We start from the raw sequence: 144,179 nt of genomic DNA on the forward strand, positions 1-144,179 counted from the left end.
ATATTACAGTATATTTTAATAGAAAAGTAGGATCAGAGTTGATGACAAATGATATAATTAATAGCATCCTTTATGCACGAATTGCATGCATGAAATTATTTAGAGGAAAAGTGAGACCTTAAACTGTTGTATAGTAATTTGAATAATGTATAATATAAAATCAGCCTAGCATCAGTAACATGGTCTATGTCAGTGGTAGTTTTAGTATGGATTTAGTGGGTTCAGTTGAACCCATACTGTATCCGAAAAAAAAAAAAAAAAAAATCAAATAGGTATTTTTGAGAAAAAACAAAGGCTTAATATTAAACTATGCGCTGAGTTATAATACACAATGCATATATATTTGGAGTGCTGGTCAGACCTTAACATTTTAGGAGAAAAGTTATAATACACAATGCATATATAATACACTGCATATATAATCGCCAAAATCGTAGAAAGTCGAGTTCAATTGTAATTTATTTAATTTATTTTTTTTTTTTTTTTTTTTTTGTAATTGACATGTATTGTACACACCCGAATTAGTAAATGTAAATTTTATTTTGAATTATGGTATTTGATTTCCTGTATTTGTTTGGAGAGTCCGAACCCATAACAAGCAGTTCGTAAAATCTCCACTGGTCCATGTCATAATAAAATGTGTGACAATTAGATTAAGAAGGATGTAAGTGAACCGTGTGATGATCTTCTCCTTTATTTAATTACTCAATTAATATTTTTATTATTATACTGTATGTATGTATCTTTGAAAAGAAGTCCAAAGGAGAAAAAAAAAATATGTAAAATTACTTATAACTAGATAAGGAAAGCTGGTTAGACCAACATAACATAAAAAAAAAAAAAAAAAAAAATTATTCACACGTTTTATTAAATCATCACTAGTAATAAAGAATTTTAAAATCACTAGTAATAAGATATTAAGCAGTTAATATTGTATTAGATCTTTCTAGATTTATTTATTTGTTATCCAATAAATTTTACACTGGCCCCAACCCCAAGTAACCTTACAAAATCTTCTTATTTATATTTGATCATTTTATTTTCTCCATTATCATAATTACTTTTTCTTTCTTTCTTGATCGTTTTTTCCAAGCTAGTATTTTCTAACTACAACCATGAGTTCAATGAAGTTGGCGAAGTTTACCATCGTTTATCCCTCAATGAATGAACCCGGAAAATATATTCGATCTACAAAAGTCGTCAAATTGCCTAAATCTTTCTTTGCCAATTCCAAACCCATTGTAAAACCCTTGAATTGTTCGACACAAATTCCAAATACCCAAAAAAATCGTACTTCAAAAACTCTAACTAAAATTCAAGAGTATTACCAAGCCCTTGATTTCAAGTCACAAATCAAACATACTTAAGAAACTTAAATCCTTAAAGAAGTGCCCGCAAAGAGCAGTATGTATGATGAGTCGATGACGCAGTTCTGCTCATCGCCGCCACGTAAAGATGCATCTCTAAGGTAGCCGCCGAGCCTAGTGTTCCGATGCTTTCTCCAAGTGTTATTAGTAATTAGTTTGGTATTACCTTACAATAGATACATACTGTTATTTTATATTCATCAAATTTGTTCATTAGTTTAATTATGTCCTTGTATGAATTTTATTCATGTATTATATATACTATTATATTTATTTCTCATATTTCGATTTATGAGATGAGATACTTGTCCGAAAGATTGATATTTAGGAGTTTAGATACTTGTCCATTCCGGGTTTCTTTTATTTCTAGTATGCGTCGAGTTTTTAGGTTTTTTTTTTTTTTTTTTTTTTTTTTTAGGTTTTTTTTTTTTTTTTTTTTTAATGACTGTTAGATTTACAAGGCTTTTGTAATGATGATTTGAACCGTGTGAAATAAAAAAATTGCTATCCAATAACGCAATTTGGAAATTTTTGCATTTATTATTATTTTTCTTTTATTTTATTTTTAAATTATTATTTTTAGGCTAAAAGTTTCAAAAAATTTTGTGTGATTATAGCCGGAGAAAGTAAGTGTTAGAATTACAAGGGTTTTGTATAGATGGTTTAAACCGTGTAAAAAAATATTGCTATATCCTGGCCCATAACTCAGTTTGGTACTTGATTATTGAAGATTTCACCTTTTTTTTGACATAATTATTCAATAAAGAAATACTTCGTATTTGTTATTGCCTTAAAATAATAATAGAATTATCTTAATAATAAAATAATCAATACTTCTCTTCAAAAAAAAAAAAAAAAAAAAAAAAATAATCAATACTATATACTAAAGATAAACAGAAAGGATTCTAAAAGTATGCGTGTCACGTCCACAATAAAACATTTCCCGTCAAATTTTTTTTTAGATATGTCTTATAAAATATTTTCACAATATCAACTTTTTATAATTTTTACTCTTACACAATTATAGACATTTAACATATAAATGTGCTTTAGGGTGTGTAATTTCATCCTTGTTGCAATATTACGAAGGAAGTAATAAGATAATTGATAATTTTTTTATTTTTTTTATTTTTTTGACGGAAAATGAACTCAAATTTTATTAAGAAGATGGGCTACTGTCAGCCATTACAAGAGCATGAATATCACTTGGATACTCCTCCAACCACACTCTAAGACTATCAAAGCTGCTACTAAGCTTAGCCAAACTATGCGCCACTTTGTTGCCATCACGTTTCACAAACTCAAACAAGCAAATCTGACAGGAGCTGGCCATCATCAGGATGTCCTTCACCACAATGCCAAAAGGTCGTCAGGTCTTCTTTGTTTTTCTTCAAATGATTATGAAGCTTGAGGTTATCCGTCTCTAAACAAAGTCTCACAAACCTAGACTCCATAGCAATCTTCAGGGCATGTCGCATTGCCATTGCTTCAGCCACATCCACATCAAACCTTCCCACAACTTGCAAGCATGTAGCAGCCACAACATCCCCAACATTGTCACGCATTACACCCCCAAAGGCCACTTGATTGGTATTGAACAAAGCTGCATCAGAGTTTACCTTAATGATATCAAGAGGTGGAGCGCACCACTGACTTCTCAAGGGTTTAGCAGCGATGGAGGATTGTACAGAATCTCGAGCTTGCTCATATTCCCTAACGATCCCCACAGCCTTATGGATAATATCAAGCATATCCTTCTTCTCTCGGTTATAAATCCAGCTATTCCTGCGCAACCATATTCCCCAGACAATGCTCCAAAAGATATTCCACCAGGAAGTCTCTTTATGAACAGCCCTCACCCCACAACACCACTCCATAAAATTATCCCCAGCATAGTTCTCCACCTATACCCTTAAAGGGGACAATACCAAATCATTCTCGCCTCAACACAATAGACAAGCATGTGGAGAATAGTCTTTTGCAGCTTACCACACATCGGACACACCGGATCAACACTCATACCTCTGTTTACAAGCGCAACACGAGCCGCAACAGCCCCCTTAACCGCTCTCCAACTAAAATTCTTGATTTTGGGGGGCACCTCAGCTTTCCAAATTATATTCCAATCAAAATCAGACAAGGTCAAGGATGTAGTAGCCTTATCACGAGCCTGCTGTATAGTGATCAGATTGTATGCACTTTTAACAGAGAAATTACCATCCTTTGTATGCTGCCAAGTCCATATATTAGGGCTATCTAAATGAGGAATTGGCATATTGCAGATTTCTTGCACTTCAATCGGAGAAAAGAGAGTGTTAAGAATCTGCACATTCCAGCTTCTTTCATCCCATAAATCACGAACGACCTTAGCTTCCACCTCATTCTGAACACTCGTATCTGCAATAGCAAGATCAGGTAAATTAGGGACCCAAGGATCCTTCCATATGTCAATTGACGCACCATTCCCAGCAATCTTTCGAATTCCCTTTAAAAGAACATCCCGGGCACCAAGAATTGATCTCCAAGTGTAGCTAGAATTCGAAGCAACCGTGGCCTCCAAAAAAGAGGACTTTGGGAAGTACTTTCCTTTAAGAACACGTGCCATTAAAGAGTCCTCTTTTGTAACAATCCGCCATACTTGCTTTGCTAAGAGAGCTCTATAAAAGTTTCTCATATTCCGAAATCCAAAACCACCATGTTTCTTCGAAATGTACATTTTTTCCTAAGCCACCTAATTCATCTTTCTCTCATCCCCTTTTTGGCCCCAAAAGAAATTCCGACACAATTTCTCAACTTCATTAAGAATACTTGTCGGAATAAAGAAGCATTGCATTGCATACGTCGGGATTGCTTGAGCTATTGACTTAATCAAAACTTCCTGACCCGCTTGAGACAAATATTTTTCTTTCCACCCTTTTAGTTTCTCCAAACTCTATCCTGAATATTCTGGAAAACCTGCTTTTTAGGACTACTAATATACGTTGGGAGCCCTAAATATTTTTCATGTCCTTTGACATCCTTAAAAGATAACTTCATTTGAAGAATGTTTTTCCATTCTTGCTCTATGTTTCGGCTAAAGGACACCTTTGATTTATCCATATTCAGTTTCTGTCCGGAAGCAACTTCATAAGTAGAGAGAATACTAAGCACATTGTCAACCTCATCTTCATTAGCCCTCACAAACAATAGACTATCATCCGCAAAAAATAAGTGAGAAATTGGACTAACATTTCGACCAATTTTAATTCCATGAATGAGACGTCTATTTTCAGCATCTCTAAACAACGCCGACAAACCTTCAGCAAACATGATAAACAGAAAGGGAGAGAGTAGAACACCTTCTCTAAGCCCCCGGCTTAGCTTAAAAGTTCGAGACGGCTGCCCATTCACTAATACATCAAAGGAGGCCGTACTAACACAATTCATCACCAATCCTACAAATTTTTCTGGCAAGCCCAATTTTAACATCATTTTTTCCAAGAAGCACCACTCAACCCGGTCATATGCTTTGCTCATATCCAGTTTAAGCCCCAAGTAGCCCATTTTCCCCTTCTTTTTTTTCCGGAGATAATAAAAACACTCATATGCAACTAACACATTGTCCGTGATCAATCTACCCTGAACAAATCCACTCTGCGACTCATGAATCACATAGGGAAGGACTACTTTCAAGTGATTAGCAAGCACTTCGGTGACAATTTTATACATCACATTACATAAGCTAATAGGTCTATTATCAACAAGAGACTCACAAATTTTTTTGTTTCGAAATTAGCACAATGTGAGTCTGATTAATAGCACCTATGTCACCATTATTATTGAGAATATCAAGCACTTTTGCAACAACATCAATCCCAACTATTTCCTAAAATTTTTGAAAGAAAATAGCAGACATACCATCAGGGTCGGGAGCTTTCGTGGGGTGCATTTGGAAAAGAGCAGCTCGTACTTCATCCGTAGTAAAAGGACTTGCTAGAGTACTTCGTTGTCTGTCAGTGATGATCTCCTCAACCTTATCAATAACCGGTTCCACCTCCACTTGACTGTTCGAAGCAAAGAGGTTTTCAAAATAATCCACAAAGACTTCGGAAATCTGATCTTCATCATCAAATATGTCACCAGTCGCATTTTTTAAATTTTTGATGTTGTTTCGTTCTATTCGCTGCTTTGCCTTCATATGGAAAAAAGTGGGAGTTTGTCACCATTTTTCAACAACTCTTGACAACTTCTTTACTTCCAATACATTTCTTCCCTTCGTTCCAACTCATCCATACGATCATCTAGGGCCCTCATTTGAGCTATCACCCTATCAGAATTTTTGTCTACAACTATCCTTTTTTTTCTTTCCAGATCATCCACAGCCATACTACTACTACCGCACTCCCCTTCTCTACACTCTTCCTTTTTTCTCCAGAGATATTCACATTTTCTTCCATGCTATGGTCACTATCCCTAGTAGTGCGCTTCCACATTTTGTTTCCACCTCCCTTCTTAATTATTTTTTCCTCTCTCATAGACTGCCAAAGCTCCTCCCCCACCTTCTCTCCACTACTAAAAACAAATGTTTCCCTAACCACGTCAGTTTGAACACCTCCCTCACCCTCCGTACTGCTCAAGCCCACACTTTCTAATTTGTCCATCACCTCCTTAACTTGCACAGGTTCTCCAGTCTTCTTTGCTGCTATATGTTTCGATCTAGTAACAAACAAGGTTCTTGCACATTCCCCCCCTTTCACCTCCTTAATCTCCCTAGTGCCAGCATTGTACTTCCACGATGACGCTTTCATCCAATTTCCAAAAGGTAGATTCGGCTCATCAGAGTCTTGATGTTTTTCACAATCTTTGAGTCCGTGACCTATCATACCACAAGAAAAACAAAAGAGAGGGGGTCTTTCGTATTTCACCTCAAACTCCTCTTTAATTCCCCCCTAATTTAAGTCTCACATGTTTGAAAAGGGGTTTTCGTACATCCACCATCACACAAAGCCTTAAAGACTTATCAATGCCAACCTGAGCAGCTACATCCAATTTCACAAATACTCCCAGTTTGTTGCCAATTTTTTCAACATTAGCAAGGTTTAACCTCCCCTTTAAAGGAAGATTGTAGATTCTTATCCACATAGGTAAGTGGAAAAGTTCAATATCAGAGGGTTTCACAGAGTCAATGGTATCCCCAAGTATTAAAGCATGCCTATTGAAATGCCATGGTTGCTCATCTATCACCCTCTGCTTATCCCTCCAATGATAGAATTGGAATAAAAATCGATTATCCCCAATATTTGAGATATCGACACCATGTTTAGGGTGCCATACTAATTTAATTGTATTTATAAAAGCATTGACATTTATATTGCGAATAGTCCAGAGTTTACCTACCAGCGCTAATTCAATTCGAGCCTCCTCATCATCTTCTCCAGTTTCGTCCCAATCAATCGCTTCATCGGGGTCAACCTTTTTCGACGAGTCCTCGGAGCTACCTTCGCCATTCTCCCTCTCCACAATCGCTAAGGTTTGATTAATTTTCACCATTAGGTCAGTAACAAGATTCAAAAGCACAAAAATTGATGTGAAATAGAGCAAAACTCCCGATCAAAGATCGAGAAGAGCGTCGAGAACGAGGAAAACCTAGCCAAAACGCTAGAACAAAACCCTCCCAAGGTGCGACCTAGAGGGAACGTCCTTCGGGTTTATTTGACATTAAAAAAAATTAAAAAGAGAGAGAGAGAGAGAGAATATACAGGCTAAATAATAGATCAACAACAACTCTAAATAAATAAAATATTTTTTTCAAGGGGAAAATAAAATATTAAATGTATAAATAATGTATAAACAAATACAAACCTATAGTAATATATAAATATAACTTTTTTCTGTGAATATCCAAGGGTTGCTCGGGTAAAGAACTTCTATTCTTTCTTTAATTGTAACGTCAAGATTTTCACACTATTCAATGCACATTTTATATAATTAATATCTTAAACTAAACTAGATCAAGGATAGACTACTGTAATTAAAATTATGTTCATTATTCTAAGCCATTGCCTCTAACTACACTATACATCTAGAGTCTAAACACAATAACAATCATATTAATTATTATTTTTTAATTAGAAAATATTTGATATCTTACTTGTTGAAGCTTAGAGCGAGGTTTTGATGATGATGGACATAAGAGAGCAAACTTCATCTAATAAGTATTTTCTAAATGTTGGAATTAGAACAGGTTTATAGACTTTGGAAGTGGAAGAGAAACTTGTTTAATGAAGACACAAGGAAAGTCAAGAGGAAAGTTAAAGGTAGTAGAAGAAGAGTTCCACTCTGGAACTAGCTGAGTTCCCTAACAGAAACATGAAGACAACAAGTTAAGCAGACTAACTTGGTCTGCCTTGAAGATAGCAAGTTTCACAACAACTTGGCGTGCGAGGTTCCAGTAAAAGTACTGACTAAGTAACCCCTATAATACTGACGAAGTAACCCTTGTAAAACTGAACAAACAACCCCTATAACACTAACGAAGTAATCCTCATGATGGATGGCCACATCGTATGGTCGGCCAAGTAATACCCCGTATTTTCATACGTATTTTCCTAATTATTAATTAGGAATTATTTTATAAAAAGGGTATTTTAGTAAATTTATTATTTGGAGCCAAAATAATATTTGAATTTTGGCGCCAAAAGTATTTTGAAAACTAATCATTATTTTAGATAAGATTTATTATCCATTTATCCTATTTTAAAAACCGGATTATTTATATATTTCGGATATTTTAATTAAGGCAAAAGCTATATTTTATTATTATTTTAATAAGTCCGAAAATATAATTTATTTAGCTAATAATTTCAGATTTTCTTATGTATAAAATCTGATTTTATAAGTTAAATTATTTGGTAAATATTTGGTATTTTATTATTTAATTATTTATTACAATATATATTATTTACACAATTATTTTTAATTCCTTAAAACTAGCAAAATATATTCCTAAATAGTAAATAGGAAGGCTGAAAATATGAGCTTAGGAAAGCTCAATAATTTCGGCCATCCCATAAAGATTTTGGAAAAATATTTTGGTAATTTGTATTTTTAATTATCTCCCTAAAATCTCCTATTTTCCATAATTCTAATTCTCCATCTTTTTGATATCCAATTATTATATTTTGTTGCCATTCATTCTTCTTAATTATTCCCCAAGCAATTCCAATTTCCTTAATATTTTTCATGACATACATACCTTCCATATTCAATTATACACAATCCCTTCAAATATCAAAACTTTCCTTAAATCTTTGCTTACTTCTCCAAGTAATCTCTTAAACCCTAATTACCATAATTATTCCTACATTTTCCTACCATAATTCATGCACATACTAGCCTATAAATACCCCTTCATACCTCTCACATTCTTCACACAAATTCTCTTCTTTTCTTCTCCTCAATTTTACACAAATCATCCCGTCCATCTTTGAAGCCAATTTTCGGGCACTTCTGGTCAGTTTTTGGGGTAGTGACATTTCACAGAAAGTTGTTCCTCTCGAAAAATCCTTGAGGTTAGGCTCAAGAATCACTCAATTTGGAGCTATATTGAAGGAGTTATAGCCTCTGAAAATTCTGCCTATTATTTCCTGCGCAAATCCAATTCTTTTCTTCTCCTTTTCTTCTATTCAATTATTATTATTATTATTATTATTATGGGAGATTAATATGAAATTATTATGAGTAGTTTTAATTATATAAAATCATGTTTTAATAATATTCATGTTGAATTAATTTAAGAGGTTCATGTACATATAGTTGGGAGGGTTTAATTTAATTATTTGTGATTATTTGTTAACCTTATATTGATTAAGGTTATATTTATTTGTAGGGTGTTTTTGATCAAGCTACTTGAGAGTTCTTTTGAAGTGTTGTTGGCTAAGTGGAGATCAAGGTACGTTAGGTGGCTAGATACCTTGAAAGTGATCGATTTGAATAACATGTTTGAATGATTTTATGATGAATTGAATTAAATTGAATTGAATTATGGTTTATGAATTAAAAGTATGTTTAAAGGATTGGTTTTAATAACTAAATTGGATTATTGATTTTTATAAAATGTTTTGATTAATTAATTTATTATTCATGTTTAAAAAGGATTGATTTTAAAAGCATGTTGAATTTATTAAAAAGAAGTTTGGATTATTATTAAAGGTTGAATTATTGGATTTAAAAGAGGATTTATAGAATCGTGGATTTATTATGATTTATGCTTTATAAGCATGTTAGTAATCCCACTATGCGGATTTGGTTTATTGATAAGACTATGGACTTTGTATGACCTAGTCTTTCCTCAAGAATAGCCTTGTAATATAAGGAGACTAGCTTGGGGGGTGTGCACACTTGGGAGAGGAATTGGTTTTAATATAAGGAATTGGTTTTAAATAATTGGAATTGGTTTTATTGATTATTGATATTGGAATTATTGAGAATTGGTTTTAAACCATGAGTAGATTATTTATTGGAAATTGGTTTTAAAGCATGTTTGCGAATAAATTGAGTTTAGTTATCTTGCACTTATCGTACTTAGCATATTTTGCTAACCCGTACTTCTTATTTGTTTTGGTTCGCCCTGTTTACCGTAATGGTAAGAAGTGTTGCTTATTTTCAGGTTGGAGTCAATAAATGATGCATTGGAGTCCCGGGATTGGTTTTCACTAAATTAGGAATTTTGGTCTTGTATCTATTTTAAGTACTCATAACTTTGGTTACTATTTATGGTTATTATTAATAAAGAAGAGTATTGAAGTTTCCGCTGCAAAGTATTGTTATTTTTAGTAAGTTGAGTAGCCTTGCGTAATCACGCGGCGGTAATACGCCTAAGTCTATCTCTACGGTATAATTATACGTATTATACTAGTATTTCCGTAGAGGGAGATTTGGGGGTGTTACAAAGTGGTATCAGTTTTCAAGGTCCTAAAAAGATTAAAATGGAAATAGTAATAAAAATTGTGGGTAGACTTAAGTGGCATATAGGATAGATAGAGTTTCGCATTTGTGCGTGAGGCAAAAGCTTTATTTTACTTAAAAACTATTTTCCTATTTGTGGAAAGATGAGGGAGAAAAGGATGCTCGAGTTCTCTACAGAGGCCTATAATGGGTATGTCTCTCTGTCTAGGAAAGGCTCTCCTCAACGTCGTAGGTAACTTTCCTGGGAGACGCGGGCTTGACCGTCCTTTAATCTTGATTCAAGTACATATTTATTATTTTCGAAAATAAAAAGAATTGAAATTATTTGAAACTTGAGTATGCGATTATGTGTGCATTAAAGTTGGTGTTAAAACACCCTAGGGTTTGGTCAAGAGGTCCGAAATTTTGAGTCATTACCCATGGTTGGGTAATCTTGAGTTATGCTTGGTTGAGTTGTGAATTGCTTATTGCAAATGGATTTTGAATTGGATTGTTTGTGTGATTTGACACTTAATTAATTGTTTTGCATGTGTGTGTGAAACAGATGGAAATGATTGATGGAATGAGACACAAATATTTTGACATTCATTACTTGAAAGATAGTGGAGTCACAGTTAGTGATTTCATAACTGGAATTTGTACTTTGGCTTTGACCCTTTATGAGGAGAATGGTGAGGAAGCCTTGACCCAACAACCTTGGATGGTTCTTCTAGCCTTGGCCCATTTGCCTAGAATTCAGAAATACCAACCTCTTTTTGACAAATATGGGGATGTGATCAAGGAAGATGGAACAATGTGGAATGAGAAACACCATCATGAAGGGAAGTGGTTAGCAACCATGTCTAGTTTTAAGAGGGACTTGCACTATGTGGAGCGCAAGTATGAACCTAAGAGGAAAGTTGTGAATATACACACGATCCCAAAAGACCGCACCTTTAGACCTGATGACCAAATGTACTTCTTAAATGCCCAAGTACCTTTTTCATACCCAAAGAAGCGGCATGAGTATGTGGAATCTAGTGATGAGTCTGTACCACCTCTTGGTAGGAGCAAGCATTACCGTTCTCTTAGCCAATCTTCGAGCTCTGAATCTTCAAAACATTCTAGGCCAAAAGCCCAATTCCACATTGCTAAAAGACCCAGAACCCGTACCCAAGTTGCCAAGGAGAAAGCCTCATGCTCAAAAGCCCAAAAACACATTGCTTCTTCAAGCCAACTTCTTGTGAGCCCAACTAAAAGTCCAAGCTATAACCCTGGCCCGGACAACAACCAAAGTGAATCTGGGTCAAATTCATCAGGCCGTACCCCAAACTACAGTGATTACAACCCTACCTTTATGACTGAACCAAGTGATAGGCGAGAGGATCCTGATTATGATCCAGTTGAAGATGGCTATGCTGAAAGTGCTATTTGAATAATTAGATTATGACTATGTTATTGCTTTGAATAATTGCCTAGATGGCAAAAGATGTACTTCTCATTAATTATTAATGATATGAAAGTTATTTTATTAAATTTTTCTCTATGTTATTAAGTGAATTAAATGCTTGTATGAGTAGAATTTGTTTTGATTTCCAAGTGTAATAATCATACCCAGGAATTATGTCTCCAAGAATGAGGGAACATTTAAGGAGTAAGCGCACTGGTTCCAAAGTTGGAAAGGTCCTTAAGCAGTTGACCCAAATTACTGAGAACATCACGAAGGTGGTGAACAGGGAACACCGAAATCCTGAGTTTGATGCCTATAGTGAAGTCTTTAAGAGGGTAGCTGCAGCTAAACCACCTGTTTACTTGGGAAAAGAGGACCCAGCCAGCCTTGAAAACTGGATTAGGGAGTTTGACAAGCTGTTTGATGCTATCAATTGCCCAAGCGAGCTGAGGGTGAACAATGGGGTTTACTACTTGAGGGAGGAAGCTGACTTATGGTGGGCCCAAAGAAAGGATGAGTTGCTGAAAAGACCAAACTTCGGGTGGGATGAGTTCAAGGAAGCCTTGAGAGAGAAGTTTTACCCTTCCTACCTTAGAAAGCAGAAGTGTATGGAGTTTACCAACCTAAGAATGGGAAACATGTCAATCAGTGAATACTACAACAAGTTCATTGAGTTGATGAGGTTTGCCCCGGAAGTAGTCCCTACTGAAACCATTAAGGCTCAAAGATTTGAGCAAGGCCTAACCTTGACCCTCCAAGGGAAGCTAGGGGGAGTGACTTTTGAGACCCTAGATGAAGTCTATGGCCGTGCAGCCCATCTGTACGGAATTAAGGGGAGGGAGATGGAGCAGGTGGGAGTGAAACGGAAGAACCCAGACTCTTTTCACGGGGGTGAAAAGAGGCACAAGCCCAATGGAAATTACCAAGGGAATTCTGGAGATAGGAGGGACAACAAAGGGAACTTTGGGAAGGGGAATGGGGGATAGTCATCCAACCATAAAGGGAATGGGAACCAAAGGGGTGAGAAACCCAAGAGGAAGTATTTCTGCAAGAGGTGTGAGAAAGACCACCCAGGGAAGGACTGTGAGGGAAACCCGGTAACTTGTCGTTACTGTCAGAAGTTGGGACACCGTGAGTATGAGTGTTTCAAGAAGGAAGCTGATGTTAAGTCTGGGAAGGTGAAAGAGTCTAGTGCACCTAGTAAACCACCTCAGTCTAGTGGACCTATAACCAAGGCTGGAACCAGTAGCGGTGCGGGAGGTGCCACAAAGGGTCGTGTGTTCGTGATGAATAGTCGGCAGGCTGAGTCTGCTAATGATGTGGTAATTGGTGTTTTCTTTATAAGTTCTTCTCCTGTGAAAGTCTTGTTTGATTCAGGGGCGCCGCATTCTTTTATTTCTTAGAAAGTAGTTGGGAGTCTCGGGTTAGAGAGTCCTGAGTCAGTTTCTCTAGATGTGTCTATTCCGTCTGGGGAAGTGAGGAGTTGTTCGAGATTATTTTTGAGTGTGCCTATTTCCATCTCTGGGGTAGAGTTTCTGGCTGATTTGATCGAGTTTGACCTAAATGACTTTGATGTGATTCTGGGTATGGATTGGTTGGGAAAGTATGAAGCAAAATTGATTGTGCGGCTGAAAAGGTCACCTTGACTAGCCCAAGTAAGACCAAAGTGGTGTATAAAAAGGAAGGGAAAAGCTCAGGGTTGAGAATTGTGTCGGCAATGCAACTACAAAAGCTGGTTAAGAAGGGTTGTCCTTTGTTTTTGTGTAGTGTTCAAGAGGTTGAAAGTGAGGAAAAGAAAGGTGAAGAGGGTATTCCTGTTGTGGAAGAATTTCCAGATGTGTTTCCGGATGAGATTCCTGGTATGCCACCAGTGAGGGATGTTGAGTTCACTATCGATCTAGTGCCTGGAACTGGACCTATTTCTAAGGCTCCATATAGGATGGCTCCAGCTGAGTTAAGGGAGTTGAAGACCCAGTTGGATGATTTGTTGGAGAAAGGTTATATTAGGCCTAGTTCATCACCTTGGGGAGCCCCAGTATTGTTTGTGAAGAAGAAAGATGGAAGTATGAGGTTGTGTATTGATTATCGAGAGTTGAACAAGGTGACGGTGAAGAATAAGTATCCATTACCAAGGATCGATGATTTGTTTGACCAGTTGAAAGGAGCAGGGGTGTTCTCAAAGATAGATTTGAGATCGGGTTATCACCAGTTGAGAATTGCAGAGCAAGATATTGCAAAGAGTGCTTTCAGGACCCGTTATGGTCATTATGAGTTCACAGTTATGCCATTTGGTTTGACCAATGCACCTGCAGTGTTCATGGACTTGATGCATAGGATTTTCAGGCCATACTTGGACAAGTTTGTAGTGGTGTTTATTGATGATATTTTGATATATTCAAAGGATGAAGAAGAGCATAAGGAGCATTTGAGACAAGTGTTGTCATGTTTAAGAGAGCATCAGTTGTATGCCAAGTTATCTAAGTGTGAGTTTTGGTTGGAGAAAGTAGCATTTTTGGGCCATGTGATTTCCAAGGACGGAGTTTCGGTGGACCCAAGCAAGATTCGAGCTGTGAGTGATTGGCCAACCCCAAAGAATGTGTCGGATGTAAGGAGTTTCTTGGGTTTAGCAGGCTATTACAGAAGGTTTGTGAAGGATTTTTCAAGGATCGCGAAGCCCATGACAAGTTTGATGAAAAAGGACCATAGGTTCTCATGGACCCAAGAGTGTGAGGAGGCATTTAAGATCTTGAAAGAAAGGTTAACCACATCACCTGTGCTGGCTTTGCCGGATGGGAGTGATCTATATGACGTGTATAGTGATGCATCGAGGTTGGGATTGGGATGTGTGTTGATGCAGAATCGAAGGGTGATTGCGTATGCCTCGAGACAGTTGAAGATTCATGAAGGGAATTACCCAACCCATGATTTGGAGTTAGCTGCAATAGTGTTTGCCTTGAAGATTTGGAGACATTACTTGTATGGGGTGACTTGTAGGATTTTCACGGATCATAAGAGTTTGAAGTACATTTTCACCCAGACGCACTTGAATGGGAGACAGAGACGATGGTTGGAGTACATGAGTGATTATACATTGGATATTCAGTATCATGAGGGAAAGGCTAATGTGGTGGCAGATGCTTTGAGCAGAAAGTCAGAACATACGGTGAATGTGATGGTAGTTCCAGATCAGTTGTGTGTGGAATTTCAGAAGTTGAACTTGGAGGTGATGGAACATGGTGAAGTGGCTAGGATGTTGAATTCCTTGGTGGTTCAATCATCCATTTATGATGAGATAAGGGATAGTCAATTGGAAGATGAGAAATTAAAAGCAATTAAGAAGAAGATTGATGAAGGGCAAGTGTTGGATTTCACCATTGGTGATGAGGGAAGTATTCGTTTTAAGGGAAGATGGTGTGTGCCTCAGAATCGTAGTGATTTGAAGCAAAGATTGATGGAAGAAGCCCATAATTCTCCTTATTCAATGCATCCTGGAGGGGATAAGTTGTATAAGGACATGAAGAAGACTTTTTGGTGGCCCAATATGAAGAAAGAAGTGGCTGAATTTGTGGCTAAATGTTTGACATGTCAGAAGGTGAAGATTGAGCATCGTAGGCCTCAAGGAAAGGTCCAATCCTTGGAGGTGCCCAAGTGGAAATGGGATTCGATTTCTATGGATTTTGTGGGAGCTTTGCCAAAGACCAAGGCAGGGAATGACACTATTTGGGTAATAGTGGACAGGTTGACGAAGTCAGCAGCGTTCATACCCATGAGAAGTACTTGGACCATGGATCAGTTGGGAAGAGCTTATGTGAAGTTTGTGGTGAAGTACCATGGGGTACCCACGGATATCATTTCGGATAGAGATTCAAGGTTTTTGTCTAACTTTTGGCAAAGTTTACAAAAGGCGATGGGAACTAAGTTGTTAATGAGCACAGCATTTCATCCTGCGACAGATGGTCAGACAGAAAGAACGATTCAGACATTGGAGGACATGTTAAGAGCTTGTGTGATGGAGTATCAAGGGTCTTGGGAAGACCACTTGGATTTGATAGAGTTCTCATACAACAACAGTTACCATGCAAGCATTGGGATGGCACCGTTTGAAGCTTTGTATGGTCGAAAGTGTAGAAGCCCAGTATGTTGGAATGATATAAGTGAAACTATAGTACTTGGACCAGAAATGATTGAGGATATGGTGAAGCAGGTCAAGTTGATCCAAGAAAAGATTAAGGCAGCCCAAGATCGACAGAAAAGTTATGCTGATTTGAAAAGGAGGGAAGTCGAATATGAAGTGGGAGAGAAGGTTTTGTTAAAGATTTCACCCATGAAAGGTGTGATGAGGTTCGGGAAGAAAGGAAAATTAAGCCCAAAGTACATAGGGCCTTATGAGATCATTCAGAAAGTGGGAAAAGTGGCTTATAAGTTGGATTTGCCTAACGAGCTTGAAAGGGTTACAAGGATGTGAGCATTGAGATGGATGAGAATTTGACTTATGAGGAAAGACCGGTAAAGATTCTTGACTCTAAGGTCAGGAGCACAAGGAACAAGGATGTGAGCATTGTGAAAGTATTGTGGTCAAATCAGAAAACTGAAGAGGCTACATGGGAAGCTCAGGCTGATATGAGGAAACGTTACCCAGAACTATTTGCCTAAGGTTAGTGGTCGAGTTACGGGGACGTAACTCCTTTTAAGGGGGGTAGAGGGCGATAGAGTTTCGCGCGTCAACTTTTCGAGTTATTTTTGAGTTATTTCGAGTCTTATTTGAGTTGAGTTGGAGTCTTGAGTCAAGTTAGGATGTGCATGAACCAATAATTTCAAAATGATCTTCGTTTCTTTTGACCAAGTTTCGGGTCGAAACTTATTTTAAGGGGGGTAGACTGTAATACCCCGTATTTTCATACGTATTTTCCTAATTATTAATTAGGAATTATTTTATAAAAAGGGTATTTTAGTAAATTTATTATTTGGAGCCAAAATAATATTTGAATTTTGGCGCCAAAAGTATTTTGAAAACTAATCATTATTTTGGATAAGATTTATTATCCATTTATCCTATTTTAAAAACCGGATTATTTATATATTTCGGATATTTTAATTAAGGCAAAAGCTATATTTTATTATTATTTTAATAAGTTCGAAAATATAATTTATTTAGCTAATAATTTCAGATTTTCTTATGTATAAAATCTGATTTTATAAGTTAAATTATTTGGTAAATATTTGGTATTTTATTATTTAATTATTTATTACAATATATATTATTTACACAATTATTTTTAATTCCTTAAAACTAGCAAAATATATTCCTAAATAGTAAATAGGAAGGCTGAAAATATGAGCTTAGGAAAGCTCAATAATTTCGGCCATCCCATAAAGATTTTGGGAAATATTTTGGTAATTTGTATTTTTAATTATCTCCCTAAAATCTCCTATTTTCCATAATTCTAATTCTCCATCTTTTTTATATCCAATTATTATATTTTGTTGCCATTCATTCTTCTTAATTATTCCCCAAGCAATTCCAATTTCCTTAATATTTTTCATGACATACATACCTTCCATATTCAATTATACACAATCCCTTCAAATATCAAAACTTTCCTTAAATCTTTGCTTACTTCTCCAAGTAATCTCTTAAACCCTAATTACCATAATTATTCCTACATTTTTCTACCATAATTCATGCACATACTAGCCTATAAATACCCCTTCATACCTCTCACATTCTTCACACAAATTCTCTTCTTTTCTTCTCCTCAATTTTACACAAATCATCCCGTCCATCTTTGAAGCCAATTTTCGGGCACTTCTGGTCAGTTTTTGGGGTAGTGACATTTCACAGAAAGTTGTTCCTCTCGAAAAATCCTTGAGGTTAGGCTCAAGAATCACTCCATTTGGAGCTATATTGAAGGAGTTATAGCCTCTGAAAGTTCTGCCTATTATTTCCTGCGCAAATCCAATTCTTTTCTTCTCCTTTTCTTCTATTCAATTATTATTATTATTATTATTATTATGGGAGATTAATATGAAATTATTATGAGTAGTTTTAATTATATAAAATCATGTTTTAATAATATTCATGTTGAATTAATTTAAGAGGTTCATGTACATATAGTTGGGAGGGTTTAATTTAATTATTTGTGATTATTTGTTAACCTTATATTGATTAAGGTTATATTTATTTGTAGGGTGTTTTTGATCAAGCTACTTGAGAGTTCTTTTGAAGTGTTGTTGGCTAAGTGGAGATCAAGGTACGTTAGGTGGCTAGATACCTTGAAAGTGATCGATTTGAATAACATGTTTGAATGATTTTATGATGAATTGAATTAAATTGAATTGAATTATGGTTTATGAATTAAAAGTATGTTTAAAGGATTGGTTTTAATAACTAAATTGGATTATTGATTTTTATAAAATGTTTTGATTAATTAATTTATTATTCATGTTTAAAAAGGATTGATTTTAAAAGCATGTTGAATTTATTAAAAAGAAGTTTGGATTATTATTAAAGGTTGAATTATTGGATTTAAAAGAGGATTTATAGAATCGTGGATTTATTATGATTTATGCTTTATAAGCATGTTAGTAATCCCACTATGCGGATTTGGTTTATTGATAAGACTATGGACTTTGTATGACCTAGTCTTTCCTCAAGAATAGCCTTGTAATATAAGGAGACTAGCTTGGGGGGTGTGCACACTTGGGAGAGGAATTGGTTTTAATATAAGGAATTGGTTTTAAATAATTGGAATTGGTTTTATTGATTATTGATATTGGAATTATTGAGAATTGGTTTTAAACCATGAGTAGATTATTTATTGGAAATTGGTTTTAAAGCATGTTTGCGAATAAATTGAGTTTAGTTATCTTGCACTTATCGTACTTAGCATATTTTGCTAACCCGTACTTCTTATTTGTTTTGGTTCGCCCTGTTTACCGTAATGGTAAGAAGTGTTGCTTATTTTCAGGTTGGAGTCAATAAATGATGCATTGGAGTCCCGGGATTGGTTTTCACTAAATTAGGAATTTTGGTCTTGTATCTATTTTAAGTACTCATAACTTTGGTTACTATTTATGGTTATTATTAATAAAGAAGAGTATTGAAGTTTCCGCTGCAAAGTATTGTTATTTTTAGTAAGTTGAGTAGCCTTGCGTAATCACGCGGCGGTAATACGCCTAAGTCTATCTCTACGGTATAATTATACGTATTATACTAGTATTTCCGTAGAGGGAGATTTGGGGGTGTTACAGGCCACATATAAGACTTTGTGTAATTGTATTTGTTATACCCTTACTATCGCTATCAAGATATTTGTTATACACTTATACAACCCTTAAAATAATAATAAAATTCTTTTAATATTAAATAAATGAATAAATAAAACACTTACTTCCTTCGTTCATTCTTTAATAGTAATAATGTCGAGAATTTCACGCTTGTAATTAATATCTTAAACTGGATTAAGGACGAGCTACGACATACTATATATAAAAGTTCGTTCATTATTCTATGCCATTGCCTCGTACTATACTATGCGTCTAGACACAATAGCAATAATATTACTTTTTTTTTAATTTGAAAATATATGAAATCTACGGAATACATTAGAATTCGAAAATAATCAAATACATACTTATTCTGTTCTTTTAATATTGCACCATAAGGGTTGGACATAATTATTTTGGTAGTGAGAAAAAGGAAGAGAGAGAACCACCTCCGCCGCCACCTTCCCAACCGTTCTTCGCCCCTAGTTCGGTCTTACAAGCTCAAGAAATCCCTTCCTTCAGCCAAGCTGTCTCCAATCCTATTCCTAAACCAGCTACAATTCCTCCAAGCCTCCTCCACTCTGTTTGCTCTATTTCTCCCCCAACAGAGTTCAACCCTGCATCGGAGATTTTCATTCCCTTTTCTCCAGCTGAAGCTCTGTCCCTCCTATCCCCATGGGTTAATTCCCTGGTGGTGAAAGTAGTAGGGAAATCTTTCTCTGCGGAATACCTATTTGAGAAGTTACACCTGATTCGGAAACCCTCTGGAACCCTAAGTTTTACAGCCTTGGGGAAGGGTTTTTATAATGTGGCGCCATCTTTGCAATCGGATAGAGATCTGATTCTGTTTAAAGGGCCATGGTTCATATGGTCCTTCTTACTATTAATTCAACCATGGTAGCCGGGATTTAAACCCTCGGACTCAATTATTTCTTCTGTTCCAGTCTCGGCTGATCTACCTGAACTACAAGTTAAGTTTCATTCAGTGGGAATTTTGGAAAAGATTGGGTCGTCCTTAGGGACCTTTCTTAATGCCGACCTCCGAATTCAGGGCATTGCTTGAAAAAGGATTTCCAGAATTTAGATCCTAGTTGATCTGCTAAAGCCTTATCGATCTTCTGTCTGGATCGGTAATTATAGGCAAGAAATTTTCTTTGGTGAATTCCCAAACTTCTGCTCGGAGTGTAAAACAATTGGCAACTCTGCTGATGTGTGCGGTAAGAAACAACAAGCTTCGAAAGAAGCAACCATGGCCAATGCTTCCCAAAATGAACAAGAGTGGGATGGGAAAAAGTGCTGACAAAAAATGCTAAAAAGCATAAAAAAGCGAGGGAAAAAAAGTCAAATGGGAAAAAGAATCCTCCCCCCAAAAGTCAATTGAAGAATAGTGATGCTCAAAATTTGGGAGATGCTTCCCAACCAACCCCATTAATTGCTACTGCATTTAAGTCGGATCTAAATTCAAACTCAACCCTTAAAGCTACTCAAACAAACTTGAAACCCTCCTCTAATCCCCCTGTTACCACTCTTCCTCTCTCCACTCCTTCCGCCCCAGATCTACCTCCTTCATCTTCTTAGAATGTTGTCGTCCAGCTCTTACTAGTCCTGCCCCTTCCAACACCGCAGCAAGTCCTTGGACGACGAGCCGATTCTGATGGATCCGAATGTAGCGAGGCTGATGCAGCGCTATGCCAGACCCAACCCAAAGTTCTTTCTGCCGTTCCAAAAACTCCCTCTGGAAAAACCAAACCCAATTTTTCCCGTCAGAGCAGGATCCGACCCAAAATGGCGAAACCGGTTCAAGTGCTTTGAAGCTTCAATTCCAGCCTTGCCAGAGGTGTGGATCATTCAAACCAACTTCATTCTTCGAACGCCGTCGACTTGGTACCATCTCAAGCCAAGTCAGATCCGCCACTTCATCATGAACCCATTGCTTGTAGACCCGCCATATCAGGAGATCATGATGATGGATGAAGAAGGCGATCTGGTTCCCTTCCACCTTCCATATCTGGAAACCCTCAAAGCGATGTGCCCTACGGTAGAAGCTTATTTGAGATGGTGGATGATGGAGATGCAGATAACCTCCAGCTTGCTTATTGTTCCGGCAGAAATGGAGTTTATGGTAGATCATACTCCGATGCTCCCTCAATTTCGAAAAACCTTGTCATTGAGCTTAACACCAATCTCCCTTATAGCGGCCAACTTCGCGGATGCGATAGTCTCAATGGAGGCGAACCTCCAATTCTCCTTGGTTGAAATTTAGGCTCGCTGCTTCAAGGACCTGGCCTTAGTCAACCCGATTCACAAATCGGAAGCTTTAATAACTCCCAAGGACCAAACATACTTCAATGTGGAAGACTGGGCCTTTCTGGAAGTGGGAAAGAATCTGTCATCGGAACGGATGAAAGAAATAGGTGCACTGCACCAAACACCCTGCGCAATGATAATAGTGGCCTTGCTAGGGGAATGGCTCGTCCTGGGTTTAGAGCTAATGTGCAGCACATTGTGGATAACCATTCTCCTGGTATTATGCTCAATTCTGAAACAAAAACTAGCAGAACTCACACTGAGATGCTAGTGACGGCTCTTCCCTTTGACTGTTTCTTCTATGCTGAACCATATGGGCTTTCTAGTGGCCTGCTGATTCTTTGGAACCCAGCTTTCGTTGACATCCACTCTATTGGAGCGGATTTGCATAGCTTTCATGGGATTGTGAAGGTAAAATCTCCACCCTTTGAATTTGTGTTCTCCGGTATTTATGCTAGTACCAAGTATAAAGCTAGATTAGATTTGTGGCAAGATCTAATTAGAATGTACCCCAATGTGTTTGTTCCTTGGGTAGTAATAGGAGATTTTAATGAGGTCATGTCTCCTTCTGAAAAACTAGGAGGGCTGCCTGTTAAACTCAATGGAATCAACAAGTTCAAAGATGCTATAAGTGCTTGTGATTTACATGATGTTAGGTTTTGTGATCCTAAATTTACTTGGACTAATAAAAGAAAATCTAACCCCATTCTCCAGAGGGACAGAGCCTTTGTTAACACCTCCTGGCTGCTTGCTTTTCCTGATACCACCCTCTCCCATCTCACCAGAGAGTCTTCTGATCATTACCCTATCAAACTATCCATACATAAACCTCCCTCTAACTATATCCACAGTCAAAAGCCTTTCAAAATGGAAAATCTTTGGTATCATCACCCTGGTTTTACCTCATTCATCTCTTCTGCTTGGGATCAAGGTCCCAATCCTCTCCATTGCAAGCTTGCTTCTCTTACCCCCAAAATCTCTTAATGGGTGAAGGAAAATGTTGGGGAAGTCTCTTTGAAGCTTAAAAAGCTTAGGGCTAGGATTCATTGAATCCAGCTAGCTACTCCTATTCCCATAACCTCAATTACCTTATGAAGCTGGAGGGGGACCTCCAATATGAGCTTCATGAATCCTTCTACAAGAAGAAGAATTCTGGAAGCTAAGATCCAGAGTGAACTGGCTTGTGGAAGGGGACAAAAACACTAGTTTCTTTCACAAAGCTGTAGTGATGAGAAGAAAAAGGAACAAAATTACTGAATTAGAATCTGATTTTGGTGCCTTGATCCCTGATTGTGAGTTGGAGAACCATATTGTTGCCTATTTCTCTAATCTCTTCACTTCTCAGCTTCCCCATTTGGAGGACCCTCTATCAAATGAAAACCCTTTGATTAAAATTTCTTACCCCCCCTCTCTCAGTGAAGTGCACTCTGCACTCTTCCAGCTTGGCCCTTACAAAGCTCTTGGAGTGGATGGATTTCACCTTTTCTTCCTCCAGACTCACTAGAACTCTATGTGGACTGACATCTTCAGATTTGTTCAACAATGCTTTCGTCAGAAAGCCATCCCTCCTGAGGTTAATAAAACCACCATATGCCTCATCCCTAAAAATTGACCACCCAAAAACCATCAAACAATTCAGACCTATCAGCCTCTATACTTCTGCTTACAAGATTGTTTCTAAGATCTTAGTGAATAGGCTGAGACCTTTCCTCCCTGATGTCATATCCCCAAATCAGAACAGCTTTCTACCTGGGAGAGGCTGTGATATTAACTACATTGCAGCCTCTAAAGTCCTCCATTCTAAAAGGAAGAAGAAGGGGAACACAGGTTGGTTTACCTTTAAAATTGACCTTGAAAAGGCCTATGATAGGATGGAATGGAGCTTCATTAAGGCATCCTTCACAGACATGGCCTTGATCAAGACTAAATTGAGTTAATCATGAGTTGTGTCACCTTTGCTTCTTCACAAGTTCTCATCAATGGACCACCTTCTCAATTTTTCAACTCTTCAAGGGGATTGATACAAGGGAACCCCCTCTCCCCATATCTATTCATCTTATGTATAGAGTACCTGTCTTATCTTATTCTCCATGCCATTGAAAGGGGTAGCTGGAAACCTTTCCATCTAAGAAGAGGTAGGACCCCTATATCCCATCTCCTCTTTGCTGATGACTTAATCCTCTTTGGAGAAGCTAGTCCTTCTACCCTCCTAGCTATGCAATAGACCTTGGATACATTCTAGGGTCCTCTAAGAGCAAGCTCTACTTCTCTCCCAACACCCCCTTTTCTTCAAAGATCTGTTTTCCTCCTCCTTGGATGTTCAGAGTAGTGCCGATCTAGGTATTTACCTGGGGTTTCCCCTAACCTCTAAAAGACCCTCCCTAAATCAAGTGGACTTCATCATTAGAAAGCTGAAAAGCAAGCTCTCCTCTTGGAAGAGCAAATGCCAGTCTAAGGCTGGAAGGGCTACTTTGATAAGGTCTTGCCTATCCCCTATTGCCAACCATGCTATGCAAGTCCTGTTCCTTCCAAAGAAAGCCCTCAAACAAATTGATCAAGCCTATTCCCACTTCTTCTGGAACTCCACCTCTAATTCTCCTAAAACCCATCTGATGGCTTAGGATAAGCTATGTGGCCCCTCCTCTATGGGGGGAACTAGGCATCAAATCTGCCACCCTTGCCAATACAGTCCACATGATGAAACTCTGCTGGAAAACCCATTCCATAACTAACCTTGCTACTATCCTCCTCCATGAGAAATACATTAAGGGTAAAGAATACCCGACAAAATTCCACCTTGGCTCCTACATATGGCAAGACATTGGTAAAGCTTGGAACCACTTCCAAACCCACTCTAAATGGGCTATAGGAGATGAAACTAGGATCAAATTTTGGCAGGATAATTGGCTTGGTCCTGGGCCATTAAGAGATTTGATCCAGGGCCCTCTCCTTCACCATGAGTCTGAAATGACTCTCCATTATGCTAGAGATGGTGCTTCCTGGTCTCTCCATCACCTCTCTCTCCTCCTCCCTCCTCACATAATTAGCATATTAATGCCACCTACTTCCCTAACATAGGAATTGATTTCCCTATGTAGGGAATATTTCAAGCATCCCACACTAGAGCCCCACTGTGATCATACACTTAAGTATGATGGCGTCCAAAGGGAAGGAAGCTAGAGCAAAAGAGTTGCCAACATGTTTTAGGAACTTGTAAACCGTTCACAGGGTGAAGGTTACATCCCTTCACGATCCATGAGATCGCTAACTCCATAGTGGTCTGGAACCATGACTGGATATTCGGGGATGAAGGTACAAATCCAATTTAAAAGACATTGAACCTGCCCTAAAATAGGCCTCTACTTTATTCTTCACATATTCATGTGCGCTTTTTGACTAACATACAACCAGTATATTAACCCTAAACCTATTTAATCTATGTTGGTTGAATATTAATGCACAAACAAATCTATTATTGGCGATCACTTGAATTATAATCACATTAGCCTAAACAAGATTATTAATTATCTTATTAAGCGTGATTACAAGTACAAATTCCCTTTTAATCCTGCAAGAGCGGGCGTGATCAAGCAACAACAATAATATCAAGCAACATAATAACAACAAATCATCATAATAATAATCCCAATCTCATTAAAGCATAATAATAGCAAGATCCTAGGCATGATACTAATAAGATCAATAACAAATCCTAGCATGTTACTAAACATTAAAGATCAAAGCTTTAATCCTAACATGATACTAACATGATAGAAGAAATAGGAAGCAATCTAAACATGATACTAGAAAGCAATAAAAGCATCCTAACATGATTCTAGGAATTAAAATAATATAAACATGCTTTATATAGATATAAAACAATTAAAACAACTTACTTTGTTGCCTCGTATCTCTTTCTAATAATAAAATACATGCGTTAGTAACTTCAAGGAAAATATTAAATCAAACAATTAATTAATTGAAATAGGGATTTGGGACCAAACCCTCAGAAATTATCATCCTTTCACGTCTAGGGCGAATCCAACTTCGAGCTTGGTTAGGTGTGTCTAGGAATTGTGAATGCGGTATTTTGTTTGTAAAAGCTAGTAAGAAAGCAAGAGGAAGAAAGAAAAGTTGTTGCTTAAAAGAGAGAAAAGAATAGAATATTGTTGATTGTTAATGATTGTTGATGAATGAAAACGGGGAAATACGACCCTATTTATAAGAAAAATAGTCTGAAAACTATAGAAATGAGTTAGAATCCGACTCGGAATAAAACAGCTCCTGTCGCAATGCGACAAAACTGTCGTTTGGCGCTGGTTAAAAACGAAAGGAATCACGTCGTGCGACAAGGTCTGTCGCAATGCGACAAAACTGTCGTTTGGCGCTGGTTAAAAGATAAAACGCGCTTTGTACGGAATCCTTTTCCTAATATAATTAAGTGATTAGACTCCGCGTTTATCAATTATAAGAACAGATTTATCATAATAAAACTCTTATTTTATGTCAAATCAAATTCATCATCTTCCCAAAAAGAGAATTGTTAATCCTAACTCTATTAGAATTTAAAAGAACCTTCTAGATTATTCTAGAAGATTAAAATCAATCCTAATAACTTTAGGAATACTAATTAACGGGCCCTCCACTAGATCATTGGGCCATAAAACCATTTCGAGCCCAACTTAGTATTTTGGCCATAACTTCCTCATTATTCATCGGAATCGGGCTTATAATATATCATTGGAAAGCTTTTTTCGAGCCCAATCCAACTACACTATTATTGACCCTTGTCATGGATCAAACTAAATTGGACTCTATTTTCATAAATAGAGTATATTTTCAAAAACAGAAAGAAGCATATTTATTAAAACAACCGCATCACTTAGACTTTTCACACTTTCACCTCGTTCGATAATCAAACGTGAAAAGTATTCATCACTGGGTTTGGTTTTTGGGGAGACACGTTTGGGTGTTTACAGAAGCCCCTACTTTGACTGTGTTTGGAGAAACGCATGTTTCGAAAACAAAAGTCAAAGTAGCGATAGGGACGGAGAATGATTCAGAACGTTCTGTGATCCTAAATCATTCTTGTAACGCCGATACCTGTAAACTAGCGTTAGTTAAACAGATAAAAGAGTTAAGAAACGCGTATCTTGCACCGTCAAGCACACATCTCTGGAGTAACTGATTTTGTTGCTGCATTTTGTTGTGACGACCTCCATAGTGCTTCGTGAACGCCATCTGAAGGTAACAATGCCTCGCTATCTTCATTTGCATGTGAAAATCCTCCACAATGCCTTGCGAACATCGTCTAAGGTAACCGTACCTCGTCATCTTCAGGGTTATGGCAGTACCTTGCCGCTGTAGACAATCTCCTCTATACCTTGGGACATCGTCGAAGACCGCTGCTTGTAACGATCCTCAATTTTTTTGTGACAATCTTCCACATCCTAGGGAACATCGTCTATCATTGCTGCTACATCACGAGCTATTTTCTTGAATCATGGTGACAACCTTCACAATCATAGCGAATGTCGTCGAGGACCGCCTCATCACGGACCGTTCTTCTCAAATCTAGATGACAACTTCCACAATCTTAGCGAAAGCCATCGAAGATCGCCCATCTTGTGCCATATTCTCAAATTAAATGATAACCTCCACAATCTTAGCGAAAGCCATCGAAGATCGCCCATCTCGTGCCATCTTCTCAAATCAAATGATAACCTCCACAATCTTAGTGAAAGCCATCGAGGACCGCTTCATCTTGAAACGTCTTTCTTAAATCCAAGCGAGAGACCCTTCCCCCTATCGAAGACCTCTTCATCTTGAGTCTTTAAATTTTCTTGTCCTTACTCCTAGAAGTAATTGACCTTTCTATCTATGGAAAATTCATCATAAGAACCATATCTAAGATTCTTAAAGTCTTCAAATTGATTTGTAGAAATCTTCCATCCTAGGAATCCTTTTGTGATTATAATCAATCACTACTCAAATGTTTTTAATCAATTTTCAAATCTGCTTCATTCAATTGTCATCAAGCCGATCATCAATCAAGTCATAATCAGGCTGACTACTAATCAAAGGTGTAATTTCAAAGCTGTTCATTTGATATGATCGTCAACAGGCCGATCTTCAATCAAGTTGTAATCGGGCCGATTACCAATTAAATAAGAATCAAATGCTCATCAAGAGGCTCAAATGGATTAGTCGCGGACCAACCAATCAAAGTTGTGAGACCACTGAAGGCTGACGCGGGCAAATCAGAGCCATCGTGCAACGACAATGCTATCGTGCAGCGACAGGTCTGTCGCGCTGCGTCAAGGTGCATCGCGCTGCGCCAAGGTGCATCGTGCTGTGTTGGGGTGCATCGTGTTGCATTGTTTATTTTGCAATGCGCTTGAATCCAAGTCAAAGCTTTTTCTGCTCATTCAGCTTTGGAGTTAGTGTACCTGCATCTATATTTTAGACTATAGGACTTCGCGCATGTTTTTCTTATGGTTTACCTACCTAAGGCTTGGTGTTATTTGACTCATTGTGACTTGATGTGTTCTAGCACATGCGTTAGACTCGGCTCAAGGTGCAAACACGACTCGGTGATGACTCGATATGATATGACTCGACATACATGACTCGTGTGTGCATGGTATTGTAATGTGCAACTCGAAAATGCAAATAAGCAAAAAATTTCCGTCATTTTTGTGGAGGGTACCGACTTTCTCCCGAAAAAGAAAGACGCAAAAAGAAAGGAGTGAAGTGTTTGCGGTGCATGTTGAATAAGCTTAGTCAAGTGTATGCATTGATCATTGTATCTTATGGTGCAAGGATTGTAACATCCTAGATTATCCTAGTTGATGACTCGATGATAAAAGTATTTGGGTAACTTAGGCACGGAGGCTAAGCACCTCATACTTTGTAATGCGATGATGATTACAGCGATGAGTAATTTTGATATGACAAAGCATCCATGCTTTAATGTTGTGTTAAGATTTCATGACAAAGGGTTCCTAAGGGAAGTATTATTTGGTCATGTATCTGTGATGTGTGTGAAAGTGACACTAAGGTTAGGCCGCAAAGGCTAAGTGTATGGAAAAGATGCTTTGAGAAAAGTTAAATAATGGTGACTCTTAGGCTGGGTAGGCTAATGATGTAAGGATCAAGGCCCCAAGTTTAGCTCTAAATGGATAGGGATGAGCATTGGAGATCCCTTGATATGACCATGTATGAACTTGAATGTGAATGCATGTTTATTACGGCCGCACCCCAATGTGAGGTTACCTACATATCCGTTAGGAATCAGGCCGAACGTAGCTCTAGCCGAACCTCGCACAAGTTTGTGTATACCTCAAAGAGGTCTTTTAAGGGTTGTAACGTGGTTAGGCTAAAGGTCGAAGAAGAAAGGGACAAAGGCTCAAGACCACAAATAAGCCCCCAAGGTGTGCAACCTTGCTTTTGAATCTTGTATTTGTATGCTTGAGATTTCCTCACTTTTGAACTCTCTTTCTATTGTTTATTTTTTTGTTCTCTTTCTTTTTTTGCTTTTGCATTTTTTAATAAGTGTGGGCAATCCCGGTCATGCGGTCTATCACTCACTTGGCATTCATGTTTCTCAGGCACGGTACCAAGCACTCGATAAGAGACGCAATTTGAGACGTGTTCATATCAAAGACATGTTTATGTCAAAGACATTGGAACACTTGTCCTTTTGCACACTTTCAATTATTTTTGCTGATCTTAATTTTTTCAATTTTTGTAAAATCACTCAAGCTTTTGAAATTGCATAAGTTGCACACCATCCCATCCCAAGGTTAGGTAGATGTGGGTTGAAAAAAGAAAGGTCAATCATTAGACGAGGCTCAAAGTGGTTTATTAAGAAAGGGTTTATATTTTAAAGGGTGAAAGGTGATATGATGTGGCTACAAGAGGTGCCTCAAATCATTAGTATACCTTGTGTTTAGCTTGGCGTTTTTTTTTCTTTTTTTTAATGCAATGATCATATGCAAAGAATAAGATGCTCATTTTATTAAAATGAAGAAAGAAAAAACCTACAAAATAAAATCTAAGGAAAATAAGAGGTGCCTATGCTAGACTTATTGGGGAAAGGAGAAAAAAAAAGAAAAAGGAGGTCACAAAATCTTGTTGTTGAAGCCTGTCTCGTGTCTTGTGCTTCATCATCATTCGGTCTTCTTGCCAGCTGGAGGTATGGGAAGCTTATTATTATCGATCAAATATTGGATGACCTCTTTTAGCTTCCAACAGCTCTCAGTAGTATGACCTCTACTGGTACTTGCAGTATGCATTTGGGTTCCAACTATGCAACCTCTTTTCAGGTGCAGGATCTTGAATAGGTCCAATGAGAGTAATGAGTCCCTTGGCATGGAGTCGATCAAAGGCAGTATCATAGCTCATTCCAATAGGAGTGAAATATTTCCTTAGTTTCTTTTTAGGTCCTTGATTATCCACAACTAAGACTTCATTGAGGTCAAAGGTACTAACATTGTTACTAGAGTGGGTGTTTTAGGAAGAAGAAGGATTGTCGTTCTTCTTTCCTTTCCAGCCACTGTTGTTACTATTATTAGTAGCTTTTTGCTTTGCAAGGTCATCTTCGATTACAATACCTATGTCATAGATGGCCTTGAAAGTATTCAAATGGTGTTGATATTTCAAATGCTTTGAATATTTTTCTTGGAGGTTCTTGATGATCATCCTTACGGATTCTTTCTCACTAGGCACCTCAACCATTTTAGCAAAAGTTTCCCTCCACTTATTAAAGAAAGAAGTAAAACCTCATACTCTTTTTGCTTTAACATCTCAAGTTCTCTATGGTCAGTTTCAACTTGAATGTTACATTTGTATCTATCAATGAAAGCGTTTACTGTTCCATCCCAAGTAGAGATCTTCTCTTTACCAAGAGACATAAACCATTGTTGACAAACGGTTTCAAGAGATAGTGAGAACAAAGAGTGAAAAACTTTCCTATCAATCCCCTTAATGTTCATTATAGTTTCAAAAGCCCTTAAGTGGAAATAAGGATTGTCAGTTGGCTTAAACCTAGGGATGTCCGTAGCATTGAATTTCTGCGGAAGAAGCTCCTTGTCCACTAAGACCCCTTGTGGAGCTTGCTCAAGCTTTCCTCCATTCGCTCCATCCGTTGTTGTTTCGCAGGGTCATTAATTTGAAGAGCCATAGTCTTCATCATTTTAGTTAAATTGGCCAAATTTTGCCTAAGTTCATTGACTTCTTCTTGAGTTGCCATTATCTTCTTAGCTTTTCTCTTTTGACGAATCGGTTTATCAAAAAGTAAGACTTGAACAAAAGTGTTATCCTTAATTAGCCGCCCTTCCTTTCTTGACCAAGTGCTGTGGAAAGGGAAGTCATGGATGTTTATTATTAATTATTTGACTTAAACTCGATTCAACATGCATAGATGGGAAAGAGTATGGAATAATGAGGTGAATGATATGTATGGAGCAAGCATGTGGAGAGTGGAAAGATGATGTAGATAGAGAGATGTGGAAGAATTTAGGAATAAAGTGGACCCCCAATTCTAATGACGGAAAGAACGACTCATGCATGAACCTAAAACATGGTCATGGTGACATATATAAAGTGTGTGCTAAGACTAATGAGTGTGAGTGACAGGCTTTGACACTTGTGTAAGACCATGGGACTATGTGCTTAGACTCAATTAAGGACTAAATATAGCTTTTGCTGTTAATAAACTAATTAATTAGACTTGGCGTGAGGACTCGAGCAGAAAATTGGACCGTCGCCGAAGCAACGGAACTGTCGCAAAACGCCAGGACCAGTGTAATGCGACATTGCTGTCGCATAACGCCGGACACTAGCATGCCGCGCCACAGGCCAGGCTTTTGCGTCATTGCTGAAACATTAGTCTGGGTTTGTTTCCAGTGTTTTATTCTAAAAGGACAAGCCTATAGTCGTACTAAGTCAAGTTTGATCAATTTATTAAGACTTTAATTACTCATATTAATTTATTAATTAATTAAGCAAAGTCCTTTAGTTATTAATTAGTTTATTTAGACTTATTCACAAGTTAAACAAACGGTTAGTGTAAACACACGTAAGTTATGCACAAGTAGTCAAGTAAGCACAATATGATGCAATGAGTTTGCAACCTAACCATGGCTCTAGTTCTCTAAAGTTCAAGGATAAGGGTTAGTCAAAGAGGGTCCATGGTTATGAGTCCGGATGCACCGTGCGGAAGCCTTTCCTTTGGAAGGGTTGGCGCGTGTCAATAGGACCCCGCAATTTAAACTTGCTTCCACGGTTTGGTGAATTCATAAACTCGAATGTACCCTTCGTTGCCGTGAGAGTTCGATTGGGTAAATGGAGCGTGAATTCCCAGAGGGTTATGGCCATATGTAGAACACATATGGGTTTAGAAAAGTGAGAAAAACTCAATTAGGAAATAGAATCGAGCAAACAGTACTAGAACTGGTCGAAAAAAAGAAGGTAGATTTATGGCTCGGTATTGGAAGAACCTGGCGCGAGATAATAGGGCCTGTCGCCAGAGGATGACCCTGTCGCCAAATGATATTGTTATCGCATGGCGACAGAGCCATCGCATTACGCTGGCACTGTTTTCTCGGCGCCGGTTCCTACATGCCTCATCAGCTTTCTATTCTTTGAATTTTCCTGTTTTTCGCAGTGTTCTTTCGATTCTAGTTGTGAAAGATATTTCCCAAATTTCCTACGTGTAAAAATCCTATGTTGTTGATGCATTACGGATGGTCTATCCAATGCGGACCTTTTATATGGTTATACCAATAATGTCAATCAAAATTACGCACAAGAATATTTAGAACTTTTCGAGTCTCATCCACTCCTTCTAAATTATTGCCCAAATAAATTTTAGGAATTAAAATAGAAATCCTCCCCAGTGGAGTCACCAAAAACTGTAGGGAATATTTCAAGCATCCCACACTAGAGCCCCACTGTGATCATACACTTAAGTATGGTGGCGTCCAAAGGGAAGGAAGCTAGAGCAAAAGAGCCGCCAATAAGTTTTAGGAACTTGTAAACCGTTCACAGGGTGAAGGTTACACCCTTTCACGATCCATGAGAACGCTAACTCCATAGTGGTCTGGAACCATGACTGGATATTCGGGGATGAAGATACAAATCCAACCTAAAAGAGATTGTACCTGCCCTAAATATAGGCCTCTACTTTATTCTTCTCATATTCATGTTCGCTTTCTAACTAACATACAACCAATATATTAACCATAAACCTGTTTAATCTATGTTGGTTGAATATTAATGCACAAACAAATCTATTATTGGCGATCACTTGAATTATAATCACATTAGCCTAAACAAGATTATTAATTATCTTATTAAGCGTGATTACAAGTACAAATTCCCTTTTAATCCTGCAAGAGCGGGCGTGATCAAGCAACAACAATAATATCAAGCAACATAATAACAACAAATCATCATAATAATAATCCCAATCTCATTAAAGCATAATAATAGCAAGATCCAAGGCATGATACTAACAAGATTAATAAAAAAATCGTAGCATGTGACTAAACATTAAAGATCAAAGCTTTAATCCTAACATGATACTAACATGATAGAAGAAATAGGAAGCAACCTAAACATGATACTAAAAGGCAATAAAAGCATCCTAACATGATTCTAGGAATTAAAATAATATAAACATGCTTTCTATAGATATAAAACAATTAAAACAACTTACTTTGTTGCCTCGTATCTCTTTCTAATAACAAAATACACGCGTTAGTAACTTCAAGGAAAATATTAAATCAAACAATTAATTAATTGAAATAGGGATTTGGGACCAAACCCTCAGAAATTATCAACCTTTCACGTCTAAGGTGAAGGCAACTTCGAGCTTGGCTAGCTTGTCTAGGACTTGTGAATGCGGTATTTTGTTTGTAAAAGCTAGTTAGAAAGTAAGAGGAAGAAAGAAAAGTTGTTGCTTAAAAGAGAGAAAAGAATAGAATATTGTTGATTGTTGATGAATGAAAATGGGGAAATACGACCCTATTTATAAGAAAAATAGTCCGAAAACGATAGAAAAGATTTAGAATCCGACTCGGAATAAAACAACTCCTGTCGTGAACGACAGGACCCAGCGCGAAACGACAGGAATCACGTCATGTGACAAGGTCTGTCGTAATGCGATTAAACTGTCGTTTGGCGCTGGTTAAAAGATAAAACGCGCTTTTTACGGAATCATTTTCCTAATATAATTAAGTACTTAGACTCCGCATTTATCAATTATAAGAACAGATTTATCATAATAAAACACTTATTTTATTTCAAATCAAATTCTCATCTTCCCAAAAAGATAATTGTTAATCCTAACTCTATTAGAATTTAAAAGAACCTTCTAGATTATTCTAGAAGATTAAAATCAATCCTAATAAATTTAGGAATACTAATTAATGGGCCCTCCACTAGATCATTGGGTTATAAAACCATTTCGAGCCTAACTTAGTATTTTGGCCATAACTTCCTCATTATTCATCGAAATTGGGCTTATAATATATCATTGGAAAGCTCTTTCCGAGCCCAATCCAACTACACTATTATTGACCCTTGTCATGGATCAAACTAAATTGGACTCTATTTTCATAAATAGTGTACATTTTCAAAAATAGAAAGAAGCATATTTATTAAAACAACCGCATCACTTAGACTTTTCACACTTTCACCTCTTTCGATAATCAAACGTGAAAAGTATTCATCACTGGGTTTGGTTTTTGGGGAGACATATTTGGGTGTCTACACCCTGCTAGTTCCTTTGTCCATGGTAGATACTTTTATTCTAAAGCTGCCTATACTACTCTATGGACATCCCAACATCCAAACTCACAAGAGGATGGTAAATGGGGCACCATTTTGGGATATCAACTGCTCCCCTAAGGTCAAGATGTTCCTTTGGCTGGTTATGTGGGAAAGACTTCCTACCTCCTCCCATCTAGCTTCCAGGAACATTATCCCCTCAGCTTCCTGTTCCTTTTGCCCAAGGGTGGAGGAAACAATCCTACATGTACTAAGAGACTGCCCTAGGGCAGTGGAGATATGGAACCTTCACCCTCATCTTTCTTCCCTGACTGACTCTGTCTCTACGTGGATATGTGACAATCTGGGTACCTGGTCAACTGAGAACACTATGGGGAAACCATGGAATGTGATCTTTGCTATCATATGTTGGAGAATCTGGATTAGAAGGAATAGATGGGTGTTTAAGAAAGAAAACATTCCTATTGAGTCCTGGTGGAAATCTACAACCTGGATGATTGAGGAGAACTCAATTCTCTCCCAGTCTCATTCTAAGCCCCCTAAATTTAAACTGCCAACCTTTCTCTCTTTAGTAGCTACACAAGTGTTAATTAAAACTAATGCCTCTTTCCCCTCCACTACTTTGTCAGCTGGCACAGGATGTGTTGGTAGGGATTCTCAAGGGGTCTGGTGTAAGGACATGGCTATGCATGTTCCCTGCACTTTTGCTGTGTGGGGAGAAACCTTTGCTGTCTTATTTTCTCTGATTTGGGCTAAGTACAAGGGGTTTAATGAGGGCTTTCTGCTATCTGACTGTGAGAGGATGGTTCCAGGGATTACTCTATAGGATAGAGTCTGGGACGAACTTACTAATGTATATAATGAATGCAGGGAACTCCTCCAGCAATTACAGAGGCTATCCTTAAAGCAAGAGAAGCGGCATCAAGTTCATGAAGCTGATGCTGTTGTAAGAGGAGCTAGACAGAAGCTGGCTATTTCACCTGACTTTTGTAAGATTGTCCCGAAGGCAAGTACGAAAGAGCCTCTATCTAGCCTAGCTAGAGGATTTTGTTTTTGCTGATAGCAGTAATATTCTCCAGTAGCTTTGCATATGAAACTGCTAATCCCTAGTTTAACTTGTAAAAACTATTTTGTCAAAGGCTTGACCTTTGAAAACGCCTGTAACTTTGATGATGTGAAGCTTAATGACTAAGTGAACACCTTTTAACCAAAAAAAAGAAAGGTAAAAGTACAAATTGCCCATGTAATTGTAAACATAAACTACTAAAGAATTACGGAGTAAGTGTTAAAAAGTAAGGATATATAGGTGTAAGGAATAATTCAAGCATCCCACACTAGAGCCCCACTGTGATCATACACTTAAGTATGGTGGCGTCCAAAGGGAAGAAAGCTAGAGAAAAAGAGTCGCCAACAATTTTTAGGAACTTGTAAACCGTTCACAGGGTGAAGGTTACACCCTTTCACGATCCATGAGATCGCTAACTCCATAGTGGTATGGAACCATGACTGGATATTCGGGGATGAAGGTACAAATCCAACCTAAAAGAAATTGAACCTGCCCTAAAAATAGGCATCTATTTTATTCTTCTCATATTCATGTGCGCTTTCTGACTAACATACAATCAATATATTAATCCTAAACCTGTTTAATCTATGTTGGTTGAATATTAATGCACAAACAAATCTATTTTTGGCGATCACTTGAATTAAAATCATATTAGCCTAAATAAAATTATTAATTATCTTATTAAGCGTAATTACAAGTACAAATTCCCTTTAATCGTGAAAGAGAGGGCGTGATCAAGCAATAACAATAATAATATAATATCAAGCAACATAATAAATTATTGATACAGAAAATCATCATCATCATCATAATAACACTAGTAGAAAAATGGTAATTGGCACCGAGCAATGGCCACCGGTTTTTAAAAACCAGTGGGGAAAAAACAGGGGGAAAATGGGCGAAATTTTGAGGGAATAGTATTGCCTCCGGTTCAAATCGAACTGGTGGGAAAAATATTAATCCCACCGGTTTTGAACCGGTGGCAAAGTTAAAAAAAAAACCCCCACTTTATAAACCCATAACCCTAGCCTCCTTCCTTCGACCCGTCTCTCTATCTCTCCTCTCCCTTCTGAGTCCTCTCTCTCTCTTAGATCTCCTCTCTCCTTCTCTCGTCTCTCCCTTCTCTCTCCTCTCCCTTCTGTCCCCTTCAATCTTCTTTCATGTCCACAACAACAACAACAACACCTTTCCCCTCTTCTTTCTCCTCTTCTTTCCCCTCTTTAGACCGCCACCGCCGCCGCCGCCACCACCACTTAACTTTGCCGCAACATCACCAAATTTAAGGGTTTCAGGTCAAATTCCTCTTACTTTTATTTTGTTTTTTGCTATTTTTGGTGGAATTTGTGGGTTATGGTGGTTTTTGGTGGTGGTTGTGGTTATGGTGGGTTTAATTATTCGAGGTTAGGGTTTAATTTTTGGGTTTAATTCGATTTTAATCAATTTTGGAATTTCCCGAGTTTTTTAATCGATTTTAATTCGATTTTTATTTGATTTTAATCGATTTTAATTGGATCTCCTTCTGGGTTTAATTCATTTTTTAATTCTGGGTTTTTTATTTTTTTAAAATTTTTTTCTAAGTTCTTGAAAATCAATTTCTGGGTTTTTTTCTGGGTTTTTAACGAAATTTCTGGGTCTTTGTTTTTATTTTTGTGGGGTTTTTTTTTGTGTTTTTTAACTGATTTTAATCAATTTATGCGTACATTCATAGTGTTCTAGTTTTTTTCTTTTTTTTCGCAACTTATTTATTTTAATCGATTATTTTTTTTTGTTTTAATTGATGTAGTTATATTGATTTAGATGTTAAATCAATGAATCAAGATGCAGGAATATTGATTTAGATGTTGTATGAGGTTTTTTTGATTTTGATGTTGTAATTTTTTTTTTGATTTATATTGTAATTGTTTTTTTGATTTATATGTTGTAATTGTTCGATTATATTGTTTTATATTGTAATTTTTTTTTATTATATGTTGTAATTTTTCGATTATATTGATTGATATTGTTCGATTTATATTTTGATGTTGTAATTTTTTTTTATTTAATTGTTCAATTAAAAAAAAAATATTACATGTTCATTGCCACCAGTTAATTGGTGACATTTATATTTAATACCCAAAAAAAAATAAAGTTGGAAGGTTTATTGCCACCGGTTAACCGGTGGCAATACTTGTTTTTGCCACCGGTCTTGAACCGGTGTCTTTTCAAGGGAGTATTGCCACCCCCCAAATGCCCAGCGGTTCAAAATCAGTGGCATAGGGGGGTTTTGAATCGGTGGGGAATTGCAATTTTCTACTAGTGTAATATTCTCATCAAAGCATAATAATATTATTAGCAAGATCCTAGGCATGATACTAACAAGATTAATAACAAATCCTAGCATATTACTAAACAATAAAGATTAAAGCTTTAGCCCTAACATGATACTAACATGATAGAAGAAAATAGGAAGCAACCTAAATATGATAATAGAAAACAATACATGATATTAGAAATATTAGTTAACACCCTAAACATGATACTAGGAATCATAAAGAAATCCTAACATGATACTATGAATTAAAATAATCTAAGCATGATTTCTAAAGAAATAGAGCAATAAAACTACTTACTTTGTTGCCTCGTATCTCTTTCTAGCGACACAATACACACGTTAGTAACTTCAAGGAAAATATTAAATCAAACAATTAATTTAAATAATTGAAATAGGGATTTGGGTCCAAACCCTCAGAAATTATCTACCTTTCACGTCTAGGGCGAAGGCAACTTTGAGCTTGGTTAGGTACGTCTAAGACTCGTGAATGCGGTATTGGGTTTGTAAAAAGGCCAGAGTTAGAAAGAGGGAGAAAGGATAAGCTATTGCTTAAGAGAGAAGAGAATAGAATTGGATGATTGTGAATGATTAAAAACGGGGAAACACGACCCTATTTATAAGGAAAATAGTCCGAAAGCGATAGAAAATAGTCAGAATTCAAATCGGAATAAAACTGTTTCCGTCGCGACGCGACAGGGTCCGTCGCCGCGTGACAGCTTCGTCGCGGCGCGATAATTTTGTCGTTTTGCGATGGTTCACGCGTTAGCCCAAAGCCGTACATAGTCCTTAATGTAATTAAATTAGACTAATTAACGTCTGTAATTATCTTTTAAAATCAGATTTAATTCTTTTAAAAACACTTGTTTTATTCCAAATAAAATTCTTTATTTTCTAAAAACATAATTATTAATCCTAATTCCACTAGAACTTAAGAGAACCTTCTAAATTATTTTAGAAGATTAAAGTCAATCCTAATGACTTTAAGAATAATAATTAATGGGCCCTCCACTAGATCATTGGGCTGTATATAAAACTTGTTTCGGGCCCAATTTAGTACTTTGGCCATAACTTCCTCATTATTCATCGGAATTGGGCTTATAATATATCGTTGGAAAGCTCTTTTAGAACCCAATCCAACTACACTATTATTGGACCCTTATCATGGACCAAACTAAATTGGACTAGACATTTTCTTAAACAGAGTACATTTTCGAGAACAGAAAGGAAGTATTTTTATTAAAACAACCGCATCACAAGACTTTTCACACTTTCACTTCATTCGATAATCAATGACGTGAAAGGTATTCATCACTGGGTTTGTTTTTGGGGAGACACAATTAGGTGTCTACAATAAGCTATTTGTAATGTGAACATAAATATTTGCTTTCTTAAAATGGATAAATCCAATATTTGTAAAATTTCCTTAAAAGGCAAATTGTACAATATTTAAAAAACGAAGGACGTATCAAACTAGAACACATAAAATAACCTACCCTAGTTGTACTATCTACTAGACTACTACCTCTGTTACACATAATGTGCAACTTTAGAATTTTTTATATCTCACATATAATACCTAAAAGTTGCACATAATATGTAACAGAGGTAGTTTATAAAATTATAGCTAGGTAGCTCATTGTACAGGAGATCATTTTCAGCGTTGCATCGCGTGGTCTTAATTACTCTCTAATATAATAGTTGTCAGAAAAAAAAAGAAAATTTGTCAAAAATAAGCCAACCTTTGCACGGTTATCTCAAAATAAGTCAACCTATTGATTAACTAAGAATAAGTTGATCTTTATAAGACATTATTTTTAATTAGGTCAAATGACCTACAACCTGCCCAACAAGTTTTAATTTTTTTTTTCAAAAAAATGCTTCACCTTCTATTGTCATCATCTACCCATCCACCACTACCCCGGTCGCCGCCATATTTCACCTGGAATCCACCTCCACTGCAACACTTTCTCCTTCTTCATTTTCCCTCCGCCACTCTTAGCTTCCACCTCAGCTCGTATCTTTTCCCTCCTCCCAGCAAAGCCGCCACCGCAGCCACCCTTTATCTACCACCTCAAAGACCAATTGTAGTTTCCGGCCACCCACCGCAAAAAAAAACTTATGCTCCTATTCTCCAAGGGTAAATTTTGTTAATTTTTTTTTAAAAAAAATTAAGTTTAAATAGAATTTTTAAATCTAGACTAATAAAATTACGACACATATCATGTTACCTCTTTAGCAGGTTTTTAATAGGTGAAAACTCATTTAAATAAAATACCTTATAAAGGTTAACTTATTTTAAGTTAATTAAAAGATTGACTTATTTTGAGCTAACTGATCAAAGGTTGGGTTATTTTTGACAAATTTTCAACCAAAAAAAAAAAAAAAAAAAAAAAAAACACCCAGTTGCATGAAAGTTAGCACAGGGTTGTAGATGATAAGTTGAAAGATTATACTCTCTTTGTTTTTTTTTTTTTTTTTTGGAAAAATGAACTTTAATAATTCCAACTTTGCCTAATTTAGGCCTTGTTCATTTCACCTTATTATTAATGAATTGAAATTATTTTTACTAAACTTAAATTATTTTACTAAACTCAAATTAATTTAATTAATTTTGTTGAATTGATATTGTTTTTACTAATTTTCTATGATATTTCTTCTTTAAAGTTATTGAATTTTATTGAACTGGACTTAATTTTTACTGAACTGAAATTATTTTATTAAATATTATTTTTTAAAGGTGAAGTGAACAGGGCCTTACTTTGAATAATCCCAACTTTCGATTATTCTATAATAATCCCGACTTTTATATTTATTTTCTTCTAACAGTCCCATATTGTATAACAAAAATCAACAACCTACTATTGTAGGTTACTTGACACATGTCGTCATGTGAGTGGTCCAAAATTTAAAAAAAAAGAAAAAAAAATGAAAATTAATTAAATAGCCCCCCACCCAACCAGCTAGCCCACTCCCCAGCGCAGCCAGACAACCACCCCTCCCCTTGCACCACCGTAGAAACCACCCTCCTTCCACAACCACATGAGCGCAATAGACCCCAGCCGCAGCCCCACAAACGAAACCGCCCTAAACTTGAATCCCCCTACATAAAACCACCCTAAACCCCATCCCTTTCCTTACCTGAAACCCCATCCCTTTCCTTGACCCAAAACTGCCCTAGACGTCTAGACTAGACCCTCTACCCCCAAAACCTTTCCCCATCACCCGAAAATCCAAACGGAAGTAATCCCCCACCTGGAAATTTTTCCCCACCCGGCCCCTCGAACTTGGTGTTCTAGTGGTCACCACTGGATTTGGGGTAGGAAGGGAGAAAGAGAGAAAGAAAACGGGGATTAAATTGGCCGGACATGGAGGTGAGAAGTTGGTTTTTAGTTAGATTGAGTTTGAGAGTTTAAAGGAGGGGCTGGGAAAGGGGGACTTTACTAGTGAGTTTTGTCGTTTCATTTTTTAAAATCTTTGGACCAATAAATGTTCGACTCGTGTCATATTAGAAAAAAAGTATTAAAACTTTTTAAGCAGGTGAACGGTTTTTGGGATTAGAAAACGAAAACGTAGGTAAAAATTGAGATTATTGCAGAATAAACAAAAGTTCAGAGTATTCATAGTAAAGCAGGCAAAGTTGGGATAATTAAATAGTTTTTTTTTTATTGCGACAATTTTTTTTTTCATTTTTTTCACTATTCATGTAGTGTCTTTGACTTGTATTTCTATGAAAAGTCTACAATGCATGGCACACCCTGTGCAAATCTAAAACAATATGTTTTATTAAAAAAATGTAACTAATTTCTTTATTAAAGCATTATGTTATTCTCTTCCATATTTATACCTTTTGAAATTAGATTTTTCCTCATTAAATTTTGAATTTTAAAAATAGAGAGAAAAATTGTAGAGAGAGAGAGTGAGATATGTAGAAGCAAAAATGGTGGTACGGGACGAATTGTCATGATTCGGATCGCCAAGTTACAATGGATGCGATTATCATGAGGAAGAGTTTTTTTTTTATGATGATGGTGATTTTGTTGAGTTTGAATCTAAAGGAGAAGGTAATTTTTATATATTAACGTATTTAAGTTTTTTTTTCAGAATTTAGATCATGTGAAATCAATATTGATTTTAATTTTGATAATCAATACTTAATTTTCAATTATTACTAGTTCTTGCATTTTTTTTCTAAATTTGTGTTAATTTTCGGAGGTTGAAGACGATGTTCTGTAGATTATGATGAATGTTCTTTTTTCTTTTTTTTTATACATATTTAATTTTATTATTTTAATGTGCTCTTACAGTTTGATCAATATCTTCTATGGGTTTAACCTATATGTTCTTTACATTACAAATTATATTATTCAAGGTATGTAGATTAAAAATAGTCTTTTGTTAAACTTTTATGTGCTTTAAGGCCTACTTTTATTGAATTTATCTCTTATGTTATTTGAACTTGACAATTATATTCATATGATTTAGATGAAATTTTTATTTATTATGATTTTTGTTTTGAATGTCATTTATTAATTATGTATTATTTGGTATATTATTATCATGTAATTTTTTTCTTTTTGTTGAAATAAGGATCATAAAGGTTGATAAGGATATTCTTTTGGGACCTCCTCTAGTGATAAAGAAAATTCGTAATATTAATGAAGAGCATGATTATATTATGTAATGAGCATTATGTATATTTATCTATTTTGATTCAAAAACAAAATTTTCAAAGAACATTTTACAATAAACAATGAACATTATGTGATGAAAAAAAGGACATCATGAAATTTGAGCATGATACGGATAAAAAATTCAAAGAACATTTCACTGCAAGCAATGTCATTAACATATAGAATAGTTTATTACAATGATATAATAAAGATCATTATAATATCAAAATATAGATATGAATTTAAATATCATAACGTTAATAATTAATTATACATTACATATAAAGTATATCATGTTTTCAGATAAAAAACAATATTAAATCATATAAAGAACATCACAAGTAATTATACAGATGACCACGAGAAATTAAAATTTTAAATTTTGAATTTTAAATAACGATTTTGAATTTTAAAAATAAAATCTTAAATTATATTTAAGAGAAAATAATTTTAGGGAGTGATAATTATTCTAATGAGGGGCTGATTTTTTTTTGAGAAAGAAAGGAAATTATTGGAATGAAAGTAAATTTTATTGAAATCTACACATTAATTTTAGGGTAAAAAGATATTCGGTAGTTATCTTTACTATATTTGAAATATTCCCTCTGTAAATAACGCGTTCTTTTCATTATGCCTTATGTTCATGCATTGGTATTTCTAACGAACTAATGTCTAACAAACAAATTTTGTCACATATGTAAAATATGTTATTAGATAGGTGTTACATATATAGTTCATAATATAAATTTTTTATAATTTTTTATTAATATATAATTATATAAAAATAAGATCAAATTAGTCCTATTCTGGCATTTTTTTTTTTACAAAATGCCCATATGTTTTTATTGAAGAGTTTCTTTAGCTTTTTTCATCTTTGACCTCTAACTCTTTGATAACACGATAATATACACGTTTTATAAGCCATATTTATAAGATATTTGTTGAGCTTTCTTCCTATATTTACTTATTTGACCATAATTTTACTATCTATATATTTCGCTTATTGCTCTCTTCGGGTGTGTTTTCTTTGTTTTTTGGAAAGTAGTCAAATTCGACGTGAGTTTAGATGGATGTGCTAGAGAGTTTATGAGCTAGCATTATTGTTAATAAAGGTCTTGGTGATAATCAACATCAAAATCACGAGCACAACAAGCAATACCATGATACATCCATGACCTTAATTAACACCATCACTACTAAAATTGAGTGAAATTGCGACCGTTTTTTTACGACCGTCAAGAAAATGGTCGCAAATTATAATATCTGCGACCGATTTTTACGCAGTCGCAATATTACGACCGTTTTAAAGTGGTCGCAAATTTGTGACCGATTTTGGCCTTTTAAATGGTCGCAAGGATACTTGAACAATTTTTAAAAAATTGTAACACCCCGTATTTTCGAACCACTATTTTATGTGCATTTAAACCTTTTAAAACTAATTTCTTATTTAAATCTCAATTTTGAAAGTGAAATCTTTATTTAATTATTAAAATCGTTATTTTAATTTAAGGGTCATTGTAAGCTTTTGAAACCTTAATATAATACTTTGATAAAGCAATTGAAAATTATTATTTAAAAAGGTTTTATATTTGAGTTTTAATCATTTCAACTATATTTGACATGTCTGAATTGATATTAGCCTTAAAGGGTGATTCCTTAAGCTTAAGCGTCAATTCAGTAAGTGTTACTAAATTATATGTAATTTTAATATTTAACCTATCGCGATTGATACGGGTCATCATGGGTGATTCCTTGACTGGAGTGCCAATTTGATAGGTATAAAGTGATTCTATGGTTTTAAAGACGTTTTACGTTCAATTGTATTAATATCGATATATAAAGTTGGTAAAATTTGTCTGGAAGGGACATATATGTTCACTATTGTGTAGGTAAGGACCTTATATATTTAAAGTGGTCTAAAAGGACCTTATAAGTTTAATTTGTTGTTTGGGGAGACCTTGAGATCGGAATCCGGCAATAATTGACATTTTTCTCCAACGTTGACCTCTCACATGAACTTAAAAAATGACCCCCTTTCCTTTTTTTCCACGATTTCCCTCTAATTCCTCCTTCTCTCTCTTCTAATCCCCAAATGACACAAATCAAAATAAGGAAATTTGAGGGAAATCATGGAAAAAAAGAAAAGGGGGTCATTTTTAAGACCACATGAGATGTCAACGTCGGAGAAAAAAGTCAATTATTGTCGGATTCCGACCTCAAGGTCCCTTCAAACAATAAAATCAACTTATAAGATCCTTTTAGACCACTTTAAACATATAAGGCCCTTTCAGACAAAATAGTGAACATATATGTCCCTTCAAGACAAATTTTCCATAAAGTTGTATTGGGTGATTTTGTCAACTTATTTATCAAATTGATACTATTTATAAACTATTCTTTTATTTTATATTCATAAAACTCATTATAATGCCCTTTTATTATCTAGGTCATTATAGATGAATAATATTATTGGTTTTGCATCTTGCCTTTTTATATTGCTTTTCTGTAAAATATTATATATATTTTTGTATCGTAATTAAAATTATTGTTTTCATTATTATTGTAATTACTATTTATATTATTTTTGAGATATCAATAATATAATCTATATTATTGTTTTTAAACATATTTTCAAATCGCCTCTCATTAAATTCCTTTCCTAATTTAGTTTCAAGCCAACTAGAATTTGTTTATGGGTCGGGTTTTTCCTTGAAGATTTCATGACTAAAGAGATTTAGATAGGCTTGTTTATTAGATTCCTTAATCCCATTCTTGAGCCTAATTTAATTATTCAATTAAGCCCAAAAGAGAAGCCTTGAATCCTAGCTTTGTATGGCCTTATTGTGAGCTTCATTTGAGCCCATTCTAGGCTAATTTACACAGCATCTTTGAGGGATTAGAAGCTGCTCATTATACCCTAAGTAACCCCCCATATTCACCTTCATTAACCCTAATAAAACCAATTAATTTGCTGCCCAAACCCTTTCACTTCCTCTTCTCATTTCATGTACAAAGAAGGCCAAAAGATGCAGCAACTCACCCCTCTTCTCTTCATCTTTTTCGTGGGATTCAAGGTGGGAATCAGGCCCGACCCTTAGGGTGTGCAGGGTGAGCAACTACACTGGGCCCAAAAGTTAATAGGCCTCATATCAATTTAAGAATATAACAAATAAGCTAACATTATTATTGAGAATCTCCGTAGGTAGCTCAATGGTCAGATGCTGGAGAAAATTTACCAGTGGTTCAAGGTTCGATGACTATTGTGAGCTCCACTCTTTATTTTTATTTGTTTTGGGTGACACAATTATAAATTTGATGGGGGCCCATTTATTTTTAATCGCACAGGGCCTCCGTATACTTTGGGATGGCCCTGGTGGGAATCAAATGGAAATCAAAGCCTAACTTGCTCCTTAAATCTACTCCAATTCGTGCCCAAATTTCCCCTCTTTCGAAGTGTCAAAATTGAAGAATTTTGGGGGTTTTCAAGGGGCTGCTTCTGCGTGGGTTTAGGGGCTGAATTCGTGGCTTTCCTCACCTCATGCTAGTCTATAATTTGGTCACGCTTCAAGAGGTAACTAGCCTTTCTTCCCTTAGATTAGAAATGCTAGGTTTTAGGGTTGAATTGATAGGTAGAAATCATGTTAAGGTTAGATTGATTTGTTGATTTTTGTTCTTGATATGTATGTCAGATTTTCGTGTACACTTAAGGTGATTTTGGGTGTTTGAATCATGTTTTCGTGCTTGAATTATATTATTATCAATCCCTCATTGTTGTGTGATATTTTGATATGATTATATTAGGTTTTGTGATGGCTTTTGGGCACTAGAAATCATATTATTTAACCTGATTATGAACGTATAAGACTGCAATTTATGTGGTGATTTTTATTCATGATTGAGCCTTAATTTCAATGATTATATTTCATATTATTGTAGAGGATTGTTTTACGATCAATTTGATATATTATGGGTAAAATTCGGAGGTCTTTAAGGTCACCAAATGACTGAATTTGTGAGCCAATGCAGTGCTGCCTGTGCTGTTTTGGCCGAGAGTGTAGTAGTAGTTTAGGGCATATTAAACTCAAATTTTTTGTTGTTAATTGAATATTTATCTTTTATATTATCATGTTAGGGTTTTTATGAGTTTACAATAGTGAAATTTCATGTTTTTAGGCAAATTGTACCTTTTATATGAGCATGTATTTTGATTCATTAATCTGTTATGGCAGTTTGTGTATCTTGTGTTCTTAAGCCTTAAATTAATTATCTTGATTGATTTTATTGCCAAATTTGAATTAGCATCATATTAGGATATTCCCTAAATTGATTTGGCATGATTTTATATCATTTTGAATAGTTTAAAGTGCCTAAATTAGTGCAACATAGCTGCTGCCCCTAATCTGCTAGGCGTGTGAAAGATGGTGACTTTCATTTGTGTATTCCTTGATTTCTAAGCGCAAATGCATGTGTTAACATGGCCTATTTTGTTTTTAGAGTGTGTAATATAATGGGCTAAGCTTAGTTTCATGATTAAGGTTGGTTTTGGGGGTGTTTTGTGTGAATGGTACTGCTAGAACCTAAATTGGAGCTGTTGTGTTTATGATTTTATTTAAGCATGTTGTCGCTAGAATTTTAAGTCCAAAACGTTTTATATGACATTTATTGAGTATATGTGATTTGAAGTATGTTCGATTGGGTTTTTATGATATTTTTGGACTCGTATCTTGCTGCCTTGTTTTGGTTGTTTCATGAAATTGTAGTTTGGATTTTCGGTTTTATCAAATGAATTTATGGAATTTTTATAACTATTATATATTAGCTGAAATTATATTTTAAATAAGTGATGTGGGAATCTTTGTGTATTATAATACTGAAATTAACTAAAACATACAATTTCTTGAGCTTCCTCCATGATGTCTTGATTAATCTCTTTAAACTCAATTTTCCAAATATGATGAATTGTACTAGAATTATGTGAAAATAAAATTAAGAAGGTTGTTGCACGGTTTAATCTCTTTATATATAAGTTTATTGTAGCCGTTTTTTTTAAATTAATTTTTTTAATAATTTTTGAAGTGGTGGTATTGTAGTGTAACCGTTTACAATTTTTTTTTTTTTTTTTTTTTTGGATGAGGGAAGTTGTAGTTAATTTTTTTTTTCGAAAATAGAAAAAAAAAATAATAACTTCCCACAAAAAAATAAAAAAATAACTGTAAACTTTTTAACTATTTTTATTTATATTTATTAATTGTTATATATTTTTTTATTAAAAAAAAACAAAAAAAATAGCATTTCTAAAAAAAGTGTAAACTGACATATATTTAATAAAACCTTGTTTCATAGCAACTATTCAACATTGAAATTGTAGTGAATAATGGCAAGTATTCTATATTTATTAAATAAAATTAAGTAGTTCATTGACGAAAATGGTATTTTTATATATTAGAGTTATTGACATTGTTTTTTAGCTATATTAAACATTGAAAGTGTAGAATAATTATGTCATGTATTCTATACAAGATATTGCATAATGGCAGGTATTCTATATAAGATGTTGCCTCGAGTCGTTAAATCTGGTGATTGATTACTTATAGTAAAAAAGATCCCATTACAAATTCTAACAACTTTTTTAGTTTGGATACAAATTTTCATAATTGATTGCATTAGTTTAGACCGGGAAAAAAGATATATGTACAATTGCATGCTTGAGCATAAGTTATTTCTTTACAAATCCATGAAATCAATTTTATTGTTACCACAAAACACATTAATAGATGGCAATACTTGACATGATTACAAGTCACACAAAACAATGACTTGACCACTCATATGCTACATATGTCACCCTCAACTAATTATTGAATGCTTTGTACTCCATGTAACCCATACTTTGTATATACTACGAGTATTAAGATTACTAGTGTAGTCAAGTATTTGCATATTAAAAAAAAAATTAAAAAAAAAAAGTAAAACCTAATTTAGATTACCAAATTTATTATTGTGTGATGTTTATGTATTTACCTATAATATTATTAACAATTACCCAAATCATTGTGGGTTTATTTAGTAAATAGGTACTAGCATATGATATATGGAATAATTATGAACAGTTATACAAGACATAAAAAAGTAGAATTGGAATCGGATTGCAGTATAAAGATTTTTGACACAAATTGTAGTATGATATTACCAGTTAATAGTGCAAAGTATAGGAAATACAATTTAGCATTGTCACATTATTTTTTTTTTAGAAAGCATTGTCACATTATTACAACCTCAATTAGATTTATGTTACATCTTCTAAAAATATAATTATATGTAAAAATTTTAAAAAATATAAATTTAATGTCATCATCATCACATCCACCTAAACACTCAATCTTACCCCAACCACATACACACACCTCGGTTAGAGGGAAAAATAAAAAAAAATAATTAAAAAAATAAAAGAAATAAAAAATCAAAAGAAAACCGTCAAAAATTTAAAACAAAAGGTAAAAAAGTATTCCTCCCATAAACCGCCATTCACAATCCCCAATTTTCCAAAACCACTCTTCTCATCTAAAACTTCTCCATCTTCACCATTCACATAATCACATTCAACCTTCTTCAAACTCGAGCACAAGGTATGTAAATTCTTTTTTAGTTTTGTTTATGTTTTTAATTTTGTTAATTATTGCATTTACAAACTTTACAGCATGATTATACCTAAAGACCAAAATTATGTACAAAATTTTGTCAAAAAATGCGTATTACCACATTTTTGTGAAATTTGTTATAGGTTTAATAGAATTGCCGCCATCGATTTGCTGTATAGTTTATGCATAAATTAGGTATTTAGATTTCATTTCAGTTTAGAATTAAATTCCGTAGTTTTACAGTGAATTAATTAACTCTATTTTTTTTTGTTTTTTTTTTTAAATTTCCAATTTTTTTTTTCGGTTCCGATTATAGGTTACTTTTATAGTTCATATCTTTAATTGCGTTAGTATAATTTGTCATGTCGATTGAAAAAGTATAATGTCCAAATTTACTCCTTTCAAAATAAATAAACTGATTATTGTCATGTCCAAATTTGCATTTTTTTATTTTGTTATGGTATATGTTTTTCAATTTAGAAAAAAGGCTTAACATGTTGTTGCTTTTGCTGTGTTTCCAACAAAATGTATATTCTATTGTCTTGCACATGACAATAGTTTTACTCTACCTATTTGGAAAATCAAAACTGTAGTTTGTTGACTTGAAACTTTGTATATTTGGGTATATACATCTTATGTTTATGTTGGAATGACCTTTTGGTATTTTTGTGATTACTAGTTTGTTGACCTCTTAATTTTTGCATCTTTGTGTATATTGACTACCAATTTACCTTTGACAGTCACGCTGTATTTTTTTTGTTGGCAATGACTTAAAATTTTTGTATCTTTGGGTATATACATCTTATGTTTTTGTTGGCAATGACATTTGGGTATGTTGGTGAATACCTGTTATTCTTTAGAAGTAATGTCAGGGTATATACATCTTATGTTTATGTTGGCAATGACCTTTAGGTATGTTGGTGAATACATGTCATTATTTAAAAGTAATGTTATGATATATACATATTAAGTTTGTGTTGGCAATGACCTTTGGGTATGTTGGTGTTTACCTGTCATTCTTTAAAAGTAATGTCAACATGGTACTTCTTGTTGGCAATAACCTGTTAATATTATGGTTAATACATGATTTCATATACCAAAAAATACATAGCACAGTTATTACTTGGTATGCTCATTTAATTATCTTTGGCCTTTTTTTTTTTTCCTTTATGTGTTTTGTATCTTATTATGCTACATTTATTTATTTATTTATTTTCAGTAAAATGGCTAGAGTGAAGCAATCAGCAAGACGACAGAACCTACGTAAGAGAACAGGGCCACATACAATCATTGGCATTCAACCAACCAACTCTCCAACCACAAGGTCAAGAAGGCAAGCTTCGGCCGCTACTACCCCACCCCTCCTGCTGCAGAGGGTAGTAGCAGAGGCCAAACATCAACAGATGATGAAAGGTTCAAGTCCTCCCTGTACCGTGAATTGTACTTTAAGACATTCGCGAAACGAAAAATTTGTGAAGGGAAACATGTAGACTTTGACTCCCTTGACTTAGCCCATGCTGATTTTTTACGAAAGTGGTTTAAACACCAAGGATGGGACAAGTTGCTTACAGAAAATTACCCTATATACCCCGACCTTGTTCGACAATTCTACACCCACTTCGATCATGCAAACAAACAAGATGGAGTAATATACACTTGGGTGAAGGGGAGGGAGATAAAGTTGGATGAAGCTACCTTGAGCAGCATCTTGAAGATTCCCAGACAAGGGGTGTAAGCTAAGCTCCCGGGGAAAAAATGGAGTACACAAACAGAATTTGATGTTGAGAAATGCCTCAATATTGTGCTTATGGAAGATGAATCTGGCAGAGATAAAAAGCCAGAAGTGTATGAACTGCCGCTACAAACTCGTCTTTTGCATTTGATTCTCTTCAAGTCCTTCCTTATGCGAAAGGGGAGACTGTCTTCCTTAACATACCTAGACATGTTGGTCATGTACTTTGTCCTCGCCGCTATGAAGATGAATATGCCGAGGATGATGATTGATTACATGATTACCGTTCAAAAGGGAACAAAGGAAGGGTTGTTCCTTCCTTATGGTATGTGGTTGACCAAGGTGTTTCAGAGATTTGAGGTCGATTTATCGGATGAAGTGATGGAAAGTGGACCAAAACAACCTTTCAACTCAAATACAATTCATAATGCTTTGGTTTACGTATATGATGGCGATAATGAAAACTGGGTAAATAAAGAGGTACCGCAGGCTCCTGTTCGAAAGCGGCAGCGTGTTGAGGAAGAAGAGGGTAAAGATGATTCTGAGGAAGATGGTAAAGGAAACCGTTATGCGGCATCCTTTGAAGTTGTCATGCGTGAGAACATGACTGTGCAAGAAATGCTTAAGTGCATTAGGCCGGATATCTTCACTGATGCTGTTATGCTTGAGGTCCAAGAGACTGTATAGTCTCGAATAGATGCCCTTAATGAGAACTCAGGTATTTACTGTCCTTATGTTTCATTTTCTGTTAAATTTCTGGCATTGTTAACCTTAATTTCATGTCTAATTACATATGTAATTACATTTTATGTTGTTGTACGTTGCCAATTATGTATTGTGATGTTAAGGTTTTCTCTATTTTTCATTGGTAATATATTTTGTAATGTTTGGATATAACCTATATTGTTGAATGCATGTTACATTTCTATTTTGTAAAACCATGGGTAATGACTAACTATATTTCAAGTTATAGCCTTTTTATATTGTCCTTATGCTTAATTTTCTATGGACATTCTGGTAATGTTGACTTTAAAATCATATATGATCCTATATGTAATGACCTTATATGTTATATTACATTGCCTATTATGTTGTGATCTGGTTGTTCTCTGTTTTGTCACTGGTGATTACCTGATTTTGGAAATTAACTATATTGATGAATGCATGATAAAAATTCTCAGTTTTAATATTAAAAGGGTAATGACTAATTATTATTCGGGTCATTACCGAAAGTTTTTGATGTTAAATTCAGTTCCAATGACATTCTGGTATTTTTTATTTTTAATTTAATCTCACGTAATGACCTTATACATAGTTGTATATTGTATCCTTCAAAAAAAAAATAGTTGTAGTGTACACCTATTTTGTCATTTATATAATTGAACAAGTGCATTTTGTAGTGTACTTATATTACTGAAGTCTACATAACAAGTCTGTTTTGTATGTTAAAGGGTAATAACCCTATGTGTTTCGTGTTATTACCCATTTTAGTATACAGTATCAATTAAAGACATTTAACAGAATTACATTTGTTCTTTGTTGGGAAGATGAAGATGTTGGTGACGATGAAGATGAAGGTGATGGCGAAAATTCTAAGAGAGTACAAAAGGCTTCTGCGGCACCTGTTGATGAAGATTATGATTCTGGAAATGAATACTTCTATGATACTTAGGCTTCGTCTATGTATCTATGTATGCCAGGGAGCTATATACTATTATTGTTGTATTTTTGTTTCCTCAACTATGATCCTAAGACGTTTTAAGTAGTAAATAATTATGTGGGTACTAGCATGTATTTTGGCCCAATGTGGCGAAACTGTAATGGTGGCATGTCACATATTTAGTCTTTGTAATGTATGGTAACAAATTTCTACGTAACTAATTTCATTTTATGTTAAAGTACTTTATGTTCATACATTGAATTTTGAATTAGAAAGCTCCCTATTTTCACAACCTTTACAGTATTAAAGGGTCTATATTAGGGGATTATTCTAAATATTAAAGGGTCTCTATCTGTACATGAATTTAGTATTCCTTGTAAATTGTTTTAAATAGTTAATTTTGAAAAGTTAGTTACCAATTAAATTTAATTAACATGTGGTACAATTGGAAACATATCAATTGATATCCCCATTTAATATGAGCTTAATCAGGATATGTAAATTTTCCATTATATCTAATATATTAGGTTAGTAATAATACAAGTACTGATACATAATAAGCCATTTTTCCTTTGATAACTCAATGTATTCAAGGCAATCAAGGCATATTTTTAAAAAATTGTCATGAATTTGAATTGATGTATCAAATGATATGGAGTATTTTTGTTTAATATTATAACATAAATAGAAAAAATAAAATAAATGATATTTAGAATTAACCAAATCCTCAACTAGTAATTCTGCAATGTATTTTATTCAATAATCTTCTAATACTTGACCACAAACATAGCCCATGAAATAACCAGTTCAAACAAAGTCATAGATGTGTATGCAATATATCTGTTCTTCTCCATGGTTGATTGACGTAATTGGTTTTTCAAGTCACATATTTGTTCTTGAAACTGTGATTTTTTTTATCTTTAATTTGTTTAGCTTCATAGTTAGAGATTCAACTTCTTTCTCAGTTGCATCCAATCTCTTTGACATCATCTTACACTCGACGCATCCACTGACACCATCATATAACCATTTGAAAAATCCACATTCCGCCTCCTGCAATTTATAAAAATTAAATAAACCCTAATAATTACTTGGAACTCTAATGACAGATTATTATATTTACTCATATACATTAAAATTAAACCGTAAATTACAAATGGGTTTAGAATAAAGTACTAGATATTTACCACAACCACGAAATTTCCTTCCCTTATTATGGTTAGGCTTGTTCACAGTTTGAATCTTAGAGGGAACACCACATCCACATTTCACCATGCCCCCTCCAAAACTAAAAGATGAACCTCGAGAAATGGAATTTTGAGAATCCCCCCCCCCCTTTTTTTGGGTGTGTGTTTTTTTGTGTTAATTACAAGGTTAAGAGTACGTCAAGGATATAATTGAGCTTTTAAAAACTAACCTCCGAAAAACAAGGGCGGTCAGTTGAAAATTTTGAATTTAATTTTAAAAATTCAACGAATAAATTAATTAAAAAGGATACCGCGTCACTGCTGTCTTTTAATAAACATATAATATGATTCATCCTAAACATTTTTGTGTTATTACCCGTGTTTTATATGTCTTTTTTTCTATAGCTAAGGTTCATTTGAATAACAATTTAGTACTTAGACATTGGACCTTAAACAACATAACATTATTATTGGGTATAAATCATATGTGGAAAATATATCAATGTAATCCATAATGTTAAATTGCATAAAGTATGATTAAATTCTTAGTTACGGTTCTTAAACGATTATGCCCATGGAATTTTATAAAGGTTGATGTTTTAATTACTTATATTGAGGATTGGTGGATGTCTTAATTACTTATATTGAAGTATATGCCTACATAATTAAAACAGCTAAAGTAGATGTATAATTCACCTTTGATATCAAACCTTATCTTGGTAACATATAAAATGTGATTTGTCTAGGGAAGGCCAAAGTCATATTAACAATCAATTAATAATATAACAAAATATTAATAAATGAACAAACAGTATTTGGTAATGTCCAAAGTAACAAATGGTCGTATCCAATAACTTATAGTAATGTTACTTACAGGTAGTGTCCAACATGTAGTTCTGGTCATTACATTTATGACAAATATATTGGAAACTAACCTTCGAAAACAAAGGGCGGTCAGTTGAAAATTTTGAAATTTGAATTTAATTTGAAAATTTCAACGCATAAATTAATTGAAAAAGATACTGCGTCAATGCTGTTTTTTTGATGAACATATAATATGCTTTCTTCTAAACATTGTTGTGTCATTACCCGTGTTTTATATGTCCTTTTTTTTTTTTTTTTTTTTTTTTTTTTTTTTTTTTTTTTTTACAGCTAAGGTTCATTTGAATAACAATTTAGTACTAACATTGGGCCTTAAACAACATAACATTATCATTAGGTATAACTTATATATGGAAAATATATCAATTGTAACCCATAATGTTAAATCGCATAAAGTATGACTAAATTCTTATTTACAATTCTAAAGTTTGATGTTTTAATTATTTAGTCATAAAGTATGACTAAATCGCATAAATTATGCCCATGGAATTTTCTAAAGGTTGATTTTTTTATTACTTATAGTTGAAGATAAATGGATGTTTTAATTATTTATATTGAAGTATATGCTTACAGAATTAAAACCGCTAAAGTAGGTGTATAAGTAATCATTCATATCAAACCTTAGCTTGGTAGCACATAAAATGTGATTTGTGTAGTTAAGACCAAAGTCATATTTACTATCAATTAATAATATTACAAAATATTAATGAATTAAAAAGCAGTATTTGGTAATGTCCAAAATAACGTGTGGTCATAACTAATAACTTATGGAGATGTTTCCCTACAGGTAATGTCTAATATGTAGTTCTGGTAATTACTTATACACAAACAGATTTAAATTAACAAATGCGTTTTTTTTGGATCAAACTGGTTGCGTAAACAAATTGCATCGATTTCTTCTTAGAACTTCCTGTAGAACCCAGATTATGGAAAACTTTAAAATTTTGATTTCGATTGCATAAAACCAGTGATTTCGTATCAATTGTTGGACTTTGTACAATAAAAACCAATTATTCAAGGATTAAAAATCAACCCCATTTGTGCTCAATATCGAAATTCGAAAATATGTAGATTTCGAATTTGTTGTTTGAATCCGGCCATGTCTTTGATGTCAATTGTTGCGCAATCACGACTAAAGGAAACAGAACAATAATTACATGTTAGATTGAACCATAGATGAAGGACATTGAATAACCATGAAGAACAGAAGAACAATGAAGAACACTTTTTGATTTTTTTTTTAATTTAATTTTATTTTTGGATTTAATTAAAATTTGTTTTTTGTAAAATAATTTCGAAAAAAAATAGATTTTCGAAAAAAGAAAAAGTAATTTTCAGAAAATATAAAAGAATTTAAAATAAGAAAAATAAAAAAAGGGGTTTGACTAACTATTTTAGGAGAGATAAGATTAGCCAATCAAATTTAAGAATAGTGATGGCCATAAAGAAGAATGACCACATTAGAATTTTTATACTTAAAAAACTTAAATCAATAAAGAAGTGCTCACAAAGAACGAAGACGCAGTTGATCATCAAGGCCTCCGGTAGTTCATCGCTGCAATGTTAAAGGAACTGTCGCAAAGGTTGTCGAAGACTCGAAGGTACAGGTGTCGTTCTCTTAGGCCGTCGCTAAGCGTAGAGTTCCAATACCTCTTCTAAGTGTTCTTGAGAAGAGACAATTATATTTGTTTTAATTTTATTTTTTGAAACAAGAATTATATTTGTTCTATCATTACTATTCGTTAATATATTATTTGTTATACGCTTAAAATAATAATTGAATTCTCTTAATATTAAGATAAATGAATAAATATATAATAAATAAAACACTCACTTCCTCCGTTCTTTTTTCAAATTAATCGTAACATCGAGAATTTCACGTTTTTCAATGAACATTTTATAACATTAATATCTTAAACTAGATCAAAACTAATATTTCGTTCATTATTCTATTCCATTGCCTCCTACTATATGACTATACATTTTAACACGCACAATAAGACCCCGTTCACTTCACCTTATTTTTGTTGAACTGAAATTATTTTTACTGAAATGAAATTATTTTTGTTGAACTTAAATTATTTTTACTGAACTGAAATAAATTTTACTGAATTGAAATTATTTTTACTGATTTTTTTTTTTGAAAGAATATTTTTACTGATTTTCTGTTATAATTCTTCTTTAAAATTACTGATTTTTACTGAACTGAACTTATATTTACTGAACTGAACTTATTTTTACTGAAACAAAATTATATTTGCTGAACTTAAATTATTTTTACTGAACTTAAATTAATTTTACTGAACTGAAATTATTTTTGCTGAATAGAAATTATTTTTACTGATTTTTTATTGTAATTCTTCTTTAAGATAACTTAATTTTACTGAACTAAAATTATTTTCACTGAACTGAAATTACTACAAGAAACACATACAGAAGCTAGGTGACAGAGAGAAGTTGGGCTTAATCGGGTTATTCTTGAAACGAATAACCTCAAAATGTTTAATCACCTGTCAAAGGGCATAATTTTACAATGTTGATAATTAGAGATATTAATCGTTAAAAACATGCAATGTGTTGGCAAGCGTGATAATAGAAAGGTGTCAACTAAAACAAACAGAGAAAGTATTAATTAATTGGATTTAAAAAAAGAAAAAATTAAAAAAATAAGGAAAAAACCCTAAAATCTCAACCCAACCACAACCCCCACCACCGACGTCGGTTCCCACCGCTATCACCCCATCCTAGCCGACCACCATCGACCGACAAAACTAACCCAGCTGACGGTCGGCCATTGAAACCCGCTCAACCGTACCCTAACGTTATCTCAGCCCTGATTTGGTTTTTGGGTACGGGTTTGTGGGTGAGGCCAGGGTGAGAAGAGTAGGGCCGCAGTTTGTGGGTTCGTGTATGGGTGTTGGTTGGGGTTTTGGCGACGATTTTGGGTAGGCGAGAGGAGTTCGACGACGGTGGTAGGGTTAATGTTTTTGTTGTCGATTGGCCTGGTTTGGGTTGGGGTTTCGTGGTTCGGTGACGATTTCGGCAGTTCCGCGACGGGTTTGGGCAAGGGAGACAGCGATGGGGGCTGGGTAGGGGTGACGACGGTAGGAACCGACATCGGTGGTGCGGGTGGTGGCTATGTTGATTGATCACCTAAGTCAAGGCGAATCTTGTTTATTTATTGTTATTTTCACGAATATTGATTAAATAAGAATAATGACCTTTGCAATGTAATTCCTACGTGATTGACGCTTGTAAATAAAATCAACTAACTTAGTTTTTAGGTATCGCGTTGCATATATTATTTGGTGATAAAATTGTGAAAAAGGAAGAGCTAGTAGAGGTCGTACTAGGGCTAGGATATCGATTTCCCCCTAAAGGGAATGTTATTTTAGTACCCTCGCTCCCGAACTCATTTATGGTACATGTAGACCAATTTGGGCATGGGTAAACTTACGATTCGTGCTAAATATCCCTTGAACTCTACTTGGGAGAAAGACATGAACGAGGTTTATGAGTTTTCCTAAAACTCATTGGCGACTCCTACTTGTTTCTTACAAAAAAGCGTAATGATAGAATCAATTCTAATTCAAGGTCCCCCAAACAGTCAGGAATTCAAATCCTAATACACCCTAACAAGTGTAAAGTCCTAGGCTTTTAAAGGGTCATGGGAATTTAAGGAGAAGGATCCCCTACGATGGGCACACCCTCCTTATAGTGGCGACTCCACTGGGGACTTAGAGGTTACAAGATTAATTTTTAGTTATGGTCCAAGATTTCCAACACTAGATTGCCTATGGGTTGTTACAGGAATTAACTTGGATAATCTCTTGTTAGTGAGCGAGACTTGAACGCGTAATATCTTCCTTTTTCACAAAAGTAAAAACCAAACAAGCAACATTGCATCATGCATAAATCATAACACATTATAACCTTAGGGGATTGGCTCATTGACTAAGGGTTGCCAACACTAGGCTTCTATCCTGAAATCAATAACAACCATCCCACCCTATAGACACCCAAATGTGTCTCCCCAAAACCAAACCCAGTGATGAATACCTTTTGCGTCGAATGATTATCGAACGAGGTGAAAGTGTGAAAGGTCAAGTGTTACGGTTGGTTTTTATTAAATTCTTTCTTTCTATTTTCAAAAACAACTCTATTTTATGAAAACAGCCAATCCAGTTTAGTTTGGTCCACGACAAGGGTCCAATAATAGTGTATTTAGATGGGGCTTGCAAAGAGCTTTCCAACGATATAATATAAGCCTAATTCCGATGAAGAATGAGGAAGTTATGGCCAAAAAACTAAACTGGGTCCGGTTTGATCTTTACATGCGGCCCAATGATCTAGAGGAGGGCCCAATATTAATTATTATTCCTAAAGTTATTAGAATTAATTATAGTCTTCTAGAATTCTCTAGAGGGTTCTCTTTAATCCTGATAGAATTAGAATTAATAATTATATTTTGATAAAGTTTTATTTGGAATAAAATATTATTTTATGAAAGATACGATTTCAGTTTTCATACGGACTTTTTACAAATCGATTTTCATTCATATGTGGACTACGTGTTGAAAGCGCGTAGAAATCCAGACTGCCGCCAGACGACAGGCTTGTCGCCACGCGACAAGGTCGGTTTTGCAGCGACAGAGTGGAGTTTTATTCCTTATCAAATTCTACCTATTTCCGGACTGTTTTCTTATAAATAGGGTCCTGAACCTCCATTTTTATTCATCTACAATCATCAATCAATTCTAATAACACAATCATCTCTCTCTCTCTCTAAAGCTGGAAGCTTTCTCTCTCTCTTTTTTTCTAACCTTCCCTCTTACAAAATTCCGCATTCACGAGATCTAGACACACCTAGCCGAGTTCGAAGTTGCCTTCGCCCTAGACGTGAAAGGTTATAATTTCTGAGGGTTTGGTCCCAAATCTCTATTTCAATTATTTAATTTAATTGTTTGATTTTATATTTTCCTTGAAGTTACTAACGCGTGTATTTTGTTATTAGAAAGAGGCACGAGGCATCAAAGTATGTAATCTTATTGCTCTATTCTTGTAGAAAGCATGTTTAAATTTGTTTAATTCCTAGTATCATGTTAGGATGTTATTATTGCTTTCTAGTATCATGTTTAGGGTGCTTCCTATGCTTTCTAATATCATATCAATATCATGTTAGTATCATGTTAGGGCTAAAGCTTTGATTTTTATTGTTTAGGGACATGCTAGGGTTTGTTATTAATCTTGTTAGTATCATGCCTAGGATCTTGCTATTATATTTAAGCTTTATTATTAACATGATTATGATAATTATGATTAACATGATTATGATTGTGATGATTGTTATTATGTTGCTTGATATATATTATTGTTATTGCTTGATCACGCCCTCTCTTGCAGGTTTAAAGGGAATTTGTACTTGTAATCACGCTTAATAAGATAATTAATAATCTTGTTTAGGGGTAATATGATTATAATTCAAGTGATCGCCAATAATAGTTTTATTTGTGCATTAAGTTCAACCAACATAGATAAACAGGTTTAGGGTTAATCTGTTGATTGCATGCTAGTCAGAAAGCGTACATGAATACGAGAAGAATAAAGTAGAGGCCTATTTAGGGCAGGTTCAATCTCTTTTAGGTTGGATTTGTACCCTCATCCCCGAACCCTATTTGGTTCAAGACCTTTTGGAGTTGACGATCTCCTGGATCGTTAAGGGGTGTAATCTTCACCTTGTGAACGGTTTACAAGTTCCTAAAACTTGTTGGCGACTCTTTTGCTCTAGCTTCCTTCCCTTTGGACGCCACCATGCTTAAGTGCATGATCACAGTGGGGTTCAAGCTTGGGGTTAATGGCTTGAAATATTCCCTACAGTTTTTGGCGACTCCACTGGGGAGGATTTCTATTTTAATTTCTAAAATTTATTTCGGCAATGATTTAGAATGAGTGGACGAGACTCGAAAAGTCTAAGTATTTCATGTGCGTAATTTTGATTAGCATTATTGTCATATGCATAAAAAAGGTCCTCATTGGATAGACCATCCGAAATGAGTAAAAAACATAGGGTTTTTACACGTAGGAAACTTGAGAAATATCTTTCACAACTAGAATTGAAATAATACTGCGAAATCTGGAAAATTCTAAGAACGTAGATACCTGCTGAGGCATGTAGGAACTAGCGCCTAGAAAACAGGATTGTTGCCTGTAGATACCTGCTGAGGCATGTAGGAACTAACCCATATCCCGAACTTTAGAGAACTAGAGCCATGGTTAGGTTACAAACTCATTGAATCATGTTGTGACTACTTGACTTTTGTGCATTCTTTGCTTGTGCATACTTTATATGTGCTAACCGTTTGTTTGACTTGTGTTTAAGTCTAAATAAACCAATTAATGACTAAAAAGGACTTTGTCTAATTAATGAATTAATTAATTAATTTGACTAATTACAGATTAATGAAGTAATTAATCTGACTTAGTACGACTTTAGGCATGTCCCCTTAAAGTAAGCTTACTGGAAACAGTCCCAGATTGATGTTCCAGCAATGGCGCAGGAGTTTGGGCTGTGGCGCCACAGTTTACTGCCTGTCGCTTGGCGACAGATTTGTCGTCTGGCGACAAGCTTTAAATTGTGGCGACAGTTCTGTTGTTCCGGCGACAGTCCAGATTCTTACTCGAGTCATCACGACGAGTCTAATTAACAGTCTGCTAATCAGTTTAATCATTTTGTTAAGTCCTTAATTGAGTCTAGGCGCCTAGTCCCATGGTCATACACAAGAGTCAAAGCATGTCACTTGCACTCACTTATAAAACACACACTTAACATGTATGTCACACCTTGATCATGTCTAGAGAGTCTTGAATGCGTGTTTTCCGTCATTTTTTTTAGGGGGGTAAGTCGGACATTAATCCTCCAATTAAACCACTTGTTTGAACCCATTCCCAAAAATATACACCCTATTTTTGTTTTTAACCCATAAAATCAAAATCAATCTGAGTCAAGTCATTAAAACAAATATGGTTTAATCTACAGCGCGTGGTTAAGAAAGGAAGGGCGTTTAATCAAGGACAACACTTTCGTTCAAGTCTCACTTTTTGATAAGCCAATCAATCGAAGAAGGAAAGCTAAGAAGACAATGGCAAGTCAGGAAGAAGTCAACGAACTCAAGGGACAGGTAGCTAACATGGCTGAAATGTTGAAGAGTCTGACTCTTCAAATCAATGACCCTGCAAGACAACAACAGATGAAGCTCATCCAGGAAAGCTTGAGCAGATTATCTAATGACTATAGATTGCAAGGCATTAGCTCACAAGGGGTCTCGGTGGACAAGGATCTTCTTCCGCAGAAGTTCAATGCCAACGACATCCCGAAATTCAAAGCAATGGATAACCCTTATTTTCATTTAAGAGCTTTTGAAACTGTAATAAATATTAAGGGAATAGACAAAAAAGCTTTTCATTCTGTATTTTCTCTATCTTTAGAAACCGTTTGTCATCAATGGTATTTCTCTCTTGATAAAGAGAAAACCTTCAGTTGGGAGTCAATTGTAAACGCTTTCATTGATAGATATAAATGCAATATTCAAGTTGAAACTGATCATAGGGAACTTGAAATACTCAAGCAGAAAGAGAATGAAGGCTTTACTTCTTTCTTTAATAAATGGAGGGAAACTTCTGCAAAGATGGTTGAGGTGCCTAGTGAGAAAGAATCTGTGAGAATGTTTATCAAGAACCTCCAAGAAAAATATTCTAAGCATCTCAAATACCAGAATAACTTGCACACCTTTAAGGCCGTCTATGACATTGGTATTAATATTGAAGACGACCTAGATAAACAGAAAGCTGCTAACAGTACCTCTAGTAGTGGCTGGAAAGGCAAGAAGAATGACAATCCTTCTTCTTCCAAAACCACCCACTCAAATAACATTAGCACCTTTAATTTGAGTGAAGTCCTCACCATGAATAATCAAGGACAAAAGAAACCACTTAGGAGGAACTTTACTCCTATTGGTATGAGTTACGACACCGCATTCGATCGCTTACATGCAAAAGGTTTTATAACTCCCACAGGACCGTTTGGGGACCCACCTGTCGAGAAGAGAACGACTAGCTGGAACCCCAATGCACATTGCAAATATCATCAGGGTAGGGGCCATCTCACAGAAAATTGTTGGAAGCTAAAGGAAGCAATCCAAGATTTAATTGATAACAACAAACTTCCATTGCCCCCTACAACCAAGAAGCCAAGTATCAATAGCGCACCACTGTCGGATTCCTTGGCTATTTCCGATGAGGAAAATCAGGTTGACCCCTCAAACCTCATCAAACCTGTCGAAGCTATTGAAGAAGAGGAGGAAATCTTCGAAGATGCCGAGGATCATTTTCCTTGTGGACAAGAACCTACGACAAAACAAGAAGTGTGTATCCTTATTCAGGTTATGTTGGAAGCAAGAGAATTATTACGCGAGGCTATGGAGGTGGTAAAGGAACGAAATGAACTACTCAAAAGTAGACCTCTTCCTAAAGAGAAGAAATCATTCTCCCTCCAAGTAATTGACACACCCAAAAGGAGCAATAGGCCATACACTCCAATTGGAACTTCTTATGCAAACATGTTCAAAATGCTCTCCGAGAATGGTAAAATTCAACCTCTCGAACCGAGACCCTTTGAATCACTGAAAAAGACAGATAGGTACTACTGTCCATATCATCAATCGGGAGGACATACTATAGAAAATTGTTTCAAGTTCAAAGAATTGGTCCAAAGATTGATTGATAACAAGAAGCTAGTTTAAATCCCACAAGAACGAGATGCTACCATTAATGGGGTTTGTGATAGTGATGATGAGGATGTCTACCTTAAGGACGTCGAAGAAACTCCACTCTCGACAATATATCCAGTAGGCGACATTTGGGATGAAGAGGATTCACCTATAGATGTCCTCACAAGATCCGGGAGAATGCAACCTCCTATTAATACACATCCTATTCCCACTACTCAACAAGTTCCCATACCAATCATAAAAGACAACGATGTTGTCAAACAATTAAAAAAGACTAAGGTCAAAATGAACGTATGGAAACTTCTAGCTACATCCCGAGAACATAGAATCGCAGTCATGGATTCCTTAGCTAAAGTAGGGATAGAATCAGACACCACTCCTGAGGAGTTGGCTAATTTCCTCATAAGTGATCTCCCAAGTCCTACTAATTTGATCACTTTTTCCGACAAAGATCTACCGCCGGAAGGTGACAAACACAACAAAGCTCTCAACCTCACAGTAATTTGCAAGAGAATGAACGTCCCTATGACTCTTGTAGATAATGGATCGACAATTAACGTTTGCCCACTTAGAACTGTGAGGATGTTGGGGATAAGGGATGAAGATTTATCTCCATCAACACAAGGGATAAGAGCTTACGATAACTCACGTCGCCAAGCATTAGGCACAATTACCATGAACATAACGACGGGAGTAATTGAGCATGCCACCACATTCCAAGTGGTAGATATTAAGGCTTCGTTCAACTTACTGTTGGGACGCCCTTGGCTTCATGACCTCAAGGCCATCCCTTCATCTCTTCACCAACAAGTGAAAGCCATAGCTGAAGGAGTACCAATTACAATCGATGCTTCACCCATGAGGATCAAAACAGTAGAAAACCCACTAATCAATGTGGAGCACGATGAAAATGACGAAGATCTGTAGGGCTTTCATGAAGAGGTCTCCTTGATCGAAGAAGATGAAAGGACCTCTCTTCGCTACGACCTCCACTCAAACATGATAAACAATGCTATCTTGAGAAAACAAGGACACTTCCCTGGAATGACCCTAGGAAAGAAGAAAGGGATAGCAAAACAGATGGGACTACCTGGCCTCCCTAAATTAGATACTTGCGTCGAATGAAACCTGACGTAGCTCTTAAAATAAAAGAAGAAGTACAAAAGTAAATAACTGTAGGTTTTATCAGGGTATCCAAATACCCCGAATGGGTTGCAAATGTAGTCCTAGTTCCAAAAAAGGATGGTAGGGTTCGAATGTGTGTCGATTAGCGAGATCTAAATAAGGCAAGTCCGAAGGACGACTTCCCTTTACCACTCATTGATATTTTGGTAGATAATACAGCGAATCACGCACTTCTCTCATTTATGGATGGATACGTAGGGTACAACCAAATCCTCATGGCCGAGGAAGACATGGAGAAGACAACATTCATAACACCTTGGGGTACTTACTGTTACACGGTAATGCCATTCGGGTTGAAAAACGCGGGTGCCACTTACCAACGAGCAGCAACTGCCCTACTCCATGACATGATGCACAAAGAAGTCGAAGTATACGTGGACGACATGATTGTGAAATCTAGAGATCGTCCAGGACATCAAGAGGCCTTAAGAAAATTCTTCGAGAGGCTAAGAAAATACAACATGAGGTTTAATCCATCCAAGTGTACTTTTGGAGTAACCTCAGGCAAACTCTTGGGATACATCATAAGCTCTAGAGGAATAGAGATAGACCCAACCAAGATCAAAGCAATCATGTCAATGCCACCGCCCAAAACCGAGAAGCAAATTCGAGGATTTATTAGCCGGTTGCAATATATAAGTAGGTTCATATCTAAGCTAACAACAATATGTGAACCAATATTCCAGAAGCTTAAGAAAAATGTGCTAGTAATATGGGACGACGAGTGTCAAAAAGCCTTTGAGAAGATCAAAGCCTATCTCGCCAATCCTCCTGTATTAGCCCTAGCGCTTTCAGGAATTCCTCTAAGGCTGTACTTAATAGTCACCAAAGAAACAATGGGAGCTATGCTCGCACAAGAGGTAGAAGGAAAAGAAAACGCCATCTACTACCTAAGCAAAAAGATGCTCGAATATGAAGCACGCTATACACCACTTGAGAAATTATGCCTCGCATTGGTGTGGGCCACAACCAAGTTAAGACATTACATGCTTGTTCACACAGTCTTTGTAGTGTCACGAATGGATCCTCTCAGGTACATATTCAAGAAATCCACGCTTAACGGACGCATCTCAAGGTGGATAGTCAACCTAGCCCAGTTTGATGTAAGGTTCATGCCTTGAAAGGCTATTAAAGGATCTGTAGTCTCGGACTTCTTAGCGGACTTTCCAATAGAAGATTCGACACCAATAAATGACAATGAATTTCCAGATGAAGACTTAATGGTCACGGAAGATGATACTTGGACTTTATACTTCGATGGAGTCTCGAACCAAAAGGGATGCGGCGTAGGAGTCCTATTAGTATCACCTAAAGAGGAGCATATTCCAATATCAATAAAGTTAGATTTCGACGTTACCAACAACGCTGCAGAGTATGAAGCATGCGTGGTAGGCCTCGAAACAGCTTTAGCATTGGGTGTAAAGAAACTTCGATTATTCGGAGATTCTTCCTTGATCATCAACCAAATCTCCAAAAGATGGAAAGTAAGGAGCGAAAGCTTAGCCCCTTACCAAACCTATCTGGAAACTCTCACCGATCAATTGGAAAAGGTGGAATACACATATCTACCTAGAGAAGAAAACCAATTTGCCGATGCCTTGGCAAGACTAGCCTCAATGTTTAGGATTCCTAAGGAAATTGAGCAAATGCCTCTAACGATAGAGAAAAGACACAAACCAACATATATTCAAGATATAAAGGAAGATGAAACAATCTAAGAAGAAGAAGAAGAAGAAGAAGAAGAAGAAGAAGAAGAAGAAGAAGAACCATGGTATGCCGACATACTCAATTATGTCACCAGAGGAGAATACCCTCCTCATGCTGACAAAAGAGCAAAACGAGCTTTGAGACTTTTGGCTTCCCAATACGTACTCATAAATGATGAGCTACACAAAAGGGTACCTAAAGATCGATCCCAATTATGTGTAGGCAAGAAGGACGCTCAAAGAACTATGAGAATAGTCCACGAAGGAGTATGTGGAACACATGTTAATGGAAAAATGCTAGTCCAAAAGATAATGCGAGAAGGATATTATTGGACTACCATGAATAGGGATTGTCATCAATATGTAAAAAGATGCCCTAAGTGCCAAATTTATGCAAACTTGCAACATATTCCTCCATCCCTTCTCTACACTTACACCTCACCATGGCCATTCTCAACATGAGGAATCGATATAATCGGAAAGATCACACCTCCTGGAACAGGAGGTCACGAATACATCTTGGTAGCAATCGATTACTTCACAAAGTGGGTAGAAGCACAATCATATGCTAAACTCACTGCAAAACATGTAGCACTCTTTATCGAAAGGAACATAATTTGTCGATATGGAGTCCCACACGAGATGATAACTGACAATGAAACTCACTTTTAAGCCGAATGTGAAGAATTGTTACAAAAGTATGGTATTCAACATCACCATTCTTCCCCTTACAGACCTCAAGCAAATGGAGCAGTTGAAGCAGCTAACAAAAATTTAAAAACTATCATCGAGAAAATGACATAAAATTACAAGGGTTGGCCTGACAAACTCCATTTTGCACTTAAGGGTTATTGCACGTCAATTCGAACGTCAACAGGAAACACGCCATTCGCCTTAGTCTATGGAATGGATGTCGTACACCCTGTAGAAATAGAAATACCTTCTCTACGCATTGCGTTAGAAATTAAACTTGATGAAGTTGAATGGACTAGAGCACGGTATGAAGAATTAATTCTACTTGATGAAAAACGATTCGAAGCTCTACATCATACCCAATGCTACCAAACTCATATGGCTAGACACTTCAACAAAAAGGTCAAGACAAGAAACATCAAGGTTGGAGACTTGGTACTAAAAGCACTAAAGAAGAATGTGTTGGATCCAAGAGGCAAATTCAGGCCCAATTGGTCCGGACCATACATTGTTAAAACAATCCTGTCAGGAGGTGCAGCTCAGTTAACCGACATGGACGGCAATGAATTCTCAAACATGACCAATTTTGACCAACTTAAGAAGTACTACCCATAATTACTTGAGTAGGACACTCAATAGAGCTACGTTTGGCCTGATTCCTTAAGAAAGGATACGTAGGCAACCCTTTAAAGGGTGCGGCCACTTTAATTATCAAGCATTTCGCGTCCCAGCATCGACAAAAAAAATAAAAAATAAAAAATAAAAAAAAAAAATTTCGCCAGACGACAAGCGTGTCGCCGGGTGACAAGGCGAAAAGTTTGGCAACAGACTCGTGTGAGTGATGCCAATTTTCTGCGTATATCTGGACAACTTCGGTGCATTCTGGAAAATTTTTCGACTTCCGTACTTGAAAAAATTTTTCGAAAAAAATATTTTAAGTTGTTTTTATTGCTTTAAATGAACAAATGTAAAGTTAATTTAATTAAAAAGCTGAAATTGCATTAATAAGTAAAAGAATTACATCATTGATGGAATTTAAATAAAGCTTAAAAAATTAAAATTAACTTAACATGTCTAATAAATCGAAGGAAAAGCAATATTCTAATCTTTCTTTTCTTTCTTCATCCTTTTCCAATTTTTGTCAGAGGCTTCTTCTTCATCCATCACTTTTGCTAAGAGACATCTATTAGAGGCTCTACATTCGATTTTAGTATGGATAGTCTCTCCCACAACTAAAACTCCATGCTTCTTCTCTACCCAAACCTTATTTTTTGAAGAGTCCACCTTTCTTTTCCCTTTGTCTTTTTTTAGCACTCTTCTTTTTAGGCGTCACAGGAGTCTAAAACTCAACTCTTTCACCTAGGCGCTCCTTCGCAGGCATTTTCTTGTCACCAAGGCGAGTCTTCACATTGGTCTTCTCTATTTTGGTTCGGTCCTTTTGAGATCTACCAGTCAACCACCGCTTCACATGATTGGACAAATAAGGTGGAGCCTTTTGGGTAATCACTTTCCATAAAGGCCTAGCACACCAATACCCGTCAAATCGGTCAACTTCTTGTGAAACCGGGAATTCATAAGGGCGACGAAGATCTCTTGTAGGAATGGTTTGAGCAATCCCATATTGCCTCTTTACTCTGCAGGGATAATAAAAGGTCAATTTTGACAAACTAGGAAGACGGCAAAAGAGTTGAGTATTACAACCAATCATCTCTTCAAGCTTCCACCAGGGAATGACCCATTTAATGGAGAAGTCACAACAGGCAAACACTTTGCCCCACTCATGGAGACCCATCTTCAAGGAGAAACGCTTCTTTCGTCGAACAAAGCAATTGGGGGTATATTTGTCAATATTATCAGGAGGACTAATCAATTCTAGTCTCTCCATGAGCCACATCTGTAAAAACCAATGCACATAATCAGTATTGCTATACAAAAATATATTTTTAATTTCTATAATTAAGAATATTATTTTTCTACCTGTAATAAAATTGGAGAGCCTCGAAGAGGTGCTTCTGGATTCTTTTTCAATTCATCAAGACTAAGTATAGTCTCTCCAACGATTAATGGCATTGGATTTCTCCCAAATTCGATTTGTTCTAGCACATATATTATAATTGCTTAACCATCATTATTTTTACCATTAGTAAGAAAATATTGGCTAAGCATGCAAAAGAGGAAAGTTCTTCTCCTATAGACATGAAAAGATTGGAGTGTGGTCTATCAAAATAAAAACGTGCAAATTCTTTTAAATCAACATTATTACCGTGCACTATGTTTTTTAGATCTTTACCCCTAAGTTCAAGGAAACGCTCATAATCTTTTTAATAATACTCACTCACCGACGGCATTACCACAAGATTTAATGGAGGAAAGCCTAGAATGGCACCAAACTCTTCAGGTAAAGGGGCCTAATCTAAAACAATGAGTATTAGGATCCCAATATTCTAAAGCGGTATGAATGAAGTCTATATCAAGATCTACCCCCTTTATGCCATAAATACCCCCCATATGAAAAAAGTCGAGTTCTTTTCTCTCCTTAGCAGTTAAAGAACGACACCACTCACGAGTGAAATCACAAAAACTCTTTTTAATTAAAACCATGATTAATTTTTTGAGTTAATCTGTTCGAATTATACTAAAATCGGCAGATTTGGGGGCTATTTATAAACAATTTTTTGGCAGATTTCGAATTCTGTAAGGATTTGGAAAACCAAGTATGTCGCCAAATGACAAGTTTGTCGCCTGACGACCACGTCTGTCGCTTGGCGACAAAGCTTGTCGCCTGGCGACAAAAGGATACGCGTGGCGACAACGCGTCTGAGAAAGCGACAATTACGCGCTATGCAACCCTCGATTCGACTTTGATTTTGCACATTACACCCTGTTATTCATTACCCTCATACAAATCCATTCCATATTGCCTTTTTTCTTTTTGATTAAATTGAGCTTAGGCTTATATTTAGTCGACATCATTTTATTTTTCATTTTTTCTTTTGGGGGAGAAAGTCGGATACCCTCCATTGATAATAAAAATAACGGAAACTTTTGCGCAAAAATTAAGTCACAGATGCACACACTCACATGCACATAAAATGAAAAATAAAATGCAAAGATAAAACAGGCTTAATATAAAAGGTTTGTATATACAATATGAGTCATATAATACGAAAGACAAAGTCCTATGAAGTCAAAAATAAGTATAGGTACAAACTATGGCGCCGGAGGTCGTAAATGATGAGGTACGCCCATCATATCAAAGAACGCTGTAGTCCGGGGAGTATGCTCCTTACCATCTCCTGACTCGTCAGTCGGCGGAAACCTTAGCTCAGGGCCAGTCCACCCAGGCTCACCAATCGACAACGGCTGAGGCTGCAAGGGTTGCTGCGACGACGAGCCGACCTCGTACGTCCTACCACCCATCGAAGGAGCCGATGTCGCACCTCCTTGGCCCGTCGGCCCAGCAAAGACATCCTCAGGTGAAGAAGCCGAGCCCTCGGTCGGAGCAGCCTCAGACCGGCCACCTCGGCCGCTATCAGAAGTGCGGCGACGCCTTGAGCCAGATCTACTCGGCTCTCTCCTAGCCTCGAGTCTCGACCGAGTGCGGGGTGAAGGAATAGGCAGTCCCTGCAAAGGTAAATCAAGTCAGACACTAAGGAAAGAATATAATGAAAGGTGATACAAAAGAAAAACAAGAGAGATACCTCCTCAATGTCGTTCCTCCGACAGGTAGCTCGGTCCCGTAACCTCACGAGCTGGCTACGAAAGACGTCTTTACACCTCGCCATAGCTGTCACCACTTCGCGAGAAAACTGTCAAAGGAATAATGTCAGTGATAATACAGAACAAATACAAAAGCAAGAAAATAGATAAGCTCACCCGAGTTTGGTGACGAGGAATGGAGCGCTCCACAAAACGCTAATCCTCGGGGGCTGGAGGAATCATCTCCTCGATCGGTCCGAACGTGCCCTGGTAATAGATAAACATCCTCGGAGGGACGAACTCCCTAGGCCCAGCCTGATAAAATAAAATTCAAAAGATTAGAATTCACTTGGGGGCTACCTAAAGAGAAATAAAAGCTAAAGCATACCGCTGCCTCCTCAGACAAAACAGGGGCTAGCGCTAGCAAAGGCAGCAAGTCATCCTCGTAACTCTGCCCTGAATGAACATGAGACCGCCAGGGAGTGCTAGGAGACGACCGACTCGCGCAGTCACGCATCAACGCCTCGTGAAACATATGTTGAGGCACGCAAGCGGGGACGACGAAAACATCCGAGGAGTGCTGAATAGCTACCCTCTCGCCAAGATACACTGTAGCGTCATACGTCCCCTGAAAGTATCGACGCTCGTCAGTATACCGCATGGCCAGCGCAGGTATAACCAAATCAGCCCATGGTCGGTATACCACGTCAGGCTCCTACAAAACAGCTATGTAAGATCAATGCACTAAAAAAAAGTAATATAAAAAAACAAATGTTCACGAGAACCTACCGAGAGGATCAAATCTCGAATGCGTGCAGTCTCGACCTGGCCAGTACGACCTCCCCACCAGCGCCAACGGGAAGCTCGCGAGGTGAAGGTCTCACCAGTGCAAGCCAAGGGAAGTACTCGTAGAACCAAATCTACATAAATAAGGAAAAGTCAGCAAATGCTTGCACAAGTCTAGAGCTAATTTCAAAAGGATGGAAATATACCTCTACGACCCTCCAGAAACTTGAAAGTGCAACCTCTCCAGACAAGGCCCTATGACAGCAGGAACCTCGCAGGCCCAGAAGAAAGTCAGCATAGGCCAAGTTGGCCCAGTCATACGTCCCGGCCAGAGAAAGGTCGCGAACAGCTCTTAGGTAGTAGAGAAGTACTCGACTACCCTTGTCAGGAGAAAAGGTCCATGACAGCAAAATAAGAACAAAGATGCGCACTTGTTGCTCGCGAGTGGTCGCATCATCCTCAAAAGCCGCTACTAGGGTAGAACGGCGGATGCACCGGGAACTAAGCTGTCCCGACTGAGCCTCGGCACGGGCCCGAACAGCAATCGGACCCAATAACTCCGAAACCATCGGTGAGTAGACAGTAATATCACTATCAAATGGCAGTGGAGAAGAACGAAACTCCAAACCTGTGATGAGACTGAAGTCGGAAGGAGTGACCGTCATCTCACCCCAGGGAAAGTGAAAGGTGTTGGTAGTGTCCCAAAAGAACTCCACCAAAGCTCGGACAACGAGGTTACCCCCATCATAAAAGTACATGGCCTGAGTAGCCCGAAAGAGGGGAGTCAACCCACAGGACTCCCAGAGCTATCGCAACACCTCGTCTCTGCTGAAATACACTTTATATAGCGTACCAATGATGTTGTTGCCAGAACCATGACTGCGACTCCTCTCGCTGATGAGCCCGCGTCCCGCCCGCTCGGAAATATGGTGCTCAGGAGAAAAGAAAAGAGTGTGCTCATCCCACTCTGGAAGGGGTCCAAGTCTAGTAGAGAGGTCCTCACCCTCGCCGACGGGCTCGTCCTCTTGGCGTACGTCCCTCGACTGAGAACCAGAGCCGCGTTGCATAACCATGCTATATTATGCAAATAATAAAGAATAAGGCTCTATGGTATCTAAGGTTCGCCTAGCCGCATGATACTCTGTTCGCAAAAATGGAGTACGTAGTACAAAAAACAGAGCACAATTTCAACATGAGCATAATTAGCATTTTCAAGTAATCAAACAATTCCATGCAATACTATGACAAATATTGTGACAAATTGTACAAGAAAAACTAGTAAAAACACAAAGAACGGATCACATTGTTCTTCACGACCTCAAGAGGTCCAACAATGGTGAATCGCTAATTTCTTCACCAAATTGAGTCAAACAAGTCTCAAAACACTCCCAAGGCAATGCATAAACATAATCAAGCAATTTCAAGGCATAAAATTCAGTATAAGAAGCGAATTAAGCAAAGACATGTTCGAATTTCCGGAAAATTCATGAACAAAGAACGCATAATTCAGCGAAAACCGAGTTGAGTTTGAATAAAACTTACATGGATCAGGAAAATAGATGGAATAAGCTTTGATTTGCAACAAGTTTGAGCGAATTAGGTTGAGAATTGAGCGAGAACGAGAAAATTGAAGTTTTAAGAAAATGCGAAAAACAGAATAGCAGCGACGGAAAATGAAGAAGAAAGGGAGGGTATTTAAAAAACCCGACTCTGTCGCCAAACGACAAGTTTGTCGCCTGGCGACAAGCGGAAAAAGTGGAGACAAGCAGTTTTGGCTAGCGCTGGAGCGGCGCCAGAATACTAGGCTCCATAATATGGTTATGAGAACCTCGTGCAGCAATTTCGGGCTCCTTGGTACGCCAGTTAGCCCCTCTAAGCAACTTGACATGATTAAATGATTGGATCAATCACGATTAAATCAAGTGATCGACTTGATAAAAAGATCATCTCACTTAGCTTAAAGCGCCTAAACATTGGCTCAAAGGCACCGACATAATGGTTCATAAACAGCAAAGGCACCGACGTAATGGTTCACAAGCAGCAGAAGCGCCGATGTACTGGCATAGCGGAAGCAAAGTTCAAGCGAACTTTAAAGGATCAACAGGAATTGGTCTTCGGTGATATTCTTCGGAGTATTGTCACAACAAATGAAGATGGCTACAAGCAGAGTTATCTTTGATCGTGTTCCCTAGGATGTGGAAGATGATCACCAAAAATTGAAGATGGCTACAAGCAGAGTTATCTTCGATCGTGTTCCCTAGGATGTGGAAGATGGTCACAAGCGGCGAAGAATGACTACAAGCAGAGTCATCTTCGATGAAATAGGAGGCATTTACAAGCATAGCGGTCTTCAAAATGCAACAAATAGGTTACCTTCAGAGATGTGTGCTCGACGGTGCAAGATATGCGTTTCTTAACTCTTTTATCTGTTTAACTAACGCTAGTTTGCAGGTATCGGTGTTACAAGAATGATTTAGGATCGCAGGACGTTCTGAATCATTCTCCGTCCCTATCGCTACTTTGACTTTCGTTTTCGAAACTTGCATTTCTCCAAACTCAGTCAAAGTGGGGGCTTCTATAGACACCCAAATGTGTCTCCCCAAAACCAAACCCAATGATGAATACCTTTTGCGTCGAATGATTATCGAACGAGGTGAATGTGTGAAAGGTCAAGTGTTACGGTTGGTTTTTATTAAATTCTTTCTTTCTATTTTCGAAAACAACTCTATTTTATGAAAACAGCCAATCCAGTTTAGTTTGGTCCACGACAGTGGTCCAATAATAGTGTAGTTGGATGGGGCTTGCAAAGAGATTTCCAACGATATATTATAAGCCCAATTCCGATGAATAATGAGGAAGTTATGGCCAAAATACTAAACTGGGCCCGGTTTGAGCTTTACATGCGGCCCAATGATCTAGGGGAGGGCCCAATATTAATTATTATTCCTAAAGTTATTAGAATTAATTATAGTCTTCTAGAATTCTCTAGAGGGTTCTCTTTAATCCTAATAGAATTAGAATTAATAATTATATTTTGATAAAGTTTTATTTAGAATAAAATATTATTTTATGAAAGATACGATTTCAGTTTTCATACGGACTTTACAAATCGATTTTGATTCATATGTGGACTCCGTGTTGAAAGCGCGTAGAAATCCAGGCTGTCGCCACGCGACAAGGTCGGTTTTGCAGCGACAAAGTGGAGTTTTATTCCTTATCAAATTCTACCTATTTCCTGACTGTTTTCTTATAAATAGGGTCCTGAACCTCCGTTTTTATTCATCTACCATCATCAATCAATTCTAATCAATAATCATCTCTCTCTCTCTAAAGCTAGAAGCTTTCTCTCTCTCTTTTTCTAACCTTCCCTCTTACAAAATTCCGCATTCACGAGATCTAGACACACCTAGCCGAGTTCGAAGTTGCCTTCGCCCTAGACGTGAAAGGTTATAATTTCTGAGGGTTTGATCCCAAATCACTATTTCAATTATTTAATTTAATTGTTTGATTTTATATTTTCTTTGAAGTTACTAACGCGTGTATTTTGTTATTAGAAAGAGGCACGAGGCATCAAAGTATGTAATCTTATTGCTTTATTCTTGTAGAAAGCATGTTTAAATTTGTTTAATTCCTAGTATCATGTTAGGATGTTGTTATTGCTTTCTAGTATCATGTTTAGGGTGCTTCCTATGCTTTCTAATATCATATCAATATCATGTTAGTATCATGTTAGGGCTAAAGCTTTGATTTTTATTGTTTAGTGACATGCTAGGGTTTGTTATTAATCTTGTTAGTATCATGCCTAGGATCTTGCTATTATATTTAAGCTTTATTATTAACATGATTATGATAATTATGATTAACATGATTATGATTGTGATGATTGTTATTATGTTTTTTGATATATATTATTGTTATTGCTTGATCACGCCCTCTCTTGCAGGTTTAAAGGGAATTTGTACTTGTAATCACGCTTAATAAGATAATTAATAATCTTGTTTAGGGGTAATATGATTATAATTCAAGTGATCGCCAATAATAGTTTTATTTGTGCATTAAGTTCAACCAACATAGATAAACAGGTTTAGGGTTAATCTGTTTATTGCATGCTAGTCAGAAAGCGCACATGAATACGAGAAGAATAAAGTAGGTTCAATCTCTTTTAGGTTGGATTTGTACCCTCATCCCCGAACCCTATTTGGTTCAAAACCTTTTGGAGTTGACGATCTCCTGGATCGTTAAGGGGTGTAATCTTCACCTTGTGAATGGTTTACAAGTTCCTAAAACTTGTTGGCGACTCTTTTGCGCTAGCTTCCTTCCCTTTGGACGCCACCATGCTTACGTGCATGATCACAGTGGGGTTCAAGCTTGGGGTTAATGGCTTGAAATATTCCCTACACACCCATATCGCCAACAAAATGTTGGGAGGGCTATGTCATGAGTCAACACGTTGAGTGAATGATTTGTGCATTGTTTCTTAAGATATGGTACCTTTGGACACCCAAGCTTTTGACCTTAGAAAGGACTTATGTGAATTTTAGCTTATGGTATGCTTATGTGATTATATGCGACGTGTTTAGGATAGCTTTTTAGTTTGGTTAGGTTCCCAATTGCGAAGTTGTCCCTTTGTAATTTTGAGTCGCATTCGAAGGATATCATTAAAAAAAATCGGTAAAAAAAAAGACACAAACATTAAAAAAAAAAAATTCTTGCACGAGCAGGTGACGTTGTAGGCGTCGTTCAAAGCGCGTCTACGCTAAGCATGTTGTGAATATGCTTGGCACTCATAGGAAGTGGGAATTGACGTATACGATTAGGGACAAGGAAAGTAGGGAGCCGCCAACAAGTTTTTAAGGAACTTGCAAACCGTTCACGGATCATAAATTGGTTGAATATTAATGCACCACATAATTCTAAAATATTAGTGATCACTTGATTTAATAACAAGATTAAAATGGAACCTAAACCGGTCGTCCAAATTATCTTATTAGGCGTGATTTTCAATTACATATTCCCTTTAAACATGCAACATGGTGATCATAAATATAATAAAATCAACATTAATATTGGAAGCAATTTAACAATAATAACGTTAGTCAAATCAAATAATAACAAACCCTAATCATGATACTAGGAATATTAATAAGTAATTAAATTAATTAATTACTCACATTACGCGCGTTCCTTAAAATTGCTACATCATGAATAAATTGTTAGTAACTTCAATAAAATATAATCAAATGGAAATTAAATTAAATTAAAAGTAGAGTTGATTTGATCCAAACCCTCAGTTAATTCTACCTTTCACGCCTTGGTTTAAGGACGAAACCTCGGGTTAAGTATGGACTCCTTGGAGTGCTTAGGGAAGAAATAATGTAAATAGGAATATAAGTTTAAGGCTTAGAGTATGAGAGGGAAGAGAATGATTTTTTTTTTTTTTTTTTTGGTGTAGAAGAGAGGAAGAGAGAATGATTTGGTGCCCCAAGCTGTAGAAAGGAGGGGGGTATTTATAGAGAAAATGAGTAGAGGGAACACACGGAACCCTAAAAAGATAAAAACCCTAAAAAAGGTTGCCGCGACACGTCAGCATGTTGCCGGGACACGGCAAAATATGCCATGACACAGTACAATTTGGTGTGACACGGAGTAATTTGGTGTGACGCGGGACAGAGACAGGCCTAAAAGATAAAATGCGTGAAGTCTGACACACGGGGAAAACACGGGAACTTCTCGTGACACGTCACATGTACCATGACACAACACAGGGCACCGTGACGCGGCAGTGTCCACCGTGGCACGATACAGTACACCGTGTCACGGTAAAAAAAGCACGTGAGAAAAATGCGGAAATGACACGGAAAAGCACCGTGTCACGGTATGTGTACGCGACACGGTACAGATTGTCGTGACACGTACTAGCTGTCGTGCCACGTCAGATATTGCCGCGACGTGACGTTTTTACACTGTGCGCGGTAATTCCAGTTTTTTGAGCGTTTTTTAAAACTACGATAACTTTTGATCCGTATCTCGGAATAAGGAATATATTATATCATTGGAAATCTTATCAAGTCTAATTTCCAACCCAATTGGAATCAAGTCAAAATAATTTGTAGATTTTAAGATATGGCCGTTTTAGTGAAAGGGTGTCGGTTTTGGGCCGAGTTTAGTATTTTGCTCATATCTTCTTCGTTTTAAATCGGAATTGGGCTTATGATATATTGTTAGAAATCTTATTTCAAGGCCTATCCAACCAAATAATAATTGGATCAAAATTATAGGGTCACAAAATCATTTTCTCTTGGTTTTGTGATGTGGACACGAAAAGAGGAAAACAAGTTATGGTGTAGGGAAATGAGCTAGGAAATGGATTGGTTTATGAAATGTATTGAATGGAAACATGGATTTAAGCACTCCAAAGATTAAATACTCAACCCGACCAATAATGGCGATGAAAGGTTGTTCATCATCGGGTTTGGTTTTAGGGAGACATTTTTAGGTGTCTACAGACGCGCAACTCATGAAGTTGCACGACCACGACCAGAGCAAGAGCCAGGGATGCACGCGTCTTCAGCACGCAACCTGGTTACTTGGGCGCATCTACTGTTACGAGGTTCTTTTGATTTCTCAAGAAAAATTGACTCGTACAAACAATATCATTATTAATGAATTATTTAAAGGCGATGTTATCCATTCGAATGCATCTTGCGTCTTTTTCTTTTTTTTTTCCCCCTTCTTTTTTCTAAGCAAGCGTATTGATTTCCTTAACCTTTCGTACTTCCTTTAGGGCCGGTTTCCAAGCTTGGGAACAAAGACTCCCGGGCACTCACATTCTACGTTTACCATCAAACAATTCACCCCTTTCAAACCATCTTCCCTCAACAACTTACTCTAGTCCAACAACGATGTCAACCATAGAGCAAATCCAAGAAGAGATTGTTCGCTTGAGAGAGGAAAGGGCTCAAGTGGGAGAGGAGAGAAGAATTAAGAAACTAGAAAAAGCTGAAAAGAAAAATGCCGAAGCTTTGGCCTTGCAACAAAAGATGGATGAACTATCCATAAAAGAGAAGTCGTTAGAGAAGCTTGTTCTTCGTTCCACAATGGGGAACAAGTACTTTGACGCTGAAAATTTTGCTCCTCCTATTGGACTCACTTGATCAGAAAATTTCGTAGCTACGGACTTGCCAATATTCAAGGGGATCAATAATCCAAAAAATTATTTAATGAGTTTTACTGGCACCATGGCTTTAAAGGGAGTTGATCCTAAGCTTTATGCTTTGACTTTCCCTTTATCTCTAGACCCAGCGCGAGAAAGTGGTAATATGGGCTAGATTCTAAGTTCAAGAAATCATGGGAAGATGTAGTTTCGGCTTTCATCACCCAATATGAGAGTAAACTAGAGTTCAAATCAACTTTGCATGAACTTGAAATGCTTAAGCAAGGCGGCGATGAAGGTTTTCTTGCTTTCTATGGTAGATGGCGAGAAAAGGCGGCCCACCTTGCCCAAAGGCCACCTGAACTCGAGTTGGTACAAAAGTTCATTAACAATTGTCAAGAAAAGTACAACAAACATCTATGCTACCTTAGTTTAGACACCTTTTCAAAAGGACTATTCTGTGGCCACTAGGATTGAAGATGATCTTGCTAAGAAAAAGGCAAACAAGCCTCATCATCATCAATCTAAGAACAACTACAAAAAGGGGAATGATAACACCTCATCCTCTATTGACGTACTTACGACTTCCACGCAATATAATAGCACAATGCGATACAATGACCCTCGGAGAACATGGACAAAAGAAAGAAGGTTTACACAATCTCCTGTGAGCTATAAAGAATTACTAGAAAAACTAAATGAAAAAGGATTGCTCGCACCAACAGGGCTAACGCCACCCACTCCTCCAGAAAAAAGAAACTCCCAATGGGATGACAATGCCTATTGTGCTTATCATAGAGGTATTGGACATGATATTGAACATTGCTTTGTCCTAAAACACAAAATACAAGATGAGGACCATATGGGAAGAGATACATTCAATCCTTTGAATTATATCACTCCCATAGGGAAGCCTCTAACCACAACACTGATAGGGGCAACTAATGAAGTGTGTGGGTTATGGAACGACGACTTCCAAGACTTATATGTCACTAAGTATGCCGCCGTCCTACCTCCACCTTGTCTACAAAACGAAACAAGTGGAGTGCTTGATTGGGATCATTTCTTGGGGAAATCACAAGATTTATCAAATCTCTCCTTGGATAAACAATGGCATCAAGAAACTCATGGAGCATCTTGAAATGGAGGCACATTCAAAGCCTCTAGAAGAAAGTTGGTTCATGAGTCCTACAACTAATCCAAACGAGATAGATCATCTAACTCGTTCTGGGCGAGTTTATCAAACGCAACCAAATGGATCTTCGACCACTCAAATCCAGTACCACCTCCACTTGAGGTGGAAGATCCATTGGTCAAACAACTTTTCCAATCTAAGGCGAATGTTAGCATTTGGGAACTCCCAAGTACTTCTAAAGAACATAGGAATTCTCACATGAATGCTCTAACGGCTTTGTTTGTAAGTACGGACACAACTCCACAGGATCTCGTTAGCTTGCTTACTAGCGAAAAATCCGTCAAATCAATCACCTTTACCAGTGATGATTTGCCCTCAAAAGAAATTACCCACAACAATGCATTATACCTAATTGTGGGGTGTAAGGGATACAACATCCCTCTTACTTTAGTTGACAATGGGTCTGCCGTAAACGTATGCCCATTATGAATTGCGAAATATTTAGGCCTTAATCCAGAAAAATACTTTCAATCAACACCACAAAGCATTAGGGCTTATGACAATTCAAGGAGATCGGTGTGTGGGACTGTTAAGCTACCAGTTACCACAGGCCCAATACAAAAGATGGTTGAATTCCATGTTATGGACATTAAACCTACATTCAACCTTCTTCTTGGACGTCCTTGGATACATGAGCTTGGAGCAATACCATCCTCGCACCATCAAATGATTAGGTTGAACTATCAAGGTCTTCCTATGACTATACATGCTTCTCCTCTTAAAATAACAATAAATGATCAATCACTTCTTAAAATAAACCATGATAATGATGAGGAGGACAGGCGAGGATTCGCCGTGGAGGCAATTTACACACTAAAAATGGAGGAAAGCCTTGAAGAACCATTCGAGCTTGATCCATATTCCACCCCAATAGTAAACAACATCTTGTTCAAGAGTAGTTACTTTCCTAGGATGCCTTTGGGAATAGGAATAGAGAAATATCTTTTACTTCCTATCCCAAAGAAAAGCTTCTTTTTTGGATTGGGACATAAGCCAACCAAAGATGAACTCGAGTCTCACGATGCTAAGATCAAAGCACGTAGAGACAATAATAAGAAAGGGATAGTCTTTTTACTCCCATCCTATAATCAAACCCTCGACGGACAATTTGTTAAGGAGGGAGAAGATTACCCATGTTATGACTTTCCAGAACCACTAGTTCTAGAAGGTATCAAGAAGCCTGGATTTGAAATATTCCACGATTGCTACTTCTTGAATTATGATTTCGAAATCGTTCAATCAAAACACCCAACTTTAGGGTGCTACGATAGACAAGCATTTAACTTGTCGTTTGGACTAGAGAAAAACCATGCTGCTACAATGACTAATCAAAATGCCATCCAAGATGAAGCTTTAATTTGACCAAACCTCGTTGATCAGCCCCTTCAACGAAACCTTCGAGCATGGATGGAGGAAGACTTTCCGATGGATTAACCATAAAGGTGACAAGCTGGAGATCACCGCAGGCGAAGGGGAGATGTTCGAAGAATCTGACGATGAGCCTAGTCTAGATTTTAAGGAAGCCGAAAATTTAAGCCTTACCGAGTCTTTATTTTCTAGTTCTAAGGATGAGGATCCCAAAAAGGATTCTCCTCTTCATGTACTTTCTTTTGATTTCAATAATATGAGCTCTATTTCCGAGTATATGCCTTCTCTTGAAACTTTTGAATGTTATAATAATCAATCTAATGAAGATGATAAAATTAACAAACTAGTTGAATTAATGAATGAACGAGAACAAAAGAATCCTATGATTGAAGAAACTGAAACAATTAATATAGGAACTAATGAAAACAAAAAGGAAGTCAAAATTGGTTTAACCTTAAATCCAGAAGAGCGATCGATCCTCATATAAACGCTCAAAGAATTCGAAGACGTGTTATCTTGGTCATACAAGGACATGCTTGGAATAGATAGGGAAATTGCGGAACATACCATTCCCTTGATCCCTACCTCAAAACCAGTAAAACAAAACTTCGATGAATGAAACCTGATGTCTCTTTGAAAATAAAAGAAGAAGTACAAAAGCAATTAGACGCACGCTTCATTCGCCTATGTAATTACCCAGAATGGGTAGCAAACATCGTCCTAGTCTCTAAAAAGGATGGAAGAGTTCGCATGTGTGTCGATTTTAGGGACCTCAACAAGGCTAGCCCTAAAGATGATTTTCCTCTACCTCATATCGACATATTGGTAGATAACACGGCTGAACATGCGATGTTATCCTTTATGGATGGATACGCAGGTTACAACCAAATTCTAATGGCAAAAGAAGACGAAGAAAAGTCATGCTTTATTACTCCTTGGGGTACATATTGCTATACCGTCATGCCATTTGATCTAAGAAATGCAAGAGCTACATACCAAAGAACGGCTATGACTCTCTTGCATGATATGATGCATAAAGAAATAGAAGTATATGTGGATGACATGATTTTAAAGTCCAAAGATAGAATAGGACACATAAAATCTTTACACAAATTCTTCACTCGCATAAAAGAATATAAAATGCGATTGAATCCACAAAAATGCGCCTTCGAAGTGGCTTCTGGCAAGTTACTCGGATACGTAGTTAGCACACGTGGTATCGATATCGATCCCTCTGAAATAAAAGCAATTGTTGATATGCCTCTTCCTCAAACAGAAAAAGAAATTAGGGGGTTCCTTGGCAAACTACAATACATTAGTCAATTTATTAATAAATTGACGATGACTTGTGAGCCAATATTTAAAAAATTGAAAAAAGAGGAAAAACATGAATGAAACGATCAATGCCAAGAGGCCTTTGAGAAAATCAAAGATTATCTCAAAAGTCCACCAGTTTTAGCATCACCAGTACCCAAAATACTTCTTAGGCTATACATCACCGTTACAGATACAGCCACAGGAGCCATGTTAGCACAAGAGGTAGAAAAAGTGGAGCGTGCAATATATTATATAAGCAAAAAATTCATCCAATATGAAACAAAATATAGCACCTTGGAAAAAACAAGTTTAGCATTAGTGTGGGCAACCAAAAAATTACGACATTATATGCTACCACACACCACTCATGTGATTTCACAACAAAATCCGATAAAGTATTTGTTTGAACAACCACCCATACAAGGAAGCATATCCAAATGGTTGGTAATGTTATTCGAATTCGAACTAAAATATATTCCTGAAAAATCAATAAAAGGAAAGTAATATGCGATTTTCTAGCTCAACATCCTATTCAAACAAGTCGTGCAGAAACTACTCATCTTCCGGATGAAGAGATTCTCATGACACAAGATAACAAGTGGGTAATGTACTTTGACGGTGCATCCAATCCAAAAGGATGTGGTGTGGGAGTGTTACTCATAAGTCTAGAGGGAGCACATACTCCAATCTCTTTCAAACTAGACTTTGAGGTTACTAATAATGCCGCGGAATGTGAAGCGTGCATTATTGGACTAGAAGTAGCAGCTACCATAGGTGTGCAAAAATTAGAGGTATATGGAGATTCCAGGTTGATAATAAATCATATACTTAAAAAATGGAAAACTTAAGAACTCCACAATGATATTATACCAAGCACACCTAGAGCAACCCATCGAGCATTTTGATTATATTGATTTCAAATACCTCCAAAGGGATGAGAATCAATTTGCCGATGCGCTAGCAAAATTATCCTTAATGATCAACATTCCAGATCACTTAAATATGATGCCATTGTGCGTTGATAGAAGAGACAAACCAGCTTATTGCAACGCAATAGAGGAAATAAATGACATTGAAGGAGAAAGTCCTTGGTATGATCATATCCTCCGATACATTACTCATGGCACATATCCTGCAAATAATTCATCAAAAGACCAACGAGCTTTGAGAACACTCGCAGCCTAATATGGTTTATTAAATGGTCAATTATGCAAAATAGGACCCAATGGTCAAAGCTTATTGTGTATAGACCATCCGGAATCCACACGCCTTATGGAGAATACTCACAAAGGTGTTTGTGGACCTCACATGAATGGAAAAATTCTTGCTAAAATAATCTCTCGAAAAGGGTACTTTTGGTCCACAATGGAACATGATTGCATAAATAAGTTAAGAAATGTCTAGAGTGCCAAATGTTCGCTAATTTACAACACCTTCCACCATCCGAACTATATAACCTCACTTCCCCTTGGCCTTTCTCGACTTGGGGAATTGATATAATTGGAAAAGTTTCTCCAACAGGAGCAGGAGGACACGAGTACGTACTAGTAGCCATCGATTTCTTACGTTAATATTACTTCTAAACATGTTGCAAAGTTTCTCAAACGAAACATATTTTGTAGATATGGAGTTCCACATGAACTAATTAGTGACCAGGGATCTCAATTCAAAGCAGAAGTCGAGACCCTCTTGGCTCGTTATAAAGTAAAACACAATCATTCGTCTGCATATAGACCCCAAATGAACAGAGCATTAGAATCGGTAAATAAAAACATGACAGTCATCATTAAGAAAATGGCAGAAAACTATAAGGACTAGCCGAACAAACTACACTTCGCTCAATGGGGTTATAGAACATCCATACGAACATCAATAGGAGTAAATCCATACCCCTTAGTTTTCGGGATGGACGCAGTTCAACCAGTTGAACTAGGAATACCATCCCTACGCATCGTACTCGAAAGTAAGCTACCGGAAGCTGAGTGGGTACGAGCAAGGTATGAAGAGCTTTTATTCCTCGATGAACGACGATTAAAAGCTTTGCATCATGTACAAGTCTACCAACTACGCATCGCGTGACACTTTAACAAAAGGGTACGACCCCGTAATATTAATGAAGGTGACTTTGTACTAAAAGAGGTTAGGGGTCCACCAAACGATCCGAGAGGGAAATTCAAACCCAATTGGATAGGACCATACCGCGTAATTGAAATTCTATCAGGAGGAACCGTTCGATTAATGGATATTGGTGACGATGAAATCCGTCAATTAATAAACATGATCAACTTAAAAAGTATTACATATAAAAATCCGGATAAACTCGTTCATTCATAATTAACAACCATGTCTATTAGCATTCAAATAAAGATTCTAAGTGTTATGCACTTTACCAAATCATACGGTAAAGCTCATAACACTTGGGGGGGGAGAATAAAAAATATAAACCATTCAAAGTGTTTAGATTTTTTTTAACATCACGAAAAAACTCTTCACAGTTGGGGGGGTAATATTGATTAAAAAAAATTTTAACGCTCGTAGCACAGGTGTCGCGCGCAACTAAATCAGTTGTGCGTGGATGTCACGCGCAACTAAATCAGTTGCGCTCGACAGGCACGCGCAACCTTGGACGTTGCGCGCGCCACCTGATGACGAACTACAAACCCAAAATTTTAGGCTTGAATAGAATTGTGATTTTTAATAGCGATAAAATAAGGCATTTTTCAAACATTATGTATACTCGGAAAACAACAAAATTAAACTTTGATTTAAGTTATTAAACAAAGTTCGATTAATTTTTCATTTGATTTCTACAAGTAGGATTAAAGAAAAATTTAATATACATATATACATACATACATATATATATATATATATATATATATATATACATACATACATACATATATATATATATATATATATACATACATATATATATATATATATATATATATATATATATATATATATATATATATATATAAAACTCCTTTTGCAAAAGAACTGCGCAAAGACCTGATTTTGTAATACGAATACGTGGGCAATCTTTTATGATTCGGTCATAAAAAAAAGAGCTCTTTATTATTCCAAACAAAATTAAAAAAAAACAAAACATCATAGAACTAGATAATAAATAATTCGAAAAATAAAAACATAATAGTGATTACACTTTATTCAAAAAATTATTAAACTACTAATATTATGTAACACTCTAAGGTTTTACTATGTCTTCAATCGTCAAAGTAGACGAAGGAGTAGTTTCCATTTGCATTACTTTCGGCAACCTTAAAGCTTTCTCCTTCACCCTTCTTTTTGACCCAAACATTGTTCTTCAACTTAGGAATAGGGGCCTTTTCAATTCTCTTTCCCTTGTCCTTGGTATTTGTTGGAGCCTTCTTGCGAGGATTTGGTGAAGGTTCCTTAATCTTCACACCTTGTTGGGCGGGTTTAGGAGGAGCCTTCCTTTTGGGTTCCCTTGAACGAGCCTTAGGTGATGAGGAGAAGTCTAACTTTCTTCTCACTCCTTTGTTTTGGCCATTAGAAGGAGTAGTAGTGGCCGAATGCATCGAAGGCTTGGGTGGATTGCGAGCCGAGGCGGCTTGATTTTGTTGACGAGCCTTGTTTAACTCTCCCTTGTCTGCCGCATTCATCCAAGCTTTGTAAAAGGAAGATAGTATTATGCTCGTCGTGGGGTATTGCACCACCCACTTAGGAAAATTAGACCAATATTCCATCCAACGAGGAATCCGTTCAAGTTTAAAATTCACATCTTTAGGGGCATCACAATCTTGTGGCGGGATAATTTGTTTCATCCCATACTGTCTCATCACCCTGCAAGGAAAGATGTAAGTAGTACTAGAGTGGCCTAAAAGCCTAACGTAGGGACAATTAAAACTATTCCCAATCATACTACTTATGTTCCACCAAGGAATCACAAAGCGTATGTTAGGAACCCCATGATAGAAAAAAGACATCCATTCTTCCTCATTCTTATGTTTGTAAAGAATGCGACGACCAGGGAATGTTCTCACTCCGTTAGCCTCAAGATTTTGTGGCTGATCAACAATTCGCAAACGCTCCATGAGCTAAATCTGAAAAAAAAGAAGGAAAATTGATTTGCGACATTACACCAGCAGGTGGCACGCGCATGACAATAAGTCGCGCGCGCCACCCGCGCGCATCTCAGAAGATTGCGCTGTTGTACGACGTAAAAAAACGTACGTGTAATAGGAGTGGACTTATCGTGAAACCATTCTCGTTCGGGTCTTCTCTAAGGCGATTCAAGCAATGAACAGTTTCTGCCAAAGCTAAGGGAGCGGGTGAATGACACCCCTCTATTTGCTCCACTATGGACACCATAAATTAATCTCCGTATTCTTTACCTATCCTAAGCAAACAATTGACAACAAGACAAAAACATAAGGCACGGATTTTAAAAAGTTGTTTAGTCGAGTTGTCACGAGGGGCGACGAAGTGTTCAATAAATTGAATTAAATTAATGCCTTCTTTTGTCCCAATTTTGGCCATATCATTGTCATTCAAGCCAAAAAATCGTTGAAAAACAGGTTTGGAATCTGACAAGGTAGGGGCATATGTCACGGAGAGTATTTGCAGGGAAGCCTAGTAAAGCCTCAAACTCGCCAGATAATGGGACAATTTCATCTCCTTTAAAGAGGAAAAGATGGCGATTTGAGTCCCAATGATTAACTGCAGCATGGAGGAAATAAAAATTTATATTAAGTTGCATATACCTTAATAGGGGGTCAAGGTGGTATATTTTAAAAGCTAATTTATCCTCGGTTGAAAGGGAAGTGACCCGTTCTTTCAAACATTGCTCAAAGGATTTTTCCACTGTTCAAAAAGAAAGAGAGAATGAGTAGAAAGAGAGCAATAATTTTCTTGATAATATTACTAACAAATGAATGTGAGATGATCAAAAGCCTACACGAAACCATGTTTCAATAGACCCAAACGGGGTAATTTTCGGCAATTTTCGCCCAAAGGAAAGTTCACCCGTAGATGGCGCGTGCATCTCACGAGTTGCGCGCAATCGATTTACATGTGCGCGACAGCCGCGCGCAACCCATCCAGTTGCGCGCGCCCTATTCTGTCTCGACATGTGGGTTGGTTTATTTCCGTATTTCGAACTACCAAATAATGGAATATCAAGGAAATATTACGACTAATCCATACGCTTGCCTTTGTTAGTTTTGTTTCCTTTCTTCATTCTTTTTATTTTATTTCTTTCTTTTTTCCTTTTTTTTCTAACTTCCTTTTTATTTTCTTTTTATTCCTTATTTTCTTTATAGTTATTTTTTATTTTATTTTTTCCTTTTACATTTTTTTCTTTCCCCTTTAGTTTTCTTTTCATTTTTTTCCTTTTCTTTTCTTTTTTTGGTTATTTTTTCAAGGGGGGTAAGTCAGGAACCCTTTCCCTCCCTCAGAAATTTTTCGCTTTTTAAAAAACACTTATGGAAATAAAATATGACACATACAAAAATGTCTGTCATATGTACAACAGTAAAAATAAAAAAAAATGTGTATATGTACATTTTCCATAAGCAAAAAACAAAATATATAAAAGAGGAAGTCAGGTTGCTCGGCAACTCCTGAAAGGCTTCTTGTAGGGAATATTTCAAGCATCCCACACTTGAGCCCCACTGTGATCATACACTTAAGCATGGTGGCATCTAAAGGGAAGGAAGCTAGAGTAAAAGAGTCGCCAACAAGTTTTAGGAACTTATAAACCGTTCACAGGGTGAAGGTTACACCCTTTAACAATCCAGGAGATCGTTAACTCCAGCAGGTCTGGAACCATGACTGGAAGTTCGGGGATAAAGGTACAAATCCAACCTAAAAGAGATTGAACTTGCCCTAAAAATAGGCCTCTACTTTATTCTTCACATATTCAAGTGCGCTTTCTGACTAACATATAATCATTAGGTTAACCTTAAACCTGTTTAATCTATGTTGGTTGAATATTAATGCACAAACAAAACTGTTATTGGCGATCACTTGAATTAAAATCATATTAACCTAAACAAGATTATTAATTATCTTATTGAGCGTGATTACAAGTACAAATTCCCTTTAAACATGCATAAAAGGCGTGATCAAGCAATAACAAATAATAATATCAAGCAACATAATAACAATCATCATCATCATAATATTCTCAATAAAGCATAATAATATTAGCAAGATCATAGGCATGATACTAACAAGATTAATAACAAACCCTAGCATGTCACTAAACCATAAAGATCAAAGCTTTAGCCCTAACATGATATCAGGAAAGAAATAGGAAGCATCATAGACATACATGCATGATATTAGAAATTAGTTATCATCCTAAACATGATACTAGGAAGCAATAAAACATCCTATCATGATACTAGGAATAATTAAAGCATGATTCCTATATCAAAATAATAACAATTAAGGTACTTACTTCGATGCCTCATATCTCTTTCTAATAACAAAATAAACATGTTAGTAACTTCAAGGAAAATAATAAATCAAACAATTAATTAATTAAATTAAATAATTGAAAGAGAGATTTGGGACCAAACCCTCAGAAATATTAAACCTTTCACGTCTAGGGCGAAGGCAACTTCGAACTTGGCTAGGTGTGTCTAGAACTAATGAATGTGGAATTTTGTATGAGGGAAGGTTTAGAAAAAGAATAGAGAGAAAGAAAGCTTCTAGCTTTTAGAGAGAGAATAGAGAGAGATGATTGCGAATTGTTGATTATTGATTATTGTTAAATAATTGATCAATCAAAACGGGGGAGATACGACCCCTATTTATAAGAAAATAGTCCGGAAACGATAGAAAATACTTCAAATTCTATACGGAATAAAACTGGCATCTGTCGCCAGGTGACAGACATTAGCGCCAGGCGACAAGACCAGCGCCAGGCGACAGATGTTAGCGCCATGCGATAGACTTTATCGTTCGGCGCTAATTAAAAGATAAAGCGCGCTTTTGTACGAAATTCTCTCCTTAATATGATTAAGAAGCTAACTCCGTGTTTATCAAATTAAAATCGAGTTTATCATATAACACTTATTTTATTCCAAATAAAACTTTTTAATATATAATTATCAATCCTAATTCCATTAGAATTAAAAGGAACCTTCTAAATATTCTAGAAGGTTAAAATCAATCCTAATAACTTTAGGAATAATAATTAATAGGCCCTCCTCTAGATCATTGGGCCACATGAAAAATCATTTTTGGCCAAATCAAATTTAATCCATAACTTTCTCTTTATTCATCGGAATTGGGCTTATAATATATCGTTGGAAAGCTCTTTTCGAGCCCAATCCAACTACACTATTATTGGACCCTATCATGGACCAAACCAAATTGGACTGGCTATTTTCATAAATGGAGTATAAAAGAAGAAATGTTTTCAAAAATAGAAAGAGAGATATTTTAATAAAAACGTCCACATCACTAGACTTTTCACACTTTCACTTCGTTCGATAATGAAATGACATGAAAGATATTCATCACTGGGTTTGGTTTTGGGGAGACACATTTGGGTGTCTACACTGCTGTACATCCTGCAAAATCCAATACAAAGATTAATACACAAAATGTGTAATAACTTTGAACAAAAAAGCAAACAAACTTACCGCGACCATGAATCCGATGATCACGGCATGACAAAGCCACGAGGGATCTCCGATAAGCAGCTCGGAAAGCATGCGTAGTCCTCACCATGCCGCTCACGGTCTCCCGCGGAACCTGTTCCAAATAATAAATATAAAGAACAATTATAAAACAAATGTATATGATATATGAAAAAAAAAATATACATGTACAGAATAAACATACCGACTCAACTGTCTCCGGTACAAACGGTATGTCATATACATGTACAAACCTCATCCTCCGCCATTGGAAGAATCTCAAGAATTTCCTGTTGGGTTTCGATAAGTCCGACTTACCACGGAAGAAAACCCGAGCCAAGACCACACTTACAATAATTATAACCATAAAGCATAATTAACTTAAACAACAAGATTAAGAAAGAGATTAATACCTTTGGCGCGTGCTTCGCTCACTAATTGAGCTCTTACTTCGAAAACTCTAAGCCCCGCTCGCAGGAGAACCTCCAACGAAGTCCACCCGCAACCCGAGCACCGGAAATGGTCCAATTCTTAGGAGTTAGCTAACCCCGACCTAAAACCCAAGTAATTAATTGTGTTTTAAGCTTTTCACAATGGTGATGCCTTTTTCAACACTTACTCAAGCTATTTTCCCAATACCCCGACTTGGGTATTTATAGGGAAAATAAGAGTGAGATTTGCTCTTCCAACAATGTGGGAGAATTGATTTTTCTATTTTATTTTTAAATTAAAAATAAAATTAATAATCAAGCTACTAATAAATCAACAAGTGGCATGCTCATAAGAGAGGTTAGGTAAGGACCATTTGGAGAAGGGGGGGACCAAACTTGCTCCCCATTCCTCTCCCATAGACGGCCAACACACCACCCTCAAGCCAATTACTTCGCGCCACGTGGCACCCCACCACTTGGGCACCAAGGCACCCAAGGTGGGCTACCAGCTGCTGCTTTACCCTTCGGCCTAGGAAGCCACGCACCAAATGTGCGGGCTGCTATGGCCGAGGCCTACTGCTAGCAAGCCGCGCACCTTGTGCGGGCTGCTAGCTATAGCTTGCTAGCACGCCTCGCACTTGGTGCGGGCTACTAGCCGCAGCTCGCTAGCAAGCATCGCACTTGGTGCGGGCTGCTAGCCTCAGCTTGCTGGCATGCCACGCACATGGTGCGGGCTGCCAACCTCGGCCAGCTGCTAGCATGCCTCGCACATGGTGCGGGTTGCTAGCTGGCCATGCTAGCCAGGGTGTGCTAGCACACATTGCTAGCCACCTTGCTAGGCCATATGCCCCTAGCACTCGGTTTTCTCGGGGCATTCCGATGCTAGGGGTATTTTAGTAATTCTGTTGATTTATTAGTAATTTTCTCGTCTCGTCTTTTTATTATTTTTGACTCAACTTTCAACGCTTCAAGCTCGAATTTCCGACGTCTAATATTTACTCGGGCGACTCATCAATTCCTTCCGAATTAATTCGTCGCTTCGGTTCGTTAGTTGCTTGGGTGTGACTCGAAGGATTCAGTCAAGATTAAGCTGTAATATTAATTATACATTAATATTATTGATCGGAAGCGGCCTCCACCCAATCATTCAGATCACTTGACCTCACTGAAGGACACCATTCCTTTCAATCTCCCACTTGTCCTTCCGGACAAGTGCGCTTTTAGTGTATAGCCATTTTCCTATGTCACTTAATGTCTCTTCATGAACTATAAGGTAAGATTTATTCGTCATCCTTATTATGTCCAGAAGTGTTTCTCGATCCCGAGTCCGACTGTCAATAAACAGATGATTTCTAAAATCCATCACAGCACGGCCATGCATTTTTACAGTCTCGCTCTTTGAGAGGCCTTGTAAACAACAAAGACATCTTTCCTATTTTAGTAGGGGGACATTCCCAGTCTTGTAATGTAGCTTCTCTTACTGAGAGGACCTAGCCGCCCGAGTGTTGCCGTTATAATCCCCTTTTACGGCAAATGATTTATGACAATCATGTCCTTGTAGCACAAGAAACGGTGCTATATATCAAACTACACACTAATCTCAAGTGGTCATTAATCGTCCATCTTTTAAATAACCTTGATTAGGGATAATTCTCGATTATAATATTCAATGTTTACTTAATAGGTGTTTCCTTACCAAGACTGGTCTTGATACCCTATTTTGAATATTCTCATAATCGAATGGACTCATTATTTAATCCCAAACCACAATTAAATAGCAAATGGAGTGATAAAGTTGCATAAAATTTAAAATACTTCAAAACTTGAATGGTTTTTCTTAGTGTCTTACATTAAAATGTTCAAATTTAACTAAAACACTAAATTGGGAAATCAAAGCCAGTCTCCAACGTGCCTGATTCTCATTGCCTCAACGTGCTTGTTGTGCTTCACTTGAAGCAAAGGTTTAGTAAGTTGATCGGCTACATTATCATCCGTTCCAACTTTGCAAATTCTGATTTCACCTTCTGATTTCTATTCTCAAATCAGGTGAAATCGCCGCTTGACATGTTTGACCTTCTGATGTTCCCTTGGCTCTCTGGCCTGAGCAATAGCTCCATTGTTGTCACAATAGAGGGCTATTGGACCCTTGATGGAGGGTAGAACATCAAGTTCACCAACGAACTTACGAATCCAAACAGCCTCCTTAGCCGCTTCAGCAGCTGCCAAGTATTCAGCTTCAGTTGTAGAATTTGTTGTTGTGCTCTGCTTGGCACTCTTCCAACTAAACGCTCCTCCATTTAGATAGAACACATATCCAGATTGCGATTTGAAATCGTCTCTATCTGTCTGGAAGCTTGCATCGGTATAACCTTAAACAACTAATTCCTCTAAACCACCATACACCAGGAATTTATCCTTGTTCCTTTTCAGGTACTTTAGGATATTCTTGGCCGCAGTCCAATGGGCCTCTCCTGGGTCTGATTGGTAACGGCTCGTAGCACTCAAGGCATACGATACATCTGGCCTAGTACATATCATAGCATACATGATCGATCCAATTAGCGAAGCATATGGAATCTGATTCATCCTTTCCCGCTCATCAGGTGTCTGTAGACACTACTTCTTGCATAGGATTATGCCATGTGACATGGGTAGGTGACCTCTCTTGGCCTCCTCCATGCCGAATCAAGCCTGTACCTTATCAATATAAGTACTTTGGCTCAATCCAATCATCCTTTTCGATCTATCCCTATAGATCTTAATGCCTAATATGTAATGAGCCTCTCCCAAGTCTTTCATTGAAAAACACTTTTCGAGCCAGGCCTTTACAGACTCTAAAAACGGGATGCTGTTTCCAATGAGTAATATGTCATCGACATATAAGACTAGGAAGGAAATGTCACTCCCACTAGCCTTCTTGTAAACATAAGATTCATATGGATTCTTGATAAAACCAAACTTATTGATGGCTTCATCGAATCACAGATTCCAACTCCTAGTAGCTTGCTTTAGCTAATAAATGGACTTTTTAAGCTTACAAACTTTCCCAGCATTATTTTGGTCGACAAAACCTTCAGGCTGTGTCATATACACTGTTTCTTCCAAAATACCATTGAGGAAGGCGGTTTTCACGTCCATCTGCCATATTTCATAATTGTAATATGCAGCAATCGCTTGGAGGATCCGAACGGATTTAAGCATTGCAACTGGAGAAAAGGTTTCATTGTAATCAATACCATGAACTTGCCTGTAACCTTTTGCTAGCAATCTAGCTTTGTAAATGAATACATTTCCATCTTTGTCGGTTTTCAACTTGAAAATCCACTTACATCCGATCCCTCGGGTAAGTCAACCAAGTCCCAAACTTGACTTTCAAACATGGAATCCATTTCAGATCTCATGGCCTCTTGCCATTTAGCAGAGTCGGTGCTTTCCATCGCTTGCTTGTAGGTTGCCGATTCATCTCCATCCATAATCAGGATGTCCTGATTCTCGGTTAATACTATGCCAAGATATCTATCAGGTTGAGATCTCGGCCTCTGAGACCTACGTAGGGTAACGGACTGAGCATTTGCATTGTCAGTTTGAATTTGCACATTTTAACCATTTTGATTAGTGTCAACAGATGCTGTTTGAGCACTTTGACTGTCAACCTGATTTTGTTGCTCGTCCTCTCGAACTTCACTGAGTTCGATTTTCCTCTTACTTGTCATTTTGGAAAGGTGCTCCTCCAAAAAGACACCATCGCGAGCAACAAACACTTTGTTCTCGGATTTATTGTAGAAGTAATACCCTTTGGTTTCTTTTGGGTAGCCCACAAAGTAAACCTTGTCAAATTTGGGATGAAGTTTGTCATAAGTCAATTTCTTGACATATGCTTCGCATCCCCATATCTTTAGAAGACAACCTAGGAGGTTTCTTCGTCCATAATTCGTATGGAGTCTTTTCTACAGCTTTTGATGGAGCACGGTTCAGTGTTAGTGCCGCAGTTAGAAGTGCATGTCCTCAGAAAGAGATAGGAAGATCACTAAGACCCATTGTAGATCGTACCATGTCTAACAAGGTTCGATTTCTCCTTTCGGATACTCCGTTCCATTGTGAAGTTCCTGGAGGTGCCAATTCTGAAAGTATACCCTTTTCTTTCAGATGGTCATCGAATTCTTGGCTCAAGTATTCACCACCTCGATTCGATCGAAGGGCTTTGATTTTCTTGCCAAGCTGATTCTCAACTTCACTCTGAAATTCTTTGAACTTTTCAAACGATTTAGATTTGTGTGACATGAGGTAGACATAGCCATATCTACTATAGTTGTTTGTGAAGGTGATAAAATATCGATGTTCGTTCCTTGTGGCGGAGCTCATTGGTCCACATACATCAGTGTGTATTAGACCCAATAAGTCTCCTGCCCTTTCTCCAAACTTCGAGAATGGTTGTTTAATCATCTTGCCTAATAAACATCCTTCGTAATTCTCAAACGATTCTAAATCGAAAAAGTCAAGAACACTTTCCTGTAGAAGTTTCTTGATGCGTTTGATGTTAATGTGGCCAAGACGACAATGCCACAAGTATGTTTGATTTAACTCCATGGTCTTAGCCTTTTTGGCGGTATTATTCACATTATAAACTTGTTTGTCTAAAGAAAGCACATAAAGACCATTTTCAGAATGTGTAATACCATATAAAACATTATCGAGATGAAATGAACCTTCATTGTTCTTTACTCGAAATTCAAAACCCTTGGCGTCCAACACCGAAATTGAAATGATGTTTTTGGTAATGTTGGGAACATAATAACAGTTTTCTAGTTCCAAAACAAGCCTAAAGACAAACTGAGATTTCCTACGGATACGACTGCAATTCTGGCTCCATTGCCGACCCGGAGTTCAACTTCTCCCTTTGCTAGTGTAGGGAATATTTCAAGCATTACGACCCCAAACTTGAACCCCACTGTGATCATACACTTAAGTATGGTGGCGTTCCAAAGGGAAAGAAAAGAGAGCAAAAGAGTCGCCAACAAGTTTTAGGAACTTGTAAACCCAAAAGACAATCCAAAAGGACCATCAACTCCATAAAGTCTTGAACCAAACAGGGTCCAGGGATGAGGGTACGAATCCAATCTACAAAAGAAAGGACCCGCCCTATAAAATAGGCCTCTACTTTGTTCTGCTCGTATTCATGTGCGTTTTTCGAATAACATACAAACATCATATTAAACCTAACCTGTTTATCTATGTTGGTTGAATATTAATGCACAAACAAAACTATTATTGGCGATCACTTGAGTTAAAATCACATTAGCCTAAACCAAATTAATAATTATCTTATTAAGCGTGATTTCAAGTACAAATTCCCTTTAACAATCATAAAAGGTGTGATCAAGCAATAACAATATAAAATATATCGAGCAACATAATAATAAATCAATAAACAATAATAACGATGATAATAACATGATATAATAAAGCTTAAATATAATAGCAAGATCCTAGGCATGATATTAACAAGATTAATAACAAACCCTAGCATGTCACTAAACAATAAAGATCAAAGCTTTAAACCTAACATGGTACTAACATGATAACATGATATTAGAAATAAGTAAAGGCATCCTAAACATGATACTAGAAAGCATAAAAACATCCTAACATGATACTAGGAATTAAACATTAATAAACATGCTTTCTACATCATTAATAAAATAGGGAGTAAGCTAATCTACTTACTTTGAAGCCTCGTACCTCTTTCTAATAACAAAATACACAAGTTAGTAAACTTTAATGAAAATAATAAAGAATAACTAAAGAATTAAATTAAAATCAAATTAAATAAAGTTTTGACTAGTTTTGGACCAAACCCTCAGAAATTATCAACCTTGCACGTCTAGGGCGAAGGCAACTTCGAACTTGGCTAGGTGTTTCAAGATCTTGTGAATGCGGAATATTGTTTGTAAAAAGGTTGGTTTAGAAAGAGAGAGAAAGAATTAAGCTATATTGCTTAGAAGAGAATAGAGAGAATTAAGGATGTGAGTTGATGAGAATTGATGAAAGTTGATGAATGAAAACGGGGATCCGAGGACCCTATTTATAAGAAAATAGTCCGGAAAATCATAGAATTTGATAAGGAATAAAACTCCACGCTGTCGCCAGGAATCGACTCTGTCGCGAAGCGACAATGTCTGTCGCGAGTCCGAGGACCCTATTTATAAGAAAATAGTCCGGAAAATCATAGAATTTGATAAGGAATAAAACTCCACGCTGTCGCCAGGAATCGACTCTGTCGCGAGGCGACAGACTTGTCATTTGGCGACAACCTGTATTAGCGCGTTTTCTTCACGCGGAATCCGATCTTTAATCAACTTGATCTACGGAATTCGTACAGAAGATAAAATACGTATTTTTAAGATAAAAAAATAATATTTTACTCCAAATAAAAGTCTATTTTAAAATAAATAATTATTAAATCTAATAATATTAGAATTAAAAAGAATCTTCTAGAAACTTCTAGGAAATTATAATTAATCCTAATAATTTTAGGAATAATAATTAATATTGGGCCCTCCTCTAGATCATTGGGCCGTATTTAAATAATTAACCGGGCCCAGTTTAGTATTTTGGCCATAACTTCCTAAATATTCATCGGAATTGGGCTTATAATATATCGTTGGAAAGGTCTTTTCGAGCCCCATCCAACTACACTATTATTGGACCTTAATTATGGACCAAACTAAACTGGTTTGGCTATTTTCAAACAAATAGAGTTATTTTCGAAAACAGAGAGAAAAGAATCTTAATTAAAACTAAACCGCAATACTTGACTTTCAACCACTTTCACCTCATTCGATTATGGTTAGACGTGAAAGGCATTCATCACTGGGTTTGGTTTTGGGGAGACACAAATGGGTGTCTACAGCTAGCTTCCTAATGTTCCTTATTCCTTGAGAATTAGAACAAAGGTGTGAGCCACATCCGGTATCTAAAACCCATGATGTTGACCTAGTGAAGTTTAAGTCTATAACGAATATACCTAATCCAGAAGCAACGGTTCTGTTCTTCTTATCTTCCTTAAACTTGAGGCAATCTCTCTTCTAATTTCCCTTCTTCTTACAATAGAAGCATTCGGAATCAGATTTAGAAGACGCTACCTTCTTCTCTTTGTTATCCTTGGTAGCTTTAAACTTAGACGGAAAGGTCTTCTTCTTACCCTTCCCCTTAACGCCTTTCTTCTTCTTGCCTGAGAATTTGAACGGCTTGCCCTTTTTAATCATGAGCATATCATGCTTCCCCTCATCCTTGAGAGTTTGCTCGGCTTGCTTCAACATACCATGAAGCTCGGTGAGGGTTTTCTCCATGTTGTGCATATTATAGTTCATCTTGAACTGATCATAGCCTTTGTGCGGCGAGTGGAGAATGATTTCGATTGCCATCTCGGTTGAATACCCCGCATCAAGCCTTTCCATGTTCTCAAACAATCCTATCATTTTGAGTACATGTGGGCTGACTGATTGTCCTTTCTTGAGGTTGCTCTCAAGGATCTGCCTGTGCGTTTCAAACCTTTTAGTTCGGGCCTGCTCTTGGAAAATGTTCTGCGGCTCAGAAATGATCTCAAATGCTGTCTCCTTTTCAAATAAAGTCTTTTGAAACTCAGGAGACATTGTGGCCAACATGATGCATTTGACTTCTCGATTGACACTTTGCCATCGATTTAGGGCAGCCTGAGTCACCTCCTCATTGGGAGTCACAGGCATTTCCTCATCAAGGACATATTCCTTTTGCTCTTGCATGAGAACTATATGCAAGTTCCTTTGCCAATCAAGAAAATTTTGCCCACTCAACTTCTCCTTGTGGAGAATTGAGCGCAACGAGAATTGGTTGTTTGAGTTATTTGAAGACATGATTCTACAATTAAAAGAATTTGAAATGAAAAACCATTCATAATACTTAAATAAGATTGAAATCATGCACTTCAATCAAACTTATTTAAACGTCTTATTCACACATTGATATTGTCCCCTTTTGGTGAGAATAAATTGATTCCAAGATCCAAAGAAACAAAGAGTGGTTAAGCATGCTTTGGCTTGTCTTAACACTCAATCTTCTAAGGTAAGCAACTCTTTGCTAATGGCTCCAAGCCACTCTTGGTTGGATAAATCGTCGCATCTAATGCTCTCTCAACAACTTATCCGCTTTGCCACGACATGTTAGGACTACATCACTCATATTGTTGAGTATAACCAAAACCAACTTGCATACCCGTTATGCCTTATGTATCCTAGGGAGTAATAGTAATGCCTCGCTTTGGCGTAGCCCATCACTACTCTCAATAGGTCGATAAGTGTTGTTTTGGAATGTCAATTTTACTCAATATTTTAGGAACCTAGGGTTTCTATGTTGGTTGATTTAAGTGAACTTAATTAATCATCACAACATTCGAAATCCTAAACATGCATCTAGCATATGAATCACACATATAAAATCATAAATATATATATATATATATAACATAAATAAATATGCATTTGGCAACTAGCATGACCCCTTGAGTCTTCAAGTTTTCAAGGGACGGCTTTTGCAACTTCATGGCTTCGTCTTCCAAGAACCTCCGTCTTCAAGACATGACCATAATTATGCAAATACTAGTATCTACGATTAGGACTAATCTAAATATTAAGGTACAAAAATACTTAACGGTTCGCAGATCGTATTTAGATTTACAAAAATACATCATGGATCGCAGTCTGTATTTTCTATCCTAATCAGGCCCTACTAGTTGCCATTTTATAAAACCTGTGAGAGAATATACATTCCATTCATCCATTCACTATTTGTGACTGGCCCATGCATTTTACAATGATAAAAACAGGTAATAATGTATAAAATACGCTTAAACTAGTAACTAATTTAGGTCGTTAATCCAATTAACATAACTAATTAAAACTAGTCAAAGTTGTTTAATTGATTATGTAATTTAGCGCAATTAATAATTAAAGCTCCCACTAAATTCCGCATCCATCTTAATTAATCTAATTAATTAAGCCGGTAAACCCAAAAATTTGCCAAAATTAAATTTTGTAAATGCCGCTCAAAAACCGAGGCCTAGCCTCAAAATTTAATTAAAATTAATTAAAACCAAAATAATTAAAATGGCAAAATAAGCAAACATGAACCCAACCGCATTCAAGTGGCTCACGCACTAAGTACGTGCCAAATGCAAGCCAAGGTCGTCTAGCAACCACGGACTATACGGCTTGGTACAGGTGCCTCCACCACCCCACGTAGCACTAGCTAGGCCGAGCCTAGTAGCGTTTGCTACGAGTTACCTGGTGCTAGGCCCACACACTAAGGCTGCTTGCCCCTTCGCACCAAGCAACGCACATACATTATGCTCAATCCACGCACCAGCCACGGCTTGCCACGGCCAGCCACATGGCTGCACGCATGGTGCGCGCGCACAGCACCATGCTGCTGCCATGGCACACCATGATGCCGGCACAAGCAGCAGCCACGCATTCTGTCGCACACAAGCTCGGGCAGCCCACTTGGCAGCCACATATGGGCTGTTATGCAGCCTAGCTATCCAAGTGAGGCTCTTGCCTAAGTTTGCGTACCATAGCCTCGGGTTTCCAACCTGATTTTTGTGTGACATATAATTAATTTTAGAACTAATTTAATGAGCAAAATGAAATAATTAATACAAGTCCAACTTAAATTAAAATTCATTAAGGTGCATATAACCAAAATTATTTCCAAGAATCATTCTTTAATAAAATTGGTTTAACTTGGTGCAATAAAATGATAAGGGCAATAACTCACTATTAATTTAATTAATTTAAATTAATTATGAGATTTTAAAAAAATAAAAGGGAGTTGGAGATATGAACATAAAAGTTCAATTAAAAGATTCCAACTTTAACTTGTGAATCCTTGAAAAAATTATATCTTCCAATATGAAGATAAATGAAATTTCTATCACAAGATTCAAAATTTATGATTCCAATCAACTTAATACATGATTATATCAAAAGTTCAACCAAAACTTCATGGAATTTAGTAACTCAAAGTTTCAATCACTTAAAACAATTAAAGATTGAATCTTTAGTACTTGGAGGCAACAAAGAACAAATTTTTCACACTTTAATGGAATGGATTTGCAATTATGTGAAAATAAAAACCAAACTTTCAAGCACAAATTACTACCTAGTAACCATGCTTAAAGAGGTTTAACATTGCATATAAATTATGGAAAGAACCAAATACATAACCACCATAAATATGCCATTAAGATTCATGGTTAGAAAGACTTAAAATTTTTCGTCAAAATGAAAAATCCCTCGAAAAAGGCATTTCTGGTCGTCTTTTGGCTAAATACACAGTTCTGAAAGGGTAAAACCATTTCTAAAACACCTTTTCCACCCAAAATTCACTATTTTTGGGCGAAAATCTGGGTTTTGGGCTGAAGACAACTTTAATACGAGCTTAAAATTAATAAAACCGAGCTACTAATCTAATTAGCAACTAAAAATCAGAAAAATTAAGTCATAAAAACACCTTGAAAAAAAATGATTATAAAAATAAATTAGCAAGGCTTCGATACCGCTGTTGGGTTTCGATGAGTCCGACTTACCGCGAAAGAAAACCCGAGCCAAGACCACACTTACAATAATTATAACCATAAAGCATAATTAACTTAAACAACAAGATTAGAAAGAGATTAATACCTTTGGCGCATGCTTCGCTCACTAATTGAGCTCTTACTTCGAAAACTCTATGCCCCGCTCGCAGGAGAACCTCCAACGAAGTCCACCCGCAACCCGAGCATCGGAAATGGTCCAATGCTTAGGAGTTAGCTAAGCCCGACCTAAAATCCGAGTAATTAATTGTGTTCAAAGGTTTTCACAATGGTGATGCCTTTTTCAACACTTACTCAAGCTATTTTCCCAATACCCCGACTTGGGTATTTATAGGGAAAATAAGAGTGAGATTTGCTCTTCCAACAATGTGGGAGAATTGATTTTTCTATTTTATTTTTAAATTAAAAATAAAATTAATAATCAAGCTACTAATAAATCAACAAGTGGCATGCTCATAAGAGAAATTAGGTAAGGACCATTTGGAGAGGGGGGGGGGACCAAACTTGCTCCCTACTCCTCTCCCATAGCCGGCCAACACACCACCCTCAAGCCAATTACTTCGCGCCACGTGGCACCCCACCACTTGGGCACTAAGGCACCCAAAGTGGGCTGCCATCCGCTGCTTTACCCTTCAGCCCAGCAGGCTACGCACCAAATGTGCGGGCAGATATGGCCGAGGCCTGCTGCTAGCAAGCCACGCACCTTGTGCGGGCTGCTAGCTGCAGCCTGTTAGCACACCTCGCACTTGGTGCGGGCTACTAGCCGTAGCTCGCTAGCAAGCCTCGCACTTGGTGCGGGCTGCTAACCTCGGCTTGCTGGCATGCCACGCACCTTGTGCGGGCTGCTAGCCTCGGCCAGCTGCTAGCATGCCTCGCACATGGTGTGGGCTACTAGCTGGCCATGCTAGCCAAGGTGCACTAGCACACATTGCTAGCCACCTTGCTAGGCCATATGCCCTTAGCACTCAGTTTGCTCAGAGCATTCTAATGCTAGGGATATTTTAGTAATTTTGTTGATTTATTAGTAATTTTCTCGTTTTGTCTTTTTATTATTTTCAACTTGACTTTCGACGGTCGGTTTCGACGCTTCAAGCTTGAATTTCCGACGTCTAAATATTAATTACTCGGGCGACTTATTAATTCCTTCCGAATTAATTCGTCGCTTAAGTTCGTTAGTTGCTTGGGTGTGACCCGAAAGGTTCAGTCAAGATTAAGCTGTAATATTACTTATACATTAATATTACTGATCGAAAGCGCCTCCACCTAGGCATTCCGATCACTTAACCTCACTGAATAATTAGCTTTCTAATAATTTCGAACCCTCTATCGGAATAATACACTTGGTCGAAGGACACCATTCCTTTCATTACCGACCCAAAAGCATCGGTATACGTGATCTCAGCCGTGGGAGGCACCCAACCACCCATCTCGACTTGCTTAAAATACGATAACAAAGGAGTCAAGGTTCTGAAAAAATAAACAAAGAAAAAATTAAAAGAAAAGAAAAATACTAACCGGAACGAAAGCTGGAAAAGGAGTCAGCCTGGATGCGACGAACGTCGGGTAAGACGCACTCTACAGCACCAGCTGCTCCGCTGGATTACCAAGGATCGCCTGAGCTCGATCCTCGGTAGCCAGCAGGTTCGGACGGAGCATTCGGATCGGAGGGTCCGCAGGAACCAAAGGCTCCTCGGACGAAGACTGCCAGAGAACACGCTCGCCTAAGAACCAAGCGTCCGTCCTTTGGAGCATAGATAGTCCCTGATAAAAATGGCAGCAAACCATGCCTGCCCGGACAGCCTCAGGGACCCCGACGATCAAACTCCAAGGACGGAGATCAATCTACAAAAGACGACCACATGAGAAAATCATTCCAAAAAAAATATATATATAGATGAACATGTGTTGTCAAAATCATACTCACCAACGCACGAGTCGCCGAAAGAATCCTCTGGCGGAAGTCGTCGGCCGAAGTTGCTCTTCTTTTCCTAATTGTGACCAAACGATGGCCGATAGGAAAACGAGCCCCCCCTCCCCCCCCCCCCCCAAGTGTCCTGGGGCTAGAAAAGGTAGGTACGAGTACCCCCAAGCCTAAAGAAAAAGAACACAATTAATCGAAGCCGAAATGGTGAGGAAAAATATACAAAAGATTAAGATACACACCTCGAGGATACGACCATGCCACGAAATGGAGATCCGAGGCACCTCAGCAGCTGCCGCGGAATCCATCACCCGAGTCGCCTTGCCCATAGCTGTAAGCATACGGGCATACGACACCTTCGCCCAACTCAAGTTACCCACTTGCCCCAAAAAACTAGGGCAAATGAGTAACCCGATAGCGAAACGTTCTCCCCGATCACTCAGAATAGTGACGGACAGAACATGGGCAATGTATATCCGAGACAGCTACTCAGGTGTACACTGCTGATCAACCTCGCTCGTCAGCCGACAGCTCGTCGACAAGAATCGAGTACGGACAAGACTGCGCATATACATGAAGGGTCGCTGTAAGACGGTTCCCACAAGGTCACGTAGCCTCTCGTCTGACCCCTTCACGGCCTCCATAACCACAGGCTCACCTCCGAAAGGAAAACCCTTGATGATAGAAAAGTCGAAAGGGGTAACCGTTATCTCCACATGGGAAGTGGAAAGTGTTGGTGGAATCCCATTAAAACTCCAGCAACCTACGAAGGAAAGATGACAATGTAGGCTGAATCGATAAATCCCGAAGAGCTGCCAGCTTGGGGCTGACCCCCGAAAGCTCCACCACCTCCTTTACCACGTCGGTTAAACTCTCAAATCGGCCTCTCAAGTCACCCGAGCTGTACAAACGCATGTTAGGCTCGCTCTAAAAGGAAATATACGAAAAAATGCAGTTATGGCTTTTCAAAAAGAGAGAAACGATGATATAAAATAAAATGGAGACGTAAAAGAACTCACTATGCCACGCCAACTCCGAATCGAAATGTGATGGTCTGTGTCCCACTTAAGGACCTGAGGGTCCCAATTGGGAGGAGCCTCCCAGACCACATCCTCATGGCGACGTCGATCAGCTCCGATGAGTCGCTCTCGAACCTCCTCACGAGGACGTGTCACCCTCTTTCGAGGGCGAACTACCTCGTCAGGCACGGGTCCTCCTAGGTCCTCCTCAGCATCGACGAATGGAGGGGAATCCATGCTATAACGGATAAAATTCCTTATTAGTTTGTTTTTTCCTAAAAGACTAATATACGTGTTCTAGACTCATTTCCGAAGCATAACGGTTGCCGAAAGGGCAAAACACAAAAATCGAATGCTACCCACGCTTGGGGGCTACGATACCTGTAGTTAAACTCAGTAAATAGGGGCTTTCAACACCCACAAAAGCCATCTATACCAGTTTCAACTAAAGTATTCTAGAGATTATATTCCTAAATATCAAAGAATCAACTACTTTTAGACGAATAATAATAACATAAGCATAATTATCGTGTACCAAACAATCATGAAGTTCGAACATGGCAAAAACAAGCTAAATTATATACTTCGCGCCATTTTGTGGATTCAAAATTTTCGAAACAGGATTCATGAAAGTAATTGTAGTTCTAATACTATAATTCACTTACTAATCAACAAGTATAACCAAATGAGCAAGCAAAACAACAAAATTGAGCCAAAATTCGAAGAAATATGCCAAGAACGAACTTAAACAAAGAAATGCTCATACAAGGTTCAATACTCAACCATTTTTCGTGAAATTTGTTGCAAAACACTCCTTAAACATAGAATGACAACATGGAACATACAATTTCAAGAACAATGGACCGAATAAAAATCCCCAAATTCGAAAATTGGGGTTTTGCGGTTCGAACATTTCCAAAATTCAGCCAAAAAATGAAGGAAAAAGGCAAAAAAACTTACATTGGATTATGGAAAATATGAATAGGGGACGAGATCTACTTCCTTTAGCTTCAAAAAACAAAGAAATTCGAGCTTTTTAGAGAGAGAAAGAAGCGAAAATGGCGAAGGAAGGAGAGAGAGAGAGCGAAATGAAAAATCGCGCTCAGCTATTTTCTTTTTTGCTGATTTAAAGATCGCGCGCAACTCAATCAGTTGCGCGTGATAGCCCAGCGCAACTCAAAACGATGCGTGCGCCTGGCCAGCGCGACCCACTGAGTTACGAGCGGATACTGTCACTAAAAGACCGGTACTTTGATTTTGATTCGTTTGATTTATTTCTAACGATTTTTGCTCGTTGTTAGACGTAATGGCGTGCAAAATTATTGAAATCTTTTAATTTCTTTGCATCTTGTAGTTTATTTTCTCATCATCCTGCATGCACACCGTGCTTTGTGCCTTCCCTAAGCTTACATTTTGGATGTTTTTTGTAAGCGTGTCTTAAAATTTTCCGTAGTGGTGCTTTACGTAAAAGCTCCCATAGACAGGTTTGTCATTTTACTGTACTGACTTTACAAATGTCAGGTTCTTTTCTTTTTTTTTTGGCGTCCACAGCAAAAAGAATGGCGTATCGTGCAGCGTAAAATTGCATGGCGTATCGTACAGCGTAAAATTGTATGGCATAGGTGTTGCGCAAAATTTCACCTCTTTTCAGCCAACGTGATTTACCTCTCGTAACTAAAACAGTAGAGTTTCTGTCTTTAGGCGTTAGCTAAACTAGTCGAATGGCACGCCAAACCATCGAGGACAAGGCACATTCTCAATTGGAAGCAAATACGGTATTTAGTGAGCTTACTGGCTTACCGGACAGTTAGGGTGTCCGTCCACGCCCTGTATAAAGAGCGACGTGCGATGTCGCATCTGTTTAGACACGTGGACACGTGTTCTCATCTTGTGGACAAAACTGCTGAGAGAGTTGCCGATTTTCTTCTCTCTTACTGGATTTGGATATATGCCTCTAGTCCTGAGACATATATTTCTATCTTGTGGACCCCGAATACTGCGAATCAAGGATCGTTTCGACATCCTTAACACTACTGAAAGATTCTCTATTCTTAGGGAACTTTTCAGAATGAGTCTCGAATTTATTTCCTTGGCTACTTTGATCCTCTTCTATTCTAGACTCGATCAAAGTAGGGGCTAACTATAGACATCTACTTTTGGCCTCCTGTCCCGACAGGAAGTGTGCTATGACGATAAATAAAACCATCTTTGTGTTGGATCAACGTGAGGAATGCTTATGGACAACTGATTAAGTCACAAGAATGCAAAAACTGAAAAAAAAAATGAATTAAGGTCCAATCTAACTAAGTCCGATCATAATTAGGCTTAAGCCCGAGGTTAAAACCTAATTATGACGGATTTAGAGGCGCCTAGGTTAAAAACCAATGCTGCCACAGAAAAATCCGCGGGCATCTCAATGAGTCGTGCTGGTCTGGCGCGCTCAACTCACAAGGTTGCACGTGACACCCAGCGCAACGTCTATTAATGCGCTTGGGGAAGATTAAGAATTTCATAAAAATATAAAATCGAATCTTACCATAATACCGCGCGCGAGACATTTAGTTGCGTTGCCCCGAGCAGCGCAACTAAATCACTTGCGCTAGGTTGTCGCGCGCAACCCATTCTGATGTGCGCGACACTTGCTGCGGCAGAATACTCAAAACCCTAAATGCATCTATTCCCTATAAATAGAGACTTAATACGAGGCTGAAACAGACAGAAATTAACCTAAAACTCTGGCAGAAACTTTGTGAACTTGTGTACTCTTAACCCTCTTGTCCTAAACACTCACCCCCTCAATACTTGCTACTACGGTAGAGGTTCTTGAATAAGACGGAGTCCATAGGTGTTCTAAACGAAGATCTAGCAAGGAGAAGTGGTAAATTTCCGAGCACTTAGATCAATCACCTTTATTTTCTTGTTTAAATAACTTTTAATTAATTAATTAGTGTTGTTTGATCACTTTAAACGAACTTTTAATTAATTAATTCCACATAGTATCTTGTGTTAAATAAAGAATAGAATTAAATAATTAATTGTTGATTAATCACCTAAGTCAAGGCGAATCTTGTTTATTTATTGTTATTTTCACGAATATTGATTAAATAAGAATAATGACCTTTGCAATATAATTCCTACGTAATTGATGCTTGTAAATAAAATCATTTAACTTAGTTTTTAGGTATCGCGTTGCATATATTGTTTGGTGATAAAATTGTGAAAAAGGAAGAGCTAGTAGAGGCCGTACTAGGGCTAGGATAGCGATTCCCCCCTAAAGGCAACGTTATTTTAGTATCCTCGCTCTTGAACTCATTTCTGGTACATGTACACCAATTTGGGCATGGGTAAACTTATGATTCGTGCTAAATATCCCTTGAACTCTACTTGGGAGAAAGGCATGAACGAGGTTTATGAGTTTTCCTAAAACTCATTGACGACTCCTAAAAAGCGTAATGATAGAATCAATTCTAATTCAAGGTCCCCCAAACAGTCAGTAATTCAAATCCTAATACACCCTTACAATTGTAAAGTCATAGGCTTTTAAAGGGCCATGGGTATTTAAGGAGAGGGATCCCCTACGATGGGTACACCCTCCTTACACAACCCAAACGTTTTGTAACTTATAGGTAGTTCTAAACAAATAAAAAAAAAATGGGTAGTTGTTCACAAATGACCCTATCTTTAGGGTAGTTCTAGACAAAATTTCGTAAAAATTTTGTATGTTTGTGTGTGTTATAATTTAATCCAAATCATGAAAGTTTTGTGATGTTATTTTGCAAATTCCCTAAATTTTACAACATCAACATTTTATGTAGTGACTTAACCCATCAACCATCCTAATTTTGTTATTGCCAATATTTATAGGAAGATCTCTTCATCTTTATCAACCAGTCGTGAATAATATTTTAAAGATAGCTAGCTAGCTTATGGCCCGGTATGATTTCCTTCACTATCTTTTAATATTCCTAACTTCATCACCCTTATATCCTTAATTGTTTGAATCACATATCCACCTTGTTAAATTATGATCAACTATATTACCTAGGCCTGTTTTTGAGATTTTAGTGGCCTGGGGGCAAATAAAAAAATGGACCCTAATGCACTAATGTTTGAATTTATTATTATATTAGAAAAAATAATCGATTGTGCAAAAAAAAAAAAAAAAAAATTAGTACATAATAATAATTTCTAACGTAATAACATTAAAGAATTATATCACCTAATCTTGCTAGTGGTAAAGCCAAAAATCATCTAAGATTAAAAAAATTTATTTTAACAAAAATAATTCTAGTTCATTAAAATTAATTTAAATTCAATAAAAATAATTTAAATTCATCAAAAATAATTTGAGTTCAGTAAAAATAATTTCAGTAAAGTAAAAATAAGGTGGAGTAAATTGGGCCTTATATTGAGTTGTACTATGCATGTAATATTTTTTTTAAGGAATTGTACGATTTGTACAATGTAATATTACAGAGAATGATGAACTCAAAATTAGGACCCTAAACCAACGAACGTTACTTATATACTGGCTAAGGTATGAATTAGTTTTCCCTTATTCAAAAGTATTTTAATACATAGTACATGTATCAAGGTATGTATTAGGATTCTCCAAGATCAAAGCAGTAAACATTGTGTGTGAACAGTGATTGCTTTTGATCAAACAAAAACTATAAAGATTGATACAACAGCGAGATTATAACAACAGGGCATAACTGTATGAAATCATAAATCTGATCCAGCTAAAGCATGAAGGTGATGATCAGAATTATTACCATCACATACCTGGTAAAAAGTGTTGGAACTATAAAGAGAGAGTTGAGAAATACATATTTGATTAATCTGATTACATTTTACACACTAAAAATGGAGATACTCTAGGCCCATATAAATAGACTTACAACTCTAAAAACTAACAAAGCTATAAATAGGAACTAAAAAACAAGTACTTTGGATAACGTTTTAATAAACTGATATTTAGGAAAATAATATGCAACTAACGTTCCACTAGTTTTGGAGCACTAATTACTAACTACTTTAAATCAATCCAACAAAAAGTGTATGCTTCCCTCTCGTTGAGGAATCTACTGGAGTAGGCAACGTCTTGCATCGTCAAATAAGAAAATATGGATAATTTAGGTTCTTCCGGTGATTCATCTAGCTTTAACTGCATATATTGATTATGATTCCCTTGATAACCATTTTCCTCCATCAAATGAGACCAATTTATACACATAATATATTGTTGTTCACTTGAGCTATTATGCACAAATTAATAGTTCTAAGGTGCACAAGGGTGCATCTTAGACCTATTGCTATCACAAAGCTTGTTGTGGATTAAATTGCCAATTACTTTCTCCTATTTATAGATACCCCAAAGACACTTAGAATCTTCCACACAAAGATGGAAAAATATACTTGGCCACATTCACTCAATCAAGAAAATGTGATAAGCTCATGGTCGTCATACATGAACTTTCCCTTTTACGAAGTGGTGCCATTCACGCCCTATCTTCATTTTAAAATAATTTTCAATTTAATAAAAATAATTTTAGTTAAGTAAATATCAATAACTTAAACAAATAAAATAGAGAATTAGTAATAATAAGTTTTAATCGGCAAAAATAATTATTTCAATTCAATAAAAAAAAATTCATTTCAGCAAAATTAATCTCCTTGTTTTATCACCTTATTTCTGTTGAATAATATTTTTATACAATTGTAATTATTTTTCTTAACTTAAATTAATGTCATTGAAATGAAGTTATTTTACTAATTAAAACTTATTTTTACTGATTTTCTAGATATTTGTTATAATTAGTGGAATTATTTTCGCGGACGCCCCAAAGATGGAATTATTCCCATCAATTTTTTCAAAAAAAAATGGACTAAAGATTGTATTATTTTTAGCAATTTTCCTAAAAATAATTTTGTATTACTAAATGATCTCGAAAGATGGTAGTAGTGGCTAATTAGTCCATATTTTTGAAATTCAATTTTTGTAAATTCATGAGAGCACATTTATATATTCTTGTAATTTGGACTGTACGTGTTACAATTGATTGATTAAATAAGTTGATTCATGCTTATTAATTAAATTAGTAATTAAACTATATATCACCAGTTTATTTTTAGTTAACGTATTTTACATGTTCCCCAAAAGTGATTAATTATTGATCAATTAATAGCGTAGATTAATTACATTGAATTGAAACAGATCATGACAAAACTAGCAATTTTATTGGACGATATATAGCCTCTACACACTTTAATTCTTACTTGCCTAAGGTATCTTGTTTAACTACTAGCTATGCTTAAAATAATGTAGCTTTCTTCTTGTCAATAAGTTTATGAAAAGTACTCGTAATTAAGAAGATAAAAAAGAATAATATTTTAGGAATTTTTTTTTTTTTTAAGGGAATAATATTTTAGGAAATTAATTAGGAAGATAAAAAAGAATATTATTTTAGGAAATTTTTTTTTTTTTTGAGGGAATAATATTTTAGGAAATTAATTAGGAAGATAAAAAAAAAGAACAATATATTTTAGGAAATTAATTAAGAAGATAAAAAAAAAATACTGTAATATTTTACGATTAAATTATCAGTTGACCGACTTTATCTCATGTGTATAAATAAACAACTACAGTAATCATAAATTCATAATTAAAACAACAAAAACAAATAGTGAGTTAATTAGCGAGTTGTTAAGTTGTAGAATTTGATTATCGAAGTTGATAATGAAAATGGAGGAAGATATGCGTGCTCTGTGTGATATGGTGCCAATGGATGACTTAAATGGAGTGGTGACAGGCTCGTTTAGTGAAGACCAATTGTATGATCATGGAAGTGTTGGGTTGTTTGATTTTCAAGAAAAGCCGGCATCCTTGCCCTCGGTTTCGACTTCGCACCCTCGGCGTCATGGCAAAGGGAAGGAGTTGAAGGTTCTTCGTAGAGAACTCCTCAAGTCATCAAAGAAATCTTCTTCTTGCATTGACTCCGCCAACAATAATAATAATAATAATGGACTACTGACAGCAAAATTGGACAACACTAAGAGAAAATTGAAGGAGGGTTATCAAAAGTACAACGAAGCAAGAAAGAAGACTTGTTTGATCGACATCCGTGCCCTCCCTCCACAGCCGATCTGTCGTACTGGTTTCGATAATCATAAAAGGAGGCGACAACATGCTGGCTTCGTACTGCCACCCGAAAAGATGATACATTGACATATCAAGATGATACATTGACACAATTATTTTTTGTGTTTTAAAGTTTTTGATTTTGAGAAGTATAAACAACTGATTTGATTTTCTGAGGGTTTTGCAATTAATTATGTTGAATTATCTTGTTGTAGTTTGTAATTTTCGTGAAAGTTGGTCATAGCGGCGAAGTACGTACGGAATTAGTCCCATATTTTTGTAATTAAATCTTTTGTAAGTTCAAATTACAAGTATATGTCCTCTCAATAACTTCCTTTTTTTTTTTTCTTTTTTTGATATATTAGATATATACTACTTGAACTTTGAACGTATAGTATACGTGTAGAGTTGTCAGTTTCTAACCCGAACCGTTAAATCCGACTGTTTCGAACCGATTCGAAAAGGAACTGAACTATATAAACCCGTTTTTTGAAAACCGAAAACTGACGCGATCCAATTTTTTCCAACCCGAAACTGAACTGAATCGAATTTGTGCGAACCGTAACTAACCCAACCCGTTATGAAGCCAAACCGTTACAACCCGAAACTGAAAGCAACCCAGACCAATTACGTCTAAACCCGATAGTAACCCAACCCATTTTAAACCGAAAACCGTTAAAACCCGACAAAAATCCGATAAATCTAAATCGTTCGAACCCGTAACCCGTTGTGACCGAACCGTTACTACCCGTAACCCGTTATGACTGAGTCATTTACAACCTGTAACCCAATATGTTTATGATATGATCTAATCCGTTTCAACCCACTACTCAATAAACCCAACTTTTATGACTTGACTTGATTATAACATGACCCATTCCTATCCGTTATCTCTCTAACTCGACTCGATAATCATTCAATTCAATTTTAACCCGATATGATTTGAACTGAAACCCGCTTCAAATTGGGTAAACTCGTTTTCAAACCAACCAAGTTCAATCTAAACCGATTATAACCTGAAACGATAATGATTGGACCCGATTTCACCCGATCTATTTTGAACCGAAACCCATTTTCGAACCGACCCAATTTAACCCAAACTAATTATGACCCGAACCAATTACGACCCGTCCTGATTAAGACCCGAACTGTTTTTAACCGAAACCCACTTTAAACGGGCTAAACCCTTTTTCAAACCGACCCGATTCAACCCAAATTGATTATGACCCGAACCGACTAGAACCCGACCCGATAAGGACCCGATCTGAATAGAAACTGCAATTAAAAAAACCAACCGAACTGACCCGATAATTTTCAGAACCGACCTAAACCGACCCGCTAATTATTTCAACCCGTTATAAATCGACCCGTTATAACCCGAAACTAATAAACCCAACCCAAACCCGAACTGTTTACCCGAATTGACACCCCTATGTACGTGTTAGATTATAAAACATATTCCTGGACGCAACCATAAGCTTAAGCTTTTGGTTGAGTTGGTCCTTTAACAGTTTGTTATTTAAAGAAATTATAGTGCGTATTATTTATTTATATGATCTGTTATGTTTTTTTTTACAGTTAATCATCACTGAAAGCTTCGGAGGAAATATTATTACTCGATCTTTTCAAGTGAAGTTAATGCTGCAAATTCTGCCAATCAGCTTAATAAAGGAATGCCAAAGAAATTTTCAAAGCATAAAAAATCGGAAAATTAGTTGTTAAGAACTTGTTTATGGCTTAGAACTTATTACATTCTAATCTTAAATCTTATTAGAACTTGTCGTATGACTTTGTATCTGTATGGAAGTATGATATTTTGACTTGGAATATGTTTTAAATATGAACGATTTTATCTTGAATGTTTTCAATATTGCTCATTACATATATGAGCAAAACAGTATTGCTCATTACACATATGAGCAAAGCAATGTTGCTCATTTTAGTTGATACAAATAAACTGAATATTTTTGCTCATTTACTATAACATGCATGAATGGACAGTATTTTATCTCTTTTCACTATAATTAGACTATGTCAAGATTGTAATTTGCTTAACTTTCAAAAAATCTTACTCGCTCATATATATTTTGCTCATTTAATTGATGAGCAATGTGTTTTCTTAAGTTAGAAGAGAGTTTTTAGTCTCCTAAATAATTTTGTGTGCCTATCAAATTTTGAAGGGGAAAAATGAAGATATTATAGATTACTAAATCAGTAGTTCAAAAAGAAAGATTACAATAATAAAATAAAAAGGCAAACAAGACAACAGAGTATACAAGCACTGGAAAACCAAATAAACTCCCAACATCAACAAAGAAAAGCAAACAAGTACAAAATCTCCATAAAAAAAATCCTCTCTTGTTTGCTTAACAAGTGGCGCCCATTCGCCGAAGTTTGTTGCCGGAAAGTTGAAATGGGTAGTGCTTCTCTAAGTTTTTTAATTTAGGGGTAGTTTTTCTGATAAAAAATTTTAGCGAGTAGTTGTTCACAAATACCCTTACTATTCGTTTAGTTCCTGACAACTTTTCCTAAAAATAATACCAACAAGGCAATTATAATAAATTCTCATCAACTACATACAACAAAGAAACTTTATAACAAGAGGAAATCAACAACGGATAAACAATGGTAATTCTTGCTAATTTCAATAATTCAATTCCATGGACTTCATTGTGGTTAGAAGAATTTGGAATCGGAAAATCAAAGGGAAAAGGAAATCAAATATGAATGAAAAAGAAAATGAAGGTAGGTAAAATTGGAGAAATAAATTGACCGGTACGGTTAAGTTCATTTATAAGAAGAGGTAATACATTACTTGTAGCTAAAGTTACTTTGGGGTTTGGGCCTAATTAAGTTAGTTTAGAGTAACTAGAATTGAATTTTATATGATAGAACTAGAATTGGATAGTTACATTTAGTTATTTTTGTAAGAAATAAAAAAATCAGTTTGGTTTTGGAGAAATGGATCAAATTTTAAATATCAAGACAAAAAAAAATTATTAATCAACAATTTTTTGGTGCAGCAGGCCACACCATACGGCAGGGATTACCTGAGTTTTTTTGTTAGGGGATTATCTGAATTTTTCAAGCAGAAGTTACTTGAGTTACTCGATCAAGGGTTACTTGAGGGGTTCAGACAGGGGTTACTTGATGGGTTCACTCGGTTAATGGTTACTCAGTCAGGGGTTAGTCGAGTTTCTCGATCTGGCTGCATACAAAAAATTGTGACTCGAGTAACTAGAATAACTCTTGACCGACAAACTCGAGTAATCCCTGACCAAGAAACTCAAGTAACATCTGAAAACTCGACTAACCCCTGACTGAGAAATCCAAGTAACTCCAAAAACTCAAATAACCCCTGACCGAGAAAATCAAGTAACCCCGAAAGTTCAAGTAACCTCTGACTGACAACTTAAGTAACCTCTGCCGCACGATACAATAGGCCGCATAGAAAAATATGTGATTATTAATAACTTATAAATTTTGGTTGGTTTAACATTTTGAGGAGAACAAAGAAAACTAATCCTAACCCCATAATCCATTAATAGAAATCTCATTTCTCCTTCTTAAAGTTCTTGTCCTGTAGCACATTTCATTCGAGCACTTTGTCTTGTATTGTACTCTCGTTCTCAAATTAATTAAAGTGTTCTTGTGTTTGCTCTCGTTGTTGTTGTGTTGCTTTGTACTTAGTGGAAGGCTGGTCTAGGCTTTGTCTATGCGCCATCACGGGAACTCTAAGGTCTATACTTAACAAAGAAGTTAGTCCACAAAATATCCCGTGACAATTATTTAGTAATTGGTGTGAGATTGAGTTGGGACTATTGGAAGATTGAGTAATAAATTAAGAGAAGTTGTGTAACATTAGTGGGTGAAGATATAATATTAAACTACAAGGGTTTTCCAAAAGAGAAAATATAGCTTTAAAAAAACAGACGAAAATAACAAGTGTAGCTTTAAAAAAAAAAAAAAAAGGGAGTACTTGTTTGGAAAACTAAGAATGTATTCCTAATGGTCCATCATGATTCAGGCATGTCTGCATGTCACTTATTATATTTTCTGTTTTAAAGTTTTTAAATAAAGTCTTATTTATTTTTTGCATATATTTTTAGGATGATAAATAATTTAAATTAGTGTAGTTTGATATTAAAAAATAATTAAAAAAAAATACCAAGATTTGATTGATTTAGAGTTGGTAAAAGAATGGACTGAGCTATTAGAGTTTGGTTGATTAATAGTTGCATAAATACATAGATAAAAGCACATGGCGAGTATCATTTGATTTTGGGATTATGTATATTATTATATGTTAAGCAGTTAAGGGATAAAAATAATACCAACAAGGCATTTATAATAAAATCTCATCAACTACATACCAACAAAGAAACTTTGCTAATTGCCTCAATTTTGACGTTGTTAAAAAATTATTATTTTTTTGGGTGGTATTTTATAAATTCAAATGATACAATTAGGTCATTATATAAGTCATTAAAATCATGTCAATTGCAGTCTCTATTTTATTGGACCAATTTTGTCGTTTCAAGTAAAGCCTAATTTTACATACATGTTATATTTCAATAATATTCTTAGAGATATATGATGTATTAACACAGATAAAATCTAATAGTGAATAGTATTTAAAGAATGACGCAATTAATATAATATTGATTCCATAATTAACAACTACTTAAATTGACAATTCTTATTCGTATGTACAAAACTACAAACTATTCCAAAACAATATACATTAGCATTAGCCCTTTTGTCAAAATAATTGTATGGTAAAGAAAATTCTTAGAAAAACAAGGCATCAATTTAGAAAGCTATTGAAAATAAACAGAACAATACTAGTATAGTAGAACGTAAAGATTCAATTTGGATGTGTCTATTATTCTTTTATAATTCATATTCCAAACTAACTAATTCTTGATGATTTACTTCAATTCACTTCATTAAAATAACAAATTAACAAGGCAAACATTAATTAATAATCATTAAATTAATTAAAAATCAATATACATTAACCCTTTTGTCAAAAAAATTGTAGGTCTTTTTTGAGGCCTGTCAAAATAATTGTATGGTAAAGAAAACAAGGCATAAATTTAAAAATCTCTTGAAAATAAATAGAATGATTTTATTTAATGTATAACTAGTAGTACATAAAGATTCAATTTTGATGTATCTCGTTCTTTTGTAAGCCTTCTTCCAAAACTAACTAATTAATAACAACATATCATCTGAATTCTTGATGATTTTCTTCAATTCGCTTCAAGTAAGAAAGAGTAATCTCTACTATATCTTCTCTTCTCAAGAACACTTGGAGGGAGTGTTGGAACGGCCTTAGAGACGACAGCTTTACCTCTGACAGCCTTTGTGACGATCCCATTACGCGGCAGCGATGAATTACCGGAAGCCTTGATCAAGTGCGGCATCGATGTACTCCTCTTTGCGGTCACTTCTTTCAAGGATTTAGATTTAAGGTTTTTATGTAAATTTGATTTGTGACTAGAAATTAAGGGTTTGGTAATACTCTTTTGAGTTTTTAGGGTATTTGGATTTTGTGTAGAAGAATTATTCAAGGGTTTAGTTATGTGTTTGGAATCATTAAAGAAAGATTCCGGTAAGTTTACAAATTTTGAAGCTCGGATTGTCTTTCCTGGTTCATTCAACGATGGATAAACAATGGTGAATTTTACTAATTTCAATTTCATGATGGACTTCATTGTGGTTAGAAGACTTTTGAATCGGAAAATAGAAGCGAAAAGGAAATCAAATATGAATGAAAAAGTAAATGTAGGTAAAATTGGAGAAATAAATTGACAGAGGGTAAGTTAATATATAAGTAGAGGTAATACATTACTTGTAGCTAAAGTTACGTTGGAGTTTGTGCCTAATTAAGTTAATTTAGTGTAAATAGAATCGGATTTATATGGATAGAACTAGAATTAGATAATTATATATGTTTAATTTAGGAAATAAAATAATCAGTTTGGTTATGAAGAAACGGAACAAAATTAAACAATTAAATTGTTCCTAGCTACTTAAATAGTTCAATCATTAATTTATTTAACTTAACCAACAACGCTACGCGTGAAATCAATTCCTAAAGTGTAATGGATAGAGATTGTAGTAAAATAGTTAATAAGGAAAATAGTTGGTTAATTAGTTATTCAAATAATATAAAGCAGAAAGATTAATCATCAAATAAGAAAAGTATCTCCCAAGTGATTAGATTCGGTGACATTCGTTTATCGAGATGGTCGGTTTAGATTAGATAAACTTAGTGTATATATCAAGATGAGCATGTCTATATTAGGGCACGTGTGATTAGTCTTGTGTGATGCACGATTTGATTAAATAAAATTTTTCAAATTTATTTATTTTTTCATACTAAAATTAAAAGCCAAAAAAGAAAGGAAAAAAAAAACCCCACACAAATAAAACATCAAATATTAAAAAATAATAATAATACTGCCTCCGTCCCCAAAACTTCGACCCTTTTGGGTTGATTTCGCGGTTATTAAGAAACTTAAATAAAAACGTATTGGAAAGATAAATTTACATGGGGTTTGTAAAAAACTAGAGAGATAAAGTATTAAAAATGCATGAAAAAATAAAATTTTATATGGGAAAACTAATTTTGCACAAATATTGTTGTAAATTGGTGGTATTTTAATGAAATTTTCTCTGTGGAGGCGGATGCACAATGCTTGGTGCATCCGGTTTTCTTTAAAAAAAGGCGGAATGAACATTTAGTTGTTCAGTAAAGAACATATATTTGTTTTGTAAAGAACATATAGCTATTTTATAAAGAACATCCAGTTTTATATGTTTTTTTTGTAAATCTAAAGAACATTTGTAATATTAGTAAAGAACATGATAATATTAAAGAATATTATTCATATAGTAAATGTACATTTGGTATAAATGATCATGTATGTATATGAAAAAGTACATTTTACTGTATTATAATGTACATTGTATTATATTCTAATGAACATATATGTTATAATGTTGGTTACATGTTTAATGTACATTGTATTATTTGGATCATGTAAGTATATGAAAAAAGAACATTTTACTATATTTTAATGTACATTGTATTATTTGGATCTACAACTTTTTCTAAATTTGTCTAATTGCTTGCTTTCTTCTTCCAAAATGTATTAATCGGTCGATCTTCTTCAAGAACTTCATTTTATTTCTCATTGCAACAACAAAATTACATCAAAATCGCAATTAATTCCCAATAAAATCAAATATTACAATTTTCAATCAAATTTATAAAAAACAAACACTAAAACTCAAAATAAACAAGTATGAATGTCAAATAAACAAGTATGCATGAATGTCGAATTTGGTCTTTCCTTTCGTTTTTATTTGTCATCTTGAACAATTTTAGACTCAAAATTTCGAATTTCTTGAAATTTTGCTTGAGGTTTGAGGAATTTAAATGGGTTTGAAGTTTTATTTGGAGAGAGAAAGTGAACTTTTGGTAAAAAAAAAAAAAAAAAATTGAAATGATTTGTAATTAATGTATGGTAAAAAAAAATAATTATAGTACTATTTATCTATTTCATTATACAAAATTTCTTTCAAGAAAAAAATATATACAAAATTGTCACAAAAATCTGATGTACATTATAAATGTACACTATGTTCTTTTACATGCCCATGTACATTAGTATATTCCTGCATGTTCATTCCGCATTTTTGTATTTTGGAGCGGATGCACCATGCGGATCGTGCATCTGCCTCCACGAACCAAGCTTTGGTATTTTAATGCAAATGGGTCAATCATTATGGGACTAAAATTAGGCCAAAAGGGTCGAAGTTTTGGGAACGGAGGGAGTAGAGCTTATAAAAAGGGTCCTCTCAATAACTTCCTTTTTTTTTTTTGATATATTAGATATATACTACTTGAAATTTGAACGCATAGTGTACGTGTAGAGTTGTCAGTTTCTGACCCGAACCGTTAAATCCGACTGTTTCGAACCGATTCGACAAGGAGCTGAACTATTTAAAACCCATTTTTTGGAACTGAACTCAATTGGGCCTTATATTGAGTTGTACTATGCATGTAATATTTTTTTTTAAGGAATTGCACGATTTGTACAATGTAATATTACAGAGAATGATGAACTCAAAATTAGGACCCTAAACCAACGAACGTTACTTATATACTGGCTAAGGTATGTATTAGTTTTCCCTTATTCAAAAGTATTTTAATACATAATACATGTATCAAGGTATGTATTAGGATTCTACAAGATCAAAGCAGTAAACATTGTGTGTGAACAGTGATTGCTTTTGATCAAACAAAAACTACAAAGATTGATACAACAGCGAGATTATAACAACAGGGCATAACTGTATGAAATCATAAATCTGATCCAGCTAAAGCATGAAGGTGATGATCAGAATTATTACCATCACATACCTGGTAAAAAGTGTATGATTAAATTTACTGGGGTGAAGCTTACAACAGGCAATATGCTTGAGAATTGATCAAGCCTCCTATACCTTATCAGAGAAATGTTGTCGATATCATGCAGAATAATTTTTTAATCCTTGGAACACCAGTAAGACGTGACATACCTGGTTTTCACCATATTCTTTCTACTGCAAAAGAATTCAGCTTCCTAGATACTACCATAACTAAAGTAATATACAGAATTGTTGATACAAACTACGGAGTGATTTTTATATTGTTACAGAGAAGAAATATTAGTCGTCATGATTTTTATGTTTCAATTCAGTCTTCGTATTCATACCAATAAAATAACTGAACTCGAAGCAAAGTAGAATATATAAACTCCAGATTGGTTCTTCCGAAATGTTTCAATTTGAAACCCTAATTCATTGAAACAATATAGCACCATAATCCTAATCAACAGCATCTACCTATCTATCTATCTATATCTATAAACTATACTAAAACAGGGTACACTAGCTCCAAAGCTGACACGTGCCCCTGTTTTAGTTTAGTTTTTTTTTTTTTTTTTTAGTTAAAATTTTTTAGTTGTTTAAAAATTATTACAGTGTATATTTGTCAAAAATCCTGTTCATACATATTATTGCATATTTACATAGGAATATTTTAGTAAAGTACTTACTTTTACGAATGAAGTTATATAATCTTTGTCAAATATAATAAACATGTATAAAATTTTTGAAAAATAATATAAACAATATCTCTAACAATTAAAATCATATATTTTAATTTTATTTAATTAAGTTTAATAGTATACCTTCTTTAAGCTCTGTATATTATATTTTGTGGGATATTTACACTTTTTTTTTTTTTTTTTTTTTTTGAGTTAACTTAAAAGCAGGGTGTATTGACATCAATGCTAACTATAAACACTAATAAAGTTATTTTAATAATTTTGGCATGATTATATTATTACTACATTTATATTATTCACCAGTTATATATGATTGAATTATTTTGGCATGTTTCGTAAAAATAAAAAAATTATTTTATAATGATTCTTACATGTAGATCCATTAAATTTTATATTGTATGATTCTTTTTAGCTCTCGATTGCTAAAAGCTAATACTATCTATACTTGAACTTATAAATGTATATTTTATTTCTTAATTAGAATTTTATCATGTTTCTTATAGATATTTATATGTCCTACATTTTATCACTATCTATATATAAAAGTCTATGTATAAATATCTTTTTACAATTTAATATGTAAAAGATTGTTGACTCCTCTATTTTTATGCATTAAGAAAAGATTTATGATATTGCATACAAAGTATTATATAATAGTCTTTATAATCAATAAAAATTTATATCCTACGTATATTAGTCAAGTCTATATACCATACTAAAACAACGAACGCCAGCTTTAAAGCTGACATGTGTCCCTGTTTTAGTTTTTTTTTTTTTTTTTTAGATTATATTGTCAAAGATCTTATTTTCAAAGATAGTCCAAGATAATATCCTTGACATCTTAATATTATTTCTCAATCAATATTATTCACTGATATTCAGCATATATTTAGTCCCTATTAGGCCCCGTTCACTTCACCTTATTTTTGCTGAAATTATTTTTACTGAAACGAAATTATATTTGCTGAACTTAAATTATTTTTACTGAACTTAAATTAATTTTACTAATCTGAAATTAATTTTGCTGATTGAAATTATTTTTACTGGTTTTCTATTATAATTCTTCTTTAAGAAAACTGAATTTTACTGAACTAAACTTATTTTTACTGAACTGAAATTAGTTTTACTGAACTGAACTTATTTTTGCTGAACGGACATTATTTCTATTTAATATTATTTTTTTAAGGTGAAGTGAACATGGGCTTAGTTGACTTTAAATTGCTTAATTCAAAGAGAGTATATGCTCTTATTTTGTAGAGTATATTTTTGCTATCCTTATTAGCACACGTGCAACTGTTATACATGCTTTAGACTTTTTTTTTTTTGGTAGACTGTATAATTGTCAAAGATCTTATTATTTAAGATGCTCCAAGATAATATCTTTGACTTCATAATATTATTATCAATCAATATTATTCACAGATATTCAGCATATATTTAGTCCATATTAGTTGACTTTAGATTGCTTAGTTGAAAGAGGGTATATGCTCTTATTTTGTAGAGTATATTTTGCTATTCTTATTAGCACACATACAACTATTGTATATGCTCTAGACTTTTTTTAAAAAAAATTCCAAATGAGGCTACAAATAACCAATAAAAGGAAAAATCAAACAAGCAAAAACAAGAAAACTAAAAGAAAATAGAAATCTAAACACCTAATTACAGAGGAATAAAACCCTTTCATGGTACTACAGCAGGAATAAAAAGCGCTACATTGAGTTAGTGGACAAAGTTCAATCATTTTTAAAATGAGGTGGCCTATTGATTATCAATTCATTGAGTTAAATTACATTTAAAAACTTTACATTTAATTTAAGATTAATAAAGTTATTTTAAAGCACAAAGTTTTATATATCGCTAGCCACTTCGTGTGATCGGGGTTACTCAATTTTTTCGGTTAGGGGTTACTCGAGTTACGCGGTTTGGGGTTACTTAAGCGGTTCGGTCAGCGGTTATTTGAGGGGTTAGGTAAGGGGTTACTTAGTCAGGGGTTATGGGTTACTCGGTGGCTACTTCGTGTGGTAAGGGGTTATATAATTGGCTGGCCACTTCGTGTGATCAGAGTTACTCAATTTTTTCGGTTAGGGGTTACTCGAGTTATGCGATTTGGGGTTACTTAAGCGGTTCAGTCAGCGGTTATTTGAGGGGTTCAATAAGAGGTTACTCAGTCAGGGGTTATATAATTAAGGGGTTACTCGGTTAGGAGTTACTTGAGGGGTTACTCGAGGGTTTATATGGTCAAGGGTTACTTGAGGGGTTTGGTCAGGGGTTACTCAGTCAGATTTTACTTGAGGGTGACTCGGTCAGGGGCTATTTGAGGAGTTACTCGGTCAAAGGTTACTCGAGGGTTTACTCGGTCAAGGGTTACTCGAGGGTTTTCGATCAGGGGTTAATCGGTCAGGGGTTACTCGGTCAGGAGTAACTCGAGTAACCGCTGACCGAGTAGTTAACTGGAGTAAATCCATCCACATACACAAAGAAATCCCCTATTTTAAAGTAGTATATCATTATTTAAGAGGTGAAAAATGTATGATTAAGACATCTATGTAAGTAAATTTATTAACGTAAAATTTTGTCAAATGAATATAAGTATTAAGATTTGTAAGTCGTGCATCGCACGGGTGCTATGCTATATTATACTCTCCACTATATATCAACCTTCTAAATTATAGCTTATTCTCCCTTAATTAAAAGGTTTCAATATCTTATGCAACTATTTTAAGTATATAGAGCACGAAATAAAAAGGAATACAATTATTATAAAAACAATACACAACCTTTCATATGTGGCTCGCTACACCACATTTTTTTTTTTTTGAAAGAATGGTAGGGTTACTTGGTCAGTCACGGGTTACTCACTCGGTCAGGGGATATTCGGTCAGTCATTAACTACTTGGTCAGGAGTTACTCGGTCGGTCAAGGCTTACTTGGTCAAGGGTTATTCGGTCAAGGGTTACTTGGCCAGGTGTTACTCAGTCAGGGGTTACATGGTCAAGTGTTACTCATGTGTTAGCTGGTCTGGCCACATGGTGTGGCCATCCACACACAAAAGTTGTTGTTGATAATATATAAGATTAGGAATAATATTATTGTAGTTGTATTTTACAAATGTTCCAAAAATAAATATGTTTACTAAAAAGAGATGGGAAAGTTTTGAAGGAAAAAAAATGACATGTGTCATTCCTGGTGTCTATTTAATATTATGTTATTGATTTAATAAAGTATTAACTTTTTATATTAAATAGATATTAGGTTAAATGCTTTGCACAAATGTTAAATAATTATAATGACAATACAATAATATAGAAAAATATAATGAATCGAGTCAACAGGTATTAAAACGTATGAAATAAATTAAAACAATGAAAACCTGTAAAAGGAAATATTTAAATATGTAATAATTATAATGTGCAAGTAGATAAAATTATACTACGTATTAATTAATTAGTTAGTGTAAATGAGCTCTTTAATACTAATTGAAGTATTTTTTTTTTTACGGGATTAATAATTAGAGTTATAAACCGTGCATTACACGGGCATTTGCTAGTTCAATCAAATATAGCATAATACAAAAAATAAATGAAAATCAAAACAAATTCACACAAATTTTTGCAGAAAATCCAAACAAAAATTTCATTTCAACTCTCAAGAGTACATTTCTCCAACTACTTCAGATTAACAGTAAACGCAAACCAAATTCGATAAACAAAGTAAAAAAAACAAACGAAAACTCAACCAAATAACAATTAAACTACTGACAATCGAGGAAGATCATCTGAAACGACCTTAAGCTGCTTGCGTTGCTTAGATTTAGCAATCTTCTTAAGAGTTTTCCTCTTCGCAATCGTGTGCTGCCGAATCTCTTCCTTCAACTCATTCTCCCTCTCTTTGCACGCCTTCTTCAACTCTCTATCTCTCTTCTTCTGCTCCAACGACCCCAACTTCCGACTGACCACATTCTGCCGGAAACACTGCCGGCGATAACTCCGTCGTACGTCGGCCGACCAAAAACTGGCTTGTTTGGATCGTCCGTGGATGAAATTGCTGGTAGATTCACGATTTGATTGCCTTGTCGTTGTCGACCTCCATTGATGCATCAAATTGAGCTGTTTCAGAGGTGACAGATTGAGCTTCGCGCTTTCGTTTGGCGGTTTTGCCGCCGAAACATTCGTCCAAGCATGCCATTGATTAGGGAGTTTCTGGATTGATTGATGAAGAGAATTTGGTGCCGCTAGAACCCTAAATAGTGGTTTAGGGTTTCAGAAAGTTGAAGAGTGTTTATGGCTACGGTATTTATAAGGATCAGCCTCTCCCGTCAAAAAAAAAAAAGGATCAGCCTCGTTTCGTAGCTAAAAAATCAATTGCACATATGACCATTTTATTGTTCAACTTTTAAAAGACCGATCTTAACTTGATAAACCGGCAAAAACTAGCACAACACGATAATATGATGATATGAGATGTTTAATGACTTAGAGTGATGTATAACTCATTTATCATTTAATTATATTAAATGGATTAATGTAATATGAAGCGTTTAATTAAATAAGACGGATTAATATTCATATTTCCAACTTGTCTGTAAATAAAAAATAAAAAATAAAATAAATAAAAACAAAGACGTGAAATTAACATGACTCAATCCACCGAAGGGGTTCAAAAAACAAAAAATAAAAATAAAAAAAAATCCACCTAAGGGGGAAAAAATTATGGCATAGATGATAGTAATTTGCATTAGGGGTGAGCAAAAAATCAGGGTACCCGGATTCGAAACCGGAACCACTTCCGCAGGTTCCGAAACCAAAATCTATAAAGGAGACTCCGGTTCCGTGTAGCAAAACGGAGAACCTGTTGCAGCCGGTTCAGGTTCTAAATTTTTTGGAACCGGAACCTTTAGGGTACCATGTAACCTGATAAACTAACCAATTATTTTAAATAATAAATAACAAAATTACAATTATAAATAAATGTATTAAATTTGCTTAACAATTACTATTTGGCTTTGTTATATTTGCAAGTTATAAACATTATAAATTAGTGACCACCGAGTTTTTTTTATAAAAAGTTATGTAACAAGTTATTAATTATATTATAAGACAGGGTACCCTGAATGAGAACCGGAACATTGGAAGCTGTAGGTTCTATTTTCGGTTCCCAATTTCAATGAACCTGTTCCGGTTCCCAATTTAAGGAATCTGTTGCAACAGGTTCCTTTCCGGTTCCAGGAATTTTAACCAGGTATCTTGTTTTGCTCACCCCTAATTTGCACAAGACGATCATATTTTTACTTAGCATGACCACGCAACACGAACCAAGCATGGAAAAGAGGATGAGTGTCAACGGTTGTCGACAACCTTAATTTGCATCTGTTTTGGGATTTTTTGTATCCCTTGGGAGAGTTACGTCACTAAGTCTAGAATCAAGCCGCCTGTACCTACAAAATAACGGAAGCTTCAAATGTTCAGAGTTTTGCCTCCGACGATCAAGTTAGAGCGGGATCGGAGTAAAAAAAGGCGAAAAAGTAAATATCTTCTCGGATTCCGAGATCAGCTGTCTCCCTGTTTTCGAGAGTAATCAATGATGTGATGATTAAACGTGCCCCAATAATGGGAGAATCTCCCTATTTATAAAGTCCTATAATTGTGTGCCATTGCCCTAGGTTTTCGTGACCTAGAAATGTGGGCCGCGTCGTTTTACGGCTTTTCAGGGATTTGGGCCTTAAAGGCCGCCATTTCCCTTGGAATATATTCCTGCCACATGTCAAGCCCTGGTTGGTCCACTTTGGGCCCTTCCTATAGGTGGCACATGTCATACTGAGCTGGTCTACGTGGCGGGGTAGAATTACCCAATTTATTTGCCTCTCACAGGGGTGACGTGGCGTGCCACATGGGGCTTGTGACAAGTGTCATGCATGCATTGGAGCATGTTTATTACCGTTTATCTGGAGTAAAAATTAAGGTTTTACCCTAATATTTTACCCCTCTATAGATATCCATTGACCCCCTCCCCCTCATTTTGCACGTTTACGAAAAATCTTAGAGAGAGAATTTGTCATTTTCTGAGAAGTTAATAGACCGCTTGCATCCTGTCCGCCTGCTCTTTGAGACAAATGAATTTTACTTCCGACAATAAGGTAACCGCCTACTATACTTTCTTCTCTCCTTATCTTATTTTTCTTCTCTTTTCTTTCGAAAATGGTTTCCCAAACGCGCATGGTACGGCCTAGATTAGCGATCAGCCGGTCACCGGGGACGACTAAATCTAGAACTAGGAGTGCCAAATGCTTCTTCTTGGATTCCCCTTTGCGAACTTCCCTAAATCTGACCGTCTCTATGTCTATGCATGACACTATGGCCATAACTAATCAAACGACCAGAAAGCGGAATCCAGACGGCTCCTTTAGGGCACTTGTAAGCGATATTTCTAACAATTCGCCTAGCACTCCTAGCACCCCTAGTGATTCAATTATAGAAGAATCGAGGGAGAAGTTAAGAAATGACGCTTCCGGCCTTGTTGATCGGCCTTCAGAAGGGGAATTTAGGGAGGATGCCTCTGGCCCTGCTCATCGGACCCCTTATTTGGACACAGAGTACGACAGTTTTGACGGCGAATCAGAGCCGTCTACTTCTAGTGGGGCTTCTTGATGAGGCAGGCTCCCGGCTGGAGACAGCTAAGGAGTCTCTGTCCGTTGAAAGGGGCGAAGGTTGGGCCGAGCCCTTGGCTACTCGCCGAAAAGAATACACCGCCTACTATCAGCACGTTGATGTAGGCAGGCGGAAGACCATGGTTGATAAAATAGGGGAATTCAAGGCTAAACATGACATGGGCCATGGCATCATTTTCAGCGTCCCGGGTGCTGAGGATACTATGATCTGGCAAGAGGAGTCCAACTACATAAACGAATTTTTTGGTTGCTATGAGGCAGCCATTCAAGCTGGTCTTCACTTCGCTCTCCATCTAATTGTGGAAAGAATCTTCGAGGGATACCAGCTAGGTGTCTGGCAACTTGCCCCCAACTCTTGGGTTAATATCTTGGGGTATGTTGCCGCCTATGAAATGCTTGAGGTAGAGCCGAGCTTTGAAGACTTTGCCTAAATGCAGTACCTTAGCCAGACCCCACAAACAAGCGGGACCGGATGGTTTACCTTGTCCAGCCGTAAGGGTTACATGATGGCTGTTATAAAAGAGTCCAAGTGGAAGGACTTGAGGAGAAAATTTTACATCAACGCATCCCCTGACCGGATGAGAAACAGAAAATACAACCGGTGGAACTGGAAACTTCCTTTGCTCTCTGGAGGTGCAATGCTGCCGCCTGTCCCAAAAGGGCCCATGAGCAGATTCTAGATATGGGCCTCTTCAGAGCGACCATTCAGTTAAATGAAGGGATTGGGGAAAAAGAAGTTGTCCCCCACAGTTACATTCCCCGCCATGAATGGCTTGCAGACGGGAATTACTTGGCCGCTTGCGGTCTTAGTAGTGAGAGGCCGAGAGGTAGCTAACCAAATATTTTTCAATAATTGTCTAGACGATCTTTATTTGTTCATTTCTAACCACTTGACTTTTTGTGTAGACAAAGCAATGGAAAAGCTTTCGACCTCCGAGAAACCGGCTGCTCACTCAGCCGCATACTACCGTTCGGCCCTTGGAAAACATAAGAATGATGAGCCCGAGGCGGGAAAAACGCCCAAGGTAAGCTGCACTTTGAGCTTGGTTGAATAAGGTAGATTTCATTCCCGCCTACTTTTTTAACTTTTTCAGTTTGTGCAGGGCGGCTCATCTAAACCCTTTCCCTCTTCTCAGCCAGACCCGAAGCTTAGGAAGCAGACGGGAGGCGATGTGGGTACTCCTAGCAGGGCTAGGAAACACATTGCCCACAAGCCTGGGAGGACCAAGGTAGGAGACGGCTCCCACCCCCTAGCTGGTGGAAAATCACCTTCAAGCTTTGAGGCTCTGAAGAAGCTGGACGCCCATGGGGTGTTGAAGAGTGGCAAAGGTCCACTCGGCGCTGTTGTCGGCTCAGCAGCAGGGGGGAAGCAAACTCCCTGGGGAGGAGGCGAATGCTCCAGGTATAACAACTTTTAACTCCTTACCATACCCTTGTAGGGTTAAGTTCAATCAACAGTCGTCCAGCACCTCAGAAGACACTCGATCCCTCGGCCGCATTTACGTCAACTATTTACAAAGTGTAGATTGTGCAGATGTCCCCCAAAGGTCGGATATCCATCTTTTGGCGAAGACGATGCTGAGAACCATTGACCCTGAGGACAAGGGGTCAGTCAGAGGAGTCGACACCCTCAACCTCGATGCCATCTTGGCCCTCCTTGCTGAGGTATCATAACTTGTAAATTTTCCTTCTCTCTGTTTTTTCTTTTTTGATCCTGACGCTATGTCGTTGTGTCGGATGCAGGCCATGTTTCGGGTAAACGGCCTTAAAAAGTCGTTTAACCAGAAGACTAAAGAGGTCAAGGCTGCGAAAGCTCGGGCCGCCTATTCTCTAGATACAACCCATTTTGAGATTGCTCAAAACGAACTTCTGACAATTGATATGATGTATTCCCAAGCGTCGGCCAATCTGCAGATCAAGGGTGATCTGGATGCGGCGAAGAGGTGGATCTCCGAGCTGGAGAATCAAGTTAAAGGCCTCAACGCCAAGCCCTAGCCCCTTCAGAAGGCGGACAAGGTAGCTAAGGAGCTTAAGGACAAGGTCGGCAGACTTAAGAGGTGGCTAGAAAACCAGGACGCCCAACTCGGGAAGAAGTACAACTCGAGGGTCGAGGAGGAGAAGAAAGCCCTGGTTAAGTAGATGGTCGACGACTATGATGCCATCATGCGGATAGCATGGGAGTTGCTTTACCGGTAGGTTTCTGACTATGCCAGTTCGAAGGACAAGTTCATGGCCGCCTTCAATGAGTTCAAAAAGAAACTAATGGAGAAAGCCCAAGAGGAGGTAGAGGCCGAAGATGAGTCGTTCGATTCCACTAAAGGGTTGTCGTCTGGGGAGTCCGATCAGGAGGAGGAGCCGGCAAAGGAAAATGAGAATCAACCACCTACGAAAACCGAGGATGAAGCGGCTGCTAACACTGAAGTGCCCTCCCCTGATACTTAAGCTTTTTATCTATTTCTGCCGCCGAAATGGCCATTTATAATGCTTTTTCGGCCTACGTGTCGAGTAGTTGTGTATCTTTACCGGTCGAGGGGTCGGGTTTCTCAACAATTATTGTTGGTTATATCGGTTAACTTTTCTTAGTCGACCATGGGGCCAGTTGTTTTATTAATGAATCATTCAGGCATGAGGCCGATTCCTTTCATATTGCATTTTTGCGCTTTCTTTGAGATTTTTAAAGCATTCGAAATTTTTTTATTTGCATAAATTTAGTTAAGTACTAATATTATCCGGCCATTGGCCTCGTTAAGTCGTTTAAAACGAACTCTGAGCTGCTAAGTTTTTTAGACTTAACTTATAATCATTAGGTTTGGCCGCCTGTGCTGCCTCGAAGCAATAATAGACAGTTTTCCATACATATATTAGAGCCTCTAAAATGAAATAGTAGTTGTTTATTGTTTGTTATATAACAAGTGGTAGTTTAAGATTTTTAGGTTTCCTATTAGATTAAATCAAACAGCTGCGAGCTTATCTAAATCCAGGTAGTCGGTAGGGCCATTTGTTTTAAGTTTATAGAGCAATGTACCACCTAAATGGGAGATGCTCTCTGCGACGAAGTCACCCAAATGGATGTCGCCGGATGTCATACTCATGTTGGACGGAGCAGACGGTTGAGTGTTTAACATCATCCGGCCATTGGCCTCGTTATTTCGTTTAAAACGAATGTTTAGTTGCTAAGTTTTTGGGACTTAGCTTATATTAATTATGTGGGATTTGGCCGTCTGCACATTCCACAGGCGGTGTTCCCATCGGAAAATGTATGTAGTTAAGCAATAGATAAACGGAACTGGAAATAAAAAGCAACTTTTTCATTGATAGGATTTTCATATACAAAAATTTACAAGTCTTAGAATGATTCCCTCATTTGTCACTTGTTTGTGCCTTTTCAAGTCGTTTTTAATAGAAATGGTGTCCTTTGAACAAGGGTATTATTCCGATAGAGGGTTCGAAATTATTAAGCTAATTATTAAGTGAGGTCAAGTGATCGGAATGCCTAGCTGGAGGCCGCTACCGATCAGTAATATAAATGGATAATTAATATTACAGCTTAATCTTGACTGAACTCTTCGGGTCACACCCAATCAAGTGACGATGAATTAATCCGAAGGAACTAATGAGTCATTAGAGTATTATGAGCAAAGACGTCGGATATTGAGCTAGAGCATCAAAACCGAGCGTCTTTAGTCGAGTCGGATTTATGAAACGACATGACGATAAATCAAGCAATTAACAAAGTCAAAAAAAACCCCTAGCAATGGAAAGCAAGGATCAAATCCCAAGTTGGAGCAACCAGCTAGCCAATTTGAATTGAAGAAGAAAAAGGGGGTGGGTTTAAGGGGCGGGTTTCGTGGTGGTCAGGTTTTAGGTTAGATGGGGTGGTCAGGGTTTTAGGATGGTTGGTGTTAGGACGGGGGGTTTTGTGGGTGGATGCGGGTGGTCTGGTTTCAGGGTTGTTGGGGTTGTGGTTACTTGTGGACTTGTGGTGGGGTGGTTGAGGTTAAGAGAGAAAATAAAGGTGGTGGGTGGAGTTAAGATGGTGATGTGGTGGTGGTTATGGTGGTGTGTTAAGATGGAGATGAGAGATTGGAAAAAAATTAATATGAAAATGTAAATAATAAAAATAAAAAATAAAAAAATTTATAGGTTAAAAGGCTCATTTTGAGCATATGAGGGTAAAATGTGGGATTGTTTTGAAATTTCAAAAAGATTAGATTGTTTTGAGTAGAAAACCCAAAGGTGGGATTATTAGTTTCCATATACTGACCATCTCAATATACCAAGCTTATCTAATCTAATTGCTTGGGAGATAATTTTCTTTCAAAGACTTTTCTTATCTACTAGCTTAATCCCTCCACTTTATATTATCAAGATAACTTTTTGTTGTGTTTATTGAAAATTTGATCCGTTTCTTGATAGCAAAACTGTTTATTTTATTTCCTTAAAAATTCAAATGTAATTATGCAATTCTAGTTATTATCTCATATAAAATCCAACTCTAGTTACTCTAAATTAACTTAATTAGGCCAAAACCCAAAGCAACTTTAGCTACAAAAAATGTATTACCTCTTCTTATAAATTAACTTAACCGGTCAATTTATTTCTCCAATTTTACCTACCTTCATTTTTTTTTCATTCATATTTGATTTCCTTTTCCCTTTGGTTTTCCGTTTCAAAATTCTTCTAACCACAATGAAGTCCATGGAATTGAAATTAGCAAGAATTACCATTGTTTATCCGTCGTTGAATGAACCCGGAAAGACAATCCGAGCTTCAAAATTTGTCAACATACCAAAATCTTTCTTTAGTGATTTGAGACACATAACTAAACCCTTGATTTCTTCTACACAAAATCTAAATACCCTAAAAACTCAAAAGACTATTACGAAACCCTTGGCTTCCGGTCATAAATCAAACACACTTAAAAAATTTAAATCTTTAAAGAAGTGCTCACAAAGAACGAAGACGCTGTTGATCATCAAGGCCTCCGGTAATTCATCGCTGCTATGTTAAAGGAACTGTCGCAAAGGTTGTTGAAGACTCGAAGGTAAAGGTGTCGTTCTCTAAGGCCTCCGCGTAGTGTTCCAATACTTCTTCTAAGTGTTATTGAGAAGAGACAATGATATAGAAGCTTAGAGATTACTCTTTTTCAATTGTAACGAATGGAACAATTAGGTTATCAAGAATACAAAGTGAGTTGTTGTATGTCACTAATTAGTAATTAGTTTGGAATTTAGCATACAATAGATACATAGAAATTCAAACATACTGTTATTTTTCATTAATCACATTGCTTAATTAATTTATGTGCACACGTATGAAATTTATTCGTGTACTCGTATTATATTTATTTCAATCGAAGGTTTCTTTGTATTTCTTTTATTTGGAACGAGAAGAATGCGTTCTATTTATTTTGTAATTTATTATGATTTTTGTAATAAGCTAAGCTTTTCAAGAAATTTGTGTGATTGTCGCTAGAGAAAACGAGTGTTAGAATTACAAGGCTTTTGTATCGATGATTTGGACCGTGTGGGAAAAAAAAAATCCTATCTAATAACGCACTTTGGCACTTGATTGAAGATTTCAACTTAAACACAACTATATTTGTTTTAATTTTATTTTTTGAAATAAGAATTATATTTGTTCTTTCATTACTATTCGTTAATATATTATTTGTTATACGCTTAAAATAATAATTGAATTCTCTTACTATTAAGATAAATGAATAAATAAAACACTTACTTCCTCTGTTCTTTCTTTAAATTAATCGTAACGTCGAGAATTTCACGTTTTTCAATGCATATTTTATAACATTAATATCTTAAACTAGATCAAGACTAATATTTCGTTCATTATTCTATGTCATTGCCTCCTACTATATGACTATACATTTTAACAGGCACAATAAGACCCCGTTTATTTCACCTTATTTTTTATTAACTAAAATTATTTTTGCTGAACTTAAATAATTTTTACAAAATTGAAATTAATTTTACTAAATTGAAATTATTTTTGCTGAACTGAAATTATTTTTACTGATTTTCTGTTATAATTCTTCTTTAAAATTACTGATTTTTAATGAACTGAAATTATTTTTACTGAACTGAACTTATTTTTGCTGAACTAAAATTGTTTTTACTAAATTGAAATTATTTTTACTGAATATTATTTTCTTAAATTGAAGTAAACAAGGCCTAATTAACAATCATATTATTTAATTTTGTTTTTTGTTTTTTGTTTTTTTTTTTTTTTTGAAAATATTTAATATCTACAGAACACATTAGAATTCGAATATCATCATGATACATATATCAATCAAGCTAAATCACATAAAATTAAAACTCCTCTACATAGCTGAGTGGCTCATTGTACATGAGATCTTTTTCAGCGCTGAACTGCACCTTGTGGTCTTAATTACTACCACTATTTTAATATAACTAAGAGTATACTTCCTCTTCTTTGTGGTCTTAATTACTACAACTATTTTAATATAACTAAGGTCTCGTTCTCTTCACCTTATTTTTGCTAAACTGAAATTATTTTTATTGAAATAAAATTATATTTGCTGAACTTAAATTATTTTTACTGAACTTAAATTATTTTTACTGAGTTGAAATTATTTTTGCTGAACAGAAATTATTTTTACTGATTTTCTATTATAATTCTTCTTTAAGAAAACTGAATTTTACTTAACTGAACTTATTTTTACTGAACTAAAATTATTTTTACTGAATTGAAATTAATTTTACTAAACTGAACTTATTTTTACTGAACTGAAATTATTTTTACTTAATATTATTTTTTTAAGATGAAGAGAACAAGGCCTAAGAGTATACTTCCTCTTCTCGGTAAAAAAAAAAAAAAAAAAAAAAAAAAAAAAAAAAAGAGCATACTTCCTCTTCTTAATTTATAATTGCAATAATTTGACTTTTTTCACTATTTATTGACTTTGAAATCTTGTTATGTAATACTTCCTCCTTTTCTTTTTAGTTGACACATTTCTTTAGTCACGTTTGCCAATGCACAACTTCAACTACTCATATCTTTAATTACCGACAAGCAAAAATTATGAAAATTGATATTTTGAAAATATATATCGTGACGAATCTAACAAGATCCCACATGACTATATTTTTCATTATATATAAAGCACAAAACACGGTCAAAAGGGAGTGTGTGAATAGTGCTGAAGTCAAAACGTGTCAACTAAAAAAAATGGAGGTAGTATATTGTAGAATTAGTTACAACATAAATTTTTGGATTTTTTTGCAAAATAAGACCACAAAATGTCATGATTTGGATTATAACACACAAAAAAAATTGTTTAATATAACACACAAAAAAACCGACCTAAAATTAGATTTTACCACAACTTAACTTTGTCATCAAAAAAACCATTAGTGGGCTCTACGCTGTACACGTGTCAATTACTTCCTTTGTTTTTTTAGTTGACACCATTTGAATTTTACACTATTCACACAGCACGCTTTGACTCACTTTTGTGGTTTATAAATACAATAAAACATATTCATGTGAGATCTTGTTTAAAGTGTTTCAATGTATATTTTTATTAATATCCACTTTTTATAATTTTACAATGTTGATAATTAGAGATATTAATCGTTAAAAACATGCGTTGGCAAGCGTGATAATAAAAAGGTGTCAACTAAAAAAATAGAGGATGGAAGTATTAATTAATTGGATTTAAAAAAGGAAAAAAATTAAAAAATAAGGAAAAAACCCTAACATCTCAACCCAACCACAAACCCCACCACCGACGTCGGTTCTCACCGCTGTCACCCCATCCCAGCCGACCACCATCGACCGACAAAACCAGGCCAGCCGACCACCATCAACCATTGAAACCCGCCCAACCGTACCCCAACATAACCTCAACCCGATTTGGTTTCCGGGTACGGGTTTGTGGGTGAGGCCAGGGTGAGAAGAGTAGGGCAGTTTGTGGGTTCGGGTATGGGTATTGGTTGGGGTTTTGTGACGGTTTTAGCTAGGCGAGAGGAGTTCGACGACGGTGGTAGGGGTAATGTTTCTGTTGTCAATTGGGCTGGTTTGGGTTGGGGTTTCGGTGGTTTGGCGACGATTTCAGCAGTCCCACGACAGGTTTGGGAAAGGGAGACGGCAATGGGGGCTGGGTTGGGTGACGACTATGGAGGCTAGGTAGGGGTGACGGTGGTAGGAATCGGCGCCGGTGGTGCGGGTGGTTGCTAGGTTAGGATTTTAGGGTTTTTTTTTAATCTAATAGATAGTTGCCACGTGTACAGTGAGGGTCCCACTTAATGGTTTTTTTGGAAAGCAAAGTTAAGTGGTAGTGAAATCCAACTTTTTGATTCTTTTATGGTCTTATAATAAAAAGTTTGTGTGTGTGTGTTGTAATTTAATTCAAATCGTGATAGTTTTATGATGTTATTTTGCAAATTCCCTAAATTTTCACAACATCAACATTTTTAATAGTGACTTAACCCATCAACGGTCCTAATTTTGATATGTCAATATTTATAGGAAGATCTCTTTATCTTTATCAACCAGTCGTGACTAATATTTTCAAGATAGCTAACTAGCTTATGGCCTGGTATGATTTCCTTCACTGTCTTTTACAGTTTGTTTGGATAGATGGAAAGGGACGGAAAAGAAGAGAAGGGAAAGGGAAAAGGGCAATTTCCACTGTTTGGATACCAATTTGTGGAGGTAAGGGAAATGGAGGGGACAGGAATGGAAGGAAATTTTTTGTTTTAGTGTGTAAGAATCAAATCTCTTCAAAATTGGAGAGATTTGGAAGGAAAATGAATAAAAAAAACCTGAATAAATAAAAAGACCAATTTACCCTTACTTTAGCCCACTGATTTTCTCCCAGCAGATTTTTCCCCAATTTGTAACTAGGGGTTTATAGAATGTATTCTCTACTTCGAATTTGTTAGATTTTCTAATTCAAAATTTATTTGTTGGGGTTTCTAGTTCGATTTCGATGGAATTTCACTTTTCAATTGATCATTTTCCTCTTCTTTTCTTCTTTTTGATGGAATTTTCTAGTTCGATTTTGATGGAATTTCGCTTTTCGATCGATCATATTCTCCTTCTTTTCTTCTTTTTGTTTAATTAGATGTTTCAAACGGTATATTTGCCGATAAATTTGAGCTGTTGATCGAATTTTGCTGGGTTTTGCATTATTATGAAATATTTGCTCATACTTCTAACTGCAAATCTGAAATGAACCTGCAAATCTGCGACACTGGTAAGTGATAAGCCTCATGTTACCTTCCCTTTCCTTTCTCTTCTACCTTATCCAAACAAAGGGAACTGATATTTTTCTCTCTTCCCTCCCTTCCCTTCCCCTTCCCTTCTTTCCTCCACCCTCCCCTTCCTTCCTAAATTATTATCCAAGCACTCTGTTAATATTCCTAACTTCATCACCCTTAAATCTTTAATTGTTTGAATCATATATCCACCTTGTTAAATTATGATCAACTTTATTACTCAGGCTAGAGGTGTCAATTCGGATAACCGGATGGAGTTTGGGTCGGGTCTGTTCGGATCGGATATATTCGGGTCAAAATTATTCTTTTAACTCGGATCGGGTCGGGTCAGGTCAAATTCGGGTCGGCTCAAATTCGGGTCATGGTCAATCGATTCCGGGTCGGATATGGGTCAGGTCAACTGCAGATCGGTTCACTTTCAGTTCGGATAAATTCTGATCGGGTTCAAAACGGGTTTAACAGGGTTATTTCGGGTCGGATGGATTTGGGTCGGGTTGATTTCGGTTCGGATGGTTTCGATTCAGTCAAGTTCGGTTTGATTAAGATAAGGTTGATCCTTTGATTCATTAATTAGTCAATTTCGATTCAATTCCTTTCTGTGTTTGACTGGATTTTGGTCGAGTTGACCAAATTCATATCAAAAAAAGGTTATTTTTAAACTAGATTTATTATTGAATTTTTACCTTATTACTGGGTTAATATCAAGTCGTATCATATATTTTTATCGTTTAATTATTAATTACGAATTACGAAGTTTTAGTTTTCTCATTTGATCAAGTTATGTGTAATTTTTATCTTTGAGGCAAATTGAAATTGAATAATTATCGATTACTTATCATACCTATGTAAGTGAAACGATAAATAATGAGCTAGTGATATATTGACAAATGATAATTACATATGGTGGTATATAGTACTCCATATACAAATAAGAATGTCATCTTTTTAAAGGTTATTATAAATCTTCGATTGTACAATCTTCAATGTCATCTTTTAGATGAGACGAATATAAAGCTTAGAAAGTAATTTTATATAATTGGTATGTACATGAAGTAAACTTGTTACTCCAGATTATTTATTTGTATTAAAATAAGTTAACTTATTAATAATTAGTAAATATAGTAGTATAAGAACTGGAATAAAAAAGTCAATAATTAATTATGGTCGGGTTAAATTTGGATCAGGTAAAAATCAAATCGAGTTAAAATCGGGTCGGATTGATATTAGTTCGGGTGAAAACGGATCGGATTAGATCGGTTATTTTTCGGGTCAATTTCAGATCGAGTTGAGCTCGGGTCGGGTCAAATCGGTTCGATTTAAGTTCAGGTCGGGTCAAATCGGGTTCGGGTTGTGTTCAGTTCGGATCAAATCGGTGCCGGGTTAAGTTCGGATTCGGGTCGAGTTCAGTTCGGTTACAGATCGGGTTTGGGTCTTGATTTTCTCGGATCAAATTGGATCGGTTACAATTTAAAACGGATAATTTTTTTCGGGTCGGTTCGGATTTGACACCTCTAACCCAGGCCCGTTTTTGACAAATTGGTGGCCTAGGGGAAAATAAAAAAATGGACCCTAATGAACTAAAGTTTGAATTTATTATTATATTACAAAAAAAATAAAAAATAAAAAAATCGAGTGTGCAAAAAAAAAAAAAAAATTAGTACATAATAATAGTTTCTAATGTAATAACAACCAAAAAAAAAAAAATATAATTTCTAATGTAATAACATTAAAGAATTATATCACCTAATCTTGCTAGTGGTAAAGCCAAAAATCATCTAAGATTAAAAAATTTCATTTCAACAAAAATTTTAGTTCTGTAAAATTAATTTAAGCTCAATAAAAATAATTTAAATTTATCAAAAATAATTTCAGTTCCATAAAAATAATTTTTGTGAAGTAAAAATAAGGTGAATGTTTAGTTGTAGAATGCATGTAATTTTTTTTTTTTTAAGGAATTGTACGATTTATACAATGTAATAATACAGAGAATGATGAACTCAAAATTAGGACCCTAAACCAACGAACGTTACTTATATACTGACCATCTCGATACACAAAGCTCATCTAATCTAATTGCTTGGGAGATACTTTTCTTTTATTTTCACCCTTGGCTGATAATAAAGTTCTTCCAAAGACTTTTCTTAACCGTTAGCTTAATCCCTGGACTTTATAATTTCAGGATAACTAATAAACTAACTATTTTCACAATTATTTCACTACCATCACTATTCGTTACACCCTGAACCCTAGTAATTATTGGTTTCATCCGAAGCATTAATAAAAGTCTTAATTTTCCTGGGCTCGTTTGACATTGCTGTGGTTTTCTGTTTTTTAAAATCATATGATATATATCATATAATAAATAAAAAAAAATACTCAATCTTATTAAAATCACTATCTATGTTACTCTTTAAAGGGAACTCCCTTTTTTGGTTGGGAATTTTTCCTTGCCAAAAATACCCTTTAGAAAAACCCTCCATTTTAATTTCTTCACAATTTTTATAAAAATTAATTAATAAATAAATAATTTCAATATACAGTTATACACAATTTAACATTTCAAAAACATGAATATACTGAAGGTAAAACTACCTATACATGAATGTATTGAGAGAAAAACTACCTCGCACTTATTAAACTACTTTCTTTTTTCTCTCTCTCATAATCTTTAGGAATTTTATTTTTTCCATCTTAGTTAACTGCATTTTTTTTTTCTTAAATTCTTCATCAATTACTTTGATATTGTATTCTTAGAAAACTATTGAGTCGTTGACATGGCTTAATTCTCTTTATTTTCTTTTATTTTTCCTCAAAACTTTCGTTCTCTTATTTTGATTTGTAATCCCATTTATTTTGTGGAGATTTGCCACATTTTTTTATTCTAGGCATAACCAAGTAATATATGTTTGAGAATTGAGAGTTTGAGACCCCAGACATGCTATGATATCGAAGAAATGTAAGTGGTCTGTTTTCAATCGTGATTCCTTGATAATTTTCAACTTTAGTTACATTTTTAGAGTTAATTATTATCTTTTGTCATCTTAAAGATATCTGTGTGTTTTAGATTATTTACTTTACACACCAAATCTAAATTTTTTTGTTGGTTGGATTTACTTGGTTTCAAATTAACGTATAATATATATATATATATATATATATATATATATATATATATATATATATATATATATATATATATATCAATCAATCAATCAATCAATCAATCAAAGCCTTAATCCCAAAAGTGGGGTCGGCTAACATGAACCAAATTTGATTATTCCGTGTAGTCATCAACATAAATCTTTCTCCTCCATCCCTTACGATCCAAAACTTCATCCTCACGTAAATCCATGCACTTCATATCCTTCCTCACTCCTTCCAACCAAGTCATCTTTGGTCTCCCTCTTCCTCGTTTAATCCCTCCATGGTCCCACTCTTCCACTCTTCGCACCGGTGCACCCTCGGGTCTCCGTCTTACATGTCCAAACCAACGCAGACGATTTTCCCTTAATTTATCTACAATGCCCGCCACACCTACTTTCTTGCGAATAACCTCATTTCTGATTCTATCTCTTAAAGTGTTTCCACACATCCACCTTAACATGCGCATTTCCGTAACCTCCATCTTTTTAATATGCTCTTTCTTAGAAGCCCAACATTCTGTACCATAGAGCAACACTGGTCTTATGGCAGTCCTGTAGAATTTTCCCTTCAACTTTAAGGGAATGCTGCGGTCGCATAGCACTCCCGTGGCCGCTCTCCATTTAAGCCACCCTGACTTAATCCTGTGGGTCACGTCTTGATCAATGTCACCATTCTTCTGGATGATCGACCCTAGGTACTTAAAACATTCACTCATGGTCAAATCCTTTCCATCCAAACTCACCACTTCATTGCTTGTCCCCCTCTGAGTGCCAAAACGACATACCAAATATTCAGTCTTACTCCGACTTAGCTTAAACCCTCTAGATTCCAACCTTTGCCTCCATTGCTCCAACTTGACATTAACCCCATCCTTAGTCTCATCCACCAAAACGATATCATCTGCGAACAGCATACACCATGGAACCTCATCTTGAATTGGTCTAGTTAATTCGTCTAGAACCGTTGCAAAAAGAAAAGGGCTTAATGCAGACCCTTGATGCAATCCGATTGTAATAGGGAAATCTTTTGTCAACCCTCCGCATGTCCTCACATTTGTTGACACATCCCGATACATATCCTTAACTAGGTCTACATACCTTCGTGGGATACCTTTCTTCAACATTGCCCACCAAAGTATCTCTCTTGGCACCTTGTCATATGCCTTCTCTAAATCAATAAAGACCATATGAAGATCTTTCTTCTTTACCCTATAAAACTCCATCATTTGTCTTATCAAATGGATTGCCTCCATAGTAGATCTCCCAGGCATAAAACCAAATTGGTTATCTGAAATGCTTGTGCATGCCCTCAACCTTTGTTCAATCACCCTTTCCCACAACTTCATAGTATGGCTCATAAGCTTAATTCCTCGATAGTTAGAACAATCTTGAGCGTCTCCTTTGTTTTTATAAACCGGGACCAAGGTGCTCTTCCTCCAATCTTGTGGGATCCTTGTAGCCGTCCATATCTTGTTGAAAAGGTTTGTTAACCAATCAATACCAATCTTACCCAAACACCTCCACACCTCTATCGGTACCCCATCAGGGCCAACCGCCTTCTTAGGTTTCATCTTCCTCAGTGCAATCTCCACCTCTACTCTCCTAATCCTTCGCACATACTCCATGTTGATTTCTTCATCACTCATAGAGGTATCTCCTATCACAACTCCATTACTTCCATTAAATAATTCATCGAAGTACCCCTTCCACCTGTCCTTGATGCCCTCCTCTTGCACTAGGACCATTTGGTTCTTATCTTTGACACACTTCACCATGCCAATATCCTTCCTTGCCTCTTGTCTTCTCTTTGCCATCTTATAAATGATCCTTTCTCCCTCCTTGGAATCAAGCTTTTCATAAACCTCCTGATATGCCTTTTCTTTTGCTTGGCGAACAGCTGCCTTTGCCTTACTCTTAGCCTCCTTATACGCTGCAAAGGTTTCATCACTCCTACATTTTCCTAAGGCTTGATAGCATTCCCTTTTTTGCTTAATTACTGCTTTCACCTCTTCATTCCACCACGAAGTATCTCTCTGTACCGAAGTTCTTCCCCTTACTTCCCCTAAGACCTCTTTGGCCACTCTTAGGAAACAGTTCTTCATTCGTAACCAGGTCATGTCCGGATCCACCTCTCCATCATATATATATATATATATATATATTACTCAAACTTGAGAAATCAAGCATTACAGTAGTAGTAGCACTACGAACTCTTCTAACTACACCTTCTAAGACATTCTTGGCATCATTATATTCCTTCTTCGATACCGCCAATGGTGAAGACTGAAGAGAATGTAATCAAGAAGTGGTGGTCAATTGTTGGTATATATCTACTATCTCCATTGATACATAAATCCTTTTATTTTACTTCTTGACTGACATTTGATTATAATTTTGTATTTTAATACCTATATACTTTGTATATTATATTAATCATGTTCGTCAATTTAGGTTGATTAATTGATAGGTATACATGGTGCCTCTTTTTTTTTTGACATCCAACGTTACACATAAGTTGAGAATAAAGTTGAGGAGGTGGCCGGGTTATATATAAAGATGGATGTATATATATTATCATGTTTGCAAGGTTACCACCATAACACAAGCTATTTGAATTTTTTTCAAGTGATTCAGTGTCCTTTTTTGAATTGGTTTTGTTAGTTCATGGATCTTGGATGATATAGAAATTTAATAAGCAATTGAAATGTTTATTAATTTATAATTATTTTGTTTATTTTGCTCTTTATATTCATGCCTCTTTATGCATTTCTCAAGTACCTGCAAGTTGCAACTTTGTACATTTGGGGTTGGGATTGTTAGATGTCATCTTTTAAACTCACCGATTATTAAAGGGCTTATACTTTTGTAATACGGTTTATTCCCTTCATGAAGGGTGGTCTTGACTAGAATGTACCCATGTTAATGCATGGGATATAAGTATGCTAATGCATAAGAATTGAGAGTTGGGGTTTTGGAGTGTTGTGAATAAGTGCTACAAAATAAATCTTAATTTATACTCGTATATAAGATTTCTTTATTTATGAAATTATAAAATTATAAAAGATATATGCAACAAGACTTTCTAATTATATAATTTGAACTATTAAAAAATTGACTTTGTTAAAAAAAAATTAATCTATTTTAAATATTATGCACGCGTTGCGTGCATTTCTTAGCTTGTAAATTTAAAAACTGACAACAGAAAAGTGGAAACACCTTTTTCTTGTTTCCTATTTTTGGTTTTTTGTTTTCAAAAAAACTGAAAACAAAAAATGATGCCAAACAAACCCTTAACCACTTAAATCCGAACAATTTTATTGTTTAACTAGATTAGTCTCGTGCGATGCACGATTTGATCAAATAAAATTTTCTTACTGTGTTTTATTTTTCATACCAAAAAAAATATTCCGAACACAAATAAAACATCAAATATTACAAAAAAAAAAAAAAAAAATCATAGAATTGATTGATGAAAAGGGTACTAACTAGAGAAAGAAAAATTAAGTTAAAAACAATAGATTGTTTTAAAGAATTTAATACTAATAATAAGTAGTTGATTAAAATTTTAATAAAATAAAGTTAAATTCATAAAAATGATGACATCATTTATGGTTTTGGAGGAAAAAATTTTAATGACAACATGACATGTGTCTGATTTTAAAATAGAATGATGTCAGCGGTTGCTAGTTTAGTACTTCGTATTAGTAATAGATTATTTGGGAAAATGAGAAAAAATTCAAAATCTAATGGGATTAAATTTGTTTTAACACACGGGCAAAAAAAAAAAAAATAAAATAAAAAAAAGTGCATTATATATACGTTCATTGAGACGTGCAAAGGGACAAGAACTTTAAGATCGATAAATGAGGTTTCTAATATTCATGGATTAAGGTTAGGATTAGTTTTCTTTCTTCTTCTCAAAAAGTTAAACCAATCAAAATTTACAAGTTATTAATAATTTTTCTTTGTTGTGTTATTTAAAATTTGATCCATTTCTTCAAAACCAAACCTATTATTTTATTTTCTAAAAAAAATAAATGTAATTATTTGAATAACTAATTAACTAACTATTTTCCTTATTGATTATTTCACTACAATCTCTATCCATTACACTTTAAGAATTGATTTCGCGTGTAGCATTGTTGGTTAAGTTCAATAAATTAATGATTTAAATATTTATGTAGTAAGAACAATTTTATTGTTTAATTTTTGGGGAAAATGAGGAAAAATATAAAATCTAATGGGGTTAGATTCAACACACAGGAAAATAAAATAATAAAAAAAAAAATTGGTCCAAACAAAATTTATAAGTTATTAATAATTTTCGTTGTTGTGTTATTTAAAATTTGATCCGTTTCTTCATAACCAAACTGATTAATTATTTCCTAAATTAAACACATACAATTATCCAATTCTAGTTCTATCCATATTAATCCAATTCTATTAACTCTAAATTAACGTAATTAGGCCCAAACTCCAAAGTAACTTTAGCTACAAGTAATGTATCAACTCTTCATATAAATTAACTTACCCTCTGTCAAATTATTTCTCCAATTTTACCTACTTTCATTTTTTTTTTTCATACATATTTGATATCCTTTTCCCTTTCGTTTTCCGTTTCCAAATTCTTCTAACCACAATGAAGTCCATGGAATTGAAAGTAGCAAGAATTACCATTGTTTATCCGTCGTTGAATGAACCCGGAAAGACAATCCGAGCTTCAAAATTTGTCAACATACCAAAATCTTTCTTTATTGATTTCAAACCCATAACTAAACCCTTGATTTCTTCTTCACAAAATCTAAATACCCTAAAAACTCAAAAGAGTATTACCAAACCCTTGGTTTCTAATCATAAATGAAACATACTTAAAAAAACTTAAATCTTTAAAGAAGTGCTCACAAAGAACGAAGACGCAGTTGATCATCAAGGCCTCCGGTAGTTCATCGCTGGTATTTTGAAGGAAATGTGACACGGGTTGTCGGAGGTAAAGGTGTCGTCTCTAAGACCATCTCTGAGCTCAGTGTTCCAATACTTCCTCTAATTAAGTGTTCT

This window comes from Chenopodium album, chromosome 15 (genome assembly GCF_948465745.1).
Source record: "Chenopodium album chromosome 15, dcCheAlbu1.1, whole genome shotgun sequence".
NCBI lineage: Eukaryota > Viridiplantae > Streptophyta > Magnoliopsida > Caryophyllales > Amaranthaceae > Chenopodium > Chenopodium album.